This window comes from Manacus vitellinus, unplaced genomic scaffold (genome assembly GCF_001715985.3).
Source record: "Manacus vitellinus isolate BGI_N305 unplaced genomic scaffold, ASM171598v3 scaffold_1_pilon, whole genome shotgun sequence".
NCBI classification, from domain to species: domain Eukaryota; kingdom Metazoa; phylum Chordata; class Aves; order Passeriformes; family Pipridae; genus Manacus; species Manacus vitellinus.
Genome location: NW_021939396.1, coordinates 35734179 through 35846521, shown reverse-complemented (window position 1 = coordinate 35846521; position 112343 = coordinate 35734179). Strand labels below are relative to the sequence as shown.

The window sequence follows — 112343 nt, the reverse complement described above, 5'->3', positions numbered from 1 at the left end:
AGCCGGTGCCCGCGGGGCAGCAACGGGGCTGAGCACTGCCGGGCGCTGCCGGCGCGTTGGCAAGGTGCGGGGACTGGCATCGCCGCCTCTTTCTTCTTCTGTTTTTCTTAACCTGTGTAAAAACGGTATCTGCCGGCCCTCTCCTGTGACTTTTCTTGGGATTCCTTTCTTCTGATTAAATATTCCTCAGTGTGCAATCGAAACAGAAAGGTGCAGCTTCTTCTCTTTGTTTAGTGAAGTTGACATATTTATTTTAGAGAAGAGAATTGTTGAGACAAATCGCCGCCAAACAACAATAATCATTCCTCTGGCTCCTTAGCTGGATGATGAAATAATGCTCTTCCTTTAGGAGTAGTTACCAGTCCCAAGAGTGTTTTAAAAGATTTTTCTCTTTTCTAGTGACTCAGAGTCATCATTTTGCCACATGATCTCTCTTAAAATTAGTGTTGTTCCTTGTGCGTGTGTGTCTGTAAAGAATAAAAGTGTGATGCAGTTAGTGGGGATTTTTTGTTTGTTTGCTTTGTTTTCGTCATCCTTTTCCTGATCTTCCTACTTGTCTGTCAGACCACATTGAAATCGCTTCTGTTTACATGAGAAATAATTGTACATATTGCATTTATTTGAAGATCCTCGTTCATTTTCAAGGCTTTGTGCCAGGTTCTTAGCCTGTGCAAACTGATGTGTCTCTATTGTTTGCAGTGCGAGCCTGGATCTTATTCAGATGTGTTTTAGTGTGATGAGCTACGTGTGGTATAAGTACCTCAATGGCACAACCTGCCAAAAAGCAGAGGAGGCATGCGATTTGTACTTTTAGTGTGAGGAAAGTGTTCTTTATACATTTCTGGTATTTTTTATTTCTTGTTTTGCATCAGTTTTGTCCTAATGACTGCAGAAGAGTTGCTCCTGATTTACTTCAGTGCATGCGGGAGGGGAAACAAACCCTATTTCTTCAAATATAACTCTCTGTGTGTTATGGGGGTTATAATAACTGTATTTACTATTCTGTAGAACTACTGGTAGGCTATAAAAATTGAAGTAAAGTGCGAATAGACACCATAATCTGCAGAGAAATGCATAAAAAGTCTTTCAGAAAAAGATTTGTGTTTTATAAAAGGCCTATCAGATGATATAACAACTTTCAAAAATTACTTCAATGCATAGCTCTTTCTACTGAACTTACCTGTTTTATAGTAATGTTCCACGGTCAAATCTGTGTTTTTCAGGTGTTGATAAATGTGTGTTTTGCAAAACTTTGTAATTTTAATTTATTTTCGTTTAAAAATAGAAGTCTTTCTTTATATCCAAGAATCCAAGTAATCTAGTAGAGATGATGTTCTGGTTCTGGCCAGGACAGGGTTAATTTTTTGCAGCAGCTGGGAGGGGGCATGGCTAGAACCTGTAGGTTATTCTGTACCACCTCATGTCATTGCCTATAGCACCTCATGTCCGTTGCCAGGATTGAGGGAAAGAGACTCTCTTCTGGGGAGAAGGAGTTCCTTCTGGTCATCATACTGTGGCCCAAGTTCCAAGCAGGAGGGAACCTGGCTGTGGTCACGTGGGGTTGGGCTCAATGAGCATTTTGCATGTGAATCACTCTCTCTTTTGTACAATTTTGTTATTAATATTGTTGCTATTACTGTTTGTTTTCTTATCTCATTGCTGTTTCCAGTAAAGTGTTCTTATCCCAAACCATGATCTTTGCCTTTTGTGCCTCCAATTCTCCTCTCCATCTACCTGCAGGGAGAGGGGGAGCAAGCAAGTGTCTGAGTGGTTTGGAGAGTCTCAGTGGGAGTACTAAATTAGGAAAAACTGTTCCTAAACCACAACACATGAACTTAAAGCTCAGGTACTTTCCATGATCTCAGTGGTTACAGTGTTCAGTTTATGTATGTACATGTTGTTGCCACAGGCAGTTTTAGAGCTTTTTCTAACATCTTAGGGGTCACGAGTATAAAGCATATACAGCAAAACTGCATCCCTGGACATCACTGTCATTAAGTGAGTTTTATTTTACCTTGCATCTATTTATGACAGTTTGAAAGAAATATTAGTGCTTGTGGATAACATTTAGATTAAGTCTTACAAAATGCAAAGCAGTTGTAGTGCTAATTTGTAGAATTTCAGAAGTACTGATGATTTATATGTCTTGAGAAAAAACTTTAAAAAAGCAGACAGATGGGCATGTATTTTAGAAAAGGAAGTTGTTCACCTTAGTCATGTTCTGGTCATATCAGAAAAGGGCCTGGGAACAGTTCAGGCTTAACCTTGGGATTAGCCTTTAGATATCACCTGAGAAAGAGATGTGTGATTAAACACGATTGGCAACACCTTTTATAGCATGCATGTACTGTGTAGATTCTCTTTCGTATAAGATGTGAAATATAAAAGCCAAATCCCTGAAGACATGTTCATAAATAAGATGTGGTTCTTATTCTAAAGAAAAGTATATTGTTTAGTGTTCTCAAAGCACAGTTTTTTGACTCTTTGAAACTTTTGTCTTCTCTAACTTTTGCCCTATTCAACCTAGCAACATATAAACAGGTAGCCTAGGCAAAAGTGAAGAGAGCAACAGTTATTGCATGGCAGTCAATAAAATACCTTTTCTCTAATGTTAACCCCTTAAGTGTATTAACTACAAGGGGATTTGTTTGCAATTTTCAGTGCTGTTTGTCAAAGGATTTTGACATAAAAATGGCAATAATACCAGTTTTCAGTTATGTTTTGATCCATGAAATTGTTTATTTTTGACTGACAGCTTTTACTTTTCTATAATAAGCACATTTAAATGCTGAATTCAGTAATCCCAAGGACAGTCTGCACTTAGTCTTCTATCATTTAATGATAACTTCATTCAAAGACGTGAATCCATATAATTATGTGTAACACAGGATTCTGCAAAAAATCATTGAGATGGAAGGCTAAATGGGACAAGTTCAGGAAAAGCTGTTAGTCTCATGGTTTTGTTGAATCCCTTCAGGTGGATTCTGCTTGTGAAAGTCAGGGGAATTTTGTGTAAGGAGGGCTGAATCTTGCCCACCACCCCCGCTGCCCTTGATCCTTCACTGTTTTGCTCTTCCTGACTGAAGCACTGTCATATACCATTGCCAATATTGTCAAGCAAAGAAGTCAGAAGTGTATGTATATCTGTTTGTGCATAAATCTGTCGTTAAGACTATTAGGATTTATGTATACATTGGGAAAATTCATCATAAAGATATATGAATTCTTTGGATTACAGCCATAGTTCTTACTGGTGCCACTAGAAGTCTGAAATGTTGGCCTTGTCTGTACTAGAAAATTAAAGCAGCTACAAGAGATTATGCCTGTGCTAGTGTATGAAACACTACCACAAAACATTGTGAGACGAAAATGTTTGTAAAATAAAACAAATTCAAAAATATTAAATTCTGGAAGGGGTAAATTGACAATGATTTGCAGTGAGATTTAGCTGTGTGAGTCCAATTGATGTTAATATGTGTCACACAGTGAAACCTTCGTGCTGCTTTCAAAATGTGTTTCTGAGAAACTACCATTGCAGGATAATTTTGTTTCAACATTTAGAATAACTGGAAGGTTTTGGTACCTAGAAGCATACAGATAAACAACCACAAAAACTCTAAATAACAGAGATGGTGAATGAGATTTTCAAAGCAGTGAAGGGAAGGTTGATGGAAAGTGTGGAAAGTGTGAAATTTGACAATTTCATGTGTTTATCCTTGGACTCCTCTGTACTGTGTTCATTTCGTAGGTCTTGATTTAGAAGCGCATAGTTTATCCAGTTATAGTTGTGAAATAGGCCTATTTTACCTGTTTCTTTCCAAATATTTTAAGTGTCAGCAGACCACACTGTTTTGACTAGTGATTGTTTGACTAGTACTAATGTGATTGTATTGCACTAAGTACTAGTGATTGTTTAGGGAGTACAGTTGGTCATTTTAACAGTCTAATCCTTCTCAATATTCAAAAGATTTATGTTTATGATTGCCATTAACATTAAATATAGTGATGTATGTAAATCCTTAGGTTTGAAGACTGTATCCATTAGATTGAATGATAACGTTTAACATTTGTTATTGTACATCATGAAATTTCAGCAGTTATGTGCGGAAGTGATATATGCCATGCATAGATTTTCATCTCATTTTAAAATACTTTGTAGGGCTAGACACTCTTACTTATGATTTTGACTCTTGATGCTTGTATGTTAGAACAGACAGGTACCAGTTATTCAGTTAACAGCTCAAGGATTCAAGGAATTTGATAAATTTGAGAAAGTAAAGTCTTTGAACCGGTAAATTCCTGCATCTTTTTTATGTTGGTAAAAGAATCACCAGCCCATTGATCTGGAGATGAAGCATCTGTCCACTGATAAAAGAGGAGGAAGTATGAGGGGTGCCTATTGTGCTAGCAAGGATGGAGGAGGCTTGGGATTTTAGCCCTGAACATCCTGGCTGCAGGATATTGTCCTTTCTGTTACAGCAGCTGAGGTGTTTTCAGAGGCGTTTTCCTCTGATAACTCAAGTAACATCCCCAAAACCTGTACCCATTGCTGGTGGCTGTGCCTAAGAGGCTGATATGCTTGTTGTATGGGTGTATAATTGCATTGCAAACCTGAAGATTGGAAGTGATGTGCTTCATCCAGTAGAACTACTTGACTTAAATATTCACAAACCACAAAATATATTACGCTATATAATTTTTATGATCTCTCTCATCAGATACAAAAGAGTAACAACTAACATTAAGTTTTTTCCACTTTGTGATTTTGTTTTATTTTTACAAAATTGTCGGGAGTTACCTGCTAGTAAAACACATTCCCAAAACATCAACATTTTAGGGTTTAACCTTTCCATGCAACAGAAATTCAGGTTCAGTAGTGAAATCCCCTCCTGCCAAAGCCGCTTGTAAGACTTCTTTCAGTTCAGTGTTCCAAAGTTAGAAATTCAAAACTTGAGGAACCATGAACTTTCAGAGCTCTCTGAAATTTCTCAACTGGGTGAATTTCTAGAAGGACCCTTGCAGCTCTTGATTAGTTTTAGGCTCCATCCACCACAGCAGGCTATTTTTCTGCAATTCCTGTCTGCTCTGTGACTGATGGTTAATTGTCATATAAACATTTAATGAATGTTTTTACAGTGATGAAGTGAAAGAGTTAAGATTTCAATTATAATAATGGCAGCTAATCCACTGAAAATTGTGAATTATATAGCTGTTCTCCCTATTTATAAGATCAGTAAGTTTTGGAAATATCTATTTTAAGAACATTCAGATATTCTGATGATCTGCTTCAATTTCAAGATCTGCTACATTCAAGACAGAATTCTTGGGACTAAGAAACCAATATTGTGTTTTTGAAAATTATTGGAATTCAGAAGGATAGTATTGGTGGATCTAAATGGAATTTGAGTAGAACTTGCAGAACTTGAACAAAGTCTGTGTTTATATTTAGAGATCATGTGGGATCAACTGTGCTTGCAGTATATTAGGTGGTGTTTAAATCTTGCTAGTTTTGTGACATTTGGATCTGAAATAAAAATTTGTAAGACTAGGTGATATTACATCATGTTTTCAATCTGTATCTTACCTGAATCTTATAGGTACAAAGTGGCCTGTTTAGTTTTAGTGACGATCTGGTAAGTTGACAAATAAGTGATCAAATCACAATTCCTTAATTTTTTGATAAAAGTGTTGCATTTTGGCTCCTCTATGATATCCAAATTAATTTTTGCACAAATAAATGAATTTAATTGATTAGATGACCAAAGAAGGAGTCAAGCCAGTCACATCAATCATTGACCCTGATATTGTACAAGAAAAGTGAGTGGAGGTTTTGTATTTCACTTGATTAGGACTGGAATAAAGAATGCATTCCATACAGTTACTGCTAAGGTGTTTGCTTTTTGGATGTGCTTGTGTGAAGAGGAGAGACAGAGGACCTAGGATGCAACATGAAGGAAATTCTGATTGAATACTAGGAAAAAAATCAGTGAGATCATTTGATCATGTTTTTGAGAGAACTTTTGGAAACTCCATTCTTGAATAAATTAAAAATCCAGCTGAACATAGCTCTTAAAAACCTCATGTAAAAGAAGTTTATCTGATGTTGATTTGGCCCTGCTATGAATAAAGGTTTTACCAGATGACCTCTAGAGATTCCTTGCAACTTAGGTTATCCTGTGATTATATGATCTTGTCAGAGCAAAAGGAATAAGGGCCTTCAGTTCTTTATTAGGAGGATATTTAAATTACATAGCAATTTGAATTGTTTTGAAATAATTAGTTTTTTAATTTGTTGCAGTAGTAATACTGTGGAAATAGTCTTGATATGGCAATAACAATTCTAGTATTCAGTATTCTTAGTGTCAAACTTCAGTGTTAAAGTAAATGAGAAGTACCTGTGATGGCCTTGTCACTTATAATTTCACAAGTAACAATTCTGTGATACAATGTAGTCTATCAGATCTTTCAAACTCATTAATATTGAAGCAAAATATATTTTATTCATTCAGCCTTGTAATTAATTGCTAAGTAGTCATTTTTGGGCAAAGAGCCTGTTATTTTTATCTGTACAGGGAAATGAACTACACATTTTTGGTTCCAGATAAATAATACAAAGGATCAGTAATAAGTGACTGTTTGGTTCAGGAAACTAATAATATGATACAGGGTTTTTCAACTCTAGGTCACATTTTGAAATTCATTGCAAGTTAGATGAGGGCAAATGTCATTATGAAATATTTATATTAAATGCTACTGGTCTTACTGGACCATCAGTTAAAAATGTCATCTCTCTATTAGTCCCAATTTCCACCTTTTAGAAGGGTGAAGGTTGGTGGGCACGGTAGTGTGAAGACCAAAGTGATCCTTTTGCTCAAGTTTCCCTCAGATCATCTTCTGTGCTAGCAGCATAGCTCAGTGAATGTTGCACTACCACACTGGACATGATATCTTTGTAAACTTTACAACTTAACATTATTTTTCATTTTGATTTAATTTAATTGCAATGATTTTGTGTAAATTTCATCTTTTTCATTGGTCTTTCTGCTTTATATTTAGTACATTTTGCCTTGAAAATAGAAATCAGGCAGCAGCAAATGGAAAGTGTCTCATTTTGAATCTTGAAGCAGCTTGTATTTGTCCAAGATGAAACAGTTTTCTTCCCGTCTCTCAAGAGCAGTTTATGCATAGCTTCCTAAAGGATATGCCAGCAGGTTTCAGATCATGCACTGCTGCACTTAGTGAGACTTGCAATTCCTTGACAGAGCCATGCCAGCATCACTAAGTCAGTTTTTAGTATGTCATGGGCTTTTTTTTTCTTCCATGTGTGACCAGTGAAACCTTTGTAATCTTGCTATAGATCCATGCCTTTGGTAGGTCTCTAAAAGACGGTGGTAAGCTGAATTTAATCACTGTTCTCTGATCTCAGGAACAAACAGAGTGCTTAAGACCCTGATAATGAAATGGTAGTAAAAGATTTTATTTTAGACTTTTTACTTTTTACTATACTTCCTTATCATCTTGTGTTTCTTCAAACACAGCCATATCTTGCATGTAATCTCAGCTCAGATGGATTTTTTAATGCTGTGGTGGTTTGGGACTTGTTCTTACAAGTTGCTGAATGCCCTACAGTTCTCAATAAAGTTGCTGAAAGTCATTCTTTTGCATAAAGGCTCTTTACAATGACAGGTTCAAGCAAAAGCAGCAATGAACCCCTTCTACCTAGTGAATGCCAGCATTACAGTAAAAGGAAAAAAGAAAGTTTTCTACTTAATACAACAGTTTAATTAACAACTTAATACAGTTTTGGCCAGACAAATATCCCTTACAAAAATTTAACGTCACAAAGAAGTAAAATTGAAAATTTTATGAAATGAAAAATGAAGATAATTATAAACAAATTATTTATATTGAGAGTGACTCTCTTGAATAATCACAGTTGGTTATCCCCCAGATCTCTCCAAAGGGGGTTGATAGAAAGGTGGCTTTTTTTTTTTTTTTTAATTTAATCAGTACAGAGGTTTTGGCTGACAGTAAGTATAAATATACATAAAGAGTATGTATGTTTGACAATGAGCCAAATGGAACTTCTCTAAGGAGGGTTTTGACACACACCAAAGAAGATACAGATATAGTCAAGTAGTAATAACAATAATTAAGAGCTGAGCAGAAAGATCCTGAAATAGTTTTATAGTGATGGAGATTATGTGGCAACGTGGGATGAAAAGTGTAGAAAGGTGCATTTAGATGAGCGTTAAGAAAGTGGGATGTGGAAGCCCTCTTCACAGACAGATGAAAGTTGCCTCTGTGTGTGGGAGGAATTCCTGCCCAAGGTTTCACTGAAAACCAGATATTAAGGAAAAGATTTTTATTCATCTTTTCTAACATACCACTGCTTCTAGTTTCTCACTATTCTATTTTAAAGTAACTGTGTTAGTGTCAGACTCTGAATAAAAATTATCAGGGGACTAAAATCGCATTATGATGATATTTTCTAGGGAGGTTGGAATGACTGGCAGTGTTTCTCATCCAATTTTAGTTTTTGCCTTTGGTTGAGCCTTGAATACTGTGTTGTCCTGGGAATGCTGCAACTTCACTGCCTTATTGCCAGTTCCCGGAACCTCCTGTGAACAAAGTGCTTCTGGAGCTTAGGAGCATGCAACTGAAGCTCAGCACAAGTCACAGGGGAAACAAATAGACACATAAATCCTTGTTGGCTGATACTATGCATACCTACAAAAGCAAAAGAAACCCTGAAACAAAAACAACAAAAAAACCCCAAACACCCCCCCCCAAACAAAAAAAAAACCCAACAAAAACCCAAGGACAATTTCTTAGATGGAGTGAAAAGAGCTCATGTCTAAATGCATTTTGGAATCAGGATTCCGTTAAATGGAGTGCACAGAGAAAAATCCTTCTGGAAGTTTAGTTTCCACAATCAAGGAATAAAAAGCTGAAGAATTCTGAAGCTGGAAACTGTAGTGCATTATAATGCAGGAATAGCATCACAAAAATATATAGTTTTGCTTCTGCTTGTGAGCTATTTATTTTTTCCTGCTAAAAACTTGCTGTATCTTTCTATTGCAGAGTGAGCAGTGTTTCATTTCTCTAGTATGTATTTATTTAATGAATTATGTAGACGTCATCAAGGTAAGTGTTTAGACTTTAACTGGAACAGAAACCTTGCTGTTTCTACTGATTGAATAATTTGCATCATAGAAACCTGGAAAGCCTCTCTGTCCTCTAGTGCAGATGGAGCTACTCAGAAAACTGAAGATAGATGGTCTTCTCATGGAGATCCCTTGAACTACTGAAGATTCTTTAGTAAGTCTATAATCAGCCAGCTGTACATTTGTAAGATACTTGTTTTAGTGTACTCATCAACATGGGCATTCAGGAAGCCTTAAAACTGCCCAGATTTGGAAGACATTTTTGCCAATTACCAGTGATTCCACTTAATTCTTATGCTGGTCAAAGCACAAGTTTGTGCTCAGCCTCATTCTTCTTCTTCTTTCTGTTCTCATCAACAGGAAGCTCTTGACTCCAATGCCTAGATATGTGAAATGATATGCTATTTCCATTTTCCTGTTCCTCTCTTTTTCTGGAGCTGGATGATTTGTTCCCAACTCTCATCCCAGTTGTTTCAGAGCAATTTCCAAATTCTGATCTTCATCTGTTTATCATGATAGGATTCAGATCTGTTTCCCTAAAGAAGTCAAGACTGTTAAAGTTTACTTGTTGCTGTAAATGGGCACAGTACATTGTGCTTATCTGATTGATTTTCGTCTATACAAAGTAAGTTTTCTTTTAGTGTATGCCACAGTTATTTGTGGTTCTTCACATGATGTTGGTTTCACAGCACTATAAAGAGGTCTGGTTAGTTCAGAAAAGAAGGGAATGTGGACAAGTGATACTGGATAGATGAATTAGTAATGTCATTTACTGTAATGCAGTTGTTGGAGAACTTGCAATAGTAGTGTTGGGATGGACTGGAAAAAAAGCCTTTTTTTAAAATTTACAATGACAAATTAGATGTATGAATGACAGTAGCATAAATACAAACTTCATTCAAATGTTACAGATGAGTTTAAATATACTGAAGTATATTAGATGCCATGAATGGCTTTAAGTTGTACATTGCTAATGTATAATTTAGTCATAGCGGTTTGATGAAAGCCAAAGCTGACCAAGTTGTACCAGAAGGAACCACAAAGTGCCAAAGTTTATTTAAATTGGATTAAGAGACAAAGCCCTTCATTTCTCTAATACGTTTTTTTTTTCCCATGAGTTAGACATCATGAAGATAAGTGTGTTTATATTTTAACAGTCACATCTGTTAATCTGTACAACTGTAATCAATCGAATGCTCTGATGACTCTTTCAAAATGTAGCCTGTGCAACTGAGGTGTGGTGTGCTGCCTTGCACAGTGATAATGCAGGGTGTGGAGCAGCCTCACCAGGATGCTACTGAGTCCCATCACATACGTACCTGTGATGGGTTGCTTGTTCTGTTGTGGGACAGGTGCTTAAACCTCTATCCATCTTGATCTGCTGACATTTTCTACACATCTTGTGTTTTGAAAAGAAGTGATTGTGTGATGGTGGGAGAGCAGTACTACATTTAAATGAGCATGGACCATCTAGAAAGAGTGGGAGAAGCTGGTATCAAATAGTTTAATTGTATTTTTTGTGTCTGTGAGAGGTTACAGGTTTCACCGTTCAACCAGTATGTGATACTTACTTGCACTGAAAGCTGAAGAACTGTTTCTGCAGCACCTTGAGCTCAAAAGAGTGTCAAGGTTAACAGGAGCAACTGATATTTCCTGATATCAGGAGATTCTGATATTTTCATTTTAGATTTAATTATTTATTATTTAGATTTCTTACATATTTGGTTCACTTGGTGTATCTGACCAGTGAAATTCTTGGCCATATGAATCTCTTAGTTTTCTGTGGGATTTCTAGACTGTAGTTAAATTTCTAGGCTGGACTATAGTTAGTGCACATTCCAGATGTACTGGAGTGCTCCAGTACTACTGTGGCTTCACTGTGCTTATTCATCTGTTGAGAAGCTACAGTAAATAATGCCCCAAGTCCACTGCTGAATTTGCACTTTTAAAGATCATTTGAAGCACACTGCAGCTGAAGTTTGCTGTGAACTAGGATGTGTACCTGAGATACAACCTGCCTCAAGCACTTACAAACCAAAAGAGGTAATGGAGTCAGAAAAGAAAGCATGCAATTGTTTTGTTTTATGCTGTACAGAAAGTCTCTGGAGTTGTAGTTTAGGCTGGTTTTATGCTTGGTGCTTCTTCACTGTTTCTGTGTGCAGTTACCATAATTCCTTTTTTTTTTTTATATTGGCCACATGTGACTATGAGCATACTAACATTTTCATAGGCAAATTCTCTGTATTTGCGTGGGCTCATAATCTGGAAAACACATTTCTTTTTAATTGTGTGCTTTTTAAAAAGTGATTTGGAGGTGCTAAAATACATTGCAAAGACAAAAATCCCTCTCTGTTTCAGGAGGAATGTCTCTTTTGGAAAGATTGTTTTCAGGAGTTGACAGATTTGAGTTGATCCCAACAGAATTAGCTCTCCTGCAGAATGAGACTTGCAAATAGGTGTACTGGCACTGACTGCATACTTAGTTGGGGAGTCCCTCTTGTGTTGTCACCTCTGGACACAGACTCTTTTGGAAGATAGGAGTTAGTCTCTTAAGGGCATTCTGGAGAATGGGAAAATAAAGAAGTATCGCTCAAGTACTGTAACTGACCATCTGCATACAGGGAAGGGACAGTTTTAAGTCAGGGAAGAGTTTTGTTTCTGCTGATGGAAGCACTGTTTAATTGGCACTAAAAGAACCATGGGTTCATGGGTTTCTTGTTATATTAGCTTTGTCAACTCATTTATTCAATTAAATTTTTGTTAACTGGAAATGTCAAAAAATTACAATATCATGGCTGGGCTTCGCAAACAAAGATTTGGGAAGGGCTCTACTCACGTTTGGTGCAGGCACGCTGGTGGCTAAAAAGGCCAATACGAGATAGATGTGTCCGGTTGCAAAAGGCACAGCAGAAAGACTCCCTAGGTGGTATATTCTGCAAGGCACGATTCTTTCTGCGTTGTCTTTTCTCCTCAAAGGTTGATCCTGCGTGCTTTCTCAAAAGCATCAGCAGTGTTATAGATGGTCTGTCTCCAGGCCTCCTGATTGGAGGCCAGAGTAGACCAGTTATGTTGATCAATATGGCCAAGGCTGAGATGTTGTTTCAGGGAGTCCTTGTATCTTCTCTTTGGGGCTCCTCTCTTGTGGCAGCTGGTGGCAAGTTCACCATAAAGCAAGATCTTAGGGAGGCGGTGATCCTTCATCCTTGAGACGTGACACTGAAATAATAATAAGAAATCCTAATCTCTTGGGTGGCAAACTTTAATTGTTGCATTTTATCTGAATGACAAAAGTGCATCTGACAGAGAATCCCAGCTATTTAGGCAGAAGAGGAATTTCCAAGGCAGCCAGTTCACATTCAATTCTCTTCCTCTAGAACTAAGGCAATAAATTATGCTGCTTTTAAGGGGTAATCTCTGTGACTTTAAAGAACATAAACTCTCAGAGGCATACCAGTCTGACTGTGCTAAGTGTTGAGCACCTCCTGTGTTGGAATGAGTAACCTCATCTCCCACAGAGAACATCAGGAGTTACAGATACTGATGTCCTCACTCAATGGCATCACTACCCAGAGGGATCAAGCTGTAACTGATGCAGCTGTGTTACTGACTGGGCTGGTAAGTGGAAGCACTCTTAGGGGGTGCCATTAGATGAAGTCACTGTAATGTACCATTAGTAAGCCTGCAAAAATGAGTACCCTCTTCTAATCTGAAAAGTGTTGTGGTTGAGAATACACCCATTGGATGTCCTCAAGGGAAGATTTCTTTCCCACATACTGACTCTATCAGTGTTACCAGCTGGCATTTCACTAGCATGAGACTTAGCTTTGTAACATTTCACAGACCCCTACATCATGCTGAGTAGTGCTGGATCATCTATTATTAATACGCTCACATTTTTTCTAGACAAGAAGTATCTTATTTTCTTGTTAAATCTTCCATTACTTTAAGATGGTTTCAAGGTCTGTTCTGCTCTCATTTTATTAGTTGGGAACAAAAGCTTTTCAAATATCAGAAGTTAATATATACTGATTTCTGGATAAGCAAGAAACTACATCAGATTTTGAGGCTATTTTGTTATATAATATCTTTAGGTTTCATACACTGTTTTTATAAAATAGTTTCCTTTTTCTTATTTGAGTGTATATCCATACAGAGTAACAGTTTTGCATTAGAAATGCTGGCTGCATGGCAATGTGAGACTCTTGCCTATAATTATAACCAGTTATTATTATATGGTGTGCATAAAGAATTCAAAGAACTTCAAAGTTACAGATTGATGGAGACAGTCACATGTTCGTTCTGCTTTGAGATGGCCTGAGGCAAGGCAGTGTGCATCTGGGAACTGTGAAGTTACTTAGCATGGTGTGATGCCTTGGTTAACGAGCCTGTGGAGAATACCATAGCTCAGACACAGTACAGTGATAATGCATCTACAAGGCTTCTGGAAGAAGCTGGCCTGTATCTGGATGAGCTGGAACATAGGCAAAGCAGTCAGACTAACTCTGGAAAATATACGCAGGCCAACTAGTATAAAAACAGGAGAGTTATCAAGGTGTGAGGATGCACATTCTTTGAAATGCTCAGGTTGTTATGAAGAAAGACACTGGGAGAGCAGACTGGGTCTACCAGTTACTGCTTTGTTGGATTCCAGCTTATTGCTTTGATCAAAACCTGATTTGTTCATCCCAGTCAGCTTTCTGTCTTGGGTTGGTCTTTTTTGGACAGCGGAATGGAATAGGCCACCTTAATCCATAATGCTGTTGTAACATGGTTTGAGTATTAGTTGAAAGGTAAGCATGAAAAGGAGTATCATGACAGAGAAGTGCACCAACCGAATGTCAGGAGTGCCACACTGACATCCTGCTGCTAATGACCAGGTTAGCCTGGGATGGTTTTACCTTTGTCCCCTGTGTAAGTTTGGCCTGGCTCTCTCGCCGAGTCCAAGCTGTCTCCTCCCACCTCCCACTCTCTCAAGAGAGGAAAAAAAAATGAACCACAGAAAAACAAATTAAATACTTCCCTGAACGAGACAACAGAACCGCGTGAAGCACCAACCAACTCCCCACACCTCCCGAAGGGAACCGGAGATCACGGCAGGTCGGAGCAGGCAGACCCTGGCCTGTACAAGCGAAGACTGTCTGCGGAGAGACCTGTTAACTTCAGCCACCGGAAGAGAGCGAACTCTCTTATCTACACCTTATTTATATGTTGTGTTACGTTAAAGGATGACATGGAATACTTCCTTAGATTTCTGACCCCGTTGCTAAGGAAGGCCTAAAAAATCCAAAAACCAATGCACTGCATCCCCCCATGGCTGAAGCTCAGCAGAGGAGAAGATTCTCAGAACCAAGTCGGAAATTGTATCATACTTTTTAGAGTTCCTCTGCAAATCTCTTGCAATTTTGATTTCTGGAGTTTTGTTTCCTAAACTGTACACAGGTGGAATAAACTGGCCTTATTATTTAGCTGATGTAGGCCTAATTTTAAGTGCACCATTTTTGCTCTCAATTTCCAGATTCATTCTTATCTTACCGGTAATAAACCTAACACAGACACTGAATTTTACCAGTAACCTTTCTTGCTCAGTTGATCTATTTTTTCCGTCCTCCTTGTAAGTTTTTTTAATCTTTAGGGAACTTTGAAGTACTTCCCACAGCTATGCTCAAAAGTGGGTTTGTAGCCTTTTACTGCCGTTACTGCCAGTGGACCTTGCTTGAGGCCATAGGGAAGTTGGGACAAAGCCAGGGAAAAACATCAGGTTCCCATCTCAAGCACAAGATCGCCATTTGTCTTTTATAAGCCTGTCTTGTCTGATGCTTTCAAATTTTCAGAATAGAGGACCTTGAGATTGAAGTGTTCATGCTTTTTCATAGCGCAGATATAGATTTTTCCTTGGGAAAGTTTGACCATGTCATGCCGGTCTGTTTGTGAGCAACATGGTGTGTGGTGATGGTACATCTGAGATAATTATTCCTTGCTTTTACTATTAGATTATTCAAAACTCACTTTCTCTGGCTCTCTAGCCTCCGTAAATCCATTAACATAAGTGGAGTTATGGTCATTTATACTTGCTGAATATCAGTTTTAAAAGATAAGAGCTGAGTACTTGATGGTAAGCGTCCTTCACATATTTGAAAAAATTCCTCTGATAATAAATGTATATTTTTAAATGTTTCTTATGCCCACATTTTAATAAAATGCTTAATAAGATTTGAGATTGTAATGGTGTCACCGGTAGTTTCTCATACCATTGTCTGCATTAGGGGGTTTGTGTCTCTATATGCTCTGCCTCCTTCATCCTTGTCCTATTTTGGAAAATGTAAAGATCCTCACAGGTTTTAGGCTGTTTTTACAGGGAAGACTCAGGATAGTCCTGTAACTTTTGGCCTTTCTGGAACATGCTTTTAGGTCTCCTTTGAAGAAGCATAGAGGAATGATGGTAAGGAAGTTGAAGATATGGCCAGCATAAACACAGATATGTTCAGAAAATAATATTGCCTTCATTAATATTGAAGAAAAGAATTTCAAAAATAAGTATGTTACCTAAAATCAATTGAAACCAATGGAGTAGTTCTCACTGATTTCAGGTTTTGTAGTCAGCCCTGCACACAGTTGTCTGCAATGCTTTTTGTGTTTTCCTTTAGTTTTTTTCTTCTTTTTCAGATGCTTAAATGCACTTTTTTTAGATTTGCTGCAAGAGGCAAAGTTAGGCTTCCCTGACTGTGGTTTATTGAAAAACTCAATCATAACATTGCATTAACAGAATTCTTCACATCTAGCACTTTTACTTGACAGGGAAGAAACTTTATTGCATCTGGAGTAGTTGTCTAAAGACCTTTCCAGAGGTGTCAGGAGAGATTACCTGTGTATTCTTCACCTTTCAGAAGAAAGGAAGAGCTGTGAGCCAAACCTGTAACTCAGGGCTGGAACCAACACATTCCACAGCATCATGCTGGAATATTGGTAGAAGGTAAGAAAACATAATAAATGGTCACTTTTCTGAAAATGTAAGACAAGATTCTTGGAATATATATAATTTTAGTTTTTATTTCAAGGAGTGGTAAGAACTGGTGCAGTGGGAATATCACAGAATCATAGAATTGTTAGAGTTGGAAGGTACCTCTGGAGATCATCTTGTCCAACCTCCTTGCCAAGGCAGGGTCAGTAGAGCATGTTACCCAGAAACATGTCCAGGTAGGTTTTGAATGTCTTCAGAGAGGTAGACTCCACAATTTCCCTGGGCAGCCTGTATCAACAAGAGATTTAAATCCTTGTTTTAGTGATGTTTTCAGATACAGGTGCATTTTTCCATTTGTGCAGGTGAAGAAAGCCTTGGCTTGATTGTCCTCCCTTTGAAAAATAAAAGAAATATTCTCACTGAATTTTGTGTGAAAAGGGTTATGATTCTGTTTTGAATGGTGCATATTTACCCCCATTCTGTCTCACTGAGGAATTATTTTTGCATGAAATATATACATACTATATGGGTTAAACACTGTTCCATCTTTACTTTTCTATGAAAACAAATTTCCAGGGATTAGGGGTTCTGTTACAGGGATGTTTGATCAGGAACATATTGTTTGTACAGTTGATTCTGTCTTGAGGCAGATGATCTCTTGTGGCTGCTTTTGACCCTGATTTCAGAAATGGCTAAAAGAAAATGTGCACAAGCTGAATTAAAACCCACAAAGGACTTGCAACATTATGTTGGATCGAAAGATCTAGTAACAGAAACTTTGTAGTAATGCATATTGCTTAGGTTTTACCTAATTTGCAGTCTGCAGTCTTAGCACTACTGGCATAACTTCATTACAGGGGCCTTTTGGTGTAGATGGGACGTATGTCAACAGGATTTTCTCTCTTCCTGCAGGCTGTTATACCACCACTTTAAATGTATAAACTTAGCTGAGGCAGTTATCTACTGATGCAGCCATGTCCCCATCAGTGGCTTTGCCATCCTAGAGCAGATAGCTGTGCTGTTGAAGTTTTCATTTGAGCTAATAGAAGTACAGGGCCATTATGGCACAATTTTGTGATGTAAACTGGATAGTACCTGCCTATGCAAAAGTGAGAAACATATTCAACTACTATCAGTTCTAACATATGAATGGGAAAGCTGTCTGTGCTACTCCTATTCCAGTTATGAAGCAGCTCTTTTTCCTTTAAAAATAGTGAATTAAATGGTATGTTTTGAGGAGTGAGAATCTCATTAGTGGCAAGCAGAAAATTGTGCACACCATTTGGACACTGATTATCAGAAAGACATTTTGTTAATTATGAATTAGGCCAAAAATGCTTGGTCTGTGCATGTATTTTGTTGCTTTAAAAAGTAATTATCAAGGGTTCTAATAATGACATAAAATAAACAGCTGAAAGGATGGGAAGGAAGGCAATGACAAGAGAAAAGAGTACAGGTCTTTTACATGTGAGGGTCTTGTTTCCGTTGCTGTATCATTCCAGCCTTACTCTTCAAGTATCGTCTGAGCTCTGATAGACATATTGATTCCTGGGGTACTCCTTATTGCTCAGATTCTAAATAAAACAAGTAAGTCTGCTGGGATCAACTTCTTTACTTCTTTGTCTTTAGCCTAGAGAACTCACAGTTTCTCACAAACTTGATAAAAGGCCAATTTCTCCTGAATATCTGCCGGTGACTCAGAAATGTATTTTCTCAGTCTTAGATTTTATAGTAGTTTTCTTCCATATACATGTTGTTCTGCCAATATTTGCAGAGTGTACAAGGGTCACTGTGAAGGAGCAAGATTCAGGATGGGAACAGTTCCAGGTGTGGAGAAAAGCATACAGCAATTGGCAGGACTTTATTATATGGACCTTACAGTTATCATATGGACTTGACTGTTATTATGTGGTTTCATTGTATTCACACTACACAGTGCACAGCCTGGACAAGCCCAGGCTTGCCATGAGTTTACCTGCTCCCTGCTTCCCCCACTCCTCCCCCTTCTGCCTGTGTCCCTATCCTGGTTGGTCCCCCTGCTTGTCTGTCTCATGCTCCGCCCTATGTTCTGGCCCTTTCCCCTCCCGAGCTGACAAAAGACGGTGTGCACGAGTGAATAGGAGATTCTACTTGCACCCTTCCTTGTGTCCCATCCCCTCTTCGGACCGTGGCAGGTGACCATGCTTTAGACTGCCCAACACCATTTAATGAGTGGATATTTTTCATATTGAATCGTATTGAATCACATTTCGTGTTGAATCATTTCAGTCAACAGGAGTTTATGAAAGGCGGGTCCTGCTGATCAACCTAATCTCCTTCTATGACAAGATGACCTATGCAGTGGATGTCTGTGGATGTTTTTTACCTGGACTTTAAGAAAGCTTTAGATACCGTTTCCCACAGCATTCTTTGCAGTATTCTCCTGGAGAGACTGACTCCCACGCTGGACCAAGGAAAGAAGTCCTGCCCCTGAGCAGTAAGCAGTGGCAGTGACAATGTCTGATGAACTGACCACAGCTCCCATTCCCTGTCCCTTGTGCAGCTCTGGGAAGGAGGTAGAGAATCAGGAATAAAATTCAACCCAAGAAGAAGGGAGGGGTGTAGGGGAAGGTGTGTTTTACTTTTCATTACTCTGATTTGACTGCTGGTAAATTCCATTAATTTACTCAAGTGCGTTATTGTCCATGACGGTGAATCTCAACCCATGAGTCTTTGATTGTATTTTTTGTGCTTGCCCAGCTGAGGAGTGGAGTGATGGAGCAGCTTTGGTGGGCCTGATATCCAGCCAAGGTCAACTCAGCACAATGTACAACTTTCTCCTTGATAATAACCCTTGATGGTTTTGGTTATTATGTATATCTATTTCCACAGTTTCCTTCAGATTGAACAATCCAACTGTTAGTGACCATTGATCAAAATTCTGCTGTTGCGACAGAAATGGCTTTGTCTTTCACTTCTTTGAGGAGCCATTCCACTAAATGATCCTGAGACATGATCTATCTGAGAAAGTGTAGTGAGAATATGCTTGCTAAGATAGCAAGGAAAACTTCAGATTATGCTCCTGACATGAGCTGGTGATCTGTGCTTGCAGCCCAGAAAGTCAACCATATGCTGGACTGCATCAAAAGGAGCATGACCAACAGGTTGAGAGATGTGATTCTGCACCTCTGCTATCACAGAATCATGAGGGTTGGAAGAGGCCTTCATGTTCACCTAGTGCAACCATCAACCCAGCATCACCATAATCACCCCTAAACCATATCACCAGCGCTCTGCTGAGACCCCATCTAAAGTACTATGTCCAGCTCTGGACACAGGAAAGATGTGGACCTATTAAGGGTTTCTTTTTAATTATCATAATTATATCTTTGTTTTTGGCATGTGTTCTGTGTTTTACAAACAAAGTGGAAAAGACCAGCATCTTGTTAATGACTATAAGGTTCAGCATGTCACTCATCATCCACTCCGTGTGGGCCTACAAAACAAACAGTGATGCTGTTCCAAGGACTATCACAAGCACCAGGTCAAATATACTTGGAACTGTGGGTTCTTTGAGATCAAAAGTTCATACGTGATTCTGTTGCTTTCCTGGCTGGTGAAGAAACAATCATGGAGTGATGTGGTCAAAGTAATAAATGAATACATGTGCTCTTTTTTATTATCCCAGAAATTTAGATCATTCTGTTCAGTCAGAGGAGTTCAAAGAGCCCAGTTTCAGATAACTGACAATTTGCTACTTAAACCTTAATCTCTTAGTTTAGACAACATCTGGCACCACGGGGCTGGAATGCTGAGGCACATCCGTCTAAAATTCATGTTTTCTACCTTCTATAGAGTCTATGAACTATATAAATATATAAGGTATGCAAAATAATGGTGGGTTCTGTATCAGCAAAGGTAAGCTGTAAAGATCAAACTTTATACATTAACCTGTGGAGTGTCACCATTAATTCATTGGTTTAAGAAGAAAGTACGTTATTTGTTACCTATTTCTAACTGTCAATAAAATGTATTCTATGTGAGAGAGCTCAGTACTAATGATTGATAGTTCATTGTTCAACCAAATGTTTTAACAGCTAGAAAAGGAACAAGATTTTTGGTAACTACTGATGACAGATCTCTCAATATTTTTCTTTTTAATCTTCTTTTTAATGCAAACTATAAAACTCTAAAAAGAGCATCTAGAAGAAAGAAGACAAAGCTGCACAAAAACTTCCAAGAAGCATTAAACAGCACTGTCAAATTCATTTTGTTTGAATTTTATGCAGTCTATTTTAAACTGAAAAGTCAAATTTTCACCTAATGTGAAAATTTTAATTTATTCAAAAGTCTTTCTGTGATATAACAATTATTACAGAGAAGCCCAAGCCATCCCTGTGAAAATATGAGCACATACACATGTGGAACAGGTAAATAGAAGTATTTTAGAAGAATGTCACTAAAGCAAAATAAGTTACTATGTATATGCATGTGGGTGTCTTGTGGTGTAAACACAGATTTTGGTTGGTTTCTGCTGCCTACCTCAATGTGTGGTTGACTCTTGGAAAGGCATTGATCTTGGAGGAATTGTTCAGTCAATCCAGAAAAGCAATGGGATGGGGAATTTGAGAATCTGAGCTTGTAGAAAGCCCACCTGATTTATTTTTATATGATTATACCAGTTAATGGATTTTCATGCAATAGTTTTATTGCTGTTGAATCAATATTTTTAGATAAAAAGTTTTCCACTGAGTAAGATTTTTTTGATCAGTTTATTATTCATGTGCGACATTTAGACTGTGTTACTCCAACTCTCTCCAATAATTCCTGAACAATCAGCACATACTTAAGGACAAGCCTGTGAGCAGCATCTTTGAGAATAGTGAATACCAAGTCCACATGTGAATTTCAACTGTCACTGGATTGGCTGATATTAATTCTGGGTAGGTTCCGCATTTGAAATGGATATATTGGGAAAAGATACCTGTACTGAAAAATATTTTTTCTATTATTATTTTGTGGAGATTGGCACACATAAAATTCAAGAGATTCATGTAGCTGACATTAAGTGCAAGAGTGTATCTAAGACTGGGCTTTAACCTGTGAATAATTGTGCCTTACCAATTTTATTGGGGCTTTTCTTTTTTTAAGTGTAAAACTATATTTTAACTGAAAGGGATTAATAAGAAAACTGTGAATGTGATGTAAGGTCTACAGAGTGAAACCACTTTATATTTAATGTATCAATCTTATCATAAATTGTCTGGAGACCAGCGTCTGCAGGAAAATTACAGTAGGCTCCAAAATAGCTGGCAACTGCATTTTCAAATTTATAGATGGAAATAAAAAATAAGTAATTGTTGGAATTCTGTGTTGTGTGATATATGCTCACATAGTCTTCCTTTTCTTTCTGCAAAGGGATTAATTTATAAGTGTATGAAAAAAGACAATTGTTGTGTGTTTGAGTTCATAAACAATTTTTCATACACGTCTTATTTTTTAATGTTTTCTTTAGGACTTGCAAATATTTATTTTTAAGAGGGTCCTTAGATTATTCCCTACTATATATGGCGCTCAGTCTTTCTGTCTCCTATTAAATGGAATGTGAAGGTCAGACTCTGAGGTTGCAGAAACAGCGAGGGGATGTATTTCAGTCAGTGTTGGATGTAGTTTCTTTTTGATGTGAATGTGATTTGCTAGGTTTCATATATTCTATAAAATAACTCATGACAGCTACATGCTACAACAGATAGCTTTTCTTCCTTCCATAAACCTTTGACTTGACTTTTCTTTCCACTGACTTGCATTAAATAGAAAATTTGTGCTAACTTTTGCTCAATAGATGTTTAGAAAGTATGGTTTAAATGTGGCAGAAACCCATGAAAATATTTTCAGGGATCAGTTGGCTGCAGGTGGTGTTTGTGCTGACAGAGATGGAAATGATTTATCTGAAGTTTTGTTCCTTCTGGGGTCAGGCCTGGCAATTATTTTGTCATGGTAGAAATGCCCATACTTACTAGTAAGGTGCTGACTTGAGATATGTGGTGACAATGACTTCTCCTTTTTCCCCTTAAAATCCATCCTGACCAAACCTTTCTTAGCCTTTTTTTCCATCACCTTGACATGTAGTCCAGTGTTTCCCCACTTTTTTTTTTTCTTTAATCAAGTGACTGTATCTCAGTTCTGAAAAGGATGGAAGATATAGAGTGTTTCCACAATTCTCATGTTTCGAAATCACACTGAATAACCTTTGAAAAAAAGCATGCTTTCCCTAGTTTTGCCTGTTTGTGTACTTATCTGTAGAGGTTCATGCATATATAATTCAACAAAAAAATATTCTTAATTATTTTGAAAACCATTTTCTAATGCCTTCTGAACCACCACACCATCTGTAAACTGCTAACATAGTTCTAACAGAGCTAAAGTGTTGAAAGTGTTCACACTGGGAATCATGATGAAGTTAATTAACAATAGACAAGTTACAATAGAGTTTATCTTAGCTATACACTGTATTTTAGTGAAGTTTCCAGGGTGGTCAGGTGTGAGAGAAATGAGGTATTAGAAGATTATAAACTGGGATCTATGAATAAGGTCAAAATAAAGGCTGGAAATAGTTTACTGAGTGCATTTAAGAAGCTGAAACTTCTCTGAAACCCCCAGGCAAATTGGGTTTTCTCACTCTACATGGAGTCGATTCTGAGCATGAATTGTCATTTGTGGAAATTGTGGAAGGCTAAGGAGTACAAATGCACCATATATTCTCTTTAGTGAGAAAAAATTCAAATGAACTGTGTGTGACTTGGTCAAACATAAGGACAGAGTAGAGATAAAAGGTTTGCACTACAGACCTGACTTCTTTGTGACTAGTCGGTACTAAAGCAGCCTCCAAAACCCGTTGGTTTATACATTGCTTTCTTCTGGTTTAGTTAAGGACATGCAAACTATTTTTCAAACTGTTTTTCAGTACTGTTTTTATGAAACTATTTTCCGGGGAACATTTGGGATTGGTGTAAAACTCCAGATATTTCCAGTAATGACTTTTTGCTTTTATTTTTCCATAAAGCAGGTTTGTTCATGACTACTCTATTAATTTCGATATGATTTGTTTAGTACCATCTTGAAGACAAGCAGACAAGTTACTTGGGCAGTTGAACGGAGAAAGCTGGTGTTGCATATTGTACTTTGATAATCAGCTTCAAAGTAGTAGAGCTAGAAGGATTCAGAAATATAATAATTAGATCTAATAGGAATAGATTCACTGTAATGGATAAATAGTGAAACACATGAGAGGATCTGGAGGCTGTAATCATGTCTTGTAATGTTTTTCAGTGTCTGAATTCAGTTTTCACTAGTGTTACATCTGATCTACAGCTGTGTAAAGGAAGCAGTGCCACATCTGTGTACTTAAAGTTCTAACCACAACCAAATTTTGCTCACTTGCTAAAGAATTTAAATGACTAGTCTTTATCTGATAAGTTTTATCTTTCTGTATTAATTGCATTAATATGCACTTACCATTTTGCATATTATTACATCCCTGTTCCGCTGTTGCAGTCAACTAGTTTAAGGCTGTTTCTTGGTAACTGAAAATTATGCATATGGTCCCAGGTAGTGCTAAGAAGGAAATCATGTTCTTGCTTTTGCTGTAAGTTTTCTTCAAAAATATTTAAAACATTGAAAATAAAAAGCTATTTTTTCATGCTTTTAATTGTTTGAACTCAAGACAGCAGAGTCAGTAGTTGGCTACTATTTTAATATTGTACTGTATTTCTCTTTGAGCAGAAGTACTGCATCCTAATGAAAATGTCATGATGTAATATGAATTACTTCATATGCACATTTTTCATGAGTAATAGCAATTTTAGTCATATTTCTAACCAAAGTTGATTGTAGTCATGAATAAGATAAATACACTTTTTTCTCTTTAGTTTTTATTATTTTCTACCAAATGTACACATGCAAATACATACACATATATGTGTATGTATTTATTTACTTTCTGATTCATACCATTACTTGCTGTTATGTAGGTATTACCTAGCAGGTGCAGAATTTTGTGTTCATTTTGTTCTTGTTGCTTTGTAGTATATAATACATAACCACATGGTTACTCTCTGTATGACATGCTTTATTGACTCACTGTAGTTTTCACATGCCAAGTATTGGTGGGATATGCTTCTTTAGGGGGGTTAAATTTTAACTTCCTTACCATGAAGTGGTGGGTATTTGAAGATTTGAGCGTACTGGATAGAGATGTTCTACAACTACCATGAGTCCCTTGTTATCCTGCACGGATTCCTCCCTGGAGGAGTCTCTCCACAATTGGTCTCATCCTGTTGTACTAATGCAGAACTGACCTCTTCTCTTGAGCCAATCACTTCCCTAAAACCTGATAAAGCAGTTGGATTTGGATCTGGGGATGCAAGGTGATGGTAGGGCATATACATCCTTCACATTGGTCTACTGGAAAACTTTTGGAAATGTAATATGTGAGTAGATTGTAGACTGGCAGGCCAGGGTTTAGGCTCTGGAATAGGTATGTATATTGCTGGACTTACAGGTTGCTGAAGTTAGAAGTGTTTTGGGGTGAACATCCAATCACTGACTAAATAAAAATTCTCAGTCAATAGGATGTGAAAAATACATGAAAGAAGGTGGAAAATAGGGATGTCTCTATGGATGAGAACTGTTATTTTTTATGCTAGTATATGTTTACATGCTTCGAATTTTCTGTAGTTCTCTCATTGCAGCTTTTTATTGCTTCTTAGCAGCTTAGTATGACTTGGAAGAAAGCAACTGATGATGCATGAGAGAAAGTGGTATCCACTAGGGTGTTTTTTTCCTCTTCATTTTAATGCACTGCATATGGATATCTTCCGTATCCCATTTTATGTATTTTTACTATCAGTGCAAAGAAGTGGAACAAATGTGAGCAAGAACAGATTTCATTTGCTCTTTCACTGCCATTATCCTGTTAGTACTTTATTACTTACTGAAAGCCTATCTTGGAGTAATGGTATGGTGCTGCATAAGAGCAAAGATGTGATTAATGACAAGGTTTTGATCTTTTTTCTGTTGTAATGGGGAAATGCTAACTTAAAGCAGAAGTTATGTGCTTTACCTTACTCCCTGAGAGTTTAATGTAAGCAATGTGGAAGATGCTGCCATTTGCAGTATAACTGATAACATTACTCATTATACATATTTTCTTCCGGTTGATGGAGGCAAATTCTGCACATAGAGATCTCAGTTCCTACATCTTTATGCATTATTCAGGATAAGGGATTAACCAATATGTGTGGATGTATTTTAGGCTCTTGGCTGTTTGGAAACCACTCATGGTGATTGTTCTAGGTACCAGAGCTACATGATCAGTCACCTAAATCACATGAGATTTCTATTCCTTACTGGATGATCAAACCTTACTGGTCATGCAAGAATGACAAAGCAATGTGACAAGGAACTACATTGTTCTTTTCTTTTCCCATTAACCGCTGTTTGACCTTCCCAGTTTCCTCAGACAGTGGATGGCCCTGGCTAGGGCAGGACTGCCAGAGTCTTTCTGGGGAGGTTCTCCTTGCACCTGCTGAAGTGGTCACTTTTTACTGAGGCATTTATGTGCTGGAGGGATACCAAGAATTACATGATGATACATTATCCTGTCACTTGTGAATAAGTGTGTTAAGACTGAAAAGGATTCTGGATGTGCTTTTGGATCTGCTTATATATTTCAGTCAGCCTAGAGTAGAGCCCAAACTGTGGGTGGTCTGATAAGCTCTGAAATAAGGTTTTGCGTCCTCTGTCCCCAGCAAACTGAATGAAGCAGATACCCCTCCTTCCCTGTCCCCTTCTAATCCTTTTTTCTTCTCTATTTATACAAACACTCACCGTCAGAGTCAGACTAGATGGCAACCTAGTGTTTAGAGTCATGGTTTGACTTTTTGAGCGCTGAAGAAGGAATTGAGCTTGTCTTCCATTACCTAGGCAAGTGCTCTCACTGCTCTGAAGAGGAGGCAGGGAACTCCCCAGGATGCTTTAAAAAATCTGGTGCTGGGTGCTGCTCTGAAAAAGTGATGATAAGAAGTGTGAAAGCTCCAGTGTGAGTATCCAGCTCTCAAGTGCCCAAATTAGGTTATTTCAGATCCCCTTAGTTTCTGGATTCAAATTGATTTAGGCATGAACTAGATATTAAACACTTCCTCCCTCTTTAAGAAAATTTAGCATAAAGCAGAAAATCACATTTTGAAGTGCCAAGGGAGATCTAAGGACACAGCTGGGGCTGCAGCTGAGGTTGGGAATAGTCATTCATTATTCTCAACAATGCAGAGTTTATCAGGTTCAGAGTCTGGCATCAAAATTCTCACAACACTTTTAGTCTTTAATCTTAGAACTGCTGATCTAGCAGGTTTCCTGTTCTTAAGATGTTTCCTTTGAACGTAGCAGATTTTTAGGGGATCATAGGTCCTATATCAGGATTAATAGTTCATAAAACTAGTTGACTGAAATCACTTTTAACCTTAAATATTTCCACAATGCTCATGGGAGAAAAAACTTTATCGACAGAAATGTTGTAGCAGCGATGAAAAGGCAGTGCAAACCTGACTGAAATGAAATCTAGTTCAGAATCTGAGAGAAAAACTGTCAGTGGTTTTGCTTCTCTGTCTGACCAAACTGATCTTGGGACCTTCTCCCAAGATATGAGGACTATGATTTGAGGGGAAGATATGTGGAGAAAATATGAGAAATATGAGGAAGAACTACTCTACTGTGTGGGTGACTGTGCACTGGAACAGATTGCTCTTAGAGGTTGTGGAGTCTCCTTCACTGGAGATATTCAAGAACTATCAGGATGCAATCCTGTGCCACGTGCTCTAGGATGACCCTGCTTGAGCAGAGAGGTTGGACCAGATAACCCACTGTGGTTCCTTCCAACCTGACCCATCCCGTGATTCTCAGGTATTTGAACTGCTGTCCTCTGTTGTCTTCATACTTTCTCCTGATTCTTCTCCTGTCATTTCTGGCATCCTCTTTCATAACATCCAAAATCCTTGCATCATTTCATCAAAAAATCACCTTGGTTTAAAAAAACCCAGTGTAAACTGTAACTAATTTCTACCCACCAGGATGTATATACCTGGTGTAAATCTTTCCTTTCTTAGCCATACTTGTACAACACATCCACTATTTAGTTCTTAATCCTTAAAACACCACATAAACTACTTTTCTGAAGTCCATGGTATATTTATTTATGTAATTTCTTATGTACTTTATGTACAAAAGCAAATTCCGTGTCAAGTTACTTGCTTACCAGTGTGAATGTGGAGAGTAGGACCAACAAGTATTTGGTCCTAGCTGTGTTTCCTGTTGTAAGCTTAAAACATTTACGGGTTGCATAAAATAAGACCTAAAAATAAAAGCAGATTTACATCAAAGCAGAATTAAATAGTCCAAGAGCTGCAGCACTAAACTGGGCTACTTTTTTGATCATTCATAGCAGCCATGTGGTCCACACGTGCCATCAGGTAAGAATGTACATCTGGGTGTACCATTCTTTTTTCTTCCTTGCTACGTAATTAATTATGTTTACATGCAGATATCCATATATTTTAGAACATTTAAGAAAGATTGAAAGAAATTAAGAATTATTTTTTCATGCTTTTTAAGTAACTAGTGGATGGACTTGAGCTATCCCGGTGCATATTATTGTCCGACTTAATTCCTGTGGTGTATCTGAAGTAAACTGCTGATGTTTTTCAAGACAAAGGTTTATTGATTATTATGGTGCTCTCAGGGAATCACTACTTTCCTTCTAGCACAGGTACCTGTAATCTTCTGGGAACTGACTTCTGTTTAGATGAATTGTCATCTGTTTGATCTGCGAAGAGCCATGAGAGAATTACCGGTGACATGGGACATCACACTTTTTTGATAAACAACTTTTCATTGATCTGAAATGCATGTTTCTGTGCTTTTCAATATTCAAGTTATATAACAAAGAGAGCACAGTTAAACATGGTCTGTAAATTGTAACTACTTTTTTTTAAACTGAGAGATACGGGAAATCAGCAAGACAAGAATTCAAACACTTCATACTGGCTGCTGAAACCAAGTTTGATCAAGTATACTCAACCAATTTAGTAGTCAATTTGTTTTCCCAGTGACATGGATTACAAAAATGATGCTGTTCAGATTTCAGGATACATTGTAAATATTTGTAGTAGTTTATAAACATTAGTAAATTATTTTTTTGCAACCTGAGTCATATATATGTATTTTTAAACATAGATAGGCTATGCAGAGATTGGGTCAAATTCACAGGGTAGTTGAATCTGAAATAAAAATAAATATAAAAAAGTAAAAATTGAAGTAAATCATGTAGCACATGATGAGTTTTCAGTGTCTTAAAAACCATACATCAATGTTAGTGGCCCTTGCAGACTGTAACGTAATGATAAATGATGTAGAAGGGAGCCCCTTGAAAAGAATTTTGATGTATGAAAACTCCATATCTGACCAAGGAAAGTTTTCCAGTCAGGTTTTCTTTAGGTTCATTTAGTATCCTAATTATTAAACTGTATTACATGAGACGTTATTATTTGAAGTCCTCTGTGAAAGGTATCTAAAGCCACTTAATCCAATTCTGTGTTCTAAAATTGTCTTAGCTTTTATTAATACAGTTAAAAATGACCAAAGAGGAAACTATTTTTTTCACTCAGTAAAAAAACTAGAGCAAAATTGTTTTGATATTGATCTGCAATAGTAATGCATGTATGTTTTTATTGGAACTGTCAGCAAGGAAAAAAAAAGATTTTTGTCCATTTGTCATCACAACTTGTTTCCGAAATGTAAACAGAATAATTTCTGGTTTACTATTAGAGAAAGGATGTTGGGAGACGTAAATTTATTAAGGATGAAGTTTGTATTACAAATTTGAAATTATAAAAGTTTGATTAAGAACAGTTTTGTGTTAAATTTGGTTAGAGCATGCATTGCACAAAATTTGAGTATTATTTATCTCTACATTCTGTAAAAGTAACAAAATCAAATAATAGAAGAGTTTTTTTGTTTTCTGAAAATAAGAAATTTTTGAGTATTTGTAAGCACAGTGGATATGAAGACTTTAATTTTAAACCCAGGAAATATCTATGTTCTTCTGCAATTAAGGGAATACTGCCTGTTGTTTTGAAGTCCACCATTATCAGAGGTTAAGTTCCTTCCTGAAATCTACAGTAAGGAGCTCCTTACTGTAATTACCTTCCAAACATGAAAGTTGAGAATATTAACACATTTGCAGCTTTGGGGCACAGATTAAGAGCTCTGTTTTCCATCTCACTGTCTTTTGATCTCTGGATTTGAAATGCACGGAGAGTAAATCTAAGTAGTACTGTAAGAACAAACCCAGTCTGTCACTAGATGTGTTGATCCCCTTGAGAGACAACAATTAAGTTAGAAAGAGTCCATATGATTTTCTTAGTTTGCCAAAAATTTACTTGTTCCTGTTACAAGCATAAATTGATTATTTGGAATACGTAAGAAGCCCATAAAGAAAATAGTTTGATTTTTCCAGTTTTCATTTTTGCAGGTTTGAAACTGTTAAATAAGCTTTTTGCATTTTTTATAGCTTTGTCAAAAGTTAATAGGCATTTTATGTCCTGAATATTATCTACTAATAGAAATTTCATCTTAAATTTTCAGTAAATAATGTGTGTTGAGATTAAAATACATGCGGAGAGTTAGTGCTTCATGTTGGAAGAATATTTCCTATGTATCAGATGTCCATGTAACCTTTAGAAAAGACAACATTTTAGTTTCCTGAAGTAGAAAGATACTATTTCTACTTTTATTCTATATGCAAATACTGGTTGAAATAAATCAGAAGTTGAACCTAAAATATACACAGAATAATTATATATTGTTTTTAGGATATGGAATATATATTGTTCTAAATATAAGTAATATGTATTTATATATTTGTCTAAGCACTCCAACCAAGGAGCTTAAATAACTTCAACTTAGCTGAGGCAGAGGCAAAACTGGTGTTACTGAATGGGCATGATTTTTATTATATGGAGGATGTTTTGCAGGGTTATAAGCAGGCCATTTGTTTTTTGCAGTACTTTTCAAAAGAATTCTAACCAGGAACAATATCAGATCTTTGGTGTTCACTTTGGTGCAGCTGCCATTTTCTGAGCATTGAAATATAATATGGACAAGGTCTTCTGAAAAGATGATCACAGAGACTTTCAGAACTGTACCACTGGACTGTATCCCACACCCAAACTTCATGTTTTGTCTTCTTGCAAAATCTCTTGATAATCAAGAGAATCCCCGATCTTGGTCCTATTTTTAGAGTGTCCATAGAACACAGTGGTATGATCAAAAGCATCCCCCTTGGAGGATCATTACAGGTGAAGGCACGTAAGTGCAAGCAAGATCTGATCTCAGTTTGAGTCAGTTGTTGGGAGCTAAATACTTCTGAAAGCCAGACAGTTTACAAGTAAGGATCTAGAAGAGAAGGGAGAGGGAGAGGGAGAAGGAGAGGGAGAGAGAGATGAGAGTGATTGAATGCCTTCTTTGCATCAGTCTTCACAGATAAGACCAGCCCTCAGGGATCTCTGAAGCCGGAGACCTGGGTAAATTAATGTCAGGAGAAAGATCTTCCCTTGGTCAAGGAGGACTGGGTTGGAGAACACCTAAACAAACTTAGCATCCACAAGTCCTTGGGCTCTAATGGGATGCATCCATGAGTGCTGAAAGAACTGGCAGACATGATAGCTAGGGCTCTCATGGTCATCTTTCAGAGGTCATGGAGATCAGGAGAGATGCCTAAGAATTGGAAGAAAGCAAATATCACTCCATTCTTCAAAAAGGGCAAGAAGGAAGACCCAGGGAACTACTGGCCAGTTAGCCTCACCTCAGTCCCTGAAAGGTGATGGAGCACATCATTCTGGAGGCCATCTCTACCCACATGGAAGACAAGAAGGTGATCAGAAGTAGTCAGCATGGGTTCACTAAAAGTAAATCATGTTTGACCAACCTGATTGCCTTCTGCAATGAAACCACAACATAGATGGATGAAGGGAGAGCAGTGGATATTGTCTACCTTGATTTCAGCAAGGCTTTCAACACTGTTTCCTCATGAAATCCTCAGAGGCAAACCCAAGAAGTGTGGGTTGGATGAGTCAACAATGGGATGGTTTGAGAACTGGCTGAGTGGCAGATCCCAGAGGGTTATGATCGGTGGTACAGAGTCTAGTCAGAGGCCTGTCACTAGTGGTGTCTTCCAGGATTCTATACTGGTCCTAGTGTTGTTTTAACTTGTTCATCAATGATTTAGATGAAGAGGCATGTGCCTTCTCAACAAGTTTGCTGATGATACAAAACTGGGAGGAGTGGCTGATACCTCAGGAGGTTTGCAGCCCTTCAGAGGGACCTTGATAGGTTGAGGAGATGGGCAGAGAGGAGCTGTCTGAAGTTTAACAAGGGCAAATGCAGTATCCTGCACTGGGGGAGGAGTAACCCCATGCACCAGCACAGGCTGAGGGCTGACCTGCTGTAAAGCAGGACCTGGGGGTCCTGGTGGACAACAAGTTGTCCATGAACCAGCAGTGTGTCCTGGTGGTCAAGAGGGCCAATGGTATCCTGAGGTACATTAGAAAGAGCATTGCCAGCAGGTTGAGGGAGGTGATCCTGCCCCTCTACTCAGCCCTGGTGAGGTCACATCTGGAATGCTGTGTCCAGTTCTGGGCTCCTCAGTACAAGAGAGATATGGAGCTCCTGGAGTGGGTCCAATAGAGCTCATCAAGGATCTGGAGAATTGCTCTTACAATGAAATACTGAGGCAACTGGGCCTGTTCCACCTCAAGAAGAGGTGACTGAGAGGGGACCTCATTAATGTGTATAAGTATCTAAAAAGTAGATGTCAAGAGGATGGAGCCACTCTGCTCAGTGGTGCCGACCAATGGAACAAAAACTGATACACGGGAAGTTCCATCTGAACATGAGGAAGAAATTCTTTACAGCGAGAGTGACTGAGCACTGGGACAGAGTGCCCAGAGAGGTTGTGGAGTGTCCCTCACTGGAGATACACTAGAACTGTCTGGATTCAATCTCATGCAATGTGCTCTGGGATGACTCTGCTTGAGCAGGAAGGTTGGACCAGATGACCCACTGTGGTTCCTTCCAACCTGACCCATTCTGTGACTCTGTGAAACCTAGATCAAGTCAATGCTCATGAAGACTGTCATTGTAATACAACATGTAAATAATAATGAAGCTCTCAGTCAACCAAAAATGGTCAACAAGGCTGAAGCTTAATGCCTATGTGCACTTGAATCAAATTACGATTGCTTAGGTGGCCACAAAACTCAGGTTTCCTAGAGTTTCAGAGCATTCAATGGCTAAAATTGAATGTCTTGGAACATTATATTACATTTGACTTTTAAGAAGAATATAAAACGATTATTGTATTTTTTATTTCTGTAAATAGTTAAATAAATAGTATGTGTGCTGTAAATAGTAAGTTAGAGAATATTCTATGTAGTATGAGTAGAGTAAGCATTTACTGCTAATGTGTGGTCAGGTCAATTTAAAATACTGTTTCATATGACCAGGTAAAAAAAACCTGATCATGGAGATATTTACAGAAAATATACACAAGAAGGTTGGTTTTTTTCAGCATACAAGAAAAGGCATTTAATGTCTAAGTATACTTACATACAAACTGGAGCTTTGAAGTTGAGCACTGAGCTTGTTTCCTAAAAGATCTTGAAGGGCAATTATCTTTTACATGTGAAAATGTTGGCAATTGCTGCAGTAAGTGGCTGTTGCGAAGCCCTGTACAAGCACCATTAACTTTTTTGGGAGGTTTTACATTTCTTTCTTTAGACCCAGCAGAGAACTGTAGAAGAAAAAACCCTCCACATTTTGGTTCAAAGCAACCATCTCCCTTGATTGACTGAGTATTTCTGTCAAGCAGAGGTATTTAGTGTGATTGAGCAATGAGACTGAGGAGCTGTCAAATGCTCTTTTTTCACGGCGCGTATGGATTCGTGATGGATTGGCTGTGTGCCTCATACCAGAGCACGACAGGCTCAGATAAAATGAACTGAGATCCTCTGCCACCATGCAAGCGGATCAGCATCCCAGGGAGATTGACTGGGATACCATCAGTGTACATCGCTCTTCAAGACACTAATTTGGATCTGGAAAACCCTTTCCAGTGTACTTCAAAACAAGGGAACTTTATTTTATCATTACTCTTCTCAAAGAAGATTACCTGGATCTCAAAACCTAGTTTCCTCTGTAGAGAGATATTGGAGTTTGTCTGAACTTGCTTACTGCTGGCAAATTCTACTATCCCAGTCATATTGCTGTCTTTTGTTATGTGCACACCTTTTGTTCAGGAGAGCTGTTTGATGTTGCTAATTCGTGGTACATTAACCGTGGGCTCTTTTATTGTAATGATGCTGAGAAGAACAATAACCTCACAACATTTTACATGAGCCCAAGATCATGTATTGAAGTGATTAAATTGCAAAGCTCGTGGTTTTTTCATATGATTTTGTTATTGTATTTAATTATATGTATTGTATTTAAATATATGTAAATGGTACAATGGTTTATAAATGTTATATGTTACAAATCAAATGACAAACCCACATCACCTCAATATGGGATGATATTCAATGAAGACTGACACATAGTAACTACTCTGGGGTTGGTATTAGCATGTTGTATATATAAAACTCTTGTTTTCCTGTTCCATCTTTTTTTCAATGTGGTGTCCTCAGTGAAGTGTCTCACAGTGAAGTCTTTCTTAATTCAGCTTTTTGAGCTTCATCCTTTCCTATCACCCATCCCATTTCTGTATGGAAGGGGAAGCAGCTTCCTTTCTAAGCAGACCCTTCATCAACCCATTTATTCTCCTAAAAAAATGGTATTTTTACTGCTTTCAAGGTTAGGCTGTCTAGATACAATTCTCCATAAGTTTCCACTGCTGAAATAGAAGGGCATCTTCTTTCAGGGCAGCAGTTATTTTATTATCATGACTTCATACTGGCTCCTTCCAAGAAGATGTCTACTCCCAGTTGCTGGGTTTCTTGCTATGACGTGAAGATCTTCCTTTATATGAACCCCTAATGGTCAAACTCCCTAGGTTTTTAAATGTGGAAATTAATCTTACCTCACCAATGTCCAAAGGAAAGCATCCCAGAAGACTTGCATGCCAGAGCTAACCACACTGTGAGGGAAACTAAGTGGACTGGTTACTATCTTGAAAAGAGAAACTTGCGTAGTTTGTGTAAAATCCTGCATCCTAACTCAGTAGGAAGAAAAACCTTCCAATGCTACCTGTAATACCGTGTCTTCTGTTGTACAAAGGAATGAATTAGACTTCCATCATGGTCCAGATTGTGTGTTCCTCAAAGAAAACCACTTATTTTGGATGCTAGCAGATTCTGACTTCATCTTTATCATGGACATTAAGGATATATATACATGAAAGTAACTTTTTGTTTTTCCTCTGCCATGTGTTACTCATATATTTCTACAAGGTACTTAAACTGGTAGGTTTTTTTAGTTTTTTTGACCTTCTTCTGAGATTATTAAAATATGTTGCACTTTAGGTGACCTTTTTTTTTGTGCAATAGCATTAAAATCAGTTAGGAGGAAATAGTTAATAACACTATTTGTCGAATCAACTAAATTTGGGATATAAGGAGTTGCTGTTTGGCATCTGAAAGACATTTGATACGGCCATATGGTAACAGGGGATTCCTCCTTTGGATGAGGTGCTGCTGTAAACTTTTGCCAGCAGGCTGGTAGAAGGGAGAGACTAGCAGTCATCAGCACATTTACAGACAGCAAATCATGTAGGCTTTTTAATTCAGGCTTGGGGAAGAGTGAATGGAATTCAGTGTCATGAAAGCCTGAGCGATTCATTATAAATACATGCAAAGCAATGTGGACTGGAAGGGATAATTTGAGATGCCTTGGATCCAAATTCTTTGCTGTTACACAATTAGACAGTTCTAACAACCTGGCTTGTTCTTTTTTAAATTTCTTTTGTAATCTCAAGATGACTGTCACTTTTCTTTTGTCTTTGCAACTAGTAGTGTCATGGTACTTAGCAGGAATTACTATGGGTGCTAGTACCCTTGTAGTTTCTTACTAGCGTGGTACTTCTTTAGGACCAGCTTCTCTCAAAGGGGTCAGCAGGATAGTTTGGGAGGTCAAATTGGAGACATGTCCCTTCAGGAAACATTTTGGAGCCTATGATTCTTGCACAGCACACTGATTATGCACTCGGCAGCAGTGGCTAAAGGCAAAGGTGTGCTGATGCAGCTACTGGAAACTCAGGAGAAATTGTCAACAGGCCTCATTATGTTAACTTCAACAGCTCAGTCGTGTAGGAAAGTTACTGCTTTACTGAAATAGATGGGACAACTGCAGTTCAGCACTGTTCCGCTGAATTAGCAGGCGAAATTTAATAGTGAACTACTACAGAAAAGAAGTAAAGGGTCACAGAGAAAGCATCAATGAATGAAGGCTGGAAGCAATGTTTACCCAGGGAGATTTAATCGGTACTCAGGTGGTTGGGAACAGGGATGGCCAGTTTTAATTAGTCCTTGGAGACATGAGAAACATGTGGCAAGCTACTTACTGTTCGTTTTGAATAAATAGAAAATACAGAATGCCCGGCACTACACGTGAGGCTGTAATTAAGGGTTGCCATTTTTCATGCTGCTGTTTACTTAGTCACTAATTGGCACAGCCACGTGTTTTGATCTAAGCAAGGTTCACTTACCTAGCTGTTATTAGAGGTTCTGGTTTCCAGTTTAGACAACAATAAATCGAAACCGCAGAAAAAGTACAGAAAAGATGTGAACCTGTTGGAACGGGTCCAGAGGAGGGCCACAAAAATGTTCCAAGGGATGGCACACCTCTCCTATGAGGAAAGACTGAGAAAATTAGGGTAGTTCAGCCCAAAGAAGTGGAGGCTCCAGGGAGCTTTTTAGTACCTAAAGAGGGTGGACAGACTTCAAAGGAGAACTTACTGTGATAGGACAAGGGGTAATGGTTTTAAACTAAAAGAGGGCAAATTCAGACTAGAAATAAGGAAGAAATTTTTTACAATAAGGGTGGTGAAACAGTGACATGGGTTGCCCAGAGAGGTTGTAGATGCCCCATCCCTGGAAGTCTTCTAGGTCAGGTTTGGTGGGGCTCTGAGCAACGTGACATAGTTGAAGATGTTCCTGCTTGTTGCAGGAGGCTTGGACTAGATGACCTTTAAATGTCCCTTCCAACCAAACCATTCTATGGTAAAAAATCAGTCAGTTTATCTTCATCAGTCAATTTTTTACTGCTGGAAAGAAGTTACTACTGATGACCTGAAGCACACCGTAGTTAAAATTCGGTTTATAAAATTGAATTTTACAACTGCACAATGATTTTTTTTTTCTTCCTCTCCTTCACTCATCTGTCGTTGAGGAAATCCTAGGAATTACTAAAGACAAAGCAAAACTGAGGTTATGATGATTACCTTCTCTTTCATATGCATGTCCAAAACTAACCAGATGTATTCTAATTTCATAACCATCTTCTGCTTGTAGGGATTTTTTTTCTGGAAGATCCAGAGGTAGTGTACTCAGAACTGAAATCTCATTTACTATCTGATACCACCTTAAGGCAGTTTTTCTCAAAGTAAGTTACTTCTTGTTACCTCAGTCTGCTCTATCAAGGGGAAAGCTCATCATTCCTGTGAGTTTATTCATAGGAAAATGATAATTGGTGAAATGTGGAATAATCTATTACAGATTTGCTATAGATTTTGTTTTAGAAATCCCTATATTCCTTTATCATGAGTCAATGTTTAAACTTTGGTCCTACTATTGCATCTTTAATACTGTATCATTATAATGCATGTAGTAACTAAATCATGGGCTTGTATGAGCTAAATGATATTAATGTTAACGGAAGCACAGCTAGACAAACCACAAGTGTGCTCGGGTGTGCTAAGTTAAATGAAGTGGAAATTTACTCCTGTGAGCTGTGCAATATGAGATTCAGTACTGTCTCATTTGTTTGCAACTGATTTTTAGGCACATCCACTGGGACCAAAGAAATCTGGACATCTTTTGTTTGTACGTTGCAAAAAAGGGATGTGAGTCTGTTTATCATATCCTGAAGGAATCGGTACCCTGGTAGTACAAAAAGGAAGGAAATGCAATGCATCCTCTGTGTCAAAGGTGGTATGGATTGGTTTTCCTGTCCTATACAAGGAGGGATGGAGCACTCTGAGGCACAGTTCCTAGTAAAGCACTCTCCCTATTTGCTATTTCTTTAGGAGACTACTCAAATTTAATGTGGTACTATATGGTTAGGGATGCTGAGACATTTTCTGGAAAAGTATTTCTTCTGAAAAAATAGGTTTACTAGTCCCACCCCCACAAGTACACCTGTTTGCAGGAAGAGTCTGATTTAGACAGAATTCCTATACTGAAGGAAAAAAAAAGTGGTGAAAATAAGTTGTCCTCTTTTAATATTTTGAAAAAATTTCAAATGTAGCAGAATAGTGTTCATTAGCCTCTGTCTGAGAAGCCTCCTTGTCTTGTGCTGTCTGCTGCTGGGAAGCCACTGCTTCTCTCTGTGCTGTGTAGTCTTGAGTGAACACAAACATGCAGATCATATGTATGGTATATTGCATAAAATATTGCTTCTGGGCTTTCGTTTAGTGATGAGAGTACACAACAAAGCTGTATGTAGTAATTCTGAATAACTTTTGCACTTTCCTACTCAAAGTCTCCAAATTAAGGCTTTTTCTTAATGATTTAGTTTGCCAGTGTTGTCTTGAAAACTCTGTTTCCAGTTTTTCCTCTGGGGAAAGCCCTAAATGCTTCCTTCATCTATCCATCCATCCGTCCATCCATCCATCCATCCATCCATCCATCCATCCAGTTCATAAGATCTTCACCCTTCTCTGAGAAGTGTTGTTTTCTTCAGCTAGTCAACCTTGTAGTCACATGCTCTTACTCTTAGTTCTGCACCTTCCAAGCACTGGAGAATGTTAGAGTTCTGTCTCTCTTGCATACCTAGAATTCACTCCCAGCAGGCTTAACTACTGCAAATGCACTCTTAATTCCAATACTGGCAAAGATTGTGTGAAAAACCAGAAGGAGATGGTATTTTCTGAAGTGCAATCATTCATTCTGAAAAACAGAAAAGTAAATTGCTTAGTTTTGCACTGGCTCCACAATTAGGATATTTTTGTATTTTCCTTTGTGTTCCTGACAGGTGAGGGGAAACCATGTCCTGAGGGGCATCACGCAAACCATTGCCATTGAAGGAGGTGATTGTCCCACTCTGCTCTGCAGTAGTGTGGCCTCAGCTTGAATATTGTGTGCAGTTTTGGTCACAGCAATATAAGAAAGACATTAAGCTGTTAAAGAGCATCCAAAGGAGGGCCATGAAGATGGTGAAGTGCCTTGAGGGGAAGCCATATGAGGACCAGCTGAGGTTACTTGGTCGGTTCAACCTGGAGAAGAGGAGACTGAGAGGAGACCTCATTGCGGTTACAACTTCCTCATAAGGAGAAGAGGAGGGACAGGCAGTGATCTCTTCTCTGTGGTGACCAGAGGAATGGCCTGAAGTTGTGTCAGCGGAGGTTTAGATGGGATATTAGAAAAAGGTTTTTCTCCCAGGGAGCAGTTGGGCACTGGAACAGACTCGGCTCCTCAGGGAAGTGGTCACAGCACTAAGCCTGACAGAGTTCAAGAAGTGTTTTGATGATACTCTCAGGCACATGATGTGACTCTTGGGATTGGTCCTGTGCAGGGCTAAGAGTTGGACTTGATGATCCATATGGGTCCCTTCCAACTCAGCATATTCTGTTGATTCTCTGATTCTGTGATCTGCATAAGAAGGTGTGGCAGACTCTGTGAGGGCCGGTTGGGGGATCAGAGGAAAAATTGTTTAGAAGTTTAACAAGCATGCTGGATGTACAGTGCTATGGTTCTTTCTGCTGTTTGCTGCTTACACTGTGACTTTGTGTAGTAGTTACACTATCACTGTGGCATATTTTTTTCAAAATTGACAGTAATAATGATTTGGTACTCTGGCACTGGTATTTCCCTGAAATGTACGTACTATTGTGGGTTAAATAAGAAAGTCAGTTCTTTTCCTTCAAGATTACATCAGATCTGCTGATTTTCTTTATGGTTGGTTGAAGTTCTTTTTCTGAACCTACAAATGTACCTCTTACCAAATGCAATAGTTAGGACAACAGTCACATTTTCTGATAGAAACTTTTCTTCTAAAAGTGAGAAAAAATGCTGCAGAGTAACTGCAATACTTTTAAAAATTTTATTTCTAATTTTCCCTTGCATTCTTTCACAAGGACAAGGGGCTTTTAGAAATTAGGAAGAAAAAAATAATTTTAATGAGGACACGAGTCAACTGACAAATTTGAGTATCATCCCTTTACAGTTTATGCTTAGCTCATTATGTATTTATTCCCTTTGCTTGCCTAAGCCTGATGTTTTGGAACTCAACGTTGTCCATTTGGATGTCCGTTCTTAAAGAGGTTTAGACTGTGCATCTGCTTTCTGTATTGCAGTTTCAGTTCCAGTCAAATGGCCCACAGCATGTGCCAGGAGAATGAGAACTCGTTGCATGACCATAACATTTCACTGCTACCTTCTGTGCCTGCCCTGCTGCACAAAGGACAGCTACCTGCAGGGGTTTGAAAGCTTCCAGTATTTATGTACATAAATATAAGCAGAAACTGAGGAAACAGTTTTAGTAATTTGCTCCTTGACAGGAGTCGTCTACGATTTGCTGGTTCTGGGGTGGTTCCATTCAAAAAGGAAGCACAGATGAGTTGACTTTACTCATTGGGTTTTTTTCAAGTTAATGGAGCTTTTCATGTGTACATAGACAAGGTCAGAGATTATGGCAGTGTTTATGGACTTGATTCAGAGGTTGGCACACTCAGGTTTCTGTTCTGACAGACATTATAAAATAAAACATGATGATAGATGTGCCAAGCTGCTTTTGTTCTTCCCATGTGCTTATTCTGTGTTGTAGTCTTACCTGTAGTTTTAGTTTCCACTGTAGTGTCATATAGTACTTCAGTCTTTAAGAGTACATTGCAATCTGTCAATCTTACTCTGCATTTTACTTTCTCAGAGAACTGTTTGAATATGAAATCAGGTTATTTACATCAGATCGTTATAAAGTCTTTGTTACAGTCATGTCTCTGCTTTTTTTCTACTTGTGAATGCTCACCAGGCTGTGTATTGGGCTGACTTTCAAGCTAACTGAATCTGAGAAATATTTGGAAACTGTCTTTGGGGTACTGCACTTCCCTGTGGTGTGGAGCTCTGACTGGTTGCTGTATGACGAAAGATCAGTGGTGAGAAGTCGATTCCTCTTTACAGAGGATATGAATACCCCTCTGTGCTTGTGGGTGTGCTGAATAACTATTTCATCTTGAAAGGGTCTTATGGCAGTTTAAGCCATATACACTCTATCATACACATAGCACAAGAGACACTGAAAAATGACAGGTTTCTACTGCAAAATCATCCTCATTTGGCTTCCTGACAGTGTGTTTGGGTCTGTCAGTGTCTTCAACAGTGTCTCCCCTCCCTGGCTCTTGGTTGCAGTCAGCCTGCTGTTCTGTAGCAGTCTCACACTTTCTTCTTGAACTTTGCCCTCCTCCAATCTTCAATGAGTTAGAGTCACTAGAAAAGCAATAGCCCTGGGCTGGTGGTCTTGGTTGTGCTACTAGGACAACACTGTGCTTGCTACAAGGGCAGAATCAATCAATTGCTGATGGGTCTTTCAGGGACAGATGAAGGGAAGGACATAGCAACTAACGTACAGGAAATGCTCCCAGCAAGGTTATAAACTCAAAATCAGGACTTAAAGTAGATTAATTTCTACATAGTCGTAATTTTGATGCATATTAAGGATACCACAGGCTAAACCTTGATAATAAAAGTGAATTCATATTTGTTGGGAAAATGTATTCTAATATATTTTTTCCAGTTGTTGATTTAACATTTCCTTTGAAAGCAGTTGTAATCTTTGACGACTAATTCTGTGATGATTAAAATGAAATGTGTAGAAGTGCTGAATTATCTCTGTCTCAGCAGAATGAAACTGGCCATACTATGCTTGCTAATGTGAGTCGATCTTTTTCCCTTCTAATTTGCTAAGGTTATCACAAGGGTCTTGAAATATAGCCTATTTGTGCAGGTCTAATTTTCAACCAACTCAACTCCTACTTCATGGTTTTTTAATGTTTGGTACAAAAGAAAAAAAAAGGTATTTGGAAGGAAATCACTATTTTTCAAAATACCCAAGTGAGCCTTTTGCTACAGGGATCTTACAATTTAATTGCAGATAAGATTGCTGCAAAACTGTGCCTCTTTTTCAGGATTTCTAGTTTAATGTGTTCAGCAGGGTTGGGTCTCTAACTGAGTAAAACCAAATGGATGGCTTGCACTCTCATTTATTACTAATTCATTTTAGTTTGCTTGGGAACTAAACAAATGCAATCCCGTTTCCTGTGTTACATATATATTGCAAAGGCAGGTGATTTAAAATCTACATTCTTTTCACTGACTTGTAGCTGTGCTGAAGACCATTATTTCTTTTTACACCTTCCCTTTCCCACAGGTAACTTATATATATATATGTATATATACATACTGAGTGTTATCTTTGTAAGCGTCTTGGAGCAGGTACTATATCATTACTGATTGTTTCAGTGATGCCTTCAGTGTGGGAACCCCTGTTGTTTCAGGTGCTTCTTCATTAAAATAAATAACTTATGCCATACAAATATAATAACCTCTGTTTACAAGAAAGATAACAAATATACTGAAGAGTGTGTAAATAGTGTAATTTTGAGGGGGTTCTGATTGGAATATTTGTTGGGGTCAAAAAAAAAATCGTAAACTTTATGTCTACTTTTCAAGCCTGAATTCTGCTTCAGGTTATGTGGACATAATCTGCGTAATTATACTACTTCAGGCTTGAATATTCACAAGACAGAATAAATGAAAATTAATACCAAACCATATAATATAGACTGTGGGTTTGGGTGGGCAGTTATTCTTTTGAAGAATATGGAAATTGTCCCCAAAGATTTTGCATAGGAATTTTTTCTTTCTTCAAGGCCTAAATACGGTAAGTTTAGTAGGAACTAGTGACAGAGAGGGGGCAGCAGCTTTTTTGGCTGTTGAATAGTTGTTCTAGAGCGAGGATAACAGTCTGATGCCTTGAAGAGTGGTTTTGGAGCCGATTTTAGCATCTGCATTGCACAAGAAGAAGCACTTGTGAAATTTGGTAATGGATGAAGCCAGGAGGCATTGCCAAATCAAAGACAGGGTGAGTGAATGGAGAGAAATGGGCTGAAATTAAAAGTGCAAAGTGCAAAACCTTGTATTTAGGAACTGGTATTGGGATTTTCTGTTTTTAACATAGAGCTACTCTGTTGCAAATAGCCGAGGAAGAGAAAGACATTATTTTATCATTTACTAAAAAATGTCTGTAATCAGTTAGGGAAAAACTGCCTTAGCAACAGGCTGGATATGATGGCCCATAACATCCCTTTCAGTGTTCCTTTATCAGTTCCTGGTTTGTCAATTGTGCATTACTGTTTGCAAAATAAAAGTGAATTCAGCAACATTTGTTGAATAACTGATGTCTTCAATATAGTATATATACTTTTACAAGCAGTATTTTGAATAAGCCAACATGTAGCATGTGATGGGATATTGACATTTACCAGTTCGTTCTTTATTTCTTCTTGCTTCTTTCTGAATAGAGTATTATCAGACGATGATAATGAAATGAATAACTTTTCTCCTTCATATACTTGCATGCTACAAATTGTGCATTCAACTTTATGGCAGACTTGGAGAAGACTGCAGCTTGTAATCGAGAGGCATCAAGCTTCAGGGAAAGTTACATAAAACAGGAAAAAGTATCCTCTGAGTCTGTAATAATAGATAGAATGTGATAGGCTACCCTTTTACCTGGAGCATAGTGTTTATGTTTCTGTATTGATTGAAATGCTTTAATTTTCCATTCTGTCACAGTTACAATTTTGCATCCAATGATGCAATTCTAAGGAAGAGAATATTCTAATTAAATTTTTTTTTAAGGGGAAGGGTTTGTTGATACACATCTTTGTGTGACTATTTGGAATGCTTAACTTATTCTGGAACTCCATCAAATGAAAACAAGATAATTTATATCATATAGCAGCGTTCATACAGAGTGTCACAAAATGGTTCATAAGGAAGTGACTATTAAACAACAGGGACAAAACAAGGCTTTAAGGTGATTTGAGGAGATAATTTGCCTTTGTGTCTCAGAAGGGAGGAGAGGATTGGGTTACCGACAAAGGAAGAAGAGAAAGCAAAAGCATGACCTTCCCAGCTGAGGAGGAATGAGGGACACTGAAGTGTATCCCATAGAGGAGTCTGTAGATGTGCATGCATTTTCACTTTCACTGATGAATTGAAAGGAGATTGTTTTGAGAACCTGGTGACTGGTATAATTTTGTCTTTGATGTATACTGTATAAACCTTTTTTCTTAATCAGCTACAAAACAATATTTTTCTAATGTAATGTAATAAAGCAATTATACTTTTGACAAGTTTCCCTTTCGGTATATTAGTGAATTACTGTGAAAATGAAGTGTTTTTGTCATTATCAAAGGGTTTTTTTGGCATTATACACTTTGAAGTATGCAGTTATATATCATTTCACTTTAAATAGTGAACAGCATATTCTGTAGTATCTGTGAAATCTGTGCAATGGTTATGTTTGTGTTGTCATTTTTAAACAATTTACTACTCTCTTGAAACTTGTTATTTAATAAAGTAGAATCCTCTACTTTTATCTTACTTCATAACAATTTTTCTTCACACTCTCTGGCACAACAGCATATTCTTTCTGCTGTCCTGTGCTGGAAGCTGTAATTTACCCAGGAAACATACACTGTTTTCCTTTTAATGGACTTTAAATAGCAATCAAACATTTGTAGAAGATAAACTGTACATCAAGAAACTCTGATCTTGATCTTGGTCCAGCCCACTGAATGAAAATTCAAGTTCTGTTTCACTACTCAGAGAAGCTTAAACAACTTTTCTTGTTTTAAGACAATCCCTTGAATTAGCTTCACTATGGCCTTTGAGGGCATGGGCTGTTTCATCAGAAAATATTGAGGAACTTTTTGCATGATCAAGTGCTACAACTAATGGTAAAATATCTCTTGCATGTATTTATTTTGAAACCTAGAGTGGAAACATAAAGAAGTATCCTGAAGTCCATCAATGTCTGTATAGGATGCTGATGAGAACTTTTCTTTGTAAAATATGTCTTTAGTGAACTTTTGCCTTCTGAACAAAAATTTTTGCATTGTGTTAGCAGTAGTAAATCACTCTGGGAAGTCACTTTATTGAAGTTGAATTGGAGATTTATAAATGAATAGCAATTTTTATTTAACACTGATCTTAACCTACTTCATGTGAAAAATTCAGAAAAATCTGTTGTTCAGCTGTGTTGTTATTGAAACACAAATCATAAGTAAGTAGCATTGTGGTGGCTTTGTTCATAATTGTGTTGTAAGGCAAGAATTTCTATCTGCTTAGGAAAGTAAATGCCCAAGGATGTGTATATCAGAAATTTAATGAGAATTCTTATTAATTATTAACAGCTCAAGGGTGAAAAATTAGATTTTACCAGTGGGATAGGAAAAGCTGTATTCACTAAAAAAGAAAATGCTTTCTGCTTACATTCCTTCAAATAAAAAACCAACATCTTCTAGCAGACTTTCCATAGACACATGTCAAATACAGTCTTTCTGTACTGTTTTCTTTATCAAAAGCTTTGGCCACTGTGGGCATTTTTGACCATGTTTTGAGAAAGTACAAAATCATTCAGTAGCTTCAGACTTGTTAAAAACCTAGCTTTCCAGGTCTTAGCTTTTTAAGACAGAGAAGTGCACCATGATGGAACCTGAATTTTATATACTGTATCTGAATGAAGAATTAAGCCAAGTCTGCTTCATGTGATTTATGTAAAAAGACTTGTGATGCATTGTTGCCTCTCAGTAATGCAAAAGTGTACATTTCTTAAGATAAATGTAAAAGCCTTGCAGGATTCAATCATAAAGATGATCTATGAAACTGTAAATATTCCCTTTATGCTAAATTAGCCTCTTTCTTATACAATTCCACCTTATTTTATTGCCTTTCCTTGTTGTATCTTTGTTCATGCTCTCAGATACATTTCTAACGTGACTCTCATGTGGGTTGTGTAGCACCCTGTGCTATAGCTGATATTTCCAAGAAGAAAGAGACTTGCTTTATCAGCTGTTGATTGATTTTTCTGTTGTTCACTTTCATTTTTCTGTTAAAAGAATTGGAAAGTGGGGCAACATATTAAATTTTGGGGATAATGCTTCAAGAGAAGGGTAACGGATCACTGTGGATAGTTAAATGAAGAGTATATTCCAGTCAGATAGAAGAGATTGAGGAAATTGCAATCACAATACTGATTTAATTTAGATTAATACTGATAGTTGCTGCTGTGCTGCTTTATGTAATTTTTCTTAAGACAGAAGACAGATTTCAGCAAGGCTCCTGGAAGAAGTGTAGCAAAACCAGGATTCAAACCTTCTGTCACAGAACTAACCAGACCATACCTAAAAGAAATGGGAATCAAGTTTGGCTCTAAGACTGGGCCACTCAGTGCCTCTGGTTACATTTTGAAAATCGTTAGGTGTTTCATATGTTTCATAATTTTTATGAGAAGGGCAAGAGAGTTTATGGGCCCACCAGTGGAAATGAGAAGCTGCACCTGCTGACATGCTTACACTGGGTAATACGAGTGAAGCCATCTGTCTGTGCCTGCTGTTTCCATGTTTAACTTTCTCTTCCCATGTTGGAAAGTGTAGAGAAACACTCATAAAAGCCTCTCAATATAGATAGTGACTGTGTGAATGTCAGAGAGGGGGCACTTTATTTGCTTCTGCCTCAACAAAAGAGAAATGCAAGGGAACATACCTTCTCAGTTGCATGTCATTCCCTTCTTTTGTGCCAGATTTGCATGTTTTCCCTTTCTTTTGTTTAAAACCAGTGGAAGGTCACCTATATTGCACAATTTCAGTAACCCTGGATATAAATTCAGATCACAAATCCTCAAAGCAGTTAACAAAATCACTGCAACAAACCTCCCACTGAATCCTGCTGGGGCTCCTGAGAAAAATAATTAATCTCAAACCTACTTATTTCAACATTGTTCATTTACTGAACAAATGTCTGGAAAAAAAAGACCTTCCTGAAATAATTACCTAGTTCACAGATTATAGTTCTGACTCAGAAAAGTACTTAGCCATAATGGAGATGCCAGACCATTTTTGTTATAATTTTCCTAGTGTAGGTGCCCCAAAGCAAAGAGTTAGGCACAAAAACTGATGTCACTGAGAAAGTGTGTTATTACTTTAATTAATTATTTTAATTTTTGTAGTGATATTTAGGAACTTGTAAAAATCAGAATCCCACTTTACTAAGCAAACTGCAAATAAGGGTGCAAATAGTGAAGAGACTGTGTCTTCCTTTACAGGTCTTGCATCTTATGTGTAAATGAGGAGTCCAGCAAATTAATGAGCAACTGAGTTCTATTTGAAAAAAAAAAAAATCAAAATGTATAGAATCATAGAATGGTTTGGGTTGGAAGGGACCTTAAAGATCATCTTGTTACAAGCCTCCTGCTATGGGCAAGGCCACGTTCCAGAAGACCAGGTTCTCAAATCCAACTTGGCCTTGAACACTTACAGGGATGGGGATCCACAAGTTCTCTGGCAACCTGCTCCAGTTCCTCACCACCCACTGAGTAAAGAATTTCTTCCTAGTTTCTAATTTAAATCTAAATCAGTTTAAGACCATTCCCCCTTGTCCTATTGCTACATGCCCTTGTAAAAACATCCCTCTCCAGATCTCTTGTAGGCCCCTTTAGGTACTGAATAGCCGCAATAAGGTTTCCCTGGAACCTTCTCTTCTTCGAGATGAACAATTCCACAGCTCTCAGCCTGTCTTCCTAGGAGAGGATCTCTAGCCCTCTGATCATCTTTGTGGCCCCCCTCTGGATTTGCTCCATCAGGTCCATGTCCTTCTTATTTTGGGGGCCCCAGGGCTGGATGCAGCATTCCAGGTGGGGTCTCATGAAAGCTGAGTAGAGACGGAAAATCACCTCCCTTGACCTGCTGGCCACACTTCTTGTGATGCAACCCAGGGTCTAGTTGGCTTTCTGGGCTGCAAGTGCATGGTGCTGGGTCATGTCAGGCTTCTCGTCCACCGACACCTGCAAACCCTTCTCCTCAGGACTGCTCTCGATCCATTCTCCACCCAGCCTGTATTTGTGCTTGTGCTGCTTTGTCTAGGTTGTTCTCCCTGATTTTGAACTATGCAAATTTTCTATAGTTTTTGTAAATTTTTTCAGAAGCAAAGTTCAGTTCTCTCTTGGAAATTTTCAGCAGAATGTAAAAAGTCTGGTTTGTGAGGGTTTAAAGATGTGTGGAAAGGATTATTCATGGCCTTGGTGATTCCTTCACTGACAATGAAGACAGCATGAGCAGGAATAGTAACGTGAGCATAACCCTGTAAGTGGAAAGGTTGCAGGCCGGGCTATGGCCAAGCCTGTTCATCTTCAGGGAGGGAAGCAATGCAGCCTCTGCAGTGTGGCTGCATTCCCAGTCTGCACCGGTGAACAATATCTGCAAAAAAGGTCGGAAATGGGCAGATTCTTTCTTTACAGTTGTCACTGTAGGACGTAAGAAACCCCTTGCACAATGATTTTCATAATACGTAATTGTCCCATTATGGGAGATGTAACAGCAACACCTTGCATCAGCTGTAGAAAGAAGGCACTGCTGCCGGATTCCTCTCCAATCCAAGCCTAAGGACTTGGTACCTGGGAACCATTATTCACTTCCAATTTATTAGCATTCTCATCTCTCTTCTTGCTGTACCATCTTTCAGAAATAAAGTAGAAATAAACGGATGGGGTTCTCAGTATGCCCATATGCCCGTTTGATACCTACCTTTAGTTGGGTGCATGATTTGATTTTTTAGTAGGACCATCTTTCTCAAGAGCAGTACCTCTGCAGTGAGGAGCTCTGTGCCCTGTTCTGATGAAGACAACTGGATGTTTTATTTGACTTCAAATAAATTTTTCTAAGGTTTGATTTCGCCCTCATCTAAAGAACAGCAGGTAATTCTTCCTTTGTCAAGGAAATCCGTAAGGAGGCTTAAAATCACAGACTAGGTGGCAGTGTAGCAGAGCAGGTTTAAAACCATCATGCGGTGCCTGCTCGCTCAGCAGAAGAAGCCATGAAGGTGAGCGGTGTGACATGTTATAGTACCCTGATGGTGAAAATGCTGTGCCACACACTGTTGAGGACTGCACCAGCCAGCAAAGGAGCTCTGGCAGCTGTGGCTGTAGGTGCATTGGATGGTTTTTGTGTGATGAGTTTGCGTACAGGCACCGTGGCTGAGGGTAATTCTTCTTCTAACAGGCTTAGCTGGTCTGAAAACAAATTGGACTACACAACAAAAAACATTTACTTTGGAAATATTTATTTGTAGGAAAGTGAGCTGTGAAAATATAAATCTCTTGATAAACTCCCTGCTGTACTGACATTGATAGTACACAAGACAGTTTCTTACTGTGCTCTGTTCTCTCAGGGAAACCAGAAAATCCCAGGAAATACTCAGTTTGTCTTTAAAGCATAGCACTAATGATCTTGTTACAAGTTTACATCTGACAAGAACAACTTTGTGTTGGCAATTGTTTCATTCCTCTTGCTAAATAAGTTGTAGGAGTAACTCATCTGGATGTAACAGGAGACCTGTAGAAGCATACAATAAATTAGCTACTAATTCAGAGGAGCATTTTTCAAATGTTAGAATTTCAAAACAACTTAATAATGATTTCTCATATTGGCTCCATCCTCAACATATTAACTGCTTATTACATCTTTGTGTTGTCTATTGATCCATCTATGATATCGGTTTATTCCATTCTCCTGCTTTCCAATTGTCCCCATGAGCCTGAATTTATTGGAACAGTTAAATGACATTTAATGCACTGTAGCTGGGAAACAGAGCCAGTAGACAAGCCTATTATTATACTAATGGAGTTTTTTGAATTACGTTTCTCTAAGCTCAACGCTATCTTCCATAGTATTCTCAAACCTAGTCACAGGTGGGATAGTTTAATATCTTCTGAGCTGTGTACAGTTCTGGTCTGTTTGGTTAATGAACCCATGGTTTCAGACATTGTTTTCCTTTATTTCTAAAGAAGCTTAAATATTTTAAACAGTCATAAACAAAACAAGCAAACAGCAAGATTGTTCTGGACTATAGAGACAGCTTTCTTTCAGACATTTGCAGAAGCAGCAGTGCACTGCCCTAATTTCTGAATAAATCAGAATAAAATTAGTTGGAAAAATCCTCCTAGGAACATAAACCAGTACTAGTATAAATGAAGATATCTTACCTAATTTCTGTGGACTTATACAGTTAAAAACTGCATTCTGTTTGTGGGTTGAAAGCTACATCATTTTGATGAGGTTGAAAAACCCCATCCCGGAGGACCTACTCTCTCTTTGATGAGAAGCAAGAAAAAATGCCTTGATATTGTAAGCAGAGTAAATAGAAACATTTATTGTCTGATATTCTTGACTTAAATCACCAATGATTACTTTTGGCTAGGACTTCATATAAGTTTGAAGATGGTTAAAAAAAATCCCAGTTCACCAAACTTTTTCAGTTCAGGGAATTCCTCTTTTCTTTTTATGAAATTAAACTGGAAGTCTCATTGGAAAAACCTTGTCCTCCTGGAGGATGCAAGGCAATGTTCGTTCATGCCTTGGCACCCATTCTCCTGTAGGTAAACAAATGCAGAACAACCAACTTTGTTCTGTCCAGTGTATAAGCAAGAAGCTGCCAGTCAGAAGACTAGGAAAACCAGTTCCTCTGCACTTGAGTAACATTTTTCAGGTTTGCTGAGCACATGAACAATAAAACGCTTTGTTATGTTTTTTGCCTATAGGAAGAGATGATGGCTCACCTTAATCTTTGTACTATCAACAAGAAGACAAATCTCTCTGGGAATACGAGGAGTTTTACCTGTAAATCTAGTAAATATGGTATTAGCAGTATCAGCTTAGATCTTGGTGTTCTGATGGAGGCACTCATGCAATCAAGGTCTACTGCTGAGGCTTATGCAGTTAATAAAATCCATTGCAGTGGTGACAAAACCTCCCCTGAGTGTGAGCTATCCATGCAATACTGACGCTCTTCCTTTGTAACAGAGCTTTTCATTCTTTTACACTCCATATTCATGAAAGTGGTTTGAATCCCCCTCCCTTGCACAGCAGCAGGCTCTTGGCTCCTCACTGATGCTGGAGTGGGGAGGCTGCTGAACAAAGGAACTTCAAGAGCTTTTCATTTTCATGATCCGGTGGCACAGTTATTCAGCTCCTCTTTCACTGATGAACTGGGTTCATCAATGAAAGAGGGGTTATCTCTACAGCCACAGCCTTCATGGCACTGCCTGCCTACATCCTTTGTCACAGAGCCTGAAAAGAATATATTACCAGAGCCAACTGTTGTCTTGCATTTCCAGTCAGTCCTACAGCAGCCTGTTTGGAGAGAGTGAGGCTGAAGAGCCACCTTCCCCCTGTCCCCCTGCCTTTATTCATAAGGAACATTCTGCAGAGGTGTCAAGAGAAACTGCAAGCCATACTAGAAAACAGACTGGAGACCTCGCTTAGGATTCACCAATGAGCTGAATGAAATAGCAGATCTTGATTTGTGCCTTCCTGAAAATTGAATAAATGCAATTGTGGATTGTGTTGTGAAATAGCACCTGTCCAAGAGTATTTAATATTTTCAAAAATCTCTGTTATTTTTAATTCTGCAATTGTTTCCTTTCTCGTCATGTACTTTTTACTGAAATGTCACAGCTAGTCTCACAGTAATAATTACCCTGAAGGCATTTGACAAGCTCTTTGATATCTGAGGTCTTAGCATGAACTGTCCTGGACCTCTTAAAGAATTTATTCCTATGGGACATGAAAATGACCAAAGGAGATTTACAATCATTCTTTATAAGCATAGAGAAAGCCAGTCTTTGAGTAACCTGTCTCAAATTAGCATTATTGGGAGCTTGGCAGATATTAGTAATGTAATTACCTTCCCCACAATCACTTATTCTAATTTGACCATATAAATTTACTTTTTCTGCCCTAAAGGAGACTGAATTATCATCTTTGCGGCTGTATTTTAGGTTTACACTTCAGATTCATTTGCTGTTACTTTCAATTGAAATATCAACAAATGAGGTTGCAAGAACATAAATCTTTTCTGTGGTCTGTCAAGTGTAATGTGGCTTAATTTTAGTAGTATTTAGATGTGATTCTCTTATTCATTCTGGTTTTTTTGTAAGTAAGAAAATCCATCTGGAATTAACACAAAATTTCAATGCAATCTGGTAGTGGAGGACATTCAAAATCAGAAGATACAGCTAGTGAAGATATTAAATATCTACCTCAGTCTGGTCAAATGGCAGAACAGGCTTGAAAAGGAGGATCCTCTGTGTGTTTTTTGGTTTTCCACTTTGAATTGTTGCAAATCTTTGTCTCTGGTATTTCTTCCAACTTACATTTCTACGCTGTTAATGCCACTGGGAACTATGGGTGAGTCAAGAAAATCAGAATGGCTTCTCTGTGACATTCAAGATGACTTTTTTAAAAAGGGGTGACAAACTGCCCAGGAATCACTATAAATTTGTGTTAGATGAATTAGAAAATAGATTTCAGTACCAGGAACTTGGTAGGAGTTTGACCCAAATTATTTCATTGCAGCCTTGGTGGTAGAAATCAAAAATATATTAACCCAGGAGAGGGCTGAATTATTTGTTTTGGACAGTTTTATGTAGAGTTTTTCCTTTTAATGAACAGTTCTCCAGCAGATCAAGGACAGTGTATCTATTATACTTACTTTCCATAAAAGAAAATGTAATAGAAATATAAAATATAGACTTCTGCCTTTGATAACAGTCCGTTTCTTCCTCTTGCTGTAGAGCACCTACTGTGATTTCCCTTCCCAGTTTTTAAGAAAAATTTTCACTGACTTTGTTATCAACAGTCATTGATTTTTGGTGGTTAAGGTGCTTAGCATGAGGACACACTTGATACCTTTTGGGACTGAGCTGTTCCTATAGCTCTAGATTTAAAATGCCTCTCTGGCCATGAGGGAGAGCAAAATATATGACACTTCCTGGCTGTTGGGTAGATGCTGTAGTCAGCATTCTTCTCTCACATGAGCACAAAGTGTTTATGTTTGTATTTACATATAGTGCCACTTGTGAAGGGTGAGTACGGTAATTTCTCACGGCTATTTGATTAATTGGCTGAGCACCAGGGCTTTTCAGTAACTCTTGTGTTTTTCCTGATTGGCACATCTGTTAAATTCAGTAATTAAACTTTATGGTGCTATCTGCAATCACTTAATTTTATCTGTCCCATTTGCTTATCTGTGTCTCCCTCAAAGGTCTGAGTGTGGACAAGAGAACTTCTGAATGTTCAATGAAGTGATATTTATGTGTGTATCTATGAAGTTTCCACCCTTACTCACTCACCCCAATCACAAACCAGTCCATCTCATTCGAGAAGAAGCAAATGTAATTCACTCTCCCAAATGAGACTCTTTCTGCTATAAATATATCCCTTTCTGCAGTTTGCCTTGATTTTCTTTCTACCCTCACGCTGAAGTGGCATTTAGATGTTATATTTGAGAAAACTAGTGCTTTTGTTAACTCTTTCTGGCTTTTTACCACCATCACTTTCAAATACATATGGGCCAGTCAGTTTAGAATAGACAGAGTTTACTTGAATTACAAATATAAGAAAGGTCATACAACAAATTTTTCATCTATATTCTGCAGTTCTATCCTCCCAAAGCCAAAATCAGCCTGGAGTGAGTTCTAAAGTAATAGGAGATGTCTTCACGAAAGCTTCACTAGTTGATTTGTTAGAGAGGGTATTCTGTTCCAACTTTGTGGCATGTAGAAAATTCTCCTAATTTGTCAAAAAAAGGAACTGTTTTATCTTTTTGTTGTTCATTCACATCTGAAAGTGGTCATAGAAATATTTTTTATGAGGACTTGCCTGAGGAATAAATACGCAAGAGCAAGGCAGGTTAAGTTGCAAAGTAATTGGGAAAAATAACTGAAAGTTCTAGGACAGTCGAATATGAATTGCTTATTTACATTTTCTTCTTTTGTTTGTATTTTTATTCTACATGTCTTGAAACAAAAACCTAAATTTGGAAGAAATTGTTCTGTAAGCTAGATGTAGATGCTTCCCCATTTCAAAACTGCTGTGTTGCTTCTGGTGGTATCAGCATTTCATTTATTGACCGCTCTTCTTCAGATCTGGGCTTGCTTCCTGGTTTCACCTCTTCTGTATGTGGTAAACTTTTTTTGCAATTCTGGCTTGTGCAAAACCCATGTTCATGACATCATCACATACCAGTTGTAAAATAGCCATTGTTTTAGCTTGTCTTATGCTGAAGTTTAGGACTCCCTTGCTATCTTTTGTTCCAGCTGTGGAGAGTCAATGGGATGCCAAAAGGTGTGAAGAGTCATCATGATTTTGGCATAGCCGTATTTTATAAGAAAGTGAAGGAATTTGATGAGAGTTGTGAAAATGCTGGGGACAGCAATGGAACCACCCTCATGGGCGGCAGCATCCCCTCTATGGTCCCTATGTGAAAGTGCTGTTACTCACTTGTGTCACTAGTATTAAAGTCCATCAGGGATAGAGCATTCAGTGCTTAGACCATACTGTTCAACAGTAGTTTAAAAATGATGATGACACTGACTTCTGATGAGTAAGGGTATAACAGGAGAGGGGTTGTGGGAATCTGATCAAAATTCCAAAGACTGAGAGAAGATACACCAAAAACTAACACAATAGTAATAGAAGCTCCACAATTTGTGGTGGCTTTGCAGAGGTTTGCTGGTAGCGTCTCAACTGAAAAAGAGTATATGTACTTTGGAAAATTAGAGATTTGTGTGGGTACTAAAGAAGAGAAATGCATGAAGCAGCTATAACAAAACTGTGGATGCACAATTTGTAGTACAACCATTCCCAATTAGTCTAAATGGAAGATTGCAGTGTAAAATAACTTTCAAACTTAAAAGAACTTCCAAACTTAGACAAACCATAACACATACTCTGATGTTAATATCATGCTGAACTTTCTGAAGTTCATAAAGTGTATTGTTGGAACTAATTAATGTGTTGCTTTTTTTTTTATATTCCAAAGACCTCAAGTTAGTAGTTTGGAAATTAGGCTGTGCTTCATGTTTAGATACAAATTGGAGATAATTAGAAATGCTGAGGTACCATACAGGTTAAGTGTGCACCATTATTTGAGCTATATAATGCATTTTAGTGGTGGCTGATAAAGTGCAAAGTAAGCTGGACAGAGACGTTCTTTTCCATTCTACATTAAATCTGTAGGATAAATAGAGCTACATTTTTCTACTTCAGTTAAAAGAAAATGAAACCCTTCATAAGATGCTACAAGAAGTAATCTACTACTGCTGACAGCGGCATCTCCTCATGACTAGATGTGTTAGGCTTTTCAGGAATGAGCTGTCATTTTGTACTTTGTACTGGGCTGAAAAAGGCAATTTTTAACAATGCTACACTGTGCTGAATAGGTTTCCAGAAATCTCAGTTTCTAAATTTTTACAGGTTTAAATTGAACTGCCTTTATGATCTGCTGCCTACTTTCTGATCCATTTTCATTTGCTGCCAAAAGGTATTCAGCTCTGCCTGAGGTCTGTGTCAATAAGAGCTTTGATACAATCTTCTGTCAGATGCAGGCTATAGGATGGACATGAACTACAGTAACAATAGCAACAAAGTCATAGAAATTTTAAAATTTCAGAACAATTTTTGTGCTGTCTGCTCCAGACTTGAGTTTTTGAAATTTTGGACACAATCCAAATCCCCCACAAATCAAAACTTTCCGGTATCTCAAGTAAGAAAATTTTTTTAAATGAAAGCAACAAGGAATAACCTGGCGTTTTGGAGAATGTAAAGAAAAGATTTTTCTACCAGCATTACTCCACCTGGCTACTGTTTCTAGCAAATTTTATTTAGTATTACCTTGTCTCCTGTGCTTAGAACTTAGATATTTTTCTGAAAGGGCTATATTGCAAGTCAGTATGAGAAGGGAAAAGGATAACAAATTCTCATTTGTTGCAGTGGTGTTTTTGCAATTTTTGAGAAGGAATGAAAACTGATGCTGACCTGTTCAGAAAACAGCAGCTTGCTGAGGAAAGGGAGACCTCCAGCCCTTGGGATATCATCATACAGAAGAAGACAAGAATTGTTTCCAGTATCAAAATTGTACAGTATTTAGAAGCAAGTCCCCTTGGGACAGATTTTTAATTTATATTGCTGCATGGGAAATTCCCCTCCCTAGGGAAATAGATCATGTGTATACTGTCCTTGAGCAGAATACATTCCTCCCAGGACCTCTTTGGTGTGTGTAATCTTAATTGCTAGTGACAAGTATGAGACAAAGACATGAAAAAATTCTGGTCCTGCTCTGAGTATCTTTTACACTTGTACGGGGTACTCAACAGAAAACCAAAGTGTTATTTGGACCTAGAGTACAAAACTTGTGTGATTTGTATATTCAGATTCAGGTTTCTGAACTGTGCTATCACAGAATGGGTCAGGTTGGAAGGGATCACAGTGGGTCATCTGGTCCAACCTTCCTGCTCAAGCAATGTCATCCCAGAGCACATGGCACAAGATTGTGTCCAGATGGTTCTTGAATATCTCCAGTGAGGGAGACTCCACAATCTCTCTGGGCAATCTACTCCAGTGAGCAGTCGCTTGCACTGTAAGGAAGTTTTTCCTCATGTTCAAGTGGAACTTCCTGTGCATCAGTTTCTGCCCATTGCCTCTTGTTTTATTGGGTGGCACCACCGAGCAGAGCCTGGCTCCATACTCTTGACACCCACTCTTTAGATACTTACACACTTTAATGAGTCTCCTCTCAGTTGCCTCTTCTCAAGGCTGGACAGCCCACTCAGCCTTTCATTGTAAGAGAGATTCTCCAGACCCTTGACCAGTTTAGTAGCCCTCTGCTGGATGTGCGCCAGGAATTCCATGTCTCTCTTGTACTGTGGAGCCCAGAACACAGTACTTCAAATGCACAGTACTTCAAATATGCCTCACCAGGGCCTTGACTTGCTGGCAATGCCCTTTCTAATGCATCCCAGGATTCTGTTGGCCTTCTTGGCCACCAGGGCACACTGCTGGCTCATGGACAGTTTGTTGTCCACTAGGACTCCCAGATCCTTTTCTCCAGCACTACTGCTTTTATCCTCCTACAGTTGTGTACTGGTTGACATCATGCTTGAAGATTGTTAACTTCCTTAACCAGTTTTGTTTAACTGTGAGTGTGATGCAGGAAACAAGGTGTTCTCCTCTTTCTCTGCATAGGGAAAATGAGAACATATGGTCCCAGAATGACCATGAAAAGACAAACAAGTGAGTCAAAACAGTGTTTTCTAATCCTTTACATTATGGCATTCTTTGCACTAGTACATTGTAACTAGGACTGTGCATGCATTGTGGTTGATTAAAGAAAGGATTTGTAATTGTGAAGCAGTTGGGAGATATGTCTTGAGGGGAAATCAGTGAATTGCAGCTAATGCAAACCCTTCCTTCATCAAACCTGATCCATTTTTATTGTGTGAATGCTAACCTTTATGATGGTAGCTGGAGGCCAAGCTATCAGTGGAAATGTGGTCAGTAACTGCTGAGGCAGTGACAAGAAATGACTGGAGGGTCCAAAAATATTGATAGTGAATAGAATGTGGGATCCACGTGGCTATCCATAACTGAGGGAAAGAGGAAAACCCTCTGCTCTGGAAAAATTGGAGTAGAAAAGGCTTATCTTCAGGAGCTTAAACTTAGTGTGGTTTGAGAGGTTGGTGTCTTATGTAAAACAAACAACAAGTGCCAGGTCCATGCCATACAAGTACAAATTCCAGATTTCAGTTCTGCTGTCTTACACCTATCACGATAACTTCTATTAAAGGCAAGAAAAATTTGGAAGAGCATTTACAAGTAGATTTTTTTCCTTGAAATTAAAGATTTCTGTTGTTTGTTTTTTTTTTTTGTAAATGCAAAAATGCTTAAAAACATCATGCTTAGATTTGCATTATTTACAGTTCGGAAGAAAAAAATAATTCCTTATCTGTGATTTTTAAAAAAATCTTTGCATTGAGATATTTGTTGTTGAAAAAAATTAAATAAATAACATTTAAGAGCAGCTGAAGGTCATTGGCTAGTGTGAAAATAGCTTGTGTAAACATTGTAGAAATTTAGTAGTGCTTATGAATTTGCATATATATGTATTTACACATCTAGGTTTATGTATGTCAATAAGTACTGCCATTTTGACTGCAAAAATTAAAATCAAAAGTGCAGGTTCTATTTGTTATAGGTCAGGGAGGAACGATACAGCATTTGACCTCTCCAGTTATGCTGAGAGTAAACCTTGAGTACGGGGAGCCCAAGGGAAATTGGTAGGACCAGAGTCTTGAATTTTGGCCAGTCTATTCAGTGTGTCCAATTCAAAATAACTGTGGGAATTTTGTGTTAGCTATCTGATTCAAAGTTTTCAAGATCACAATCATGCAATTATCTTTGCATAAAGATAACTAGGGAGATGACTGTTTTGTAATCTTATTGTATTAATTGAGAAAATTGTAGGAATATTTAGTGCTATTAGTACTATTGTTTGCAAAGTTTTTAATTGTTGTATCTACACATATTTAAGTCTGCAGATTTAGAAAAAAAATAGTAAATATAATTCAGATTTTTTTATCTCTGTAGCTTATCTCAATCCTTCCACAGTATTTTGTGTCCTCAGTGATGTACACAATTCTCTCAAAATCCAATATCATGAAGTGTGTAGTTAAGTTGGTACAACAGTTTAAGTCCCATCAGGTCCTGAAAAGGTGTTAGATCTTCTTTCTAATTCAAGGACAGAAAGCTGACCTATGCAGTTCATTAGACCTTCTGGAGAAGAGTAGTGAGTGACAGAAAAGTAATAGTTTCCAAATGGTAGCTCTGGGAATATTGAGAGCCACCAACAAGAATACAAACAGCTATGAGTTCAATTCATGCCATTCAATTTCTAGTCATTAATGTGGTTTAGTGTATATGAGTAGGATAAATATTTTAATTATTATGGTGTTTAGGAGAATATTATATATAAAGGCCCAAAATGATATTTTTTTTGAAAATGAATAGAAAAACATTCTAAACTTCTGAGGTTTCACAGAAAACATTGAATATTCATTACCTGAGTGCTTTACTGCTTTTTTATGCTTAACTTACAGATTAATGAAATATAATGGAGCCAAGCATAGAGTCAGATCCCTACAAAAGCAGAAGAAATGTGTCAGAATTCCCTTTTCTTCAGTGCCAAAAGGGTTTTGTGAATGAGTTGGGACTGTGAAGGCAGTCACTGTGCTGCTTGGGGATGCAACTATAACAGTTTCTTTTCCACCTCTCCCAATTCTTTATTACTTATACACACAAACTAAAGATACTTCCCCTATCTAAATAGTAAGAAACACATTCATCGAATCTGTCATCCCTGGTGTATTCAGTCATGTGTTTAATCAGGTTCTTACTTCTATCTTGCTGTTTTTCAGCCCAATTGAAGCAGCAGAAAGCATTCATGATGTACTTAACAATGTGGAATTGATGCCTGCTGGATTAGCATCTCACCATTCTTTTCAGTTTGACAGTTTATTATGTTGCTTTTCTCATCCTCTCCTGCGCATATATTCCTCCCATGTTTCTTTCTCCCGTATGTATACCCTTCTTACCTAAAACCAGATGACAACTGTGTATACTGGATATGTATGGAGTTAGTTTCTATATATATGCTGCATTTTGTTCCCATTAAGTGAGGGCATTAAAGCAAATTACAACATTACTTAATGTGGTGTAAAATTATTGCCATATGAGCAGTCAATTAACAAGATAAAATTCACAATAATGCCTTAAAGGTGAAATGTGAGAGCTTTTAATAAAAAAAAAAGAAGAAAATGTGGGGAAAAAAAAGTCCTTCCTGGTCCTCAAATCATTATCAGAATATGCAGGCAAACAACCATGACAAGTACATTTTATTACAGATAACTTAAAGATCTCTTCCTTCATTAAAGCTTTATGAAGGCTTAATTGGGTCCCCATCCTCAATAAAGCAAATAGAGCTTATACAGGGGTTATGGGTCCAGGACAGCAGAACCAGAGGAATACACCATCACTGCATGCAAAACTTACCTCTTGTCTTTGGGCACTGGAAATGACCTCTTTTTCCTTACCTTGTGCTGAAGACAAAGACATTTCTGACTCCAGAATGAGACTGAGGGCTCTGAATTCAGAGATGCAGGCAACATGGGTGATAAGGTGCCAGTTCTCCCAGGAACCCTGACAGTCTGCCTCTTACCTTCAGTGTTTGTGACAGGGAGGGAAGTGCAGACTCTCACTATCACTCACTGCTGAGTGTCTGTAAGGTGCTAAAGGTTTGGCAATCCACCTAGCAAGCCTGAAGTCACACCACTGGAGTTACCTTCCTTATTGGTGTGTTGGCATTTTTATATGAAATACAACTCATACCATAGTTCCAAAGAAAAGTGCTGCCTAGGAGCTTTAATTAAATGTAATCTGAACAATCTGGCGATTTATGTCTAAACACATACAGGGTACTGAGCTTACATGCGGAATACACTGATATGATTTTAACTGTCTTTTGGATGAGTATAACGTCTGTTTTCTGAAATATCAAGGTGGTTTAATACCTTCTAAAACGTGACCTTAAAATTTACCATCTTATATTCTTAGCTCTCTGTATGAGCACTGTTGCCTTTGAAAGAGGGAGGTGACACATTGCTTGAGGGCATTTATAAAGTTGCTCCAAGGTGCAGGCTCAGGCTCTGCACGTGAAGTGTGGTCATCCCTCACCACAGCTGGACATCTGTGACTCTGCCTGACTTACGGCAGTATTTATGAAAAGTCCACCTAGGAAAAAGACTAGACAGAGGGCTTATTATTTTCATTTTATCTTGACTCCTGTGGTATTTAATATGATCTCAGTAGAAACTGTTCCTGAGTCAGTAGTGTGTTTTTCGAGTTGTTTGTTTTCCTAAGTACTCAAAGTTTTTAATGTTGTGATATCCTAGCCACCAAATGTCCTGCATACAGATCTGGGGGATTTCCATGATTCAATTCCTTTTTTTGAGACCAGTATTTTTTTCCTAAATCACAGCACATTTCTTAGAATATGTTTGAGGGTCTGTAAAGAAAAGGGCTTTGTTCTGTGGTGCTTTGTTCCTGTGTGTGTATTTGTTCCTATGTATGTTCTTCATACCAGTGTGCATGCAAGTTTTTATTCAAAATTCTGTGTTGTTGCTGTTCTAATGAAGGCTTTTGCTGTTCAGTGAAGATTTTTTTCTTTATGAACTATCCTAAAGTCAGCCTGCCTGATTAAGAATGCACTTAACTTAAAAACAGTAACTCCTTTCCATTGTACAGAATAATTTCAACAAATATTTACTGTGTAATTGATGCACAGAAAAATGAATTGGTCAAAACTTTTACTAATGTCTTGTCCATTCAGCATTAATGTTTATTGCAACACAATTTATGGTGGAAGTCATATAGAAAGATAAAGAAGCAGTCTCTTCTTGAGGAAGCTTAAGGCCTAAATGATTCATGTACAAATGATGAGACAGCTTAACAAATTAAAGCAAATCAACAGTAAACTTTAATTTGTATCTTACTGGACTTAAAAATCAGAGGCACTTACTGACAGTGCTTCTGTCCAAGCTTCAGTGATGAGGGAAAGATCAGGTATAGTGGTAGCAAATGTGTGTGTGTTTAAAGGAACTGCTGCCAAGAGTCTCTTACAAAACTGATAGATTTCTGTTGATGTTGATAATAATTTTCAGAATATATATCATATTGCTTTTCCTTTGTGAACGAGGTTGCAAATTAAAAATGTATTACCTAGCTTGACAAGCAAAGTGCTTCCTGATCATAAGACTTGAAGTCAGTAATGTATGGTTACTATAATTCTTCGACCTGTACAGGAAATCAACAGAATCTGCCTGACTACAAGAAAGATTTTCATTGCAAGGCACTAGCTATGCATATTTATTTATTTAATATCTTTTATTTTTTAACATCTCCTCTGCTGTGGCAGCATCAGGTTGTAGAGTTGTGCACTTGTAAATTTGCAGACATTTCTGTCTGTGGTTTGTGGAATGCACAGTTTGATGTAGTATGCTTGTCTTTGCAGATGTCTTTGTCTTAAGGATTTGATTGAATGAATTGTCATATCAGGAAACTCAGTAAGTCGATTTGTTATACTGATATTCCTGTAAAATACATGAGGATCGAGCCAAAAGCTGCTGTCTTCCAAGGGGTGTTTCAACAGTCCTGTCTGATAAATCAGATTGAATTGCATTCATTTAAGTGCTGTAGCTTGAATTTCCTTCCACTCTCACTTTAGCTAAACTTGAAAGGCAGAGTTATGCAAAATCCCATCACAAACCACATGGCTTGAAGTACAAATAAATGGAAAAGAAAGAGACAGAGAAACAGAAGGATTTACTTGACAGTTGTCCATTATGCAGCCTTTGGTCTTGTCTATCTGTGCAGAGTGTACCTGGCTGACGTCTGAAGAAGACTGCTCCACCCACAGTAGGAATAATTAAATGTCACCTGTACAAAATTATGAATGGCAACATCAGTGCCTGTTGAAATATACTTAATTATTGCCAGACACCTGGCAATTTCACTCCTTTTCACTGTAAAACCCACAATATCTGAACTATGAGTAGAAGCAGCAGGTAGCTGAACCATCTTAGCTTATATGAAAAAGATCAAATCATATCTGGTAAAGCTATCATACTTTATATGTTGTTGCAATATCAGTACACACTGTGAGGGACTGGAGTGCAGAACAGTACCAAAAGTTGTATAATTCTTTCATTGCATCTGAATCAGAATCTGATAGATAAAATATATCCTGAGCAGTAGGTCATTCTAAGGCTTACTGACCCTAGAGGAAGCCTGAGTCTTGGCCCAGACGTGGGAAAAGAAACAATTTACAGATCATCTGAGGAGCATGAAACTGCTTTTTTGTCTGCAGCTGACCCTTGTGATCCTTATTTTTCTTAGGCATTAGCATCTGAAATGAAGTATTGCAAAAAGGATGTAGGCCTTGGTAACTCAGAATTAACTTTTTGCATTCCTTAGTGTACAAACTTGCTTCAGAAATGAAGTACAACACATAAGTGCTTCAGCTTATTCAGTTCTGTACATATAAATACTTGAATAAACAAATATATTTCTGGCTTCTGCTATTAATCACTTTATGGCTTTAGATCTAAAATAATTATTTATGATAAGGAGAAATTCTACTCATGATCCATGAAATCTTTGTCGCCTTAGACATTATTTAGGCCAGGGTCACTCTCTGCCTGGGAGAATTCATCCTCGCTTGGGCTTAATCCAAAAGACTTTGGATCATTTGCATGCAGCTTTTCTTTAATTTTTGTTGCTTTTGGGGAAACAATTAAAGCTGATTAGGAATTTCCCAATTTGGCTACTTTGGCATAAGAAGATTGCATTGCTGAAACTATTATTTTTCCAGCAAATAAAAGCTGTAGTTTCTCTTGCAAGTCAGAAGCTGATTTGACTGTACACATGGAAATTATCGGGTGATAAGGTGTTCTCTTGGAATGTGGGAAGTCCTGTCAAGGAACTGTCTAGAATTAATCAGAATGGAAGGTTATACTGTGGTCTTCTCCATCTTAGGCAAGTGCCCTGAACACAGAACTATTTATTGTCCTTACAGAAGGATGAAAAAGGTGTAGATGGAATAATTCTTCCCTTCCTCCACTTTCAAATCTTTTTGAAAAAGCTTTTTCCCGTCTTTAAATAGATGCAATTTTTGGTCGGATTTTAATAGTATAAGACTTTACATTTGACAACATCTTTTCACCATTTTCCCATTTCACCATTACACATAGGTATCATGCCCTACTGAATTTTAGAACTATCATTTGTGTTCTTACCATGCCTTCCCATTGTGATCTTAATCCTGTTTATAACCTTACACCGCTGAAGAAGCTGTACATTTAATGAGTAATGATGCTGGCAGGTTTTAGCTCATCAGACAGGTCTTCCTTCTGTTTTTATTTCTGAATGGCTGTCAGAAGAATGCTGTTTTCTTAAGTAAAAAAGATAAAGTTGAACATGTCTAAGTATGTTGAAAGTATCTTATCTGAATGAGAGAAAAGCAAAGATGTTCTCAGAGGCCACTGATAAAATGTAGAGAGCTAGCTACTGTAAGCAGGCAAAATCCTTTTCCTTTAAATGAAGCTAATCCATTTTATGCCAGCAGAACTTCTGGTGTAAACATAGTTTTTCCTGTTTATACAGTTTTGTTCATCATAAAAGGAATAGGGATAATATAGCCTGAATTTTTGATGCCACATAAGTACAACTGCACAGTTTTTCTCAATGCTTATATATTTTCGCTGCACTCCTTGCTTTCCAGTGCAGAAAGATCATCTTTGCAAGGAAAAATACAGTTTTGACCTTGTACACCCATCTAATTTCTGCTCTCTCCAGTGAGATTTCCAGCAGGTCTGCCAGGTGTGAGTTAAATTTTCTTTCATTATCAAGAATAAAGCAAACATTGTTACATCAGTAACAGATCATCAGACAGCTACCATGTAGAAGGTGCACTGGGCTTTCATTGTCTTATGTCTCTGCACTCTAGTGAGCCAAAAGCAAAATGGTTTGTTTTGCTATAAAGCCACTCAATATCTCTTCTTTGCCTTTCAGCTCCGGTGAATGAAATCATGGGCCTCATTTAGAGCTCGTCGCTATTGACCAGATGATTGTCCCCAGCCAGCTGCTCTTTTTGAAACTGCAGTGCAATAAATAGGACCTCAACTTTAAACCTGCAAGCCCAGGGGTGCTGTGTGAGAGGGAGGTCTGTCGGTAGTCTGTGCTGCTGCATGGACAGGGAGGCTGGCAGGGGTGTGCAGGGGAATTGCCCTGGTCCCTTGTCCTGGCTATCCAAAATGAAGAAGGGGGCTTCCTTAAGGATTCTCCCTAGAAGGGGAAAGCTTAAAAAAGTGTTTGCTCAGCAGAATGGTTGTTGGAGAGATATAGCAATGTAGCAAGGCCTGGTGGTGAACCCATAAGACCAAGGTCACAGATGTCTTTCCTGTGGATCTGGAATTGTGCTGAAGTCATGGGGACAGTGGAGTTTTCAATTAAGTCTTTCCTGTGAAATTGCTTTCCAGTGAAGCTTAAGGCAGGTGCCTGAGTACAGCTAATACCTCTACTCAATTCTTCTGGTAGCATTGCATTTGGAGGAAATCAGTGGAAAATGTGACTTCTTACACCATTGATTTTCATTGGCATCCCTTACCTAGAGAGAGACAAGGTATATTGCACTCCTCCAGTCTCTGAGCCTTGTGTAAATCTTTACTGTTTCCCTTCTCTTTTCATCATATCTTAATGATTTTTGCTGTGGATAAATAGGTACTCACTGAAGTACCATGAATGAAGATGCTTTCTTGGTGACCATTCCATTACTTTCAAAGAGCTTTGGAATGAAGGTGCTCTTATTTCTCTTGTACTTATTTGTCCTTTCTTCATTCATTTACCTGGGCATCTTTATGACTTTTATTATCTATTCTTTCTTCACTCTTCCTAGTTCCTTCAGTATTTTGCAGAATTTCTTCTTCCTTCTCCTCTCCCTCTACATTCACATTATCCTTTAATGGAGCCCTGTGACCAAAAAAGAATTTTAGAAAGAATAAATGGTGGTATTTGCCCTTTTTACATTTAATTTTCTTCTTTTTATCTTTTTACTCATTTGTGGGATTAGAATTAATTATTTTTCACTCTTATTTTACTTTATCTGTATTCACCAGAGTTATTTATTTGAAAACAGAGAGAAATTAGTAAAGTAGATATTGCTAATTGTTACAAGAGGCAGATGGTTGCCTGTGTCTTACTCTGCACGTGATAGGTTTGGCTTGGGCTTAGTTGGGACTGGAGATATCCTGTCACCAAGAGCAGACGATAGCAAGTCTGGATGCTTCTACTCTAGAAGTTGTTTGCAATGCTACAGAAATAGACAAAAGAGAAACCTCTGTAGTGGAAACATTTGTTTACTCCTGGTTTTTAGGGTTCTGCTATCTACTACTATATTCTACTATCTTTTAGCCTTTTTTAACTAGAGCATGTTCTCTCTTTCCAAGTCTGCCCAGCTATTCGGCTTGTTCTAAAGAAACTTTTAAGCTATCTGCATATTGAAGATTGTTTCTCTTGTTCTTGGCACTGCCTCTGAAATTTTGTTTCCATTATAGATGGCCTCTCGTTTTATGTCCTGTTGATCGCTGCTCTGAAATACTAGGCAGTCTAATCTCTGCTCCTAGAAGACATTGAGAGGAGATTTTTTTCCCCCTTATTGATCTTTTAAATAACACTTTCTCTCCAGTCCGTGCAGTTTAGCTGATCAGTGGTGTGGCACAACAGCCATAATGTGTGAGTTTCTAAGAAAACCACGTTAGAAGTGGTTTGTCTAGCCTACTTGCCAGACTTTTATGTATAACCTCTTCTCAGATAATCCACAAATCACTGACTAGTATTCATGGGAGAAAATCCAATTGACTCCACTTCTTCTGCATCATTAACAGACTAAGCATGCACGGATATTTATTTAGACCACACAGCATGTTTTATAACAAAATTAAACAGTGATGTCCTCTAAATAGCAATGACAACAGTCCTTCACAACATATAGATTCCCCTATCATATGCAGAGTGGAATTCTAAACTGTATTCAAATCAGCCACCACGTTCTCATCCTCAGTATCATGAAGGGTTTGCTTGCAAAGTATATTTTAACTGCATTGTTAAGGTATGCATTGTCAGTATAGCCCTGAAGGTTGAATCCCTTTATTTTTGAAAATACAGCCTTTGTTTAAGTGTATTGGTTATAAATTTTTGAAGAATTGGTGCTGTAAGACGAACCAGTTTTAAAGCAAATATCATCCCTGAAAATCATCTCCAATACAGTTTTATATGCAAGCTGAGAGCCTTGCAAAAGACCAAATCAAATTAATTAGCTCTTACCTATGTAACACTACTCCTGTCTCACTGAACTGACAGTTGAAGTGAAAGGCATGTTCAGGCTCCACAGCGCTGTTACATTATTCTGCACCTCTGGAGAAGTCTCGGGGGTCAAAACCAAATTATATCTATACTGTCAAAAGAAAAAATGGGTGGAACATGCTGCTTTCTGAAAGTTTCTAATGCCGTTTTGCACTTTGACCCCTAAAACAAGGGTTATTGGCAAGTGTAAAGGGATATAGCTTTAGATATATTATGCTGCAGATTTAACATTATTACTACCATAATGCAGCTAATAAGCAAAGCTGTGGGAATCGGGATACCAATGGGACCAGAGACTTGCTAAGTGGCTTCCAAAAACTGCTTCTGTCAGCTGAAATGAATAGGTCCTGCCTACCCGCTGCGGTTCAATTGGTGCTTGCTACCATCAGACCTGGCCTAGTGCTGGCTGTACAGGAAGAAAGTTCACCTGCAAATACTACACATGCAGTTGTTGCACCTGCTAGTACTAAAATGCATGTTAAAATGTCATCTCAACCAGGGCTTTGAATATACGTCAGAACAGAAAGAACTGATGTAGAACTTACTGGAAGTTCCTTGATGAATGAGGGGACAGCCTATGTAACGTTATGGTGCTGTGGGTTTAAGGAGAGGACATCCTAAGAGTGACAGGAAGGTCTTTGAACTTCTAAAACATATGTGAAAAAATTCCTTTCAAATTGAAGGGAAATAGTTAAGGGTGAACAATTCAGAATTTCAATGTTTTGTAGAATCAGGGCATCAATTTCAAAAGAATTTGGCTGGTTTAATGTTCTAAATAAATATATTTAGCTACATAGAAATATTAGAGATGTATTTTTCTATATGTGTATATAGAGATTATTAAAGTTTTAGTTTCAAACCTCAAATCATAAGCCTATCCTAGATTAGAAAATCCTTTTCAGTATCCTGCATTGGGCTGTTGATGATGGTGGCATCAGTTAACCCTTGGAAGGTTCTGAACAACATATGACAATGTTCACTGTCACAGACTGTGGCTATAGTGCATGTAATGGAATTGTATCTTTCTCAAAGGCTCTTGATTCTTAGCATGAAGATTAGTGACCTGTGAAAAGGAAAACTTCTGAGATGTAAGTCACTTAAGGTGCAAACAGCCCTGCGGTGCCAGCAAGGAGGAACAAGAGAATGATGCAAAATCACAAGCTGAGGAATTATTTATAGTGAACTTTTGAGAGAACTATATGCATCTGTATGTATACAAATACCTGAATACTAATGCATTTGGTGGTGTATGCTGTGATTGATCTTAGCTGTCACACAAGTCCTAAAGGACAAAATATTTCTTTGACATTCACTTCTGTACTCAGATCTGGCAGAGAATTATTTTTTCATGGGTGGCTACAACCCAGAACAGGAATAAACCAACCAAACAAACAAGAAAAAAAAGAACAAGAATCATATACCAGTCTCATGCGTGAAGGTGCTATGTCTGAAGGAAACTATTTTGGCAGTGGTTATACAGTTGAATGTTTTTCAGTGGTGAAAAATGTATCTGAGATTCTCTGTATTTGAGATTTATTTTCAATTAAGGAGCATAGAATAGCTCTTGAAGACTATAATACCCTGAATATTTGAAATTCCTTCATATAGTACAAAATCCAAGCAACAAAGAAACCTGCACCATAAAGTAAAGTAGAGGATGGATCATGAACAGAGGAGTAAAAACACAAAGATGATACAGAGCCATTTACTTTGGCCAGAACAGTTTCTGTAAGACAGGTGAAGAGAGGGTTTTACCAAGGCCTGCACTGACAATGATTTTACACTCAAAGAGGGTAGATCTAGATTAGACTCAGGAAGAAATTCTTCACAGTGAGAGTGGGCAAACCCTGGAACAGACTGCCCAAGGGGATGCTTCATCCCTGGATGTGTTCAAGGCCAGATTAATGGGGCTTTGGGCAACCTGGTCTAGGGAAAAATGTCCTTGTTCAGGGCATGTGGGTTGGAACTAGATGGTCTTAAAGGTCACTTCTAACCAAAGCCATTTTGTGGTTCTAACATTCTGTGAATACCAGTTGTTGATTTCATTAGGAGCACTGAAGGAACAGAGAGACATAGCAGAAAGGTCATGGTACTGGGGCACTATATTGAAAAGCTCCCTTACAGCATCTCAATATTGAAGGACAGTAATAATCGAAATATGAATCTAGGAATCACAGTCACATAGCAGAAGATGTTACTAAGATTTTCCTACCTCTTACAAAACTGTGGAAGTACTGGATCAGTTGGATAGAAACCAAACACTTTAATTGGTTATTTTTTTAAGTCAAAGAGAAGGAAGAATAATGTCAGATGAAAGTGGGTAGCACTTCTGAAAATTTATTACAGTGGGACTTGATTTTGAATAAAACCTAGGAAACAGCTGTGATTTTTTTTCTTTTTCTCAAACCTCTTGTCATAATAAAAGGCTGAAAAAATAGGAGAGATTATGCCATGTCCGGACTCTTTGGGCCCTCGGAGTTTGTTCTGGAACAGGGAATCAGCAGCCCTTTCAAGAGACTGCTGATTGCTATATTGCTTTCCAAGTCAGTTAAATAATACAGAGCTACCTTACTGGCAGTCACCTTAAACTCCATTTGCCAGGAAACCTGTAAAGTGCCTTCAAAAGGCAAACCTAAAATTCATGGACCTAGTAGAAATGCTTTTTTGGGCACATGCAATTTCCTGATGCCTTTTTCCCCTCCAAAGTGGTCCTGTGTTGCAGTCAGTAATTGCCTCTCTCTTTTCTCCCTGTCCCACAGGGACAAACAAGCTTTTCATCTGTCTCCTTGCTCTGCTTCACAGATGCCACCCATACTCTTCCCGCAATCAGTTATCTAAATGATTAACATAATTAAGTTAAACTCAGTGGAATTGTTCCCAAATTGTGTTTAGCCTAAGGGGTGTTTTGGCTTCGAAGTAGAGCTGGTATTTCCAAACCCCCTCTTTATTTTTTTTTTTTTTTAGTTTAGGTATAATTATATCAGTAGTTTTCCTTTGATTTCTTGTTTTCTTTATAGGTTATAATCCTAGATCACAGTAACTCATTTCATGGATCTGTAAAAACGCATCAGAGGTAGTGGCTTGCCTTTTCCTCTGAACAGTACATGGAGTTCTTGAGGCGATTTATTAAGAGTTTCTAATAACTGTAGCCTACTGTTAGTTACAGTATGGCAACTGAGCCAGTGTAAACAATTACTGATGTGGTCTTTAGAGGTAGCAAACATTTTCTGTGAGTGTGTTTTTGTATTTCTTTGTGGGCAGAGAATAGGAAGAACAGGTTTTTTTTAAAATCTGTGGTTGAGTAAAATGATGGCGTCTCCTAGCTGAACTGGCTGCTTAGATGAAGAACAGCAAAAAACAAGAGTTTTAGAACAATGACATCAGGAAAAACTGCCCTCCCCACCTTTTTACCTCTTCTATTAAAGTAGATTGACATTAACCTGGTTGTCCCTATTTTTCATAATCACTTGTCTTTCAGATATATTTCTGTTCCAGAAGTACCACAATGCTTCAGCAAGTCATAGTTATACTGAGACAATCCCTGACCTGGTGTTCTGGTGATTTAAATGGAAACTGCATCAAACTCTGGTGATTGTACTAGTGTAACAGAAACTCACTTAAAAACAAGTTGTGCAAAACTATCTATAGAACAGGATTTTTGCTAGTGTAGCCATTTCAATTAAAGGCAGATGGAGTGAAGAGTGTTTCTCTTCATTTATATATGCTTAAGCTGTGTAGATAGATGACTCTTTGCACTGATGGAGCAAAGTATCTTAAATTGCAAAATTAATTAGAAGAATGGAGTGTTGCATTTAATTTCACCCTGTAAGATTGTTAAGAATGAGCAATTACAAGGGAAAATATGGAACAGGAGCAAAAGAGAAGGACTGGAGAAAAAAAGTAGTGGCAGTTTGGACTTTGGTTTGGGTTTGGGCAGTTTGGGTTTGGTTGGTTTGTTTTTGGCATGTGAATGATGCTGTTAATTATCTTGGCTGCTTGCTCAGTCAGGCTCAGCTTGTCTCTCCAAGTGTCACTGTTTGGTGTTACTGTGCAGAAGTTGCATTCAATTATTTGCAGTAATTTGGGGCACAGTGCATCTTCTAGATGATTCTTCATGCCACAGGTGTTGAAGTGGTTCCTTTTGTTTAGCAAGACAAAACTGAATTCTAATGAGAAAGTTAATGTATTGGAAAATGACTCCAAATGGAATAAAATTGCATTTTGGTAACTAATTAAATTTATTTTTCATCCCTTAACATAAAAAATATAATCATTTCCGGAACCTGGTAGTGCCATGCTTTCAAGACCTTTGGGGGTTCTATTGACACTCTTTCTCTGTCTTACATGCTCTTCATTCATAAGATTGTTTCAAATGCAGACCAGTACTCCCTGTTACAAAGATTCCTGCCCTTCCCTTTCTGTTGTCTGGTTTCTTTGTGTTAAGGACTATTGCTTTCCTTTGCAATCTGTAGTACTTTTATGCCATAAATCTTCTTTGTTTCATTACACCATTGGAATATATAATCTTAGTTAAATCAGTCAGCTGAGTTGTCTCGGATTTTAATTTCTTGTGTTGGTGGGAATCCTGAACAGGTCTACAATTTTGTTACATTTGTTATAGCTTACCACTAGTTTTGATTTCACCTTACAGCTATTTACTTGGGGAAACGAGAACGTCCATCAAGGGTGTCGGAACTGCATTTAAGATACGAGCGCTTCTGTGTCACCTTCTGGCGTAAAAATGGGCTTTTGGCAGTGTTCTTGCAGGGGCAGAAAGGCAGCAGTTAGAACTCAGAAATGTACCTGACTTTATTACATTAAGAGTACTTATAAAAAGGGTCTGAGAAAAAAATCAGTGCTTCCATTTGGCCATTATGCTAAAATTTGAATGTTCAGTTGTCAGCCTGAAAACTTACCTGAGAGTCCTTTAAACAGGGACTTTCTATAAAATGCTCCTTATTGCAATTTTCTTAGGAGTATTACAGTAAATAAAATCTTTCATTATACTTTATTTTCTGATGGCCTTCAAATTTATTCAAAAGTTAGAAGATCACTGACAGATTATTTGGTTTTGTTTTTTTTAATACTAAATAATTTTTTTAAAAAATCAAAAAGGTGCATAGTTCAGTGGTGTTTGAACACAGGCTGCTGTGTAAGTGCATGATGTAATAGCTTGCAGATGACTAATGTTACAGAGATGCCAGAGTTGAAGAGATCTTTGAATCTTTTATCCAGTCTTCCAGTCATTTCTTGCTTTTTTCTCCTTTTATGCCCTGGCATCATGAAGTTAGAGAATGCAAACTATGGTGAGCCAAATATGGTGGCAGTTCGGGGCCTTCAGGCTGGTCTCTCTGAATTTGTGGACTTCTGTCACATGAGAAGGGATAGGTTTTCAAAGTCTAGGACCTGTCAGGGCTGAAGAATTTTGGTTCCAGTCATGAGCAGCATGACAGAAGGACTTGCCTGCGGGTGCACTTCCAAGCCCATGGCATGGTCTGGCCTTAGGCAGACTCCTGCCTCTCCAAAACTGTTATTCAGCTCTCAGGCTTCAACTTCCTCACTCTATGAGAGAAGGCCTAGAAGTCAGGAGAGCCTCTAGGACAACCAGAGCTACCAGTGAAAGGTTATCAGTAAGGTAATTCCATGACGGCACGTCAATTTTTGTTAAATATCATTCTTAATAAAACACATTTTTTACCTGGCTTTTGTGTTATGTGCAATTTTTGTTTTCAATTTACTTAACAAGAGAAAAGTCCAAGGATTTATTTTGTGTTCCAGAATAAATAGTATGCTATGGAAGGTTGAAAATGAAAACGTGAAAATACCATTGGATTTGAATATATGCAAAACTCTAATTTTTTTCTCTTGTATCATTTGTGTACACTGTCATTTAAAGGTTGAGAAAGTTATTCCCTGAGGATATATTTTGTAATCTCAGATCCATTCAGGAGTATCTAAAATTCAGGTTATTTGAAAAGAATAAGGAGAATGAAAGGACGTGTGTGGCATCTTTGACTCTATTCATTTGACTCAACTCTTTTTAAGAAAAACTAATGATATAAAAGAAATCACAATGGGTATATTCAGCCATAATTCATAATGTAAAGTAGAAACTCTTTTGCATTATATGTTAAAGCAAAACAGCATCTATAAAGTGCTAATTGAAAACTGATTTTCATATTAGGAGGTATTCCATCCCAAACAGGGTTTTATATTTGATTTTGTAAAAAACCCATAAAGGCTTTCTTGCCTTTGTCTTTGAGTAGCATAAATTTATTAAAGTTTTTTGGATATGTAGCTTTTTTTTTTTTTTTTGGTTACTCGTCATGTCATTTTAAAGATTTCAACTCAAATGAAGCATTGTGCTATGCAAAATGTCAGTGATTGAATTCTTCCAGAACTTTCTTGTGCTTTCAGTGCTAACAGTCTATTTCTGCAGTGTTTCTCTGCTTGATTTTCTAATGTTGGCTACTATATGTATTTGCAATCTGGAATCAAAGCTGCCTAAATATTCACATAACACTGCTGATTTATCCTGGTTTCATCTCCAGCCTCAATTGCCCTACCAGGGACCCTTCCTGGTGAAGCTGGGGATGTTTCACTCCCTGCTTCCTCTATTCAGCACACAAATGGAGCAGAAAGGGTTTGCACAGAAGAACTTGTACAAGGCTTTCCCTTCCCTTCTTCTGAACTGTAAATCACCTGTACATCCCCAGCCCTTCATCAGGTTCAGACAGAGCTGTTTTGATGTGAAAAGCTACTACAAGTTTTCAGGTAGCTCTGCTGTTAAAATTATTACTAACATTAATATTTCCAATAAGATTATCAAAACATCTACCACTTTATTCCATTCAATTCACCTTTAGAGAGCCTGATAGGGGAAAAACAAAAAAAGGCTATGTAGGAATCTCACCCATCCTTTGTGAATATGACACTGTAAATAATATAGCTACGTATGACTTGCTGTTTTAATTAGTGGCCTGTTATCACATAGGTAATGAATGGAAAGCATTCTAACCTACCTATTATCGTGTACATTGGGCTGAACATTTCTTTGAAGTCAGCTTAAGATTTGGGCCTTTGAATTTTAAAGAAATAATACCTACTTGGGGCAGTGGTCAATTAAATTGGACTGGTGGTGTTTAGTTAGTTGGCAGATCCTTTGTTTCTAGTGATCTAAACAGGAAGCACATGCTTTGGTTACACTCCCTGGTATTTAGAAGAGAACTTCCAAACTTTCTTCATTAGCTATTGTTTTTATTATGTGCAGTTTTCTACAAGAAAGCAAACAGTGAAAAGAAGATGTTCACAGATGCAAATTGCCTCTGCTCCTTTCCATGACCATAGGTACCACAGACTCAGAGGTGCCTGAAACTTCAAGAGAACTCTTTTAACAGGATGAAGCACCATCTTTATTGCCGTTTAGAGCTTTTTATAACACTAGTGGGATTCTGTTAAACAGCACCCTCTGATTAACAGTGCAATATCAAGGACGATTGCCAACTTATTAGCACCAGCTTGACCACAGCTTCACTGCTTGTGTGGGTGAGTAGTAATTTGCATGGAAAAGAAATTAAGGAAGCTGTCATGGGAATAGCGAGGCTTAGTTTTGTGGATCAGTGGAATCACAAGGGATTTTTTCATTGATGCCAAAGTGCCAGTTCTTCTTTTAAGAGTAAGGTGACCAACAGAAGGGTATTTATCATTTTAAAATAGACTTTAGCTGTGCTACTGTATTATAAGTTCCAGTAAAAGTTTAGACTACATCCTTCTTAACCATCCAGGTTGTGCTAGACCCTGGATAAGGAATCCCAACAGGTTTTGAATACTAGTCTCTAATTTTTAATGCAGGTGCATTTTTACACTGACATGGAACATCACAGTTAATTTCTACCTGTGGGTTTTGAACAGAATTAATGGAAAAAAAATCAGGAAAAAAAATTGAGCGGAGATGATGCAGAGCAGAACAAGATGAGCAGAGATGCCTCAAAGAAGTGATGGATGGATTTCAGTAGCAGCAGCTGTGACTGTAGGACCTGGCTGGGGAAGATGGTAGCTGTATGTACAATATGTATATCAATGCCAAAGAACCCTTGTATTGAAAGAGTAAGTCAAGAGAGTAATATCACTTGTAATAAGTAAACACTAAGTAGCACTAAGTATCCATGTGGTAGTCCTGTTCTTTTCTATGGCTTTGACGTTTGTTTCTGGTACTTTGCCATTCCTCAAGAACTTCTGGACAGCCTTCTGGTGACACTGGCTTGCTCAACATTTGAGAGCCCTTGCAGCTAGTTGGGAAAAAAATAGAGATTAAAGAAAAAGTGAAAGACTTTGAAGCTACTTGGATATCATGTAACTAAAAATATCTATATTTGCACCAGTTATAATATTTGGCACTCTGTCTGAGCAATGTCTTGAACATTTTAAGAATAATCATACACACTTCAATACTGGGAAACAAAAATAGAAGAACCAAGTCCAGGCAGACCATGTAAGTCAGTGAAAAAGCCACAGATAGAATTGCTGCCTCTGCTTTCCCTTCTGTCTTAGAACACCAGTCACAGCTTCCAGGAAAAGAAGAAAAACCAGCAAAGAAGAGCTGAACAGCTGAACAGGACTGTCAGTCCTGGTAAAAGTCTGTGGAGGGAGTACAGGAAGGATAAAGGACCATCTCTTACTTAAGCTTGAGGGCTGATACTGTGAAATAGTATTTATATGCTGAGATCTGTAAGTTGCTTCAGTTATAGTGACATGGGACAGTATCAATTAGAGGAAATTTCCATAACATAATTAAGAGATAACACTTTGCTGCTCTCTCTCTCTTTTTGTTTTTTCTTTCACTTGAAAATTCTCCATTGATTTTAATTAAGCTTGTCTTGGACTCATGACCATAATCAATGTGATTTTTTTCCCTAATTTAACAACTAGCTTTGCTCATCAAGACACTTTTCCCAGGTGTAACATGTTCTAGTTAAGAAGTTTCATTTTGAGCTATTCTAGTTCCTAGAATGACTTAAAAATGCCTTCGGAATATAGAGCTAGGGCATGAATGAGTATAATTTTTCCAAATTAGTAAGTGCATATCCTCAATTTGCTGCAAATGCTTTATCTTTCCACAAAAAGCAGATACTTTAAATACTAGGTGCCTAGTGGAAAATACCTGAATAAAGCTTTTTTTTTTTTTGCATGCCACCTTATTAAAAGGAAGGGAAAAAGGAGCACTTACTAAATGCTTACTTGCAAATTTGTGTAATCATTGCAATTTTTGTCATAGGAATTTGGGCAATCTACTTATCGTTTCTGGAATCAAGATAAATACTTTTAGTCTAGCACAATATATAGAATAGTCCTGCCAAGGGAACAATTCTGAATTGTTAGTTAAACCAAATTGCATATGCTTAAATGCTGACAAAAAAGTGTTTCTTTTATGAGGGATTTTTCAGTTTCCTTTGTAAAGGATTTTTGATTCCTTGTTGATGTTTTTGCTAAGACTCAGAACCTGATCCCTATTTCTGTAGAGTCTCATCCTTCCTATAGCAGGAAGTAGCATCTACTTCCACTGACTTTCAATAGTTTTCTTTGCTTTGTTGCTTGGGGAATTTCAGGCAGTGACCTGTAGTATGGGCTCATGTCCTTCATGTCTGATTAAATTTAGGTAAGAGACAAAGGATCCACTAGCTGTGCAGATAGTCAACAACTTTGTAACAGAAGGCAGCATACTAATAGAACCCTTATGCAAGTAGTGCTCAGTTCTTTTGACTATGTGGTTATTAATTTCTTCATGGACATTCTCAAGAGCTCTTATCTGCATTATCCATGTCTCACAAATATTATATGATTTCTTCCAACAAAATTTTAGTAGGAGTTATTTTTCAAGTAACCAAGATTTGCATTTTTTTCCCCAGGATTGACATTTCCTTCTGTTGGAAATTTCTTGTTTTTTAAAAAAATAGAACCTGTGAGTTTTTTACTTCATTACTAAACATAGGAAGTCTAATTATAAATGGTCATCTTGAAAAATTTAGATTAAGTTACTTCCAAGAATATCCTTTAATTCAGGTACTTTTAAAGTTCTGAATATTGTCTGTAACATTCTATCATAATGCACAATGATTTGAAGTTTCTTATGTTCACAGACTGAGAATTTGAATAAAGTTTCATATGCAAAGTTTAATAGCACCATGAAATAAGAAAGTACAGTGATTCCCATCAGACTCAGCTAATGGATTTGCATTGCTCTGGGATCTGAGCTGCCATGTCTGCTTGATAATCCACTGTACCATATCCTAAATTTCATCCATTCTTACTTTTAATGCCTAGCTGAAGTGCTTCAGTAAGAAAATCTCACCCTTCAGATAATTAGAGATCTAGATCTACTGCATTGCAATTAGAGATCTAGTTGTACTAGATATAGTGCACCTTATTCCATTTAAGGTATGAGGTACCAAAATGTAAGTGCAATGTAATATTATGTACCTATTGCCATTGGTTGCAGAGGGAGACTATCATCTTCCCTTAGATTTGGCTAATAATACCTGAATTGCATCAGCAGTAATCCAAAACCAGCAAGGAAGATAGTGAGGAGCAGAGAGTGACAGGCAGCCATGGGCTGGAGCTATTAGTATGAGACCTTTGCCCTTGTCTTCTAATACAGCTTTTGTGTAGTGTAAATACAAGGAGTCTCTCTACCAGCGTTGCAAAAAGGATCTGTCTAAATAAGCAAGGAAGAAAATAAATCCTCGTGACCCTGACATACTTCTACAGGCCCCAGAGGCTCTTTGATTAAGTAAAACTGCCACTTACCAGTGCTATCTTTTCACTTTCGTTTTCCTCATTAATCTTCAGTACTGCTAACAATAAGACATATTTAATGGATACGTTAAGTCACTTGTAGCACTTTATCTGTAGATTGCTGGCTCTTGTCCAGCTGCTGTAAAAGTGATTAAAACGTGTTGTCATCTCATGGCTGCTCAGTGGCCCGAGACAGTTCAAGCCCTCCACTAGTGGAGGACCCACATCAGCCAGGCTACAAGGAGTCTTCATCCAGTTTCTACCAAATTAGGAGTCTGATTCTAACAAGAGGAAACAGGTCAGTGAGGCTGCATGCTTCAGCTCCCATGCCTATTTCTGTCCTGTGTCCATGCTGTGCCTGTGAGGAACTCTTTGGTCTTCAAGACTACCAGCCAAGGAACTTCCGCAGACTGAATGTTACGTAATTATAATCCTTTGCAAATCAGGAAAAACTTAACTTTTACCTTTTAATAATTAGGAATGATATCTCAGTTAAATTTCACTCTTGTCCCACCGATAGGGAGGGTTTTTTCATTGTTTAGAATCTTTAGGGCTGCCTTCTGGAATGTTCAGCATTCAGTCCCTTACCTGGGGGCTACTGCTATGAGATCAGAGAGTGGAGGCTTATGAAGGCAAAGCTGGGTATTGGTGTGTTGGATGGATCTTGGCTCCTGGCTCTTAGCAAAATTCCAGTTGAATCAAAACTTTGGAACGGGGAGCCTGGAAGCATAAAGAAGCTCTATTTAAATTGGTGATTTTAGGATTTCCAGATTACCTAATATGAATTCAAGAGCATGGAAACCAAGGGAGCTTTCAAAGAGTCTTGGCCATCTTAACAAAAAGGAAAGGCTTGATCAACTAGATGAGTTAAAATTTCTGGGTTTGTAGTTTTCGTGATGAGAACCTGAGGATCTGGTGCTGAGCAGCTTTACTGTAATTGCCTGTTCATCAACTTCTGAACTAGATGTAAAGTGGCCAAGGAATGGCCTTTTTTACCATGATTTTGATGTTAAATTTAAGTTCACTTAATTTTATTCTTCCTTGGCTCTCATAAGTGCAGTAATAGTTTTGTTTCTGCTTTGAGTTTTATAATTTTTCTCCCGTATTCAGCTAAGGGAGAGTGTGCAGGGGGATAATAGTTGTTCAGATGGAAGAAAAATATGTATGAACTGTCTGAATACTGAAAGTATTAATTAAGAATATGCATTATAAGTGCACTTTTTTTTTCTAGAAGCCCATAAAATTGGTTGGCTGAAGCAAATTATTTTCTTCTTTGCAGTGGGAGTTATGAAGCAATGTAGATTTTAGTGCGCAATGTACTGCAGGATTAATTATAGTCCTAAACCCATCAGACTTTCAGGAAACAGAACCTGATCCTTGAAAAGAATGAATGGCTCCAAAGAGAGAGTGCAATTTGAGTGTACTGCTAAGAGGCTGAATAAGATGGGCTTAGTCTCCCAGTATCTCAAAGGATCAGGCTCCTTATTCTTATTAAGGATGTGCATCTTGAAAGACTGAATGTGAACTGAGATCTGGCATAGTTGGGAGCAGGTAATATATTCAGAAGTCTGTTCAAAGGCATAAAGCTTAGTTTAAAAATAATGTAGATAAAATTTTATTAATAATGAAAAAGTTGAAACATAATGTTTGCAGAAACCTTTTGGTATATTAAGTTAAAAATGTTATTTTCCTTTTTGTTATTTTTGAGCCTCTTGATTATGCAAAGGAAAGCACCAGTGTATTATATTCATTGAACCATTAAATGGAGTCCAGCAAGTGACTAAAACTAATAGGTCAGCATGAAACATGGGTGGATGCAGAGGAAAAAGCCCAGGGTGACTAGCTGTCAAAATGCTACATCTGTTAGTCAAGGTGAGTGGTGTAGCCCAATTTTTTTTATAATAGTCTTCCTATTTGGGCTTTATTATATTTCATGTGTGCTTGTAGTCTTTAAAGTGTTAGATGAGGATTAAATGGGAAATATGTAACTATTCTTTGTAATGATATACCATGGAATATTTTCTAGTTAGCTCCCAAAAAAACTGATTTCATATTCAGTGATGGTATTTTCTTGAACTAACAGGTAAGGCATAATAGGTAAGCTGTGTTTGCATTAAAAACCTACACAGAGGTTTGCCAGCTTGAAAGCTGTAGAAGAGATTGTAGAGCCAAAGGAAATATACAGAAGAAGAAAATGAAACAGCTGAATGTGAACTGCACTTGGTAGAACTGAGCAAAATGGAATAGTGTGATCCCAGCTCCCAAAAATATCTGAATAGACTGATGCTTTGGCAAATGAGAAATAGGTAACATAAGGCTGGAGGGTGTGGTGGGTTGCTGCTTACCTCAGTTATATATTTTTTTCTGAGAATGGTGAAGCTCCTGGGTTTTTAACCCATTTGCTGCTAAATTAGTGGCAGATATGCAGATATGTCTGTTGGATTGCACCACACTGTGCTATTGAATCCTAGTGGCCACTGCTTTTGGTGAAATACTATTGGAACATCTGCAGAACAACAGGGAGCAGGCTGGACCCACAGTGAACAGACTAGATTTTGCTGCAGGTTCTAATCCTTATTGGTATGTATTTTGGAGTCCTAGATCACTTACCTTTCTCATTTGTGGCAGTTGACAGCTTTCCTATTTCTGTTTTACCTTGTTGTGGCTAAGCCTTACATATGTGATGTCAGTAACTCCTTTACATTCCAGGGACTTCAATTAAATTTTAGTATGAATAATACATATATTTTGAATTAAAATGAAAGAGCACTGGAGAGATACTGAATGTTTTTATATCATGTTCTAAGTTGGCAATCTGAAACGGCACTAAATTGTAAAAAGCCTGACATAGTTTAATCCTTTAGTAACAAAAGAAGGCACACAACTCCATATCTGACTTTAACTGAATTCAAATGACAAGACTGGATTCTCATCACGGTTAAGCAAGTATGAGTCTGAAATAACTTTCCTGACAGTGTAATTGTGGATTTTCACCAGCGTAATGGAGAATTGAATATGGATTTTCAATTTAAATCCTTTCGCCTCTTACTTAAATTTAAAAGTAATTTACCTGAGCCTTTCACTATACCAGTTCTTAAGTCTGGATAGCTCATGCTAAGTGCATGATCCTTTTGAGTGACAGCAGGAATACTATCAGGAAACTAGGCAAGGATGCTCATCAAGTTTAGAGATGTGGTTAGCACTGACATATGTTGAAGCCTTCTTTTAACACCGCTGCAGTACACCATGACACCTTTTGAGCTGCCACAATATTCTTTCTTAGTGCCTTTGTTTCAGATCATGTATATTGCCTTCCATAACAAACCACAGATTGTTGGTGTTAACAGGGAGGATGGTAGTGGATTGATTATTGGTTTGACCTAATTAACTCCATGAGGTTAAACAACAGTCAGTGGTAGAAATAAATCACAAGTCTGTCTTTATTGAAGAAAGTAATTGGATTCAGATCCTGTAAAATAGTGTTTTGCTCCTGCTGTGTATTTCCCATATTTTTAAGGAATTTATTCAAATTCATCATAGGACCCACTGTGGTCCCTCCCAACCTTACCCATTCTGTGATTCTGTCATTCTGTAGCCTGAGATGCCACACTGCACTGCTGGTAGGAGGCGGATATGTATCTTTTGAGTCACAACTACTGAACCCTTCCCTTTGACCTAGAGAGATTTTATAACTGCAGAAATGGCGTCCTAGCATACAAGAGGAAGGATGTGACTCTTTGAGGTACAGAGCTGTGCAGAGCTGCACGTGGCCTTACCTTTTGCATGGTGTGGTGTGCCAGCTTGATGTGGGCCCATTGCTAAACCCTGCAGCTGTGCAGGAGAAACAAGATTGGATTTGTTTCAGGAAATTCACCCCCTTCACAGGTTGGAGTATTTCACTTCTGAGGAAACAGGATGATCTCAGTGTGGCTGTGGAGCTGCCATAGCTCAGATAATCCTGATGGGATGAGTCTGTAGGCATAACAATAAACCTGCTTTTTATAGCTGCTTCATGCATACATGTATATATGTTTATATACATACAATCCTTATGCTAAGGATACTTATATTAATGTTCTTTAACAACCATTAAGGAGCTCAGAGAAGGCTTACCCACAGCTTATCTACAACCTGGCTGAATGAGTTTGACGCTTATTTTCAGGCATATTTTCACTTATCTTCAACATCTATTTTCTTCTCCACCTAATAATTCCTGTCTTTAAAAATCACCTAGGAAGGTACAATACTATCACTTTATGAGTTTAGCTCAGCTGAAATCCAGTGTACTCTACACAGGAAAAAAAATCTAACAGAGCTTATCCTTTCAGGTGTGCATTAGTCCCAGAACAGACTTAATGAAGTAAGGATTCATTAGAAAAAGGTGAGGTAGTTAGGAATGGAATTATGTGTGCCTTGCAGAGGAAGTTTCCTCATTTTCTTTTTACAGGTGCAGTATTGGTAAAGAAATAAAATAATTTCTGACTGGGAACATTATACTTCTCTGAAAAATAATAAATATGTGGATTATATTGCTATACAATCTGTGCTTTATTAAGGGTAAAAATAATACTGTGTAATTGTGTAGTTAATTTTTAATAGAAACCATAAAATTATTTGTAGAAGTGACTGTGTTTTGAAGGAATGGAAAGTTAAGGATAGAGAGTTTGAAGACCTGAATTTTAGGAGTGTGGGGCATTTAGAGTTCCACTTGAAGTTGTGCTGAGTTGAAAATGCTCAGCACCTGTGAAACTCAAACTTGTCCAGCCATCCTGAGAGTAGAATTCAGATCCCTTCATCCTCCTGTCTATCTCAGCTCCTTAGTCTACATGTATGTTCCAATATATATTAAATTACTAAAATAATAATTACAAATCCATATGGTAATTAGTTTTAGTTCTCTTTGATGTGGATTTTGCAGAATTATGGGTAGGTGCCAAGTGTCTTGGGAGGTCATGGGTGAACTTGTGGGGCTGTCACCTTGGGAACACTGATGGATGCAGAATTTCCAAGTAATGAGGGAATTCCCAAGGAGAGGGAAAAAGAGGAATCTTGTGCCTTATTCGGGCTGTCAATATCTGTTCAAACACAGAGAATACAGATGGAATGCTTCTTAATAAAGTTATTATTGCATTGTCTCAGCGTAATAATGACATTCTAAAAACTGTTGATGAGCTGCTGAAAGCTAGAAGTAAAGTCAAAGCAGTGGGTATATAACACTCTACCATATCCTGATTTTCTTTGCAGATGCTATTTTATCTGTCCTGTGACTGCTGCAGTGTGACTGTGCAGCTAAAGAAAGTAATATTGTAGAAGTGTTAAGTTTGTGATTTTGATCACTTGTATTTTGATAGTGAGCAAGTGGCCAAGTCTTCAAGTGGCCACTTATTTCGTGCCGTGATGGTTGACCACGTTTAGAGACAGGCAAGAACTTCTTGACAAAGTCTTGGTCTTCAAAGGCACCAGTTTACTGAAGCCCAAATATTTACATGCATTTATAAACTTTCAGTAAAATGCAAGCATGACCCTTCTGAGTTTTCTAATTTCCAGGGAAGTGTGCTAGATGTATTACCTCAGAGACAGTGATTTCAAGCCTTTCAGCCTCCTGACTGTGGGCTGGGAGGTGGGAGTCTGGGAGAGCCCGAACTCCAGGGAGGGCTCCTGTAGATTCCACTCTGACTTTGGAGCAGGAAGCTCAAAATCCCACCCCTACCTCCCACTACAGGGGTCTCAGGGCTCCCAGTTTACTGATGGTGCAACTCTGAAGCTGGAGGAAGTAAGATAACAGTAATCCTGTCTGGGGTCATAGTTCCCAGACCTGCTGTGTTCCTACACAATTGGTCCAGGGTGCTGCAAAACCTAGCAGTCTTCCCTTTTATTCAGATATTGTGGTTTGCTCAGAATAATTTTTTTTCTACACCTCTGAGGAGTTTCCATTTTGTGTCACATTGTATCATGGTTCTGCATGCAGATCTCCCATTTTCCCCTAAGCAAGGTGTCTTTTTTCTCCCTTCTGCACTGTTTGCTCTGAGGGAACAGGAGAGTGCAAGGAAAAGAGGAGAACAATAGCTTCATATATTTATAAGTGGGGAAATCCCATATTACAGTGAAATGCATCTCTAAAGAAAAATAAAACAAGGAAATGGGCAAGTAGGGTAGAAGCTCCCATTTACTAGCTTCAGATTTGGAGTTTCCCTGTGCTGAAGAAAATGTGCAAGCCTCAACCATAAAGTATAAGGACAAATTCACTGCAGAACACATGCCGATATCTTCCTTATTTTATTTATTCATATAAATATGAAATATTTTTTTTACTGTAAATCTAAATGGTGACTATAACGTTTTCTTTGTTGTTCTGCTTCTGCTACTTTAGATTTCACTCTTTTGTGCTGAGTTCCCTTTATATCTCTAGAGACCAGCCAAGAATTGTTTATCTGAGATCCCCTGTTACAAAGATAATGTGCAATTTTAAAGTGCACTGTATTTAGAGATATTTGGACCAGTGATTATCTACACATTAAAGTCATAAGAGAAGAAAATGAAAAGATAAACACTGCAGGAGGTATATAAATGGATACTTAAAGGCTTTAAAATGGTTCTTCTTGCTTTCATATTTATATGTCTTAGTACTTTTATAACATACAGCTGGCAAAATGGTTGTCACAGAATGTTTTGCCAAGAGTTAAGTTAATTTAACCCTCTGACCAAGCCTCCCAAACTAGTAAACATCAAGTCTTCTAGAAAACATATTTGGCAGGGCACAGACTTTGTTGTTTGTTTTTACTTTTGTGCAGAAGGCTGTCACTTCCTTATTTGCCCTTCTGTCTGTCATTCGTTCTCTGAAATTTAACTGATATAAAGCTAATGGTGCAGGACTTTTTGCTTCAGTAAAACCTTGGGAGTACCAAATATGCTCTAATGCTCTGATTCTGGATATAATGTGTGTTCTTCTGTGACCCGGGATGTGTGTATGTTGGTGATAATGTCACTGTTAGTTTCATCTACTTTGTGGGAAAGCAAACTGTTAGTCTTTGAGATGAATGCTCTAGAGACTTGGATGTTAAAAAGAATGCCACGTGAGTTTAGGGAATCATAAATAGGATAAGAAGGAATTTCAAAGTTCCATTCATTCTGTCTCTTGAATATGACACAGAACCCAATAAACTTATTCTGTTTTTGATAGGTATTTGCTTAGTGTGCTCTGGAACTGTCCAAAGGTGGATTCTATAAGGCTTTCATAAAATCTGCTTCATTGTTTGACTGTGCTTGCCACTGGAAAGTTGCATTTTCCCCTCCATTATTTTCTGCTTGTCCCCTGCTGGTTTTTAGGCCATTACTTCTCTTTCCGTTCTCAAGCATAGAAGGGAGATCAAAACGTTGCCTTTCTTTTTGCAACTACCCTTTATTTATTTGAAGAATGTTATCCTGTCTACCTTCAGTCTTAACCGAGTCCTGATTTTTCTCAATCTTTTGATCAAGTTTTCTAGATTTGACCATCTTGCTGTTTGCTTCTTTACTACCTTTTGGTAGGTCCACATCTTGCCTGAAGTACCATGCTCAAAATTGTGCGGCACTGCAGAACGGGTTTTACCTATGCACAGGTGAGCAGGAGATTGATTAACTTTATGTATCTCACAGATGCTAGTCCTCATTTGTACGTTCCAGGTGAGGTGAAACTACTGGCAGCAGGGGAAGGGAAAGAGTAGTTCTTAAAGGCCAAATGTCTTTCCCTGTTCTTAAACGAATGGTCCATCAGACAGCATCGGGCTAATCGCATGAGTAAGACATGTAGCATTCTGACTTCAATAAATGCTATCACTTTGTGTCATCTCAGCATTTTAAAATACATGGAGAAAGTTTGAATGTATTTTTCTATCTGATTTTATTTTAATACAGTTTCGCATCTGGCTAAGTAGAGATAAGTATGCTGGTTATTTCAAAGTTTACAGAGTTGCTAGGTCATTATTTTGCAACCAGGGTTTCAGAGTAGTCATCATAACATCAGTGTTCTAGCAAAGTGGAATATGCAACTGTAACCCGTGGAGAATTGTATTAGCATTTCTGCATTGCTAATTCTAACAATGGTAACATACTGCAGTTTGATAAGAATATCATTAATGCAACACGAGCCTGTGTCCTAGTTTCACGTTGCTTTAATATTAATGGCAACATGCCTGAGACTAGACCACATCTAAATGTCACTAGAATTGGTGGGTGGACCAAGATGAAAATAAATTAATCACATACAAACAAGCTCATTAATGATTTTATGTAAGACTTTTAAGTTTTGGGAACGGCACTTGCATACCTGCCAAGAAACACTAAATATGTCTGTCAGGAGAAAGCTGCAATACTGCTAATTTTTTGGCCAATCTATGGGAGTAAGAGATGTCTATTTAGCTTTCTTATGTAAAGACATTATTTAAATCTAATCTCAGATGGTAAATATCAAAGATATTTTAAACAAAACAGTGTTTTTTTCATTAATTCAGGGAAAGGTCACCTATAAATATTTCATTAGCCAAATTCATTAATTTCAATTACACATAGATTGTATCTAATCCAATCACTCTTCATCTCAGCTACAATTAAAATATAAAATGTGCAGAATCCACTCTGGATTATTCAAAGACAACAATTAATAAAGTAATATTTCAAATGAATTTTACAATGTTGCTGTTTATATGAAATACATTGAAATTAATAAGAACAGGTCAATTTAATTCCTGTTCAACCTTGCTAGTCTTGTAAAAATATGTTTGACCTGAATATAAAATATTGCTGAGTTTTTTTCCCGGTTTCCTTTGATGTAATGATACATAATATGCAAAGAGAAAAGCAAAAGAATGATGCAAAGATTTTCTGTGCTAGAAATTCTAACAGAGAAGAGGAGAAATACTGAAGGCCTGTGAATGAAAGACATGACAGACTTCTTTCTTGTACACCTCCCAGCCTGCTCTAACAGTATTTTTGTCTGAATGAGTTATTAGTTTCTTCCTGAGTTCCCTTCATCTGAGTGACACACTGCATGTATAAGATATCAGGATAGTGAATCAAAATGTAGAATTAGCCTATTGAAATTATGCCTCTGTGTTCAGTTTTTCTTTTTCATGTTCAGATCTTGTGTTTAGATTTTCTCAGCCTGACTGTCACGTGTAGCTGTCAGTGAACTGACACCATTGCCTGGATAAGTGTTTTAATTAACTCTGTGTCCCAGAGAGTGAAAATTTTGAATATTACAGTTTTGAGAGGACCTGCTCTGGACTGCAGGTATATCCCCAAAGTTCTCAGCTTTAGAGCTGGGGGAGGCTGTTCTAGAAGCCATCTGTGCTATTTTAAACAGAAAAGAGGTTATGAATTTTCAGTGATATTAAATGTAATACATATTTAATTCGTATATTGCTCAAAGCTGTATTGCACAATTGGTGGGATTATGAAAAGCATGATGGAAAATGCACTGAAGTCAATGGGAATCTCTCTCTTGATTTAAGATCAGACCTTCAAAAAGAACACTCTGTTCTGTCATGTAGGAAACATCGGCCTCACTCTCTGAAACGCGAGTTTTGGTGGTACTGTAGCTCTGGGATCTGGTCCTCAAATTAATGGAGCTGATGTGCTGCTGTGTCATAAACCCAGATTTTATAAAATCTCCTTGCTCCATGAGCATGTCATGGCACTGATTCCTGAGAGGAATAAGACATATATAATTACTGATGCTCTGTGTGTGAGTAGCATTAGGCTTCCACTTTTAAGGTGACTCTAGTACTGATTTTCATTTAATGTGCAGATGTACTCCTGAGAGAAGATGAACCTCGGTTTTCTGTGCCAGCATTGTAAGGGATGAAGCAGACACCAGTGGTGTAAAGGTTTCCTGCTCTTTCAGGGAACTGTCAGTACTCCAGACAGCACTGATGGTGTCTGCAAATTAAGTGGGTAAAAGAGGGTTGGGATGAGCTCTGCATTCAGCCAGTTGGATTTGAGTTTCAGAAAGGAACCAGCTGGACTTTAAACTTGTCATACAGTTGTTAGGAAGACCCTCTGGTACTTTCATTCCCGCCTTTATTCTGATGTTTTTCTGTTGTTTTTTAAAATGAAGCCTTCATTGTCTTGTCAGCAGTGAGCTTTGATAGAAGTGTTTAGGTTTGCCAGCAGCACGGTCTGTAAAGACCTGTTGGATAGGACTTCTTTTATTCCTCCACTTTGTATTGCAAATGTCTTCCTATATTCAATGACTTGCCTTGCTATGTTCAGAAATATCTGTAGAGAAATGAAAGCAGTTCCAGGAGTCTCCTCTAGCTTAATGTGTTGCTTAGTTATTCATACATAACTGAATAAAGATAGTCACAAATGTGTGTGCTGATTATGTCAATAATTTCTCATTAGAATGTTGATATTTCAATCTTTCTGAATTAGAAAAAGGGCCAGGAGTGATGCAAAGGAGAAATAAAAATCATAATTGTCAGTTAAACCACATAACTACCTTAAGAACTATATACTGGTATTGCACAAATCTCGATTCAGCCAGCAAAGTGTAAAAAATAAACACGTAGTATGCCATGAGGAGTAAATCAAATTAAAAAAAAATCAGGTTTAATGTTTCAGAATGAGATTAGCACAGGGAAGAAGACTTTTAAATATGATTATAAGCTAGCTGTTATGGGTTATTTACTTGATTTGGGATGTTGAGGAGAATGTGATATTAATCTTTAATATAATTTAGATGTTGGGGAGGAAGTTGAAATAGTTATGGCACTAAGAGTGTAGGAAAAAAGGCTTTATCCAATATCTAAAATCTAAAGTCATTCTTGGTGTAGGTTAAAACCCCTAAAAGTATTTTTATAAAATATTTACATAAAAGGAGATCGAGCTGAAAGACACTGAAAAGTGTGATGAAGTCTCAGTTACATGTCTTAGGTCTGGAAGTCTGATATCTACACAGTATGTTTATCTTCAAATGAAAACTAACATAATGTTTACCCTGACTAGATGCATCAACACTTAATATAATTGGAAGTGATAACCAGTTAGAAGCACAGATTTAAGACTGATTATTTTATGCTGAAAGATTATTCCACTGATGACCTTGATAAGAAAATCCTATTTCCTTCACTGTGTTGATGATTTGTTTCTTATGTAGTTGAAGACTTCAGCTCCAGACAGCAAAAGCTCGACCCTACCCAAACATAGATGAATATTTGTTGAAAACCTGACCATGATTCATGAACTGATTGAATCTTACTTTAAAGGCCTGGAATTCTGGTCAGGTCTGTGATATCTCAGATTACACAACTAAGGTGTATACAGTTTATCTGCAGTTGTTTATATGAATTTTTTCTCTGCTGAGTGCAGTCTTTGTCTGTATAATTTACTTATGTAATGGACAATTACCCTTTTGAAAGCACTTACAGATAAAAAAAGGGCAGACTAACTGACAGAAATATCATTTGAGCTTTTTTTACAGACTAATACCACATCCATCTCAGTAGATTGCTCTCTCCAAGTCATTATCAAAATCCAACATATTTAGTTCTTAATCTAGGGTACATCTTCACCTGAACATAGAAAGGTTTGAGGTTTTTGGTTTTGATAAAATATTGGCATAATAAGTAGATATACCTCCTTCTTTCCCAGCTAAAGGGCCCAATAAAAAGCATGAAGGTGAGACTGTTGAGTGCAAGAATAAACACTGACCGAGAGAAGTTGTTGGCATTATCCATCTGAGAGATCCACAAATTTTTAAGGTGCTAGTCTTTGTTTAAGAATGCTTAAGCTTATGTAGTGGACACTGGTTCACAGAATAAGTTAGTAATTTCAAAACAGTAGTTTAACTACAATTGCCAAATTGATGTGAGAGACAGATCAAGAGAAAAACCAACAAATTTATCTAATCAGGGATGCTAATTTAATTATGTATGGACTTGAGCTGGGATGTTCAGTCTGTTCTCAATACTGAATATCACTTTTACATATAAGGCGCTGTTACAGTTTCACTGTGGCACAGTTCTCACCTGCAGATTAGAACACTCTTGTGGAAAGAGTCTATTTTAGTGGGCAGAACGGGGAGTTCACTGTGCTACTTGTAAATTTAACAGATTTTTCTGTTCTGGGTACTGTTTTGAGTCAATGTCCACCAGTATGTTTCTGACAGCAGGAACCAACGAAGGGTCTCTAAAAGGTGTAGTGAAGAACTATGTGCAGTAAGGAATTGCATTATTTCGAGAGGGACTGTTGTGAGTTACATGTCAGGAAGAACCTACATGTACAGGTCGTGCCCAGCTGTTCAATGGTGAGATACAGATCCTCTCAGGCTGAGGAGGTTTCAGTCACATTTCAGATGAATAACCACTGCAGGTTCTAGGGTGTTGCTTAGACAGATGATAGCCTTTGAACAGTGGTCTTTTGAAGGGATGCAGAAGGAAGACTGAGGAATGCCCTTCTGCATGGCTGTGCAACAAGTATTGTCATTGGATCTGAAATAAATCAGTGATACGTGCTCAGGAGGAGGGAGACTTGCAGTTGCAGACCTCAAATGTGTGTACTAAGGTTGAAAGCAGAAATAGCCTGGAGAGAGGAATGATGTTTTTGTAGTTTTGATCGGCATGATTTTTTCTGGTCTGCACTGCAAAATTTAGCAGGGTTAGGTCATTATTTGTGCAGTATAATGGCTAATATTCTGCACTACTGTTCATGACAAATTTTATACACTCTACAGGTAGTAAAAGGTATCTCCTTATTCAAAGTCCTGGTTAAGCAAGAACATATTTCCACTATTCCACTGTGCTAATGAAAATGTTTTTTTCTGTGCTTTCTCAGTGGACAAACTAAGGATTTTTCTTTGAAGTTTGGCTGAGTGGTCAGCACTCTGTAACTTTTGCTCATCACCAACACCTGAGCTCTCTTCAATAGCCAACAGGACTAATGTTTGTCAGAGATTTCCTCACTCTATCTTCAGTGAATGAAGCAAGAGGTCACCATTGTATTTCAGCTGTTTTACTGGCTGTGGTGATTGACACTTGCTAATTTGGATTTTTGATTATGTCCCTTAAAAGGTACACATTGTGTATGTGTCAGACTACGTGATGTCAAAGCAGTATCCTCTGTTCTAGGAAGAAAAAGTAGTAAGATCTTTTACTTTTCATAACTATTCAGAAAATTCTTGCCAAAATTCCAGTCACATTCCTAGTCTAGGTGAGTTTTGTCTTCTCAGCCTTTGGTTGTACCACCACAGGTGCTGTCATTAAGCACAATTGTCATCTTGCAGTGTTACAAGCTCTAAACCTGAAGGGACAAGACAAGACCTTGCAGCTGGTACAAAATTTCACGGAAATCAATAGCAGACAACAGGAAAAGGGCTTGATTAGCTCATACTAACATATTCTGCAGAGGAGATGTGTTGTAGTGATCTTTACTAGTTGGCAATTGCTAAGCATTGAGGGCGGCATGACCATCTGTCCCATTGCCATGGTCCAGCCAAGATATGATGAAAATGTGAGCAACATGAGTCATGTCAAGAGTCATCCATGTTACAGTGGCAAATCCTTTGTTTCTAGGAAAGATGAAAACCATTATTTGCTACTATAGGGGAAATGAGTTTCAGGAAAGAAAACAGGATTGAATAAATGAAGGGCTGGGTATCTGAAAGGATAACCAAAAAGACTGTATTGTGCCTGCTCTTTCTCATGACCATGGCAGTTTCATTTGGTACAGTCTGAGCAAAGAAATTTTAGAACTTTTCTTTCTCTGTTTCAAAATCGTCACACTCTCATTATCACTTCATAGAAGTTCTGTACTTTTATTCCTCTTGTGAAGAAACCAGTATTAAAATGAAGAGAAATGCTCCCCAATTTATATTTTCTAATGTCATATCTAAAATACTCCATAGATTTTGAATAAAGCCACTATTGTCTATGTCAAAGTTGTTACAAAAGCAAAAACTGTCATGTTGCTGGTGTTGAAAGTCTACTCCTGAGATCATGTTAGTAATTTCTAAATAACTATGTAAATAATGATTAAATTTTTATATATGACTGAATACCTGAAAATCATATATATTTCTGATTTTTAAATATATCTGTAGGTACATTGGACGGTGTTTGTTGGAGAACATAATATATTGTCCTTGGATGCAAGTACAGTGAGATTTACTGTCTTGTCGGTACTACTTTGGGGAAGGGTTTCAGATGTTGTGTTTTCAGCTGACCTCACCAAGTTGTAATTTTTTTCTATACTATTTGGTAAATGCAAGACAAGAATTAAAAGAGGTGGGACCACTGGCAGTAACAGCAGCAATCCCTTTTTTTTAACTTGTATCAGTCAGGGAATTTGTGCTAGAGTGAGAATTAGGAAAGTGAAATCATAGGAATTTGTATATAATATAAAAGAAACAGCAATAGAAAAATCAACAAAACAAAATCAAAATTATTTATTTATTTATAGTTGTGACTTCAGATGCTATGCCAACCTCTGTCTCAAAGAATGGATAATGAAAGACATTTAATTTTCCTATTCTGAGTATCCAGTTATAATTACAGATGTGCCTCTAGTCTTTTTTTACACGTTTAAAGATGCCAAAAGTTAAAATTCTATGAATTTTATGGACTACCATAAATGTTTGGTCAGTTTTCAATTGTAAGGACACTGACATAAAAGGAGTAAGAATGTAGAAAAGTAAAACAGAATGACAAAACCATATGAGATTGGTATAAACTGACTTGTTCTAGAACAGCTTCATAGTTCAATAAACATTTAATAACACTGTCTGTCATAATTTATTCTTTTTGATGTGTCAGGCACATTCAGAGCAAGTTTCTGTGCAAACTCTGGTTAACCTTTGAGTTCTTACCATGATACACACACTGTACTGGAGTACTTGAGTTTGCCTCTGCTGCCAGGTGAGGGCCAAGAATCCAACAGCTGAATGTGAAAGTTCACATTCTCCTTTCAGGTACACTAAAGATTTTGGAAGGTATCAGATGTCTGCCTGTGATCATCCTCTCCATAGTCTTGTACTTGAAATCATTATTTGCATGTGTTATCGTGATTGTTTTTTCTCTGTTTTTTTTAATCAGCTACAACATTTTGTGTTTTCAGGTAGCTTCACACTGGAGTCTCATTTATTTTCTGCTAATGTTTACAATTATTGTGGAGATTGACGGTACGAGTGGCTTAGAGCTCTAATTATAATGTTTTAGACATTTAAAAATATTTGAAACAACTTTTATAAAAAAGAATAAATCTATTTTTTCTGCAAAATATAATCTTTCTGATTACAGCTGACAAGTAATTTGCTTAGATAACTCAAGAAACTCCAAAATTTTTGTGTAGGTTTAGTAACAAATAGAAGCAAATGAATGTGATGCTCAAGAAAGTACAAATGGTTTTCTTAATGACAAACATCATGTGATGATAGATTTATTTCAACTCTTTGACTGTGTCCTGACTTAACAGACTATTCATCAAAATTGACACTTTGAATAGAGCACTATTTGGTGAGAAAATTTAATCATTCTTGAAAGACCACAGATATTGTTCTCATGATAAATCAGAAGTAAAGTAGGGTCAAAAACCCATTGAACAATCAACATTTATTGTCTGTACATGATATGTCAGCAACTTATGCATTCACAAAGAGAACAGTGTCCAGCTGAGAACTTTCATCTAGTTTAATTTGGAAGTTTGACTTTTCTTCCCAGAAGAACTTGTCTCTGTTTGAGTCTCTATGCAAGACATCAGAATTTGAAGAAGAATTTTCAAAGCATATGCCTGAGCAAGATTACTTTTCTATATCTCTACAAACATTTTTAATGAACTGCTTCTGTGTCAAAAGAAGATGATGCTATGCTTTTTAATTTGGTGACCCAGAAAGCTCTGTGATGTTGATGTGACCCAAGGGCTCATGCATTAAAATTAATCTATGACAGACACTGCATATTAACATGATAGTTGACACCTCGTCATAGTAGTTTCAGACTTTATACTTTTCATGCTGTCTCTGATTCTTTCTGGAGGGCAGAGTTCATGTCTGGCAATAGCACCCTTAAAGGAAATTTAAGTGTACAGCATATGCATTGCAAACCTGGACAAAATTGCTTTAATTTCTGTAAAAGTGCATACTTCCAGTTGCTGGAATTACAGACTGGATAATTCTAAAGTTGGATATACATCAGCTCCAAATGATTGACCTGTTCCTGAAGTTTCCAATGTTTAATGAGGCAGAGATAAGCAGGAGGCTGGTTACTTGTAAGTTTTCCTTTGACAAGAATTTAACCAAGTGCTCCAAAGTGAGACTTTCAAGTATCATTCTCAATTTGAAGTTCCTGTCTTTAATTTCCTAGCCCTGCCTGCCTTGACGTTTGTGTATGGTTTGAGTTGGAAGGTGCCTTGCTTTCCACTTGTGTTCTGTAGACCTACAAGATGGATGAGGTAAACAAAGGTGAAGAGAGCCTATCCATTTCTAGTAGGAGCAACATAGAGTTGTCCTTCTTATCTGGCAGCAGGAGCTAAGTTCAGCTTACTGATAAGACACAAAATTACCACCACGTAATGAAAAAAATCAGTTTGATGCAAGCTCACTGAACTGAAAGGGCTCACGGTGTGTTAGAGCACCATCAACTTGCCCACAAGAAAAGGACTGAGTGTGTCTTACATACCTGCATTCCCACAGCCTGAAGCTAGTCCTGTGTGATCGGCCCATATTCTTAGTTGAGATGATTGTGGCATTAGTTGTGAGTCAGCAGCTCTCGGCAGTTGTGTAAGTATCAGCTTGCTTATCCAAGTGGCAGGAGGATTTATGGTGGTATCTTTACATGAAGAAGGTTGAAATGGTAGTGGAGAACCCCTTGATATGGACCCTTTGGCATTCCAAATCTTGTATAATATGTGCTGGCCTTCTAATTGCATCGATTTTGTCTGCAGAGCCAGGTGGTACACTGGCATGCTGTGTGCACAAAGACCAAAGATGATCAGCTGTTGCAACAAGTCCCATATGCAGTGGTCAAGCTCCTATACCCTGTGAAGGCAACATGGATATTGGTCTCCAATCTCTACGAATACCTTAGGCTTTGGGAACTTATGGTCTTGTAGGATTTGTGGTGGGCATTTAAAAAGACGTTACTCCATATGATGTTGAAATTTAACCATTACATAAAGATTGCATTGTAAAAGTCAGTCCCAACATTGCTTGTTGTTTCTGGGTTTTTGTATTTAAAGATACATAAGAAAACCAGGTAACTTTATTTTATCAGAAATTCTCTTTTATACTTAAAAATATCTTTTCATGAAAGAGTTTAAGGATCTTTTTTTTTATTTTTACCATTGCAGAGGATGTCTGGAGGAGTGGTTTCAAGAAGGAAATTTACAATAGCCTTAGTTTTGAAAGTTGAAGTCAAAGTATTACTGAGTCACCATTTTTTTACTAGTTGTCACATATAAAGTCCTGGGAAATGCTACTTTCGGATATATAGAATACTAAAAGAAAAAAAAAAGCATTGATGTCTTAAGTGTATGTATTTGTTAGTGGAAAGGACTGATTACTCAAAATGGTAGAAACAGCATTCTAATTCCTTACTTTATGTAGGTCTTTAGATTTGAAGCATAACTGATGTTGTGACATTGTCAACCTGTAGAACAAGATCTTTTTGGTGAGCAAGGTTACAGTATGGGTTAGTGCTGAGAAACCAGAGCGTAAATTACAAACTGACAACATGATTTAGTAATAGGGGAAAAAATGGTCAGAGAACATCTGGGACAGGTAATAGTGCTACAGCTTCATGGAGACCTGATAGACCCAACCTCTGGGAAAATATACGAAGTGCATAATGCACTGGAAGCTTTTCTTCCAGCCAAGCTTTTCCTCCAACCAAGACCTCATTAAAAGAAAAGGATTTGGGGTCCTTTCCTCCATCCCAGACTCTCCTGAAAGAAGAAAAGGTGGATCAGTAGACATATTTTTTTACATTGACCTATGGTGTCTCCCAGACATAAGGAGGGTACTAGACTAGGCATTGGGGTGAAAGGTGCAGTGGTTGTAGTTCCTGCTGTGTCTTTGGCCCAGGATCCATATGCACAGATGAAGTAGGTGAGATATAGTCATTGTCACTCCCACCTTGAGGGTAAATTTGATGTGCAGTTGGATGGGTGCACACTGGGAAAGTAGAGTATGGCCAGCACACTCTATCTCATAATTCACACATTCAGATTTTGTTTCTTAGCATTCTGTAAACTTGAGAGTTGTAACTTAGGTGCCTTATGGGTACCTATTGATTATGGTCTTTGTGCAGTAATGATGTATATTTACTTATATGGTTCTATCACTTGTTTCCTTTTTATGCAAGTGAAATCCATTTTCATAATTTAACCTTTCATGTTACTGTTTCCATGATCTATTAGCACTGTGAATTGTAAATTCATAATACACAAAGATGACTTTGGTTTTTAAATGAGAAAATCATCTCATTTTTGGAATGCAGAGCCTAATAATTTTGAGAATGAAGTGAACAAATCAGGCACTGGAAAGCTGAGATGGCAACATCAAAAAATATAATGAACAGTGTAATCATTCTAGGAACAACAAAATAAAAGATAAGAGTGAAGTTTATCTTTGACTTTAGGGAAGTGCTATGAAACAAAACCAGGATTTCCTGTTTTCATTAGAGAGTTAAAAGAACCCCCACCTTATCAGTTATAGGAAAGAAAATTTGTGTTGGTTTTTAGATGAAATTTTCCTGAGACCAGGAAAAAATATATAATATATATTAAAGGTAGTACTTAGTGGATTTTTTTTCTGTGCACAATCTTTATTTAATTTTGTTAAAAAGATTAGATTGTAACACTGAACTTTGATTAGTCGATTGCTGTATCTCCAGAGTTGTATGTTGGAAGAAACTTTAGGGATGAAAGGCTCTAATAATTGATTAATTAGTTAGGTGGACTAAAGAACTTTGTGTCCAAACCGTTGAGAATCTACAGAATCATGTATAGTAATGTTTTAATGTAGAAAAACTGTGTAGAGATGTGTTTTGACAAAATTTGTCTAAAATCTAAATTTCAGACAAATCACAGGTATGAGTTTTCTTGGATCCAAACTAAAGGAACAATTTACATAAGCCTCTAAAAGATAAACCATATTAATTCATTTCTGTCTTTCTGACTATTAACACATCAGCTCATCTACCTGAGATCTAGTGTAGCTTGCAAGTTACAACAGGTATCTGTAGTAGACCATATCTAAACATTATAATTAAATCAGCACTGCACAGCCGAGCAGGCTCCTGAAATGGCTCCTCTGGCTATGTTTCAACAGTCATAATTCAAGAGAGTGGTTTTCTCTAAGTTATATTTGATCTAATTTACTTTTATTAATTATTATACAATTAGTACATGAAGAAATGCTAAGTCCTTGCCTCAAGCATCTCCCAGTCAAAAGGCCTGATCAGTTCTTACTCAAATTAATGGCAGGCTACTACTGGTTTTGATTAAATTTATTTACAATTTGAAGACAGTATTTCTGGAATTATGGGAATGAAGAGATGTTAAAATGGAGAGCCCAAGGGTTTTTCAGGCTTCTTAAGAGGCGAGAGAGTGGGAGTGCCAAGACCAAATAAATGGCATGAGTGAAACACGGCTCTTCAGTGCCAAGTTTGGCAAGACCTGTCATCTTTATCAGTAAGTGTCCTGATACTGATCCCACTGCTGATACTGCTTCCTTCCTTGAGTTTTTAAACATGCGCAGACTGATATTAGATAACTTTATCTTCTGTCGTCATACAGAACAATATTCATTATATGCCTGCACATAATTAGTTACAAGAAAAGCACATTTAACTCATTAGAATAATTCTCAGGCTTCTCCTCGTTTTGTGCTTGCCCTGCCTTTTGTCTGTAGCTATCACCTTTGGTACTGAGATCCTCTCTTGCTTTATGCCCATAAGTGCAACCATTCCAGCAGACTGAAATGGAACCTAAATTTCATCTGTGCCTGCAGAGGCTGTAGTAAAAGCATGCTTTTTCAAATATTACCTTTACCCAGTGAGACCTGAAGATGGTAACTGTATCCAGAAACATTATCTATGAATATTTTTATAAATAGAAACAGTGAAATACATTCAGTGAGTTTTCAAATGCTGCACTCAGTCATTGTTCATAAATTTTGAATGGATGGAGAGTAATTTGAATTTATTAAAATATTAATGAACATTGACTAAGTTAACATGAAAGTATGGGTAATATTTCAAAAATGAAGAGGCCCTCATTTATATGTGAATGCTATTTTTCCTGTCCAATAATATGACCCTGCTGGAACATGTAAGAACTGCAATTAGTCTTCATGTCAGGAGATGCAATACTATTATTTTAATCAGTAATGCAAAACCACAAATAGAATATGTAAATAACATTGAAAGGACTAAGATGTAAATATAATAATATAAGCATTGTAATATATTCACATAAATGGTACATTGAGCTATTTTGTTTTACAAAAGAATTTGTAAAATAATACATATTCTTTGGAAAAAGAAAAAAGCAGATGAATTTAGTAAATGAATTTTATTTTTTAATAGTCTTCTTTATTATTATCAAATTTGAAAAAGATTGTCAAAACAAAAAAAAACACCCCCCTTCTATGGGGTTAAATGGATCTAATGAGGAAAAAGTTTAGGGAGACACTGTTGTTAAAAAAACCTTATAAAACATTTATAGAAGTTACTGCATTCATAATAAAAATTTGGACTAGTAACAAACTGTTACACAGACAAAGTGTTACTCAATACTTTCTTCTCTTGTTGCAGAGAAAGATTCAAATGATATTGTTGCCTCCAGATTTTATAATTGCTTGTGAACACTGGAAACAAAAACTTTCATTTTCACTGACACTTATGTTCCTCTGCTCATATAAACTTTTTCCAGCTTTATATGTTCTTTAGTAGTCTTTTTTTATTTCCTTGCCCCTGAACTGAATGTTGTGTTAGACCTCCAGTATGTAGAAAAACAGGGAAAAGTGTGCAACACCTTTTCTGAATGATATGTAACATTTTAAGCATTTGGGAAAACTTAGTTATCCTTTTAGTTATTTGCAGGAACATATTTGTGTGCCTCCTTTACTGGTCGCCAACAGTGCTCAGAAGATTAAAAATTTAAAAGTTTACATTTCTATGACTCTTTCTAGCTGATTAAAAGTATTCATTATTCTTCAGGTAACTAGTAAAATCCCTACAAAATCAAACAAAACCTCCTGCCTCCCCTGCAAACCTAGCAACCAGGCAAAACAAAGCTAAGCCTTATGGTTTTCTACAATTAGAAGAAAACCAAAAGCCTAGTGACCTTATCTTCAAGTTCACTTCTTACTAATATGAATGGTAGATGACACTTCTGAATACTTCTGAAAATTAGACCATGTGTTAATACCAAAATTGGAGTTGGATGAAAAGACACTTTTAATGTGTTAAGTATTCTCCAAGAAGTTCTTGTGTGCCTCTTAGGAAACGAGGCATGCCTTTTCCTCTTGCAGTGTGGCTGCAAAAACATATAGCGGAAATACAGGACTCAAATAATACCTACCCACTTGCCCACTGAACTAGCAGGAAGTGTGAATCATCTCCTTCAGTTTCCACTATTTATAGTTTTTTATTTTTGTATCAATCATTTAAATATTGACTAAAGCTAGAAACCAGGACAAGGATCTCCAGCATCCCAAAGACAGTAGGAGACCTCACTTTCTCACCATCTTTAGCCAAGACATTTTCATTTTACTATTAAACCTTGTGAGACAGGCACCGTGGTTCAGGAGGTATCACACTTAATTGGCATGTGGGTACATCAGGATCGCATTCCTACCCCAGTGAATAGTTCATTAGTTATAGAAGGTGGAATAGGTGACCCCACCCACTATGACCAATAACTTGATCATAAATGCATGCCCTTGGGCCTTGAAGGCAAATTGAACAGTCTGTTCAATTAGTAACCTGTGCTACACAAATTTTCATGTTCAGGAGTGATTTAATTTTTATCATAATAACTGTACAGGGTAATTTTTCTCTAACCTTACTGTGGACACAGCCAGAAAAGAACTCAACAAAATGGTATTCATGTTTTTGCAGAGTTTCATTTTTATCAGACTGGTTTCTTTCTGGAACAATATCTTCTTGAGAATGTTTCTGAAAGAAGCACTGGATACTTATTTGTGTGATTCCTGTAGGAATTGAAATGGCCATGTGGAGTAGGCTGGGTTTTATACCAATCTCACTGAGCAAAGGAGAGAGTTATGTCTCCTGTCAAGTTTGCCAACTTAGTAATAATAGATGGATTTTTGAATGAGAAGCACTCTGTGAAGATTTAGCAGGTGGTGAGAAGTAATCCCAGCCAGTGACACTAACTATGATTGCTTTGTACTCACCTTGTGCTGCCCCATAGGTTTTTGGAGGCCTCCATCTGCTACTGCCCACATTGCAGATGGATTGTCACCTCCTTGGGGCAGTGGTTACCTTTTCATGATATATATGCTTTGCTTTATGCTAAAGAACTAAGTAGGCCCCAATGGTGGCTTTTACATGCATCAGCAAAATAAATAATTCAGCCCCAACAGGAAAAAGTATTTTCTACTGGGACTATTTGCTGGTGATACGAAAAGTCTTGTTACAGCAACACCACAAGAGCTATTCTGTTCTGCCTGTGCATCTTTCCTTTCCCCAGTTTGTGAGGAGCACAACTTATATGTGCAAAGCGATTCAGTGACTTGCTGATATTTGTACAATGGGCCAGGGAGAAACATGAGAAATAAAAAGTAGGTTTCTGTGTTCCCAATGCATTGCCTTTACAGTGCATTTCTGTCCTCATCACTTCTCTCCTTTTCCCTCCATCTGGCCAAAAATGGAGGAGAGGACCCCACTGCCTGTGGGGTAAGGTCATCTGTGTTCAAGGCCCAGGGCCAGCGTTCTGCATGCCCTGGCTGTGCCCTGGGCCTACTTTGCCACAGTGGAGACTCAGCTTCTGCTCTGTAGAACCAGGTGCCAGCCTTTGGTTTTTACTCTGTAAACAATTATTTTGAGACTGGCCTTGTCTTCTAATGAGTTTATACATGAATTCTCTCTATGAGCTTATGGATATTGTGCTGTATATTGAGACCTTAGCAATAGCCTCTGGCTGCTAACTCAAGGAGCTGATTATCACGATGATTGAGTCTTTCTTAATTGTCACTGTGCATGTTTGCTCTGTACAAATAGACAAATGAAATCCTCAACCTATGCTCTTCAAAATCTAAATGAAGACACAGGAAAGCAGGATGTACAGTGAAGACTGAGGAAGGATTTGTCTTGGAATTTAATATGTGCTATTTGTTTGCTTTTTTGGGACATTGTGGAAAAATTACTCTTCAGGAGAGATGGGTTATGAAAAGATCAGTAAATCAGAATGATATATAAGCTGCAATGAACAAGAGCAACTGACAAAGCAGGAGAAAAACTTGTTGGAGCTTATTTCATTGGCAGGGTTTATTAGTGAAGGGAAAGTAGAAGATGAAATATGATGGACTCTGATATTCATCCTGTAATTTAGTGTGTGCATGTGCACTGCTCTGTTTTCCTTTCTCCCACATTATGCATAATTCAGATATTCTATTCCATGCTGATAGGAATTCAGATTTATAACAATTTTAATTTCTGATTAAAAAAACACCTAGTGTTATGACTATATATTACATCTGTGTATTTTTACCTATTATGAGAAGCCCTTTCTCTCAAAGCTTGTATATATGTTGTTCATAACCATCTGTGATAAAATCACAAAATAGGCTTTTCAGCTCCTGACTAAAAGCATCTGGTACATTCTGACACTTGATGCATGAAAGTTCAGCATTCAGACTGATTGCAGTGTATGACCTTGAAAGCTTTAAATGACCTAGTAAGTATTTACTGTAATATCATCCAGTAGTGGGTGAAAATGGGCCAAATGACCTGTTTCACCATTTGCTAGTATAACTAGGTCTATTTAACACTGGGAGCAAGAGTAAAACAATATTCTACTACTGAAACACAGATTATCAAACATTACTGTACGGTTTTGATTCCTCTTCTCTCTGCAGTCATTTGAAGCCATAGAGTCCCATTTTCCTTATTTCTTAGGGCAGAAGGGAGTATCTCCTATGGCTTTATTGAAGGGACAGACGGCCCGGATGGCCTCTAAGTTGAGAGGGAATCCTGGGTGTGTCGTGCGAACCAGGGAGGTTATTGGAAGACCTTTGGATGGGTGCATAGTTTTTTAGTACAAGTGTTGCAGCCTTCTCTGAAGGACTACTTCACATATTGATAGAAAAATAGTAATTTTTCATGATCACGTGTCACCCAATTAGAATTTCTTCTGTACAGAATTCTTCTGTACAGAATTAGTTCTGTAAGGAGAGGAAAATAGACTTTTTAACATAAGCATTGTAAATTAAATGAAGTATGTATGGAGTTCAAAAACTCAAATATATTATTACTCTGACAGACTCAAGAATCCTAATGGAATTCAATATGACAATATGCCATTTCAGGCATTTAAAATATTGAACGTAAAACTACAAAGACATAAAGGAATAATTCCTATAAACTGTCAGTCAGAGTAGAAATACATGTTGTACAATTTTTTCCATTTTTCATAACTGAAGGAAAAGAGATGTCAAGTCACGCTTTTGGAAATGTGGTTTATTTAAGGGCAGAATAAATGAGCTATGGCTCACGTGGTTGGTAATGAAAAAGAGAGTCGCCTCAAAGTTCTTTGTTTAAATCCCAGTCCAGGTTACTGTAGTCACCTGAAGACTGCTGGGATTCTTTTTATCCTGATGATAATAGCCAGCGTGAGGTACTTAAAACAGGAAGATAAAGTGGATAGATGTAAAGACTTTGTTTCTCTCTAATGTCCTACAGTAAGCTAAAACTCTTTGACTATCACAGTGCTACCTTTCTGATATGCATTCTGTTTTTCCTGACATTTTTTATGTCTAGATTTCCACATCATCATCTTTATCACGGTCACTATGAGACCAGAGGTCATCAATAAATGTGAATTGTTAGTACCATGAGAGAGGCTGTATATCCAGTATTTATTACAGGTCATTTAGAGCCAAACACTTTATTATACAGACTTTGTCCTTTTACTTTCTCAGGCATGGTATAAAGGAGATTATTATGAGCAGAAATCATGTTTCTTTTCTGCCATTTAAGGTTTGAGTTCATGCATTTGAAGCTTTAAAAAAGTCCTGCTGAATGAAGGAAAACCAAAGCGCTGTTCATTTAATCCACAACTAAAACTTGCAATTTGCTAAGAATGTTTCTGTCCTCATCATCTGCTCCTTTAGGCTACTTGCTGTATTCTGATTTCTTTCCATGGTAAACTGGAAACATTAACAAATGGGAAAGACATAAAACATCTAAAGCCTATAAGGCACTGCAAACATCAAAATGCTCTATTCCACAGGTGTGGCACTGCACGGAGTGTTTTAGGGCAGCATTCACAGCTTGTTATCTGTAGTCAGAATTGCAGTTTTGTTATAGTTCACTAAAGTACCTCACAGAAGTAAAAATAAACTTTGGAATATGCTTTACCATTCCAGTATTCCTTTCTCACCTGCTTTTTTAATAATGCACGTTGCATTCCACAATAGAGAGTAAGAGATTTGCTGCTTTGCCTAATTAGTGTCTGAAAATGGTTGAACTGGAAGTAAACCTTGGAAAAGCTCTAAATCCCTCCACTCATTTGGCTCTTGCTGTTTCTGTATCTTGATGAGCTGTTTGTATGAGCTAAAATACTTTTATTTAACTGAAGAGGAGAGTAAGTCAACCTAAGGTTATAAAACTTCCATTTGGGCCTGAAAGAAGTTCATTAATGACCACAGCATGTGGTCCTCTCACACTAGGACTGCCACCTGTCATCAGCTTAGCCTGAAAGCTCTGACTAACAGAAATGTGTGGGAGAGTGTGTATATAAACTGCAGAATAAAAAGAGTATTACTGTCCAGTAATATAATGATACTTACCCACTCTGCAGTTAAAGCATATTTAGAACTTCGTAATTTTTTATTTTTCTTATCTGCAGTCTCTTCCTGTGCTGGATCTTTGAGCTAAGTTGCCTGGAGTTCAGAAAACAGAAAAAAGAAGTGGCTTACAGTGTGTAATGACCTGATAATGAAAAATGAAGAAGAATTAAAAAGGACTTTAGTAAGCTCCACCAACCTGGGGAAGTCCCCTATTAATAAATCAGAAGAGCAAAGGGTTCAATAGATGAATCAAAATATATGTTCTGTGCCATTACTAACAACACTCTGCTTGAAGGAAGGGATTTTGTAGTAGAAAGTATTGTTAATAAAGAGGGCTCTTTGCAGCAATTGGGATTTTTTTTCTTAATAACCGTGGTACCAGTCGGCCCAGGACTTCCTAGGTAATTATCTGCGTTTCTAATGAAGTAATATATTGAAGCTACAGTAGGTTTTTGTTTCTGGTGTTTTTTTCAATTACCCTTTTTAATGCAAAAGGTCAAAGGATAATATTTGATTTGACAGTCTCCTGTGGGTCTACAGTGAAATTTCCAGCATGTTTCTTTCCAGAAATGGATTCAGGGGAGGCTCTTAGCACAGCTGCCCGATTGCACACATGGAGGTGTTAACACATGGAAAGGATGTCGTGGTTGTCTTGGCATAGGGGTTTGCATGGGTGAGGCTTTTCCGCTCCTTTCATGGAGGATTCAGCTGCTACGCCAGACTCTCAAATGGTGTAAATCCATATTGTTCCTCTTATATTGTGGAGCTAGAATGGCAGGTTCCATCTGGGGTTTTTGCATCCTTAACATCCATATGTATGTCAGCAGAGGACTGACACACCTACAGGCTCCATCTGGCACATCTGTTCCAATATTGCCAAGAGCTTGATGGTACTAAAGTGGTTCTCATAGTTGTCTCTGAGCGTCAGCCTTAGCATTTCTCCACTGTACTGCAAGGTATTTTGCTGTCTTTCAGTCCCACAAAGTAACTGGCATTGTCACTGTTACAGGTGCAAACTGTTGTGTTCTTGTGCTTCTTTAGCATAGGTGGTGACTAGGGATATTGAAAACTTCCACAGAAGTTTTGTTGTAGTGGTGGGTTGCTGACCAACCAAAACTGAGGTTGGACTGTATGGATTATACCACTATCAGCAGAATCTTCTACCAGCAGCAGTAGAATTTGATGGGAAATTAAATTAAGACTGAAAATCTTTTATTTCGTGTTAAAATTAGTATTTTAATCTTATTTGATGGTGGAGAGGGATGGCTATTTCTAGCATCTTGACCCTTTCTACTGTTAAAGAGCCTACTGTTTTCTGATTTCATCACTACCTGAGGAGATATGAACTGATCAAATGTGAGAACTGAAAGAAAGGCAGACACAGACAGTCTTTTGTTTCATAAAAAACCTGTTCTCAGAATTTCTAGTTCACTGGAAAATTATTCAGAGGGAAAAAAAGGTTCAAGTTGGATTAAAAACAAATTCTGAACAAACATAAGTGTTTCATGAAAAAGCAATTCTGCATTTTTAACCAGCTTTGTTCAGAGTAGATACCCCTTATTCATTATATGATCACTTGAATCTCATATTTTTTGTACATTGCAGGTAAAAGCCAGAGCCTCGGTTGAGTTAATTGGCTTCAGTGATATTACCAAAGGTACAAATCAAAGCATATTGTGTCTACTTGAGAACTTCTATTTAAATCATTCATTCATTCTATTTAATAGTGCAGTTCAAGCAGAAAAGGAGGAGAAAGCAGCTGTTTTCTTCTAAACCTTTTTTTTTTTTTGAGAGTATGAACTGGATGTTAATCTCTGACACAGAAATGTCTGACTATTTAAAGAAGAAGGAAAGGTTGCTTAGATACTTTTCTGAAGAAGCTTTTCTGCTTTTATTTTTCTGTCCCGTTTAATTACGTATTTTCTTGCGAAGAAATTTTCATTTGAGCTTCTTTCATATGGCATAGAAGAATGAGCATGACAGTTTATTAACTTTACAACATTTCTTGACCTGATTTTCAGATTTGAAGAGGTGGCATTTTTGGTCATGTAATTTAACTGCCATTATCTTTAGGCTTACTAGAGTATGAGGTACAATATGCCCAGTTATGTGCTTTCATATTTCAATATCTGATATGGTTTGAAGCTGGCTCCCTGCCAAGTCTCCAAACCTTACCACTAGAAGTCCTCCCCCCCAAACCTCAGGGAGAAGAGGGAGAAAAACAACCAAGAAAACCCAAAACGAGAGAGAGCTAAAGCAATATATATATAAATATATTTACACTTATGTTGCAGGTATATACAATTGAAATATATATACAATTTCACAAGGGAACGGGAAGGGGAAAGGGAAAAGGAACAAAACCAAAATAAAATATATATATGTATATATATATCCCGATTAGTAGCCCAATATCTAACAACTAAAAGAGTTAGCAAAGAAATATCTCACTACTCTCCTTGGGACAACCGAGAGTCGCTCTGGAACGATCGCCGGCAACCTCCGTCTCCCAAGGTCGGCAAGGCCTAACCAGGCCTCGCTCCCCAACACGGCAGACTCAACAGCAGGGAACCTGCACCTCCAAGCCGCCGGAAGGAAAGAGAGCGAAGGCCTCTCCTTTCTTCTTATAATCTGGCTTACGTAAAAATGGTAGGGAATACTGGGTAAATCTGGACCCTTCCTTGGTTACAAACTGATCACCAAGGAAGGCCTAGCCCAAACTACCACAATATCATATAATCAATAGCCCCCTATGTGATAATTATTTCAGAACAGATTCTTCCATGTTTGTCAGATTGAGTTGTATGTTACTGAAAATTAGCCTTATTCAGGGCAATATCTAACCCTCTTGTGATGAATAAGATATTATTTACTGTGAGAAAAGGAGCTTAACTTGACACAAAATAATAGTGGAGTGAGTTTTTAGAACAGAATCACAGGGGTTTTATGCCAGTAGCTTGTTAGGAAGATTTGTTTGCCAGCATGTCATGACTTAAAGTTATTCCTCCTGAAAAATAACTAAAGAATATTTACTGTTCATTGAGATAATTTTAGTCCTGCAATATTTGGCACAATGTGATTATGTAGCTAAACTTTAAACATTTATTGAATAATCGTATTCAGATTCATACTTAATAGATCAATTTTTAGCTAAAAATAAACCTACGTGTTTATCTTTAAAAGGGAAAGGGAAGAGCAAGAGTTCTTTCATTTGACTTAGTAAAGTACTTACATAGGTGTGCTCTTTTTCATAAAAATTGCATTCTCCTTCTCACTAACAAGTCTTTGCTCCCCATTCTAGCTATAATTCCTACAATGGTTGCAGGAAGAATTTTTCACTAATTTTGCTTTTCATCAAGGAATCACATTTTATCTACATAAGACAAAGAAATATTTAAAACATAGCAGATTGCCTTATATTTCAAATTGATTTGTTTCTTTATTAACATAAAAATTTGCCCTTTGCCAATCTACATAGCACATACTAGTATCTTTTTATTTCTCTGTGTTACACAAATGCCCAGAAACCACCTGAGAAACTGCAATATTTTCACTATTGATCATATAGTGATTTTCTGTCCCCTTTGTTTGGTTTATATCTCTATGAGAATTTCAGAAATAAACAACATCTATTTAACTCCATTTATGACCAGTGCAATTGTAAAAAGTTTGGATAATTGTGTATGTATGTGTCTGCACACTTGACTTTGACTGTTACAATTAATCTTTACTTTTCTGTCTATTCAATGTTGCCAGTATAAAGGCTCTTTTTTTTTTTTATTCTGTTCAATTTTGCCATTTTTATGTGTCATTTACTGGATTTAGATTTCAGGCAGGAAAAAGGCAAAACAGAAATATGAGGGTACTACTGTCAAGGAGTTGGTGGATATAGTGTTTGTAAGATGTCCCCAGTATGCAGAGGTGTAGTTATCCTTGTGTATACGACATGTATATGTATATATATCTGTCCTCAATTTTCTGATAAGGTCTCCTTGTCTGATTTTTCAACAGTCACAGTCACCTTGTAGTAGCGGACAAAAGAGTATTCCACACAACACCTTGATCTGAGACTGCTGACATGATATTAGTGATTTGTTTTTCCTTTACTTTACTTTACTTTTGTCTTGTCTAAATGTTCTTTAAAACTGTGAGGTAGATTCATGTTTACTTTGTGAATCACTTTGCCTCTCTCCAGTCTTTAGTGGACTGGTTTTCTTCGGAGAGCTTCGTGAATCACAAAGATTAGGTTGACAACATGAGGCTCAGCATAGAAGGAAGGCAAGTGTTGATGCAAGAGTTTTGTCTCATTTTTTATCTTGATGTTATGACTTATTTCATCTTGTTTAAAGTGGATCTAAACATATTAATAGTGATATGTTACATTTTTAGTACTTATAAAAGTTTCTTGAAAAAGGCTTGAAAATACTCCAGAAATGTTGGGGGATATCTCTATGTGCACGTCTTTGCAATTTCCCACTTTTATAATTGCTCTGATATGACAGGTCAACACTTACCTTCTTCACATTATTTAATTGAAAAATAAAAAAGGTCCTCTAAGTACCTTATCTTCAGTTTTGTGCATATTTTTTCTTCTTTCCTTGTTGATAATTTCTTATTTCACCAAATTCTCAGTAACTCTGTTAGCCCAATCTTGTAACTAGTAATTTTTACTGCCCCTGTGTTGTGAGGAATGATGAGAGAAGAGGGTGCTAGAAAATATCAAAGGAAGTTTCAAAAGGATTTAAAGTGGGACAATGGTATCTCTGACAGTTGTAGGATGAATCTGCATCCTGGAAATGTCAGAAAATGTCTTTCTAGTAGTTGTATGATGAGTAGGCAGAATGAGAAATGAGTTAACAGTCTACCTGTAATAAGAAGTCTGTTTGTGTTACTCTTTACTAAAAATTAAAAATTACACGACTGCTTGAATGTGCATTAGAATGACAGAACAGGAAGGGGCAATTTATCCAAAGTCCTCCATATCTATTTCTGAATCTTGTCATTGACAGTATAAAGTGATCAAACTACTCTGTTGGCTGTTTCTACCTTTTAAAGATTTTTTTTTTTTAAATCCAAAATAGAAAACTCTATGGTACTTTCTGGGTATTATAATTTATTGTTGTCCAGTGCTCTGCTGCTGAAGGATACCTACTCCATTTTTGTCGAACTTTTTGTGAAAGAACTTGTAGCAAGGATGGTACACGAAGATATAATAGCAGAGAGGGAAATGCAGATGAAAACTTCGCTCCAGAGTGTTTTCCTAATAATTTAATATGAATCAGGTTAAAGAACCAAGATGTTCTCTGCAGCTAGAATATAGTTATTAGTAGGTACGGAGAAGGCATGAAAATTTGGGTGGAATATTATGGATAGTTGATGAAAAGAACGTCAAGCAGCACAGAAGAGTCATAAGGAAAGCTGATGTAAAGAAGAGAGATGTTTCCTAAAGCCAGGTATAAGAACTTTAAACATAGTGTGGACAAGAGAAGAAGCTAAAGGATATTCAGAAAGTGGAATTACTTGTTGTTTATGAATAAAAACAAGTAATTCAGAAACCCCCCTAAATTATGTATAAATCATAGAATTGTGTAACAATTGAAGTTGAAAGGGATGTCTGAAGATCACCATCCCCTCCACCCTGCGCTCAGAGCAGGATCTACTAGAGCAGTTTGCTTGGGACGTTTTCCGGTCAGTTTTGTAATGTCTCCGAAGATGGAGATTCCACAACTTCACTGGGTAGCCTATTCCATTCCACTGTTTGACCACCCTCACAGTAAGAAAGTGTTCAGAGTTCAGACATAATTTCTTATTTTTTAATTTGTTCCCATTGCACATTGTCCTCCCATTGGACATCACTGAGAAGAGACTGGCTCCAAAGTCTTTAGTCGCCTTGTTTCTTGCTGGCAGCGCCTTGACCATTGCAGCCCAAGAGGCTGCTGGCCGCCTTTTCTGAAGGGCGCATTGCTGGCTCATGTTCAGCTTGGTCTCCGCAAGGAACTCCAGGCCTTTTCCATTAAACTGCTTTCCAGCTCCTGAAACTGAGTGTAGTGATCCTACTGTTGGCTTTGTTCTTGTCCCTCACAATCCTGAAATCCACTATCCCATGGTGACTGTAGCAAAGACCGTCCCCAGCCTTCACATTTCTGATTTGTTTTTCTTTGTTTGCTAGTGTAAGGTCCAGCAGAGCATCTCTTCTTTTCTGCTTCTTAATCATCTGTGCCCTGCTGTGTGATCCCTCCAGCAGATATAGAGGTAGTTCAAGTATCATTACTTTTTGTTGTCAAATACTGTTGGAAGTGCCTCTGATGTGGCTGTTGTATTGGAAGTTAGATAAGCATGTAAGGATCATAAGGAAACTTAGAAGGGCCGCTCTTGAGCTGAACACTTAATTAAACAATGCTAAAGCAAAGTACTGCCTACTGAATTCAGGCTAGCAGGTTTTTATATAGTCTTTGTAGGTAAGCAGGGTCACATTGAACATGCCAGACCCCTCCATTATTGTCTCCTTGAAATGCAAACCTTTTAGAGAGCTCTGGAATTTGGCTAGCATCCAAAGCTAATCCATATTTTGATTTTCTTTTGCTAAACAATAAACTGAATATATAATACTTTGGACAAAATTAATTTCTGATGTAATTCTACTAGAATGTCTTAACCATAATTAAGTAATGAGGTGCATTTGACTGATAAAATTTACATACTCTCACAAGGACTTGATGTTTTTCAAGCTGTGTAATTGGAAACCAAACAATTACTACAACAGGTCAACAACTGTCTGTTCTATGAAGTGTATATCATATTGTTAGGGGAATTATAGGTGATTTTCCATGCTTCTGTGCAGTGCTTTGTGAGATTAAGCAAGTTCACAGAATACAAAAACCTGGAAAAGCCTTCCTTATCTCTACAGTATTTCCATCATGAATTTTAGCCCTTTTAATTTAAATGTTGGGGTTTTTTTCTTAATAGTTCTATTTGTGAAGTGTTTGAGAGAATCTCTTCTTGAAGGTTTGGTTCCCACTGTAGCAAAATATATGGCTGACAAAGTGAAAGAAGAATTTTACAAGATAATGATTTTCGATCTCCTAACTGTACCTTTTCAGTCCATCATAGATTAGTAATCTTATCCCGCTCCAGACTCAATGAAAAGACTAAATAGGAGAGACTTCTCCTAGGCCTAAAACATTTTTCTTCTTTCAGTCTATTTTCCTCAAAAGTTGAAAAAGTTAACTCACAACAAAATTCAGTATGTATTAGTAGACTTCCACCAGGGCTGAATATATCTATATATTTTCATTCTGAGGGCATTTCGTCATGATACATAAGTCATTCTTTTACACTTTTGTAGAAATAGTCTTGAAAAATTGAGAAGGAACTAATGATAAGCTCCAATATGATGAATCAGGAAATAGCAAGGGGAAAAAAACAACAAAACCAGGCATCTAAGAAAGAAAAGGAAAGCTAACGACCTAAATGATTCCAGAGTGTCATTATTCAATTGTCATTTCAGACCTTTTGTTTCTGAATGGGTAAACGAGCAGCAGATGGAACTCAAGATTTAAATCTAAAGCAAGATCTGTCTAGATGCAGTCCAAATTATAAGAAAGACAACTGTCCAATAACAAATTTACCAAATCAGCTCTTACTTTCTTGAAAAATATAAAAAAATCTTCATTACTTTTAGTGTCTTGACTTCCCAGCAGAGTCTGAATTTTGTTTTGAAGAAAAAAGCATTGTATGATTTTTAATGAACAGGTTGAACTGTACTTGGGAAGATCTTAAGTTGAAATGGGGCTAACTGTGATACATGAAGATCTGAAGTTGTGTATTTTGGTCATTGAGGAAGTAAACAGCATTTTTTTTGCTTGTAGCACAAAAAACTGTAGCCTAGAGATCAAAGGATGGCTAATGAGTAAGTAACTGCAAAGAACATGCTATCAGCAGGAAAGGAAAAGAAATATTTAGTAACAAAACTAGTTATTATGTAACAGTATGTGATGATTTTATTAACAAGATGTATGTACTGTTTTGTAATAATCCAAATAAACCAGAAAAATATGTTTTGAAACTCCCACATAGAAACATAGTTTAGTCACATGATTACTAGTCCAACATGCAGAATGTTCCCAAGTTTATTTTTACTGAATAACTTATTCTTTCGAGAAACTAAGTCTAGCCAGTACAAAGCTGATGCTCTTATTTCCTGGAGACGCATACCAGACAGACTAGCAAGCAGAAGATTTATGGTAAATGAGTATCTCCCTAAAAGATAAAGAACTACTTTGTTTATTGATCTTGTTGCAAGGAGTCCTGATCAAGGACAGTTGAGCTAAAATTCATCTGACTCTAATATTAATTTATATGGATTTTGTATCACAATGAAATATAAAGATTGTTGGTTTAGCGTTGGTTTAGCATTGTTTTAATAACATATTGTGCTTAAATGTTCAACATAGAATTTAAGTAGTTTTTGATACTTTGCATAGGAACTGGAGTGCAAAGTGTTTGGCCAGCTAGGGTACACTGTTATCAAGCCCATCGGTTTCTGGCAAGAGCTAGTAGGTAAGAATGCTTCTCATCTAATTTAATTCACAGTTGAGTTTGCACTTGCCATTCTTAACCTCTAACCATTTTTAAGGGAGCAGCTAGGAAAAAAATAATATATTTATAAAATAAATTGCTAGACTCTATCATTTGGAAGAAATTGCAATGATCCCAGATACTTACCTGATTCAAATTTTACATGTATAAAAATATGTAAGTGCTGTTTTGTTGAACCGTAGAAGACATCAGTTCCTTTAAGCTAGAGGCTAGGCTGATCCCCTAGATCTAGCATCCTCAATACCTGCTTTCCAAGTCTCTTCAGATGAAAACTGAACTTTGCTTTCTGGTCTGTGAGCTCCTCAGTGGGCCACTCTATCAAATATTGAGTGACAAAGTAACATGGACAAAGACTTTGTTAGGACTTTTTATACTGTAACTGTTTTCATTTGTGACTTGCCCAGTTTTGACCACAGATGTGATGAGAAGAGGCCCAGAAGTCAG

The 112343-nt window shown here is 37.5% G+C and overlaps 1 long non-coding RNA gene across 1 annotated transcript; it reads left to right on the top strand.

Annotated features, from left to right (window-relative positions):
- Window positions 1-15233: 15233 nt before the first annotated feature.
- Window positions 15234-58684, top strand: LOC108640938. Its single transcript, XR_001921607.1, has 3 exons — window positions 15234-15279; window positions 16052-16137; window positions 58633-58684. It is a non-coding gene; the product is annotated as an uncharacterized LOC108640938 (long non-coding RNA).
- Window positions 58685-112343: the final 53659 nt, after the last annotated feature.